At 38.2% G+C, this 118081-nt stretch overlaps 1 protein-coding gene and 1 pseudogene across 1 annotated transcript; both read right to left on the minus strand.

Moving 5' to 3' along the window:
- Nucleotides 1-11252: 11252 nt before the first annotated feature.
- On the minus strand, nt 11253-20520 carry LOC139716553 (glycine amidinotransferase, mitochondrial-like; annotated as a pseudogene).
- Nucleotides 20521-41442: 20922 nt separating this feature from the next.
- LOC139717153 (neuroendocrine convertase 2-like) lies at nt 41443-104239 on the minus strand. The gene is made up of 12 exons (XM_071628657.1): nt 104180-104239; nt 103577-104012; nt 85378-85503; nt 59679-59855; nt 52810-52918; nt 51619-51733; nt 49976-50064; nt 47842-48017; nt 47201-47416; nt 44260-44360; nt 42877-43104; nt 41443-42695 (listed from the first exon to the last, which is right to left on the minus strand). The coding sequence occupies exons 2-12, from the start codon at nt 103757-103759 to the stop codon at nt 41921-41923; spliced, it is 2295 nt and encodes a 764-aa protein (XP_071484758.1). The 5' UTR covers nt 103760-104012; nt 104180-104239; the 3' UTR covers nt 41443-41920.
- Nucleotides 104240-118081: the final 13842 nt, after the last annotated feature.

Consider the following 118081-nt stretch of genomic DNA (forward strand, 5'->3'; position numbering starts at 1 on the left):
GATATGTAATAAATTTCATGATGATACCTTGAGTTATTTTCGAGATATGGAGGAAGAAGTGAAATTTAGCACTTTCGCTTGACCTTTGACCTTTTAAGTAGTGACATTTTGTGGAGTTGACCTTGACCTTTGACCCCGACCTTTGACCCATGACCCCCAAATTCCCTAGATAATCACTGCCAGTCAGTACATGCATATATATACTAAGTTCCACAAAGAAACCTTGAACAATTTGCGAGATATGGAGAAAAACGTATAATTTCAATATTTTTGACTTGACCTTTGACCTCATGACCCCAAAACTCTCTCTGGAGAATCTTTATTTAGTAGTACATTTATACACTAAGTTTCAAGAAAACACCTTCTGGCATTGCATGTATATGAGGGTTATAGTGTAATTTTGAGCATTTGATCTTGAAGTTTTGACCTTTGACCTTGAGCATGTGCACCTAAAAGTTGATAGGCACAACTTCGCACATGCCAAGTTTCATTAGGATACCTCAAACGGTTTTTTAGTGACGCTGTCCACAAAAGTGATTACGGACGGAAGGACGGACGGACGGACAACTCGAAAACATAATGCTTCCGGCACCACTTCGTGGCGGAGTCATAAAAATACGTAACTGTGAACGATTATAAAACTAATCTGTATCATCTTAAAACCCCATGCGCGCTCTATCAATCAAATGAATATTGAAGCACTTCATTTACTAAACTATTCGAATATTTTTTATCAATTAAAGTATTTTCCCTAAATGCAAACCTAACTTCCCTCTCATAATGGCCACGTTTTCCATTGTTTTTTCTGCTACTCTTTTCTGAATTGTATTAAAGGATGGTAAAGTAACTGTACGTCTAGACTTAAACTTAACTTGACTCTTGACTTTAACTTTAACTTTAACTATCTGACAACACACACATATATGTTCGTAAGTTTCTATTTCTTGTTTGCAAAAAGAGCACACACTATTTGCCACAAACCAAATTACAAAAGTTCTTCTTTGGAATAAATCGCTCTTACAATGTAATAACTAGAACTTCTTTGATTTATTTTCTTCAGTGAACTCAAAACTATTTTGACCATCTTTTATCTTCAAACTTTAATCATACATTTTTTTTTTGCAAATTGTTGATAAGAAAATCATACAATTTCGGTGAATTTGCATCTCTTAATGGTATTCTTTGCCCTAAAATCTTCAATTCTAAATCAAACGTAACCACAGATCTCTATGCTGGAATTTAACGGCCATCCTCACATTATCCTTTCATTCTTAAAATCATCTGGTAATAATTGTTGATAATTGTTAACAAATCGATGCTGATCATACCCAGATTTAAAAAGATATATCATCTGGCTTGACATGATCGTTATCTAATATGTAATCGATATTATGAATTCCTTTTCCATGCAAATATTGATTAAAGAACATCTTCCTTTTTAGATTCATATTATTTCTATCATAAAAAATAATCGGGCTTACAAAATACAAATTCACCATCTATATATATTCCTGCACCCCGAATCTCTTCCCACATTTGTACCATAAAATATCCACACAAATTTGCGGAATTTCAAATTTCACACAATTCACACACACTCACACAATTCACACACACACATGCACACACTTACCCACAAAGAAAAAGATAGAAGGAATCATCATGACTATAAGTGCTGCTGTAATCAAGAGAGTAAATATCAAAACTGACATCGCGTTCATATCGCCCCTTACTAGAAAATGTGATGCTCCGATTTTTCCCCTCAGCTTACTGTTGATGAAAATAGTGCTCCCAGGGGTAACAATGGCAATTTACCACTCAAGTGGGATAAAACAAAGGAAGACAAAGCAAATGAGAAAACATAATGCATCGTGTAAGAGCTGCTCAATTACTTTTATTCCCACATTTGCTGGGCGGTGCACAGTGCAGCAGACGGAATAAATGTCAGTTATTTTATCGCAAGAACTAAGTGGGTCCCATCGCTACTTCCCATTGGGATGTCTTTGCCCCGTTTCCTTTTATAACGCCTGTGTACGCTGGCAAAGGCTAAAAGCGATAAAAATGATTCAGTGCATTTTTTTTTTTCAAACAGGAGCGCGAGTAGCGAAGATACAAACGAAAAAGCAAATGAGAAGGGGTGGATGGGGGGTGATGGGGGGGGGGGGGGGGGGGGGGAGAAGAAAAGACCAGACGCCAGAAAAGCCCAGCCGGAGATTACTGCCTGCTCTGACCCATGGAAATAACGGACACTGACAAAAAAGAAAAGAAAAAGATGATGACACTTTTTTTTTCGGCACCCATTTTGCTATTGTTGATGTTGTGTTTACCACATTCATTGCAAAACGGGAATATATTATAATATGTTTATGAAACTTGCGATATCGAACTGGTCTTTAGATTAAGAGCTGTTGTCGTGATTACTGTGCCATACTTGGTTCTCCCATCAAAACATCATGCATTCTTATTTCATGTACAAGGCAGTTTAGTTTGTACAAAGAGGTGGGTTAGTAGCTCTGTGGTTTGTATCTCATCAGTGCTCATTCATGTTCTTCGATCCGCCTCCTACTTTTCCCCTTCCCGTCACACCCTCCTCCTTCTCCTTACCTTACCTTTCCACCCCCCTCCTACACTCCCCTCTCTCTAACTCTCTTCAATCTTGCACGATAGAATCCAGTCTGGAACGAGGAGTTCATCCTCCAGGACATCTCCTTTTCCGCCGTGTGGCAGCTCACCCTGCGTTTCACCCTGGTCTACCGGGCCGGCCCGGGCCAGCGGCCAGCACTGGCTGCTTTCTGCAGTCTACCTCTACGTGATCTCGAGCTTCATCAGCCAGTTGAGAAGACTCTTTATTTCATCCAATCCAGTAACCAACAGGTCTGTTTGATATTATGCATTTATATGATTGAGACAAGACCAAGATGTTTATAGATTTAAAAAAAACACACACACACAGACAAACAAAAACAGAAAAAAAAAAACCACCGCGACGCAGCACTGAAAACCCCCATCGTCTCCTCTTCCCCTTCCCAAGCCACAAAGAAAAAGATTAAGAAAAACAAACAAACAAACAAACAAAAGTGGATGAGAACTCGTATTCCGATTGACTGCAATAATTAATTTCCTGACTTGAAGCCGTGGTGCCGTATTCTGTGCCCATTTTGTCGTTGAAGATTCACTGAGCTTAATGATGATAATGATAATAAAACCCATACGGATTATAGCCTTAAGGAACTGCAATTGGTTAACGCCGGGCTGTTGATTATTCAAACCTGCTAAATGTTTTGCATATTAAAGTAATGTCGAACACTCAACATTTTTAACACTAAATTTTATTCAACGCCCTAATACCCAAACCATATATGCCAGACTTCACAGCTTTGAAGAGGTCTTATTTCTCACGATAGATAGAGCCTTTTTGATTATGAAAAAATAAGCAGACAATTGAAAGAAACTAAAAAGTAAATTGAAAAAACAGCAACTACTAGGAAATCCCTTGTCTTCCGAAGGTTCCTCTCCGAGATGCTTTGATCCGCGATAGATACATCGCTGTAAGCTTTAATAGAACGAGAATCACCTAGCAACTACACACGCTTTTCGAAACGCACAATCTGTCCATTTCGGGTCATCAGAAGATGCATTATGATGAAATGATCCGTGTGTGCAAATTAGACAAGGATCCCTGACAGTTGTTGTTTTTATTTTTCCTTCATAAACTAGGCCTACTGAAAGTGGTCTATAGGTAAACGAGGTCAGGTAGTCGCATTATACAGAGTAGTTATAATGGCACAATATAATTATGACTATAAAACTGAATGAAACAAGAAGCATAAACTAAATAAGATGCCACTGCAGTGTATAATTTACCCATTTGACAATAATCAAATGAACGGTATGGTTATTGTAGATCTATTAGTTAATGTATCCAGTAACAATGTCGCTATAGTTGTATAGTTCATAAAAGACAATACTTTTCTGCCTTTACTTTCCCCTTCGTCGTACACTCCTGACCGCTAGGATTAGCGGTAAAATTGAAGGCTAAACAATTCTTAAAGGAGATGCTAAGGACTGTTTCACTACTCAAAAGAAGACCATAAATGCTATTACATTGCCACAGACAATTCCAATTCGCATTTCCTACAAGGCTTGCTGACGAAACTACTATTTCGATGACTTGAATAACTAATTAGCACTCACACCTTTGTGTTCGATCCACGGCCGACAGTTTGCTTTACGTTAGCGTAAGAAGCGATCAGTGTTTCTCTAAGTATGATGTAAAGAAAACCCTTAGATTTCGAAATGGACTCGCTTCAAATCAGAGCTATTCACTTTGCACTTCGTTTCTTCTCTCTCTTGTTTCCAGTCGCCACTCGGTGACATTCATCTATCAGTGTGCTATCAGCCGGATTCCTACCGCATCGTTTTTCTTGTTTACGGGGCTCGAGATTTACCACGCAGCACCATCATCGGAACATTACGTAAGTGGGTTGCCATAGAGACAGCGCCATAAAAACGCTTGGCGGTACAATAATAAGTCATCTCATCGAGATAGATGCAGACGATGGATGGGGGCTTTACATTATATGCATCCTCGTGCATCTTCTACCCCACGCCTGCCTCGACTGCAATACTAACTAAGGAGGTGGGGGGGGGGGGGGGGGGGGGAGGGTTGTCAATAAATTGAATAAAAAAAAATCAAGGAGACACTAGTTGCTCTACTCTGATGATCTACCCAACACAGGGCGGATCCAGGAATTCTGTAAAGGGGGGGGGGGGGAGGGCGCAACTAACATTTCTGGTGCCACTTTCGGGTTTCATTTCATTTTTTTTTCCTTTTTATTTCTTTTTAACGTAGAATAAAGGGGGTGGCATGCGCCGGTTGCCCCCCCCCCCCCCCCCCAGATCCGCCACTGTAACAACCTGAGCAACAATAAAACAAATTTCCCAATCTCGATGCAGGTTTTGATGGGATATCACTGTGTGCCACGCACTAAACGCACGCCACACAAATTACAGGTACTATAACAAGGGGCTGAAGGAGGGGGGGGGGGGGTGGGGACGTGCGAACCACTCTATCCGAAGGGTTTGAAATACTCCCGGCGAAATTGCATGAGACGACCTCAGGTTATAAAATTTCCGACAACAAAAGTCACAATCTTTTGATGGCCTGGTAAAATTACATATTGTACAGTACAATTCATTATAATAATTTTATGTCTTCAGCATGAATCTTCATAGCACTAGTAGAGTCTCTATTTAGTCGTTTCTAAGTTCATGCTGCCCAAAAGAAAACAACATCATAGACACGTCCGTCCTTTCGAGTACGCCGCTATATCGTTATCGTTATGCAAGACCAACAGGTCAGTGGATTTTCTTGGTAGCTGATGGCCCAGGTATGCTACATGAGGAGTGGATGAGCTTAGATTTTAGGATAACTCCATAAGGCCAGCGATCACTATCTTTCATCGAAAAAGAAATGAGTTTTCACCTGTTGCTTCGCATATTACTACATGTAATTCTTAATCATTATTAATTATCATGATTATTCAATTCAGTTCAATTTCAATTTATTTAACACTTCCCGTATATCAATATTACATTGAAAAATAACAGCACAAATTCTTTTACCTTGTCAACTATTACGAAAAAAATAAAGAAAATACATAAAATGATAATAACACAGTGATTATAATAATACCTGGTCAAAATCGAAATGGGGTTGAACAAAGAGAAGTATGATGGGACCTACATAAAATCAAGTTTGTTCGGCTGTAAACCCCGGATAATCAGTTTTCGTGAAAGAGAAACGGAGAACGGATACAAGTTCAGACCAGGTGATTTAATGATACCAAATAAGGGAAGCGGGTATGTCTATATGATTAAGGAAAAAAAAATAGAAATAAAACTATACTTAAATGCAAACCATAATTGTAACCAAGCTATCATTTGTTTCTGAAAAAGGACATGATTCACATATAGGGCCTACTTTCATTGTTGTATTTATTATTTTTGTACGTTTATTATTATTATCACACACTTACTGTTACTGCATTAAAACTATCACAAGGTTGTGCTCAGGAGAACACAAAAAGTGATGATGATGATGATGATGATGATGATGATGATGACGATGACGACGACGACGGTGATGATGGTGATGGTGGTGGTGATGATGATGGTTATGATGATGATGATGATGATGATGATGACGATGAGGATGATTGTCATTATTATTACTGCTTCACTAGATTCCTGCACGCGAATCGAAATGTTGTATAACGACTGGCGACTGAGCAAACAGAAAACACACCTGGTGCGGGAGACACACGACCCGTCATGGAACGATCAGCTGGTCTTCACTTTGCCCGAGGGCAACAGCCGACTCCAGGGCGTCACCTTCGTCGTCTCACTCGTCCACCGGGACGTTGTCAAGGGCGGTCACGTGGTAGGACGGGTGAGTAACGTGGAGGGCGGCACTGATGTACTAGTACAATGTACATTTTGTACAATTGGCGAATTATACCATACCTCAGGCAACGAGCTTGAGACTGCCTTCTCATTTCTCATGTTCCCACGGATGTTGCCACGATTCCAAAATATCGATCACTAGATGGCGCTCCATAATTGCCAATCTACATTCAGCTTGATCATCTCGAGTTAAATTAAATTTCTTCGTGAACCGTGTGAGGAGCTGTGATACGTCCATTCGAATTGTTTTTCTATGAACTTGAAACAATGAAAAACAAACAGACCCCTCCCCCGTAAAAAGATCAAAAATCTGACTATAAAGGCCATTCCTTTGCACTTTTCTGAAAGTTCACCTACTGAGCTTTATCATAATACAACGTACAATGTTCCACCATCTATATCCACTTATTACTGATATGATTATGATCTCCGTGTTTATCCATTTCCAGCTGGAATTAGGATGGTCGTCGACGTGCGAGGAACTAGAGCACTGGGTCGACATCATGAGGACCCCAAATAGACCCATCGCCTCGTGGTTGGCGCTCCAGAGTCCAGACTGAAAGGGCCGGCCCTTGCTTCCTCGCCCTGTGGTCGCAACCATCCGATCACGAAGTCTCCACACAATATTGGTCGCGTGTACAACTCGATCGAAGGCATTCGAAGTGATCCAGAACTTTCTTTTTCAAAATTCATTTTGCCGGCCAGTGGGGATAAGAGTTTTTGTAACACACAGACATAAATTACTGTAAATTAAAGAAAACATAAAGCAAGATGGCAAAAAAGAAAATGCAAGAAACAGGAGTGCATCCATCGCAAATGCCGTCAGAAAAAAAAAAGAAGAGAGAAAACGCCCATAGAGTCAGACAAAAGTTATTAAAGAAGGCGTTTCATAAGTGGAAATTTTTCAATACATTTCTCTTTTTTAACCTCATATTAATAATTTGTATTTTTAACAGCGGTCATTAATTTTTGGTTAAATTTCCTAGAACCAATGGTAGCATTTCTGAATAATCTAACTTAAGTATTTTCTAGGCACTTCAACCTATACCAAACTGTCCTCTTGAGAACTCGTCTGTTTGCGTATATTGTATGTTCGATGAAATCTATGCGTCAATTCGACGATGGCCGGAAAAATATGATGTATTTTGGACGTGTGTCTATCCTGTCAACAAAGCACGTTATGAATACCTGATGAGGTCAAATTGGCGAAATTATCATGTGCTTCAAACGCTACACCTCTTTCCTCTGTTTTCGGAATCCCTCGGAATATTTTGTCGAGTTGTTTTCGAAGACGAATAATCCATTTACAAGAGAGTGTGTTGACGAAAAGTAATTCCTTTTTGATTTTTTACTTTTTGCTGCAATTAACACGGTTAACTTTTTTTTTATTAATAGACCTTCCCATTGCCATTTTACCATTATGATTCTATTAAAGAGTACGGAATTTCATCAATAAAAATTGATTACATTTAAAACTGTGTTCTTAACATTTTTCATTCAGTTGGGGGCGAATTTAAATGACCAACGACATCAAAATTCAAAGACCAAAAATAGGTATTATCAATTTAAAGCAATGATCCTGCGATTCAAGATTTTGTCAATCGAAAGTGTAAATATTTTGATTCACATAAAAACGCGTGAAAACGTCATTCAAATTTGCTATGGCTTCCCAGTTGCGAGCGCGTTCCGGAGGAAAACATGTTTGATATTTAGGTACTGAATTTCGTTTACACCAGCCAAGTGCAACCAGTGGTTTAATCGCTCCCAGACAAACCTGCCCGGATGCCTAAAAAGCCAAGAAATTGGCAGCTTAGAAGACTCTGATGGAAACAACAACGAAAAAACAAAACAAAACAAAACAGCCGCACGTGATCAGGGTAACGGTAATGTTGCACGAATTGATTGCTAGAAATACGAATCTGCATTCTTTGAAAACGAAATTTAGAACTTTCATGACTTTGTCGTGCCCTGATCTCGACTAGTGCGAAATTGAAAAGAGATATCGCGATGTCGAGATGCAGTGTACTGTATTTAAATGATTCTCATTTCCACAAAACTGAAAGTTCTTAATACCGAATTCGAACCATGCGAAAAAGCGACTGACGAGAATCGCTGATACCCGAATGTTTGTCAACGAAATGGAATGGAATTTTTGTCAAATTGCGCGAAAAAAACAATATGAGCTCATACAAATCTCTATCATTTTTAAGTCTTTTAGAATGTTAAGTCTGAATCAATATTATGCTCATCTTTAAAGTAGCCCAGCTACCAATGGCTACAGATGTTAAAATGCCTGAAGATAATGACTCAAGATCCATGCTTTATCAATCCAATCAAAATAAAAAATGGGCTATCTACTTGCAGTGACACTGTTAAAAAAAGTGTTGTGTATGCTCATGTACTGTCCAATTGGATAAAATATGGACAAACGTTGCATGTATCAGGGACCAATGGTGCAGCCATTCAATATTCGATCTGTACAATGTGAATTCTATTTCTTGAAATTGTGGTGCCGAATGTATAAATTGAAAGATGATGACTATAACAACACCATTTCTTTTGTTATGTCCGTTCATTTCTGTTTCCTGTGATTTCGTCAGTAAGAGGGTTGGTTGGAATAGAGATGATCGTCATCATGCTTGGAAGAAGTGCGTCGGACACAGTGACACAATGACAATTTATTATGTGGCATCAATTTAGAATGGTTTGAAATACAACTTTATTCTTCGTCTTACAATCGCTAGAATACATCGCAGCACTGTAATTTTTCGTTTTCTTCTTCTTCTGATGGGAGTCAACGAGATAGGAAATGTAAAGAAATGTAACTACATATTGTACGTGTATAACTACTTAACAAATTTCCAGATTATTTTCCGAGATACAAAAGCTTTGATGCAGCCGCTTCTCACGCAATGAAAGAAGAATCACAGTAATTGCCATGAGTACATTGCCCTTTGTGTACACTATGAGCAAGGTCACGACCCTTCACAACTAATCAAGGATTGACTTTTAACCCTTTGTGCACAAAGAACACATTGTCCAATTTATTTCTCAATTTCACCATACAAAATCAGTCTTGGACTAACACGCAGTGGAATTCGTGACTCAGAGAATAGTTCAGCCATTTTTTTTTTTGTGACCTGTAAACTTGAACTTACATTCCTTCTATTTCAGACAGCTGAGTACCTATTCATTTATATCTTTCTACCAGATTATGCTGAAATGAGACAATATGTAGAAATGTGTTTTCCGCAATGGAATTTATACAGGGGGTTCAAGCAAACAAAGGAAACAGAAAAATATAGAATATAGGATAAAAAGTACACATAAGTAATTAGAATAATGTAATAGACGAGGGGACAGTGAGTTTACACCCATGTCGTTTAAGTAGATTTAGATATCAGTCAATCAGGCACATGGCCCCAATAAATTGCACATATGCATGTACTACTTAGAAGATGAAAAAGTTTGTATGAAAAACAAAACAACAACCCAACAACTAATCTTGAACACGATCATTCATTATCATCACTACACCATAAGGTACACTCCGTAGAAGTACAGAGATGTGTTAAACATGTAGGATTCTGTAGGTGGTTGGATACTAAGATTGACCTCGGCTTTCTCAGAAGGCGTCTACAGCCCAGAAACATGGAATATAACACAGTCGCAGCAGCGTGTCCCCACCCATCGACCCATCCGAGCAAACTTGCCAATCTGCTTATCTTTTTTTTTTCAAGTAAACAGGACGGAAAGTCAAGTACTTGGCATGTTACTAAGAATGCTTCATGTACATGCGTACGGCAGTCAGTAGGGGTTGATAACAGCTTCAGTTTGCGATTCTATTGATTAAACCCTTTAATGAGGATTCCAGTCAATTGAAAGACTCTTGCTAATAAAATTCATAAAATGGTCATTCAAATTGAACGATTTTTTGTTCCAGAACGAGCAATTTCGCTACCAGCGATTAAAGGTGTTCATGGGAAACAGTGTGCTCTGAAATTCGACAATTCTGCAATGAACCCGATAAGTCACGGCCGGTGAATGTGTTGCAAATATTTAAATTCGTCATATAATAAGTCGATTTTGTTCTTTATTCACTAAGTTCTATGTTTACGATGTATCAACGTGGACACAATAGACATTTGGATGTTGCATGCATGCAAACACAAACGGACGTTCAATTCACTGTGAAATCTTTTGTGTGCTTTTTTTTATATCTTTGTCTTTGTTTTCCTTGATTTCATGTACAGTAATTCTTCCCTGTACATTCTCTTCTAAAAAAGTCAGAGAACTACCTTCGTGTAAAGAGTATGCAAATAAATTGGAACGTATAGAAATCCAATCAACAATAAATCTAAGGGGGAGTAATCAAAACACCATTTTCACAAGAGATCAAATTTCCACCAAGATTTGACATGAAAAGGAGAATATTTCTTTGCCTAATGAGCGTAACAACACAATGGCAAAGTATTGACATGAATAAGCGTTCCCCCCAAACGCCTCCCCATTTAGATGTTCTACTTGATACAAACCACACATTCCTAATTTGATTGCAGCTACATCGTATATTAAACATGCACCCTCATAAACGAATCTGATTGGTCGCAAAGACGGATATATCACGAATGCAGGAACTGTAATTACTTTTAACGTCACATTGGTTGCTCGAAACGTTTAGTTGACCGGGAAATCCTTTAGTGGCATTGAACTGCATTTGAACACAAAGACACTACACAGTGTATCTACAATTATAAGCGTGTTTTGGGGGTGTATAGCTATAGGCCCTACAGATAGGACTGAAGCGATCCCCTGCGACGGATGTCGCAGGTCCAGCAGTGGAAGCCGCCACCGAGTGAATTGGCGTACTTGAGGGAGACCTTGACGCACTCGATGCCCAGGGACTCAAACATTTTGATGATGGGGACCTCGTTGCGGTCGACGACCACGCGCTTGGGGTCCAGCATCAGAACATTCATCGATAGCCACTTGGACGACAACCAGAGAGGGTGAGCTGTGAATTGAATAAAGTATGCAGAGATACGAACATAAATGAAAATGGAAAATGCGAATTCACTTAGATTTTATTAAAACCCTGTTATAACAACCTTGACTAATATTCTCCCCGGTGAGAATATCCACTCTTAGGCATGTAATTAAATGGAGGTACTTGCAGAAGATCAATTAGGCAAATCGAATACAAAAATTTTTTACTTATGACATTTATTCATTCATAGAGGTTAAAGTCCTGTCAAGACTTAACGGGTCAGAATTATTTTTGTTACAATAGGTTTTCCCAACCAACTCTCGTGAAAAACTGTATCTGATTAAACAATGTTATCATTCTGAGGTGAGCAAATTTGACAATCGACGAAATCAGCACTCAAGTAGCTAATTAGTCCATTTAGTTTAAATCTATCAGCATGTGATATTGTGATGTTTTCTCATAATCGTGTGAAAAGCGCGTTCAAATTATGAATGAACGTAAAATGCATTAAAATTTGCACCAGCATCGACTAAATGTCAGGGAATATAAATTCATGAATAGACAAGCATTCATAGCACATGACCAGCGTTTTTCGTTACTCCTTTTGTTGTTGTACCCTTCATCTTTTTGGATAGATTATGCAAATTTTATTTACCTTTAAGATATAATACTGCCGTAAATTACTCTGAAACTGCTAACTAATGCTACAACTTACAATGCCACTTTGCTACTTCCAGTAAATTACTTTCAATGCTGAATTCACATGTAAAATGACTGAAAGTTTCATCAGTATCATCATCCAGCATACTAGCGTACAACTCACAGTCTGGCATGACAGGTTTTGGCGGCTGAACTATCGTCCAACCAGCTTTCTTGAACATGTCGATCTGGTGGCAAGGTCTTTCGGGATTGCACAGCACCAGACCAGGCCCGATTATGTTGAAGGTGGCGTCGATGTGCATCGGGTTGGGGTCGTCGAAAGAGAGAACGTGGAGGCGGTAGCGGTTGCCCAGATGCCGTTTCATCCACTCGATACCAAACATATTTGTGACCTTTAGCGCGGGGTTAATATAGTGGGAGAACATGTGCTCCAGTTCAGTACAGGTCAGCAGCAGTATCGCAGTTTTTTTCTTAACGAAAAGTGGATACTGATGTAAACATGCTGGAATCATGTAGTCAGATATCTCCTGTTGTTTTTTTTGTTCTCTCCTTCTTTTGATTTTGTCGCACAAAAGAAAAAAGGTATGTTTAGCTCTTTGTCGGAAACCGGAAGGTGTATGTAAGTAGTTTTAGGTTTGTGTTTCGTCTTTTGTCTATATATGAAGCAGTTACAACTTCTTAGCGATGAATTTGCTTTGCAGCAATCGCTGCATTTCGAGCCATCCGAGAGTGCCAAAGCCAATGTAAGACCATAACAAACATGAGAAAATCGAGTTTAGAACGCAATCGTGGTAGCTAGCATTAGTTGAGATATTTCTATGTGGCATCCGAAGGTAGGCAGGATAGGTATCTCCACGACAGAGATTGTCATTTGGTGTCTTTTCCATTTTGAATCAATTAGAAGAAACTATAAATTTTGATGGAGGTGACAACAGCGTATCAGAAATGTTCGTTGCATTGCTTGTTAAAAGAAATACCAAAAATTAGAATGTTGACTTATTCTTACCTGGCTTCTTTGGACGAATATGTCTCGTCCGGCTCTCATGAAGTCTGCGGCGTCAAAACAGGGCTCGTACTCGGTTGTAACGAATCGACCTTCGGCCGCAAGTTGATGGCGATCTACCGTGTTGCCCATTGGGTACTCCTGTGAGGAAAAAAAAATGTTTAGCATTTTGACGCATTGAAATAGGTAGTGTGGAAGCACTGCAGTAAGAATGGGGCTGGGTAGAGTGTGTCTGGAATAGACATAGGAGAGATTACATATTGGTTAAAATTGTGATATGTTACATTTACAAAGTGATTTAGGCACACAATCAGAACGTCAAACTTCCACACTTTAACATTTCAAAGCAACAACCTGTATGCAGATATCTACCATTGGTCTTCCTTAAAAGAATATAACTCTTGATTCTAACGCCTTCAGAACGGTCACTGCAATCCTATGTCATTTACAGAATTATGCGTAAATTCCAGTATCATTCGCGCTTTTCATAATCCGTTTGTATCAGCGTCAACGGAATGAATATCATGCATTGTGTCAAGAGTACTTCATGACACTTGACCAATTCGTTTTTGAAATAGTCAAGTAGCAAGATGGTGATATTATGACCACAATATTTCTTGATTCTTGTAATGTCCCTATCGCGAATGGTATGCCTCCGCCATAACATAATGCCTCCGGCGACACTTCGTAGCGAATGGTACGAAAAAATGCAGTTGTGCTCAATACAACGAACAACGAAAAGATATATATAACCAGCACAACACCGAAGTTAATCATTTTCACCTGGTCGTACAACTCGTCGCTCATCAGCGGCTTTGGCGGCGTTGTCCACTTGGCACCCTGTTTGAAGTACTCCCTCACCAGTGACCTGTAGGCCCGGTACTCAAAGAAGCGTGATCGCCATGCCATGGGGCATTCGATGATCTCATCGCCGAGCACCAGGAGGATGTCACGGGGCATCGCAGCGTACATACCTGATGGGTATTATCATAGCATTTATGCTGTTCAGGTTTCTATGGGTTTCTCATAAAACACGAACGAAACGCAAGTCGTGCCGTCTTGGCAATTTAGGGTGGAGGTAATGACAGAACGAGTCGTAGAATGGCGGGGTAGGAGAGGGAAGAGGTATCTAACTTTCTTGTTGCCTTTTTTTCAGACAAACGTTGACATCTAGTATCTTACTTTCAAGTCAATCATTATAATAAGTACCCTAACATCATTCAATATTATCATCAAGAGGTATTTTTTTTTGACTTGTTTATAACATCCATGGAAACATGTATATCAGCTTGACAAGAGCCTCAAACTTTTGCATCAATATTCACCTGTATTTCTATAAGATACAACTGCAGATTTTATGACCTCAGAAAAAAAAATCAATCTCCTTGCCGCTTTTTGCGTAAATTAAAAAAAAATATAAAATTCAATTTGCCATCTGCATACCAAGAAATACTTTTGACCACTGACTTTTCTTCCAACTACCCTCCTAATTAAAATCTGTGCAGGCTAATAAATTGTACCAACTTTGACCGATTGAATAATATTTCTTTGGCTCCAACTTTGAGCACTCTAAAACGAAAAGGGTAACCCCTGAATGCTTGTATTCACATCACTCTGCTAGATTCTGAGTGAGGTTTCTTGGAGTCGAGTTGTCTCCTTGACACTGCCCTGCCATTCTCTCCTCTCCCACCTGCATATCGACCCCAAGGGGCCAGTCATGGGTTACTTTTTTTAACATCCGGTCATCTACTATCGCATTCAGACATTTCAGTTTTTACGGAAACACAATTCGAGTGGGATGAAAACTATTCCATACCCAAAACGTCTGCGTCATCCTCGGTGGAACAAACAGAAAATATAGAACAATAAATCATGTCGCAAACTGGGAGCAACACAAGGCCGAACCTGTAGAACGAAAGTCAGGAGTGGCGTATTCCTCTTGGTAGTTGCAAATGTCGGGACGACGAACTGTGATGCCCTCATGTTCCAGAATGTTGACGAACTCTTCGATTTCCTCCTCGGCTGCCTTCATGTGCTCCAGCGGGAAAGACTGTCCGCCATATTTGCTGAAAAAATTCCCAACACTTGCTACTTGTGTTTGCCTGTAAAAAAAGGAGAGAAGCAAAAATGCTGGTTAGGCAGTATGTGTTCGATTTGGCACGACAAGAGAGTGGAAGCACAACAGAAAAGATAAGACAAAATCTCATGAAGTGGCAAATCGAAAAAGTAACACCCTTTACGAGACCAGTGGGTCTACTGTTCCCCTGAGCATGTCATTTCGCCTTTATGACACTCCACCTTATACGCACCACCCTCCTAAGGGACGCTTTGGGCACCACCATCAATATGCAAATCATAATCCCCTCTCCCATTTATGATTCCTTCCAAGTTAGATCAAGGAGGCACTGATTACCTCCTTGGTTAGATCGAAGTCCAGCCACCTCTTTTTCAGAGAAGATGAAAACGTCAAGCATTCTGCAAGATTATAAAGGTCCTGCCTAAGGACATCGCCACCATTTATAAAAAAATGTGATTCCCCCCCCCCCTCCCCCTTGGTGATACTAGATCGGTTTGGTCTAAGTCTAGCCATGTTTTTAAAGAAGGTGAATGTGTCAAAAACATTATGACAATTAGCTAATTTGGGGTATTTGGGGTTGCCCTGCGAACATCGTCACTATCTTTAGGGCATATAAGCTATACCCCCTTGCCCCCCCCCCCCCCCACTCACCATGGCTGGTTCAGGCCAATTCTTGGTCAAAATCCAGATATCAATTTTGAAAGAGGAGATGAAAATGTGACCGAAATTTACTCACGACGGACGTCGGACAGTAAACGATTGTAATAGCTCATTTGAGCCATTTGGCTCAGGTGAGCTTAAAAACATCGGTAGAAGATGAAAATGAAGGATAATGAATGAATGAGACTGGCGAGTGGAATAGCATTCACCTCACATGCGGCATGATAATAAAATGCATCTTTACACAATAACATAAGACGACAACCAGATAAACGTGTAAGCATTGAAACTTGCCGTGCAATTTATACGGTTGCATTTCTCGTCAATTTGTTCTACAAAAATAACTCCTTCTGCCCAGGTAGGTCTTTCAGGCCAACAACAGTTGATATTGCACCTTACAATACATGAATTAATGAAAATGAAGTGCGATTCCTTGAACCCTTCAATTGTAAAAATTTAATAATCTCTGCTCACTTTGACCTCGGCAGTAAATTGCGGCACCGTTGCCCCTTCGACTCGGCCAACGATCACCTCTTCCAGCGGGTCCCACTCGTTGTTGGACCATACTGGGCTCTTCGCCGCTGATTTTGCCGCTTTCTTCCCAAACGGCAACGTAGAATCGTTCATTTCCTGCTCAGCCGATTCCACTGCGGTTACGTTACGATCAGCAACCGGATGCGCTGAAGACGACATTACACTGTACGTGGTTTGAAAACTCCTAGAGAGTAAACCAGCACAGCGCATCTGTGGGGACAAAGTAAATCGCCGAACAGACAGTAACAACCCATGGGAAATTGTACGACAAAGGAGGTCCCGGGTGAATGTCTTCACAAACGGATTGCAACAGCGGCCAAAGTTAACAGATACGACGTATAGATTAAAGTATGCCAGGTTATTTCCTACGTCAAGTGTTATTTGCTTTATACAACACAATGTTTTCATAACGGGGTACGGATGGAACATTAAAAGCTTTGAGAAAAAAGATAACTTCTTTTTTTTTTTTCAAAAGCACACTACAAAAAGAAACACAACATATATATATATACATATATATATATAAGGGGAAATGCTTACTAAAAGTTTTAGATAGAATGTCTGCACTTCTGCATTTTCATGGCGTTCACAGTTCATATATAGCGAGACTCATATACATATAGTATATATATATATATATATATATATATATATATATACATACAAATATATATATATATATATATATATATACATAAGAGAGAGAGAGAGAGGAGAGAGAGAGAATAAAACCACAGAAAGAAATAAAAAGACGTGAAAATCACATGTAGTGGGTTGAATATAGAAGATTTCTATATGCTTTCAGATATTTTCGACTTTCTTTTTTTAATGCCTGAAATTTTGCAATACTGCATTATGTATTTGCAACCAGCCGTACAAATGGGGCTGTGCAACGCACTTTTTAAGCCTATAAGTGTTTACCAGATGTTGATCTGGATAAACTGCAGATAAAAAACCACCGAGTTGTGCATATCATATCTTTTTTTTATCAAGAAACAGCAAAAATAAAAAAAAAAGGTTTAAAAAAAAAAACAAATAGATTAAGACTAATAGAAAGCAGGAAATAAGCATATGAAGAAAACCCTTGTAAGATCAACGCACTTTTTAAAGCCTACAAGTGTTACCAAAGTCCCATTGCATAAAAAGATGTTAGGATGGCAACTCTTGCTGGAATAGTAACTTCCAATAGCAACAGCCAATCACGAAGCTGGATTTTTGTCGTTGTCATGACAATTGCCATTCCAGCAAGAGTTGCTATCATATCAACTTTTTATGAAACGGGTCCCAGATGTTGATTTGGATAACTGCAGATATATTATATTATACATTGTAGATACCTTTATAGATGAGGGAATATAAGCTGATCATGGCAATATTTAGGATAGCCCCCTTGGGTTTCTAGAGGGGTGAAAGTTTGGAGGCTGAACAAACAAGGGGGAGGGGAAGAAATTAAATCACATTTCCATCTTCTTCAGAACCAATGGGCAGATTTCAACCAAATTGCTGAGGAATCATCCTTTCGGTAGAAGCACCCATGTTCTTTGTATGTGTGTGTGGGGGGGGGGGGGGGTTCTCCTAGCAAAAGGGAGAAGGGGCCTTAATTTACAGGGAAATTGCGTCAAGTGTACATGTATTGACTGCGATACTCGGGTTAGCGGCTAGCCCCCGGACCTTTTGTTGAAATATGATGGTTAGTGTGTTGCCATGGTAACAGTATATCATCGCAACAAACTATGACAAAATTTTGCAGATCAAATTACTTCCTTATTTTTGCCAAATGCTCACAATAGTTGGCACGCACTTTGGTCTTGGAGTGAAGACGTACAAGACACATTCGTTAAAGGATGGGTACTGCGTTGTCATGGTAATGACGTATAGCAATAAATCAGAGAAAATGCAAAATTCGTTTTTGTTTCTCACATAAGGCCGTCGTACGCGTACTACAGGGTAGGTATAAATTATCTTCTGTGATATTTCTGTATAGTTGGTGTAGAATGAAGCCTCGACTGGCTTGTTAAAGGGGAACTGCTAGTGTGTAATCGGCCAGTAAAGGGGGGGGGGGGGGGGTAATAATCCGTTCCTGAGATAAAAACTCCGGATTTCTTTCTTTTTTATTTAGGGTGCATTGGTAGGAGATTATGCATTCCAGGAGTAAGAATTAAGGTGATCAATAATTGTTCCAGGCAAGACTAGTGTTCGCGCTACATTTGTAGTAATTTTTTGAAGGGGGGGGGGGGGGGGCATTTTTCTGGTAAAGATAATGTCAATGTATTGAGTCCCTGTGCTGCCATGGCACTTTCATATGTCTGGGTCATGGGTGGCGATACAGAGGGGCATGGGGTGACCGCCCCCCTATGACTTTTAGATCACCTGAACCGGGGGCCTATACGTGAGCTAATGCCATCCGTTTCCATCCGTCGTGCGTCGTGCATAAATGTTCATCTTCTTATCTAAAAACCGTTGCTAGTCCCGACTAAGCCCCATCAGATAAAACAACCAGAATCAAAATCCACCGTTTAATGAAGGAGATGTATCATTTCCATTAATTTCTGATTTTTTTTTCATACATTTGCATAAATTTGCATAACTAATGAATTTCAGAATTCGATGTTGAAGTTTCGTAGTCCCAACCAAGCCATCAGATAAAATAACGAAAATCAAAATCCATTTTAAAAAGTCGAAGAAGCATTTTTGTGAGTTTCTAAAAAAAGTTTATAAATTTTTATAAATTTGCATAATTAATGAATTTCAGAATTCTGTGTTGAACTCTGGTTCTCCCAATCAAGGCCGATCAGATAAAACAAGCAGAATCAAAATGCACTGTTAAATGTAGAAGTAACATTTTTGGTTTAAAAAAACTGAAAATTGCATACATAGGAGGTTGCATAAATTTGCATAATTAATGATTTGCAGAATTCTGTGTTGAGGTTTGGTAGTCCCATCCAAGCCCCATCACATTAAAACAAGCAGAATAAAGATCCACTGTAAAATGTAGAAGTAGCATTTTCGGTTACTTTTGAGGAAAAATGCATAAATTTGCATAATCTATAAATTTCAGAATTCTTTACTGTATTGAACTTTGGTAGTCCCAACCAAGCCCTCTCAGATAAAACAAGCAGAATAAAAACCCACTGTTGAATGTAGGAGAAGTAACATTTTCGTTAATTTCAGTTCTGGAAAAAAAATCGCATAAATTTGCATAATTAAAGAATTCAGAATTCTGTGTTGAAGTTTCAAAGCCCTTAAGCCTTACCTATATCTCCATAAGTCAGAGCAATCAGAACCAGAAATGACAGAGAGGAAGCAAATCTTATCATTTCAAGCACACATACATGTACACACACGCACACACACCAACACGCCGTTTCATAGTCCCCTTGGGCTACCGAACTCATTCGGTGGGGACAAAAACCAACTGCACTTACAAAATTAAATGTGTTTTTATAATGATTGTGGAGGAGCAGAACGTTACCAAAATGTGCCTTTAATGTCCTGCCCATTTTGGCAAATTAACCAAAATGTGCAGGTACCAAAATGTGCCGTAACATGTTAAGGCACATTTTGGTAATTTACCAAAATATGCAATTTACCAAAATGTGCCGTAACACACCCCCCCCCCCCCCCCACCTTGCAATATACGTGTATGTGACTAGCGAGATTTTGGTTGAATGTAACTTACAAGATTTTGGTTGATTGTGCCTTGCAATGATACTATTTACTATATTTCGACCTGTATCAAACATTGATACTCGGTGCTGTCGCTTACAATGCTGCCCGAGTTTATTGTGATGCCGCATAAACACCCGACTTCACACAAAAGGAAATATCAAATGGAATATAGACGGTTTCTAAGCAATTCAAAAATTACGACAGAAGTCCTGCATTACGTAGCAAGGTTTGCTGTCATCTTTCACGTACAACTGTACTAGTATAAACTCAACGTCTTAGGACATGTCGTACTAGATGTCCATGACTCGCTTCGGAGAAAATATGTATAATTTACTATACTAGTAAAGGACGGAAAACAGATTGTCGGTTGGATAAATTTTAGCGTGTACCGGTACTCACGTGCGCTCTAAGACGAACAGCTTCTCGCCCCCTGCATCCTCCGCGAAATAATCTGACACCGATCATGACGTAGACTAGTGATGTCTAAGAAAATACCTGTTGATGCAAACGCGTGAGAAAGATGTGTTTCAGCATTCGAATGAGAGTGAAATTTCCCCCTTGATTAAATTATCATTCATGATAGAGCGATGAGGGATGACTGAAATTGGACCAGGCCTTCTATCAATAACATTTTTCCATTCTAATGTGGCAAATGTTTTTGCTAAATAATGGGAATCAATGATACATCATTGATTCCCATTATTTAACGGCAGTACAGAATAACGGCAGAATAACGGCTCAGTAAAGAGTAGTGCGTATTCTAGTTTATGGCTTGGGTTAGAGCCTACTACTAGCTAGGGCCTAGCCCTAACGTTAGGCCTATGGGCCCTAACGTTAGGCCTATGGGCCCTAACTAACCCCGTTGCGGGGCGCGCTGCTACCGACACGTAACGTGTTACGTGTTGGGGTCGCTGTTGCGGTAAAGGCTAACGTTAGGGCTAGGGTAGCCTAGGCCCTACTTTACTTACCGGTGCTCAACTGTCTTAACTTCCTTTTCATGACTTATTCTGTTAGACTTCTTATCCATAAACTTACCAACAAATCATGTGAAACGTAGACGCAGAAGCTACCAAGGGAAAAGGCCAGGCCGTAATACAGAAAAAAAAAATGCACAACAATCGGAGTCGTGTTTATTGTGTAGCCGTAGGTCTAACGTTAGGACTCGACTCTAACGCGTACCACGCGTAAAATACAGTAAATATGTACTACTAGAGAGCGAAATTACACCAAAGATCGTACACAGCTAGCTGTACGTAAGCTGAGCTGTACACGTACATTCTTTGATTACACCGTACACGCCACACTGTAACACATCCACTCACCACGCACGCGTACGCACGGCCACGAGACTCGCTTCTCATTATAATCTCTTTGGTACTTACCTAGGCTTGTGCGTAAATCTACTACGCAGAAATGAAGTCGTCACGTCAAAAGCAAATATCGCAGCGCACGCTTTTAGCACACTTTCTAATCGTGCTGTAGAAAACCGTACACACGCACGCGAACGATCAGCCAGTAGCTAGATAGATCGGTGCGGCGGAGAAAAGTACTGTACATAATTATAAACACACGTGTACACTACGAACATGAACTTCAGTGGGTCCGGATCAAAGAGATTTTCCTCCTCCCCACCAGTCCACTGGGGAAAAGCTCTTTGGTTCGGGTGGACCGAACAGCCTTTCAATCGATTACTACTGTACTAGGAGTAACTTACGACAGGTCTGTGGACCCCTATGGACCTATCATTGCCGCCGACAGCCAGTCTGGATTTAATAAAAGCAAGACGTCGCCTTGAAAAACAAACAAACAAACAAACAAACTACCTAATCTATTTAATTATTTATTTATTCTAAATATCTATTCATTTATTTGCTCATGTTTAAAAATAGACAGGGTAGCCCATTCACATACAGTGGTCTTCCACAGGGTCCTGGAATAAACAATTATCAGACATAGAAATACTACAGCACAAATCATACAAACATAAAGCAAGAAAATACAAGTAAATTGCTTTCACCTGATAACGCTCAATGAAAAAAAAAATGATCAAACTTATGAATAACTGCAAATGAGTGAGTGTTAACTACAGGGCCGGTGTCACAGTCGATCCGTTCCGGGTTCCGGGGGAACCGATATACTGGTCGAATCCAGTCGATTAGTTCCGCAGAACGAATATACCGCACAATAGGCCGTACGCAGAAACGTTCCGCAACCGCCGATCCTATCCGGGTTGTGCGAGTAGGCCTCATTAAAAACAAAATAATATCTGTGTATTGTGGATGCTGATACCAAACCAAAAAAAATCTAAGAAAGCTATTTCTTCATTTTTTAAATGATATTAAGGACAAACCTATGTTTACGTTCTGATAATTTCCCTTTAAATGAATCATATTATAACCTCGTACAAGTAGCGAGAAGAAATGAATTACTGTAGGGCCTACAATGTATTAGCTAAATATCATGCACAAATACGTACGAGTTGATCATCTGGAGCCGTTGCGCAGACAGTGTACGATTAGCCTTTATTTATAGACAAAACTTCAAAGAACAGTTCAACGAAAGAGCATGATAATACTATAGTTATAGGTCCTACATTTATAAGAGACTGCTTGAAGTGGGAAGGAAGAGAGAGGGAGGTTTTGCTGGTAGGGTACAGCAAGGATAAACATGTTTTTTTTTCGGTGAGCTTTGTTCTGATAAGAAAATTATTGTTCAGCTGTACTTCAAAACAAAAAAAGAATGTTGGTCTAATACTAGTAGTCTGCAAACAAATTGTTAATGTGTATGCCGTGTATGCAGGGGACTAAAATGGAGCTATGCATTTGGATTTCATTTCATTTATCTATTTTATTCTCATTTTTCTTTCAAAAAAACATAACATAAAGTAAATCAAAAATGCAAACATAAGCAAGTATACATTACAAAGTATGACATTCAATGGTAATTAACAAACTAATAAAGATATGCACACATACTGGTATTACAAAGTTATGTTTGCAGGGTAAAAATGAGAACTAAGAGGTCCACTAAAAAGCGTTGGTTGTAGATTTTAGACCACTCTAAAATATCTTCAAAAATACTTATTATAATTACAAGTGCGTAATTATGCATAATGCAAAAAATAAGACAAAATGAAAGAAACAACAGAGACACAACAACGTGACATGACTAAACTGAGGGGAATATACGAATGAAAGGATTAGAGCAAAAACAAAATTAAAGGAAGGAGAGAGAGAATGCCTACACGCTGAACAGGATAAACGGAAGAGGAGATTTATCAACTGATTACTTAAATTGTCCACTCTGGAAATTCTTTATACATTGGATATCGCAACAAAATTTACATTCAATACATCACAGGTACACCACAATCAGACATGTCATAGAGTAAAAAATGAAACTCACTCACATTAACATACATTAACGTATGCACCAAAATAACAATACATTAACCCGACATTTACAACTACATGTATACAAAAACTATTGATATACAGCTGTATACGAATTGAATTGAATTGAATTGAATTTATTTATTTATGGATACATGGATTAAAATTTCTTTATTTTAAGCTGTTGAAGTAGAGCTATTATAACTCGAGATGAATAAAATTTTGCTTTGTTTACTTTTCTCCTTATTTTTCTCCTTCGCACTCTAAATCTCTTCTTTATTCTTTATTTTTAATTCTGTGTTGTTTTTTTCTCTCTTTGTTAGCCTACCGCTTTTACCCTTTTTACTTTTTATCTAAAAGATGCCATTTTGGGGTACATTAAGCCATATTTCTGTCTGTTTCCTGTCGATTCATGTTACATGTAGTTTATGATAGCTGTTTTTCATTTTCTGTCTATCCCATCGCCACTATTGGCTTCACTCCTTTTACATGTGCATATAATATGTGTTTCCATTAAAAATGTATGTACATATATAAATGAAACTTAATGTTTACGAAGAGAAAATGTAACTTTTTTTTATGGAACACCAGATTTCGGACATAGGTGCACTGTTTGGATATTCAAGTTATAGGGTATCACTAGAAGTCAGAAAATTTACGTGAGTTTGTGATATATGACCCCATATTTTGCATGCACTCTAATTTCTTTCAAGGGGAGGGCTAGTAACTGATCAATGGGTATCAGTGGGAATGCTCGGGGAAGATTGTTCCAATTCTAGTAGGATTCATTAAAGAGTACATTAATATATCTATTGTTGTATGAAAATTATTTGCTTCAGAACGGTCTCATATTCAAGTATAACTGTGTTGTTTAATTCCCCGTGACTGTACAGGCATGCTAACCCGGAAACATTACACTGCACATTACTTGAATATGAGACCATTCTGAAGCAAATAATTTTCACAGAACAAAAAATGCACTCTTAAATGAATCCCCCAAGGATTGGAACAATCATCCCCCAGCATTCCCACTGATTCCCGATGATCAGTTACAAGCCATCCCCTTTTAACAGAAGATATTTTTTGGGGCCTCAGTCCCTATCATGGAAAGGGAAGACATTCAAGATTGAACGGATGGTACAGTATTGACTATAAGGTGGTGTTCAGAACAAACAAATAATGAGAAACCTGCAATACTAAACAGCATTCAATTCTTTTAGGAATTCAGAGTTCATTTTACACAAATTAGCTTCAAATTGCTGAGATATATGTAGCTACAGTGCGTACAAAAAAAGCAACAAGATTCAATTTCGAATTTGTGAAGATGGTGTTTACTTTACTCCAAAGTAAGTACCAACATCATAAAGCCATATAATCTCCTCTTTCCAATGACATCTTATTTATTCTTACACGGTCACGGATGGCTGAGTTTCAGTAAGTGAGACCAGCATAAATCCTTTTTAATTCACTTTTTTTTTAATGTTCAGACTGGTGAGACATACCTAGGGCCCTTCTTCTTTGAAAACAACCGCAACGAAAATGGATGCTTACAAATTTTAAATTAACATGTGATTCCTGAATTAATGGAAGATTTTCCTGTGCAACAAAGGGGTGTGTTCAGACGCCTATATGGTGGGCACAGGATAGCGCACCAGCCCATCGACTAGTTGCAGTAAGAAACAGATTGGCTGAGGTATTTGAAAATCGGGTGATTGCCCTGTATCATGGTGTGCAGCCATTGGCCACCAGAATCTCTGGATCTGACTTCTTGCAATTTTTCCCCCTTTGGGGTTATCTCAAGAGCAAAGTGTTCATTACCCTTCAACCTGATATTGCAACTCTGAGACAAAGAATCACTGAATTTGAAGCTCTACGCCATCAAGCCACAATGATTCGCAGAATTGTGCGTGAGATGTAGAAAAGAGCTAATCTCTGTGTGGGAAGGAATGGTGGCCATGTTGAGGGGCATGGGATGTAATGTTAAAAAGAGATATCCGAAAAAAACAATGGTAAGTTGTGGTTATTAATTTCATTATTCCATTAATTTGTTAAGTTAATTTCTGATAAGGTGCATTGATTCTTGCAGGGTCTAAACTTGGTCCCAAGTCCAATTTACCCATTGTCTAAAAAGAATGATTACTTAGCCATCCATGACCGTGTATGCATAAATAATTATCATTTTGAAGAGGAGTATCATATATGGTTTTAAGATGTTGCTACTCACTTTGGTGTAAAGTTAACACAATCTTCACAAATTTGAAATCAAATCTTGTTGCGTTTTTTTTTATTCGCATTGTATAAACAAAGAGACCCTAATTAAAGGATGGACCCACCTTATCTGCCCACTACACATGTCTTTTTTTCAGTCCAAACCGATTTTGTATAATGTACTTTCAATTTCTCTTAGAATCGTACGCTCTCTATTTCAAATGTGCTTTCTAATTACAAGTCTTGCAAAACGTTAAATTTTCAATCGCCCACTCAACCAAAACTATACTGTATCTCTTTAGAATACCTTTCCTGTTTGAAGTATCTGTGTGTATAGATAGACCGCCTCCCCAATAGAGAGAGAGAAAAACACACACGCACACATTCATATGCACATACACACGGACACAACATATAATAAAGACAACTTAACACACAAAAACAAAATTCATCGCGTCATTTTTAGTTGTTACAACTGAAAAAATAATGAACCAAACGAACATGCATGTATGACGTTGACGATCATATTGGTCGTTATATCGCACTAAAATGATTAGACTCTGTGCCCTGAAAATAAACATTAAAATGAAGGTGGACTATTTGAGCTCATAGTATGTTTAATATGAAGGTCCTTGTATTACAGTAGTTAACATAAAGCATGTCGAACATCGCAATTACAGTTACTCATTCGGTTATTCTGTTCAAAATGATTCAAATCAGAGAGAGGTTGGCATGTCCAACGTCACATCGTGCAGAACTCTACAGAGCAGAGTTCTGTGACTGTACCATGGCCACCATGACGACGAAAGAGATAAGGGAGGGGAAAAAAGGAATCGCTTTGTAGTCCGGGTTTCAAATTGGCAACTTTGTTCGATTGGCTGGTCAGAGAGATTTGGAGAAGTTCATTGGCTGTAGAGGGAGACTGGAAGAGTACATTTTACTGAAGGGGTGTTTCCCCATTACCACTTTGTATACATTGTACGGTAGAGACCCGGAACGAATCGGCGGTGGGGGATCTTATCGGCGGTGAGGCAAAAATCCCGCCGATTGGATCTGGGGGATCTTATATACCGGCCACAGTCCGCCGATAAGTTCCGGCGGAACTTATCGACTGGCCGGAACGGATCGCCTGTGACACCGGCGCAGCCGTGGGGGCCGTGGGGGCTCGGGCCCCCACACTTTTTGTGCACCATACAAAGGAATACATAAGGTGTCATTACTTTGGGCTCCCACACTTTTTTCAACCCGAAAGTACGTAAGTGGCACTAAGATAGAAAGAGATAGAGATCTTGAAGTATGGCGGCGGTACCAAGGTTATGTGTTTTCTCTGAAGACCTTTTTTTTTATAACACCCGGAAATGGGAGGGGAGATTTTTTTGCTTGTCAGCTGAAGAAACCCGGAAGTGGACGGGGAGAGATTAGCTGAGGACCCCCCCCCCTTTTTTTTTTTTTTTTTTTTTTTGCTTGTCAGTTTATGAAACCCGGAAGTGGGCCCCCACACTTTTGAAAACACTGCGCCGGCCCTGAACTACACACTCCCACACACCAAGGCAATGACCCCTGTGCAAGACTAAAGTTTTGTACAGAGGGTTGAAAATGGAGCAAAATCTGAAACGTAACTTACGTGGATCTAGCGATCCACGTACCACAAGCTTTGCTTTTTAGTGGATCGCTATTTTCCATGATTGAAGTTATTTTCCGAACGCTCACGAAGTATACATGCATTGTTCCCCGTAATTATTGTACATATTTATGTTGTTATGTATGAATCTTTTGTAAACGTTTAGACAATATCATTTCATGACATGTATACTTTGTATTATGTTTTTGATTTTCGTTGACTGGAAATAAACTATGATTGAATTGAATTGAACTTAAAAATTAATCTTGAATTCTAATAATGAAACTGATTTATGCCTTCATTTTTAGATTACCGCCAACAAAACTCTACACTATTCGGCTATTCCTCATAATCAATGTCAGTGTTATCTGATATATAGTTTTTGAACTATTAAGGATCAAAAGTGGGAAATGTTTTTGTAACACTTAGTACTGTAAGTTATAGGGCGTCTACACACACATGCTCACAAAAACATCCCTGAAACACCTCAACAGACGTTCGAAATGTGAAGACGCATTTTCTTCGTGCCTCTTGGTAAATTTATTCACCTATCAGGGGTTCGAGTCTCTTTGTTGCACGGTATCTTACGCGCGGTATCGTGATATCGATTCCAGTTTAGCGCGTGTGACGATATTTTGTTTATTATATTAGGGGCCTACTTAATTGTGTCGCATTACGGTAGTGTGGCATAAGTTCTCTAGGTTTCCCGCCATTTTTCTCATTTTTCTTTCTTTTGCTTTCATATTACTATATCCCTTTATTTTCTTGGTACAATCGCACTTCTTGGAGTGTCGTGTTCATTTGTTGTCACGTGATTACCTCCTTTGCAGTTTGGAGATGAGTTTCCCCACGCCATCGCGATCGAAGTTTGAGCGATATATGTAACGATAACACGTATGGAACAGGACATGCGGATTGAAAACATGATCATCCTTCCTAGGTTTATGATAATACAGGAATTAAGAGTGAATACAATTCAACAAATATTAGAGTTGCCATGGCAACTTAAGGGGTCGGTTAGTAACGTTACAAAAAAGGACATGACAAAAAGAAAATCAATGTCTCGTGACAAAAAGTCTGCAAAAATGTATACGTTACTACAAACAAAATGTTGCATTAATTTCAATTACTAAATAATGCATCATGACAAATGTGACCCGCTACAACAAAAAGGTCCTAAAGTCGCGCACTGTCGAAGCCGTGAAAATCAAGTTAAAGTCCGAGCATTAAAGTTGGTCAAAACTTACGATTTTCTGATTTTGATATATTATTGGAGACTAACATGTCTTCTATCATCTGTCGAAATTTTGAAGCAAAATGGTGAAAGGAAAGACCCCAAAATAGCGTTTTTCTGAGCCATGTTTTTTTGGCGTTTCAAGGAAGCAGAAACTGGTTCGAAAATTTGGATTGAGCGCCACATATAGGTTCCGCCCCTAACGACGACCAGAGTGATCTCATTGGTCAGTTTGCTGCTTGCTGCTAACCGAAGCGTGAAGCTCGCACACTGCTTAGTCGACTGGTGCGTGCGAGCGGGGTGCGCTATGCTCAGCCGCTTCTCACATCCTGGTCACTGATTGGTTGGTGAGGAGACCGCCAACGCTGATGTGCTTGAATGAACTCTTCGGGGGTTGCTAGGGCTTACCTTCTATTGTCCAGAGGTGAAAACTGACTTGCGTGTCCCTTGATCGCGATTGCGTCGAAAGGAAGACTTTTATGGCGCTTTTCTCGAAACAGTGATTTTCCAGACGTCTCGACATGCTCTCTTTTAAACATCGATATCTCCGCAGCCGATTATTTTTATAAAATGTGTTATATATCAATTTAAAGGAGAAAGATTAGGGGATTATATCATGCAATTTTCAAATAATCGACCTCGCCCGACTTTTGGATTATTTTGTTGTAGCGGGTCACAAATGTTCCCGCAAACTTTTTTAGTATTTCGACCAATAATTTTGTAAGTAGACTCCCAAAAGTATGGGAAGTAACGTTACATTATTGTCCGGAGTAGTTCCGCAAGTCACACTTTTGTAGGCCTAATTGATGAAATATCACATGACCTCCGGAACATTAACATGTATTCATCCTTTTTCCCTTTAGCAAAACTTGGATATAAGAAAATATCTAAGGAACCCAATGTAATTTGTCCCCAGTCCCACATGTATGTATGCCTACAATCTAAATGATGGCTTGAGATCTCGCAAAATCAATGAAAAGAAAAAATAAAATCTATACTGAATTTTTAAGACCTTTGTGATTTCTGAACATCCATGGCATTAGTTGATACCTAAATCAAAGATTAAGATAAAGAGGCACATTTCTTTTATCGATGTCAAGTCCTAACTGCGGAATTGCCCAGCACATGTTTTCATGTGCTTGACTATTTCAGGATGAATAAAAACTAGCTGTGATAGTGGAATTTCTCGTGAATGTGTTTTAAAATAGAGCGTTCAAACTCTGGACCATTGTCTGGGTGTTAACCAGACACTCCCATAGACACCAAATATTGTCCCCTGTGCAAAGTTACAGGTTTGTACAGAGGGCTGAAAATCGAGCAAAAATTAAATATACACATCTTGAATTTAATGAAACTGATTTATGCTTTCATTTCTAAATTGCCTCAAAAAAATTGTACACTATTCAGCTATTACTCATATCAATGTCAATGTTATCTGATGATCATAGTTTTTGAACTAATAAAAATCAAAAGTGGGAAATGTTCTTTTTTTTTTGGTAACACCTACAGTCGTATGCGGATTTGTGTATAATGTGCATGCGGGTATGTGTGTGTGCATAAGTGTGTGTGTGTGTGTGTGTGTGTGTGTGTGTATTCCAGTGTTGTTTATATGTTTTTTGCGTTTTCTACAGTTATGTGGTGCTATTTCTTGTTCTTTCCTTATCCAGTGAGTCCACCTTTATTGTCCTCATGTTTCTCGTAATATTAAGGCTGCTCCAAAACAGGAGGGACTACGTCAGATAACTATTTTGGTGATCTCCCCCCCCCCCCTCCTAGTTGTAGTACTGTACATGCAGAGTTCATAGCAAATCTCTGATCATGGGTGTGATCACACACAGAAGCGGCTGTCGCTCCATTCTGTGCTTATTTAACGGGGCCAGAAACACACAGCACGATATAACTGTCCGACAAAGTCAGGAGAATGGGAGAGTGCAAGACAATCTCCCGTAGACTGCATGTACAGACTCTTGGTCAAAAACATACAGAAGATGGCCGCTTTAGCTTCCACCCCATGCAGGAGAAGATTACGATGAAGTTTTGACACATTTCTGGTTGTGACATTGAAACTTGCAGTCCACCGAGTGCAGCAATCTTTTTATGTATACTTCCTATACGTGGGAATGTTTGCCTTTTTAAAATTGAAATTGAGATATCTCGTGTACGAATAAAAATTTGATGGAAAATTTTGAAAATTGTCAAAAATTGTAATAAAAATCTGATACGGGGAACCGAGCGAGGAAAGGATTGATTTAAGGGGGATATTCCCCTTGTAACATGAGGGAACTTTTGCATTTTTGGAATTTACGCAATAAGTCTTGTGCACTCAGAATTATGTATGATTATCCAGAATTCTATGTCAATATGAAAAGTGTACTGAGGATAGAGAGAAGGGCACAAAGGAGGAGGGTGTATCCCCCTCCCAAGCAAGAGAGATTTTTATTTTGTTATTTTCAGAATTGAAATTCAACGATCTGGTGCACACTTTGAATGAAATATTGGAACAATAATCTTACTTGAAAAAAGTTGAAGGGCAGCGGCTTCACATTCATACATTATACACGCAGTTGTTCGTCTTTGTTTTTTTTTCCGCCTTCCAAATCCCTGGTCCTAATCCTGAGGGGGTGGGGACCGCCCCCATCGCCCCCTTGGCTACGCCGGTGGTAGGAGGGAGCCAATGGTGGAAGGGTGACTATGTTTTGGTCAAACTACCCAATTTGAGAGCCAGCTTTTCACGCCTGCTGTATAAATCTAGAGTTGGGAGACAGAATTTCCAGATCATGTTTGGCCCAAGCATGAGGCGGCAAGCCCTTCGGTGAATTCGCTCAATTTGAGCCTGCTGACTTTCGGTTATACCCGAGTACCAAACTGGTGCACATTACTGTACCACTGGTCGACGAGCAATAGACCGACAACAGGTCACGCAGGTTAAGAGTGAATCGAGTTTCAATGAATTCGAAGCATGTGCAGCTTCATGCTTGCCGGATGGAAAATGCGATTAACATGGCACTTCCACTTGAGGTCATTTCACACACAATCTATTTTTTCCCATGCCATTATGATGTTCTTTAAACTGTTAAACTTGTAATATTGTCTTATTTTGTGATTGTATGTTATTGTGTGTATTGCCATTGCATGCTATGTCTCAAACTGTGTTCTGTTTGTGTCATGCTGAAATGTAAGAGCGAAAATGGATATGAATTGAATTGTAAAAAAAACATCGATTAACTTGAGCTTGTATAAAAACAAAAGCAATGAAAACTTACTTGATTTAGAATGAGCAATATCAACATAATTCAGTATAACAATCAAGCTATTCAAGAGAGTTGCTTTCAATTTCGCTGTTTTTAGAACACTACAGCTTAATTTATTCACAATATTTATGTCTGTATCATATACCTTTTCATTACCAAGCCTATATCATGCTGATTTGTTTGCGAACATTATTGTTTATTCGAGAATATTGTCTGGACAGATATCTTTTTAGGTGGTTCTACATCGTAGGGTTGTTTGACAAGAACGAAATGTATGAGTGCTTCGACAGCTGTGGTGATATATGATCTTTATACCCAGAGCAAGAAACCACTCTAACCTCCAAAGGAAAAGATACATATCGAAAAGTGTTTGTGAATTTCAGAAGAAGAAAAGAGAACTTGGCAATAAACAGGCATGCATGCGCTGGTCACACTTTCAAGAAATTTAAATTGATGAGAAAGTACTCATTGATTTCGAAGAGTTTAAGGAATATTGACGGACAAAAGAAAAACAGTAATGATGATAAGATCAATGATGATGATAATAGTGATGTTAACAATGAAGATGAGTATTTCATTACAAATCAATGTGAGAGAGTTGCTTCCAAACAATTGTTTTAGAGCACTTCATCGAGACTCATTCACCGTAAGTAAGTACAGTCTTTTGTTATTAACGTGATTAATAGTATACTAATATGAACAGTGCTTGTACGTATACTAATGCATTTGCTCGAGAATATACACAGCGATACGTGACCGCGCAGCTAAAAACCCACAAAAAGTATATAGGCCGAAATGAGTTTTTTCTTTTCTTCATAGTTTTAAAGCACTAAAATGATATATAATCATTAAAATGATATATAACTTGTATTATAAAATGGGTTTAAGAATGTAGCCAATTGGAAGCGCTGAAATGAGTCACGTGTGCGTGCATTAATTTTTACTATCATGCACGGCCTTGCAAAAAAGCGTAAAGTCACTGACGTCACAATGTTTACACTAGCAGTGCGCACTTAATCAGTTGTTATAAGTGCGTCGCGCGCTACCATACGCGCTGTCAATCCTGTAAACAACTTCTCGTTCGGGCTGCCAGCCGGCCTTTCTTGTGCACAACAATCATGTGGCGTACGTATACGCTTATACGTACAGTACTTACATGTGCGGGATTTCCGAGTGCGACGTGCGTAAATGTTTGGGACGAACATCCTCGGACGTCTTGACCCACAAAGGTACGTGACAAACGCTGACAAATGCTGTTATTTTTCGAATTTTCGACCCATTTTATAAAACAAATGATGCACAGATTATTTCGTGTGCTTAGTGGAGGCGTAGCTCATTCTCGGGTATTTACAATGTAGTGCAACATGCACTCCGCTTCGCCTCGTGCATGTTTCACAATTGTAAATACCCTCGAGTGCACTATACGCCTACACTAACGCACTCTATCCTGTGCATCATTTGTATATTATAAAATGGGTTCAAGAATGTAGCCAATAGGAAGCGCTGAAATGAGACACACCTCCTTCCTTTACTTCAGTACAACTGCACTGCCTGTAATCCTATGGTACACAGTAGCTTGCCGATCGTCTGTGCGCGCGGCGGCTCCTTTATGAATTGCATGCATACGCGTACGCGCTGTCAATCCTGTAAACAACTTCTAGTTCGGGCTGCCGGCCGGCCGGCCTGTCTTCCTTGTGCATAACATATGTGGCGTACGTACGTATACTGTACTATACGTACACTTTGTACAGTACAGTAGACCAAGCGTTATGGACCGGACGCGTACATGGAGTCACTTTGAAGAGCAAATCCAACGATTTAGCAGGTTAATTCTCACGCCGTTTTCAGAGTATGTTGTCTAGTAGGCTATATGAGGAGTCTATATCAAGTCTTAAGGTAAAGGGTGCATATTCTATGTAAAATAAGTAAGTTTTCATGCGGGTGTCCTTCAGTCTATTGAAGGAGGCAGACTTAATCAGAAGAAGAAGAAGAACCCAACCACCCATTATACTTATACTGTATGTGCGGGACTTCCGCGAGTGCGACGTGCGTAAAAGTTTGGGACGAACATCTTCGGACGTCTTGACCACAAAGGTACGTGAAAAACGCTGAAAATGATGTTAGTTTTCGAATTTCGAACCCATTTTATAAAACAAATGATGCACAGGATTATTTCGTGGCGTTAATACACTAACGCACTCTATCCTGTGCATCATTTGATATATTGGACATCCGAACCCATTCAAAAAGTGATTGAAATAAGAGAAAGTTAGGAGATGCAGTTTCATATAGAAAGGGAGAAAGAGTATTCAGGGGTCACTCAGGCATGATGTGCAACAGCATCAATGAAAGTCACAGTGAAAGCCGCCCCTGTCCGTAAAAATGTAGTCTAGAAAAACTGCTCATGATATCTATCATATACTGTAACTACTGTCACAGGTAAGGCAAACTTTGAAATATTAACGATGTGTTAACCCATAGTGACTATACTGTATCGGGTTTGAGAGCCGTGTATAGTCACATAATATCATGTAATTTGATATAGGAAACATAGGATTAAAATGGTGGTGGTGTGGGGGGAGGGTACCTTTGGAAAACGTTGAGAGGGCTGTTACCTTTATATCTGTAAAGTGATCGTTTCCCTACACAGTGTAGTCAATTTATACTTCAGTAATGTTGCTGCAATTGTTAAAGGGGGTGTACAGTACTGGTGGGATAGGATTCATGTTTTTTACATTCCTAAATGAGATAATGAGAAACATCTCATGAACTGTGACAGAGCATGTAATTTTAAGAAGGATTCAACATTGATAAAAATTGGTTTTCAAATGGCTGAGATGTCCAAAAAAATTGATGATAATAAAAGACGACAGCCACAACTGTATTAGGAATTTTGTGTTTCACCTTGTTTTTGGATATCTCGGCACTTCAAAACCGATTGTCATCAAATAAACTTTTGATACCCTTAAATTGCATGTTCTGTGACATCTCATAGAGTGGTTTCTGGATATCTCGCAAAATGTTAAAAGCTAAATCCTCACCTCGACCAGAAACTGTACACACCCTTTAATAATATGCCCACAATAGTGATCTAAGTGCCAATTCAAATGACAATCATACAAATAAACTTTGGCGACGGAGGGTCTAGCAATATTAACGATTATCTTTCCCCCCACTGAAGTCAAATGCATTTACGGTATTTGAGGCACCAACTGCAGGGAGCTTCGGGAAGCAAACATTTTCCCCCGCAAGTCAACCCACAAGACTTCTCCAAACACGGTTTGACAAGGCCTTGAGCATGCTCAAAACTTGTTCCGGGTGAGTCGTGGGGAATTGCCCACAGAGGTACACGCAGAACACCAGTAGGAGGCCCTTAGCGGCAGCACCTCGCAGGCAACTCCCACGCAGGTACTCCGCAGTCCCCATATAGGTATAGTAACCCGCGTCTAGCAGGTAAGACGCAAGTACGGAACTCGCCAACATCCTTGTCCGCCCGCAGAAAATCATCCTGGAAAATGCTGGAAAATCGCTACTCGCAACAAACCCGCGTAGCTTACCTGGAAAGGTGTGACAGCTATAGGGCCTTAACAATGGTACGTCGGAGTGTCAGTTGCGTGCATATGCGTGCGTGTTAGTGTATTGATGACTGTATAGTATATGGATGTTGGGATGTGTAATTGTGAGCATCCAATATAGGTGTATACTTTATGCAGGTTCACTATCACGATATCGACCCCAATCTTCCCTTAACGGTTCAACCATTGCTTTCACTATCCATCTCCGCTATCGACATTTTTTTTATGCCTCCGCTACGAAGTGGCCGGAGGCATTATGTTTTCGGGTCGTCCGTCCGTCCGTCCGTCCGTCCGTACGTCCGTACGTCCGTCCGTACGTCCGTCCGTACGTCCGTCCGTACGTCCGTCCGTCCCGTTTTGTTTTTGTCGATATCTCAAGAACCGTGTGGTGGTTTTACATCAAACTTGGTATGAGGGTATATCCTTGGGGGATAATACTTTGTGTGGATTTTAGGGTCACAGGGTCAAAGGTCAAAGGTCATAGGTTATTTTGTGAAGAAAAAAAAATTGAAATTTCATGTTTTTCTCCATATCTCGCAAATGGTTCAAGGTATCTTCATGGAACTTAGTATATATGCTTGTACCGGTGGGCAGTGATTATCTAGGGAAGTTGGGGGTCATGGGTCAAAGGTCAGGGGGGTCAAAGGTCAAGGTCAACTCCTCAAAATATCACTACTTTCCTTAAAATGCAATATGCCTGAAGGTTTTTTTTTTTTTAAAACTTGATGTATGGCATGTATTACCCAATATATATTTTTGGGGAAGTTTCTTGCCAAAAGGTCAAAGGTCAAAAGGTAAAAGGTCAAGTGAAAGTGCTAAATTGCACTTTTTCCTCCATATCTCGAAAGTAACTCAAGGTATCATCATGAAACTTACATATTTATGCATGTTCAACCTAACAGTGATTCTCTTTGGAACTGTGAGGTCAAAGGTCAAAGGCCAGGTTTAGATAATGCTATTTTCCCATTTGATACTGAAATTATACTTTTTCTCAATACCTTGAAAATTACTCAATGCATAAACTTATAAAAGGGTCAAAAGTCAAGTAAAAATCATCAGTTCCCCAAATACCTGCACTCTGACGTTTTAATCATTCATCCAATTGAACCTAGTTTTAGGAAAGTGAACTTTCAGCACATTTGTGTCAAACCTGTCATTTTAATATTTTGCCAATTGTATGAAACTGTCATCACACATTGTCAAGACATTGTACTATTGACCTATTAGGAGAACCATGCATTATGGCGGAGGCATATCAGTAGCCGTAGCGATATATCTAGTTTAATTATATTTTCGAACCATGTTATCAGCACCTCTTCTCTTCTCCTCTCTCTCTCTCTCTCTCTCTCTCTCCTTTCCTATTCTCTTGTCTGCATGACAGCGACTCAGTGTTGGGATTTGTCAGGGTGTTTGTCTAGTTAGGGTTTTATTCTGAGCTTGTGCAATTCGATTTTGTAATTCCAGTTTTCATGTACAAAAATAGAAGATCAATGATGATTACAATAACTGCTTTATGTTTGGGGGATGCATCCTACAAGCACTGCTTTTTAAAGCATTCCTCCCCATCTCCTGCATCTTCAAATACCTTATCAATGGTATATCCATAAATTTCAGTCCTACACACATATCTTAACGTAAAAAAAATAGTATAAATGTTTTGTTGGAGATGGGAAATAAATAAATGATTGAATGAATAAAATGGATGGATGAATGAATGAATAGATAAATAAATGGACGGATGGATGGTTGAATGAATGAATAAATAAACCATCAGACTGGGGAAGAGCGCTGTGTGTGTTTTTTTAACCTTATCAGTGGTATATCCATAAATTTCATTTATTATATTTTGTGATGTCGATATATTATACACTTATATCTTAATGTACAAAAAATGTATTTTTTTTGGTTGGAGATGGAAAAATGAATGAAAGAATGAATGAATGAAACCATTAAAACGGGGAAGAGCGGCAAAAACAAGGTTCGTGTGTAGAGGATGTGAGTGGCTAGGATTAGGAAGGCAGAGCATAAAACACACACAGAGAATAAATTGTTGTTTTTTCGGTTGCACAAATAGAATAACTAATTACTATAACAGGTGTATACAGGTGCGATGTCTGTTAAAGTTGCTGTTGTTTACCATTGGGACCGGTGATTTATTTATTTTTTTTAGTAATCACATTTTATACATAATAATGAGTTGGTCAGTTGTATCACAAAACAGCCTACAATTTAAATTTCCCAGTAAAGCCTACAATTTCAGGAGATATCATTTTTTTCTCACTAAATCATGATTTTAGACGGCTTAGTCTAGAAACGATTTTATTATAACCATTGTTCACATTTTGTATATTTAACAATACTTTACATGGAAGATATTGATTAAAAGTTTTACAGTCATTGTTTCTATCCCAAACTCACATTTTGTAACTATTTTGAAGCACTAAAGCTGGTTTTTTTTTTAGTTTCATCTACAAATGGTGTTCAGCTTTCATGATCTGAACCTCGCTCTTCCCCGAATCATCAGACCGGGGAAGAGCGGCAAAACACACACAGAGAATAGATCATTATTTGTTGCATGAATAGAATAACTAAATAACTGACAATGGGGGGGGGGGGGGGGGGGGGGGTAAATGTGATATGATAAACGGACATCGTTTCATCAATTTACTAAAGAAGAGTTATATTGCATGTCCATGTGTGACTCTATGCACGTGTATGCATGTTGCGTGACCAAGCAGCATAAAGTAAATGAGTTTGATCAAGTCGGTCGATTATTGTTGTTGGTCTTTATATAAGTCTTTCTTTGTATATTATGTATGTGGAAGAATTCTACATAAAAACCAACAATGGTGAGTGGAATACTAAATGTTATCATTAATTTTGTTTGTGTGTATTGTGTCTTCATCAGTAATACGACTTCTATATTATTGAACGAAATTGGAGTATAAAATACAAAACAAAATGTGCGTGTCAGTGTTAATACAAAGGTTAATGTGAATGCACATATTTTATGTTAAAAAACGAGAGTGATTCACGCAAGTATTAATAACATTGGTAAGCTATATAGCTCGACACGTCTATGCACTCGTTCTTCCCATAAAAAAAAGATAGTGAAGCTGGTGACATAATAGTCTGTTAGTGGGGGACGTGTACATTAATTGCACTTTTATTATACTAACTTAACTATGTGAACATTGTTAAAGGGGCTTTGACAGTAATAATCTTTATGGGCAATACAAGGAATATCCATAACTTTAAATAAACTTTTCTTGATTGTTTGCACTGTTGCATTTGTTCTGCACATACTCGTTAAGTTCACTCAGAATCATAATTGTAATTATCCTTTTTTTCATTTGCAGTATATTGCTCGTAAAATTTGACAGTTTCGGTCAATTCGAATTTGAAATTGTCACGCAGAACATAAAAGTCCATGAGTGAGATCAGACACCGAAGTACATTAAAGGACACATGCAAGAGTCGTTACTACAAGAACAAACTATGTATACACATATCTTGATGAAAACGAAGTACAGCGTAGTATAAGTGGATCTTGCCACTTTGAAATTGGTGAAATGTAAGTTAAATCTTTTTTTTAAACGGAATTTGAGGTGACCATGAAAAGAATAGATATAGCTTTCTCTCTCTTTGTTTTTTTTAATTTGGCCTATGTACACGCATGGTTTATCCATAACTATGAGCAATATCTTCCCTCAAACAATACTATGATGCAGTCTTATTAAATACATGGAAAACTGTGATCACACAGCTAATATTCATAGATAAGCTGTTAGTTACAATAAAACTCTCTATCTGTTATTATGTACATACCAATAATATTCTAGAACTGTATAATACATCATGACAGTTTCATTTTGATAATGATGCGAAACAAAGTGAAAGTAGATGTTTGATGTGTCACATCTACGGGTGAACATTGTGCGATGAACCTAGCTCAATCGAATATCCACTAGAATGTTTAGAATCGAACCGTCAAATTGAACACGATAACAGAGAACTGAGATTGCACAACAAAAAAGCCACAATATGCATCCTTAAGATTATGCTTTGTTTTTTTTTTTCTTCTAGAAAGGATTAGCATAATTATATCATTACAAATAATCCTCCATTTCTATTGAGTGCAAACAAATTGTAAGAATTTTCACATTTCCATACAAAGCTTTTGATTTCGTGAGCCGTATATATATATATATATATATATATATATATATATATAATTATACACTCATTAATTTTGAGCTTTACTGAAGTCTTTGGGTCTTACAAACAGTTGTGGGAATTAATACATTTTCTTTCAATTAATACTAATTGTATGATAATGTCCTCATAAATTTGTTTTGCAGACTTAACTGTTTTAGTATGTGTTATACAAAGCAGAATATGATATTATTTGTATTCATATGCATGTACATGTACATACATAAACATTGAATCTGCAGAAACCTAAGAATTTGTAGACGTTTTTCACAGATCAACATGATTTCATGTATCAGGGAATGAATGCAAAATGGCAGTAAGTGAGGTGTCTGCATCTAACGAAAGAAGATTACAGTGGCGACATGCGTGGTTTGACTCTGCCGAGAAATAAGAGAAAATGACACACACATTTAGTTACAGTAATAGGGCTACGTACAAACACAGACACTTTCTAGATTTAAATGCGCGGGATAATATCAACCTTGTTATTGCATTGCTAAAATGACGGTGACAAATTCGGCAGAAAGTAACACTTCATGATTAGCGGCTAGTCAGTTTGGTTTTAATGCAGTACAGACACACATTGTTTTGCGTGAAATAACTACCGAAGTTCTGCAGTCAATCAACTACAAAAAAAAAAGTAATAAAAGAAAGGATTCAATCCTCGAATCCTCTTGTAAAAAAAAATGAATAAATAAAAAATGAAAAACAAGAATCTATGAAAAAAATTCCCTCTCGCGGAGTCTTTTTTTTAAAATTATGCACACAATGTTTTATATTGACATTTTCGGTCACCATGTCAAGGTGACTGACAAACAAACGAACAAAAACAACAAAAAAGAAACAAAATGAATCTAGTGCAGAAGAGGTGGCCAGCGTTGTTTTTCCTCTCTCTGAATGACTGAAAAGAAAAAAAAATTAACGTAGATCTCATCGAAACACAAAGAAAGGGTAAAAACGAAAATGAAAATCGCGTAACAATTAATCACTCGGTGAAACATAAAACATCACCAGGGGTGCTGATAATATAGTGAACGATCCCTTTGTCTACGAATTGCGTTCTAAAAGTACCATGGTTCAATGCCGACGAAAATTCAGTCTTCATCAAAGTGATATATGAAATTTTAAGAAGTTAAGACGTCCCCGTTGTTCCTACTTAGTTTAAACAAAATGTTATATAGTGATGATTTCTTTGAAAAGTACTTAAATTCATGCTAACCTGTACCCGGCAAACGGGTCTACAAAGTATGCAGAAATTTGGCTGTAGGGACTGTTTTGCTAGCCAGCATTTTGTCAAAACTTTGCGTACAGCGAAATCAGGTCAGCCCAATGACGTACGCATGCCACCCATTTTTAAACACAAATAAGATAATAAATCTAATAAAACCGTCCATCCCAATACCAAGACATGAACAGTCTTTACAGAGATGTGCGTTTAAGACCTGCCCTCCCCTCAGACGGTCAACCATACACATACCCTTGTTCAAGATTCTTAAAGATACACCCTCGGTGAGTGGAAAAGGGTTAGAATTTGACCTCCTATCACAGGCTTTATGAAGGGAAGCCATCAAGATCCCCTCCCCCACCGCCCCCCCCCCCCCCCCCCCCCCGCGAAAAGAAGGCCAGTCCGGCATACTCTACAGCAAAACATGCAGAGTAAACACCAAGAAGCCGTACTATACCCCTATTTCGGAATTTTCCTGGGTTTTGAACTAACCCTCTTCGAGACGCTATTTAAGGATTGCTCGGGGGAAGATTTGAAAACTATCACTGATTTAAAAAAAATAAAAATAAAGAATACTAAAAGACCCTCTATTTCGACGATTTGGGGGGATTTTTCCCCCGAACTGAACCCCTTAAATATACCCCTTCCCCCCCCCCCCCAAAAAAAAAAAAAAAAATGGGAACGCGCATGCGGTGCAGATGACCACCTGAGTGAGTGTGGGGTATAAGATTGAAGATGACGAAGAAACGTTTATATATTTCTTGTGAACTTATACTCGCCTCGCGCTATGTCTCTGCACATAGCGATTTCGGATATCAAATACAATGTACCAACAATCAGGTAAATGAAATATGATGATTGACCCAAATCATTCTTAAATGATCCATAAGAAATTTTATGTTTGTTTTATGATTTACCCTGAGTTCGAATGTTCATTAAAACTGATTTGATTCTCATCTTTTTAAGTCCACAGCATAGTAAGTTTTAGTTTGCTGTTGCCGATTTTATTTGAGCAATCTGTCTACGTGAACAAGAAAGGTTTCACACCCGAGCACCCAGTTCCGATTTTATTTTTCTTGTATTTTTTTTAAAACCATGGGCTTCCTAACCCCCACTATCCTGAGATTATTTTTAGAGATGAATTTCACTCACGGCTTTCCTTCGAGAGGAGTTTCTTTAGTAAAGCCAGAAAATCATCATCATTACTGAATTTTCTCCAGGATTGGAGGTATGAAGGATAAGAAGAACTATAGTAATCAGCAAAGATTGATTCCGACCCAAAGACCTCGTTCTCGAGGCCGTTGTAGAGATCGCTGGACGGTTCTGCTTCGTCGGGGTAATCTTCGGATACTGCAGCAGCTGCCTGCTCCTCCTCTTCCTCCTGGTTTTCGAGCTGTGCCAGCTCTTCGTTCTCCAACGCCTGCTCTACGGCTTCGATCTCCTCTTCTTCCTGGCGGTCGAGGATGGTCTGGTTGCGTTCGGCTTCTTCCGCTTGTTTCGCCAGCTGTTCTATCTTGGCCTTGCACTTAGAGCGAGCGTTGGCCTCTTCGATGTAGGGCGCGGTCTGGGTGCCGTGGAGAACCAGAGACCACTCCGTGAGGGTGGCGGCATGTGGGGACCCGGGCACCATGGCCACCTCCAGAATCCATTCTCCCCGCGGGTCCTCTCCCCAGGTGTGGGTGGTCATGAAAGGCCAGTGCTGGAAGCCATCCTTGTCGTCGTCGTCTTCTGGCCGCGTGCTAAGGAGAATGCTGCGGGTGCCCATCGGGGAGGTGAGGTTGAGGGTGACGTCCCCTCGCCTGGAGCTGTTCAGGGTGATGATGGCCTGAGTGTGCTCCAGGTAACGCACGAAGCCCTTTTGGCCGTCACAAGCGTCAGTGTTAAGCTTCAGCACTAGCTTGTCACCGGCTCTCACGGTGCTGCGGAGAAAAAAAGGACAGTTGAGAACTGGCATCGAGTAAATGAAATCGGAGAAAAAAACAAGTTCAGTAAAAAGGTAAATGTTTGATGTTGACCATGGCCATTGATGTTACGGAATCAACAATTCTTAAAATGCAAAAAGTAAAACTAAACATGTTAAACGGAACCAAATCTCCTTACCTTGAGCCATTCCAGTGGGCTCCAGTACAGTGAAACCTCTCCGGAACGGTCTCCCACTTCTCCGCCAGCTTGACCATAGCGCCGGCATCGAGAACGCCGAACCCGAAGAGGTGGTTAAACTCGAGACCGACGCCGTTGCACTGCCATTTATAGTTCTCGTCGTACAGTTGGTTTTTGTGGGAGGTGAGGACGGTAAGGTGTTGGATATCACGCCATGTTAGCTCAGGACTGCATGGAAGTTAATAGGTCGGAACGTAAGTGCGAAACGTATAAAACGATAGTCGAAAGGAATAGAATTTTCACTTGGCCAGAATGTGCCTGTCTCATGAACAGATGGATATCATTCATAGACGGAAAAGGATTCGGTATTTTGAGGCTGAGTGTAATCCAATATGTAGAATGCTCAGATAAAGTTCATTTTTATATTGTTTCTCTTAAGCGTTGATTCCTGTCGATCAATTCCTTTGTCGAGAAGGTTTCTTTTTCGTAAAAAGCGCTCTTTCTGTTACATTGCTGAAATTAAGGTCAGCAAGAATCATTATGAACGACAAAGCGAATCTGCACTGAGGATTCAGACAACTCAATTTAAAGAGATTTTGACAAACATTTTCGTTATGTTTGCATGTTGGCGTGCATAGGTAGATGCGCTATGCGTGTTCCTTTTTAGATCATCAGTAACTAAGGCGCGAGTTTAAGGTATTGATTTTGTCAGCTTACATACCTGCTCGACTGCTAGTAGTACACGTCAACACACACACCAGCAAATGCACACAACACTACGTGTATGCATGACAGCACTGGATTACAATCAATGTTCCAAGACATCATTCAATATCATTGCAGACTTATCACTCTTTCAAATGTTGTAAATTCAAAGTAACACCTTGTGGTAATTTCCACCACATTGTGGTCTGAGAATACATACATTTTTTTTCCGGTTCAGGCATTTATTGCAGGGCTGTCAACCTCTGCAGATCAAAATCATAACTGCAATAACAAAAACAAATATTGCATCGCAAAGTGAGAAAAATGAATATCATAAAACATATTAGCTGCAACGCTACTGATGCCATCTTTAGCTCGTAGTAAGATTCTTAAATTGTGTGTTTTTTTTTTTTAATTCGGGGCAGGGGGAGGATTTAGTCCGTCAAGCATTTAAACTTAGGCCTACAGTTATGTGTAACCTTGTCAACGCTGGTAAGTTCCAGCAGATTTGTTCGCAGAATTTAGGCAATAGTGATCTATTATGATAACTCAGCCAAGTAATGAAGATCAGTAATCTTGAATCTTGTGACGCAAAGAAGCATCTATCGAGAGAACCAAACAGATAACGATCGTGCCCCTGTATCTATGACGATTATCTCTTCGAAAGATGTGACTTACTTGGCCTCCAGAGCCAAGGCAAACACTCCGGCGGCTTCAGGTGCAGCGGCGGACGTTCCAGAGTGCTGAAGGGTGCAGTTCCCATAGAGATCAGTGGTGGCCTTTTCAAAATTAGAGAGGGAGAGAAAAAAATATGAAAGGTGAAAATGCCTTGTTAAAATATAATAAAGTAGATAAATATACAAGCAATGATAATTGGATCAGATTGAGAGGCATATAAGAGAATAGTAAAGTTTCAACTCGAAGTCGAAGCGTAAACCTCATTGACGTGCAGTCTAAGATGGTATGAGATCTTGCCTAGATATTAATTTTGGTTCTCGTTCGATTCTCTTTCGTTCCTTTCTGTGTTCCTCAAGCAAACTTGCGCTGCCACAGCTTAATTTTCATTGATAATGATAATAATAATAATGATGATAATGATAATGATAATAATAATAACAATAAAAGTAATGATAATAAATAATGATAATGATAACAACAATAATAATAATCATGATAATAACAATAATGATAGCAATAAAAACAACAATAACAATAATAATGACGACGATGACGATGAGGATGATGAAGATGATTATACTAATGCTAATAGCAATATTGATACAAATAATAATAATGATTATAATAATGATTATGATCATCATCATCATTATGATAAAATTTATTTATTTTAATTATCTATTTATTTCTAAACTTTTGTCAGGGTAGCCCATTCACCAATGAATAGTGGTCTTCCATGGAGCCCTGATTAATATTGATGAACATAATGTACATTAAATAGCAAAACGTATAATTTTTATACAGAAGATAACATATAGATACATACTGTGCATTGCAAAGTAACATAAAGAATACAGTGTATGTTGATTATGCCACAACAAGAGTTCACCAGAATACCGAAATAACAATTAAAACGCTATTAAACAGGAATGATTAGCTAGCCCAGAATAAATTTGGTGTGTTACTTACAAATAAAAACTTTGCTGAAACAATCTCTGAAATGAATATACGGAAGAAGCTGATCTAATTGAATAATCCAGCCTGTTCCATTCAAGTAGAGAAGATACGATTGGGCTGCACTTGTGACAATCAGAGCGAAATCTTGGCACACGTAAACTTCCACTGTCTATTAGCCTTGTGTGATGTTCATATACATCACTAGGCTTAACTAAGTGTAACTGAAGGTATGAAGGTGCTAAGTTGTGGACGCATATATCATCATAACGCGGCTGAAATCAAAACGTTTGTCTAGTGTCATCCATTTAAGACTTGTGAATAAATCAGCCGACAGTGTGTCATATGTTTTGTCCAACATTATTCGTGCTGCCCTCTTTTGAATTTTTTGCAGCTTAGTTGTATGGGATTGAAATCTGTTTGACCAAACTACAGAACAGTAATCAAATTGTGGTAACACTAGACTGTTATAAAGTAATATTAAGGATCAATAATGATAATTGATTCATATAAAGCGCTCATTCTACCTAAGGAGATACTCATGGTGAAATGAAAACGAAAAAAAAAATAGAAGGATATGATACGTCACAACACAGTTTCATGGAATATGGAACATAAGATTATCATGTTCCATATTCCATGAGCAAACGAGCAGTCAAACAGACAAACAAAAACACTGTACATAGATATAGACAATCGCCAATGTAAATCAAAAAGGTAAAGGCCATGTCACACTTTTCCGTGCAAGTCTTGCGTGCGACTTGCGAAAGCAGTTTTTACTACCCGGAGGTCCCTGCAAATGACCCGCACATGACAGTTACAAGCACGTATCTCACCCGTAGTTACCCAGAGTTGCTCACGCAAGTCCCATTAACCCGCAGCCAAGTTTAGGACCTGTCACACTTTATCGGGCAAGCTAAGCAGGCTTGTTGCATGTGGGGATTTTATAGCACGCAGGACGATTTTTGCAGGCGCACAAGGATTTGGGCAAATTTCGCATGCGTCTTACTTTCGTGTGACCTGCGTGTCAGGCGCATGGGTGGCGAGTGAGAGCTGACAACTCGGTGGAGAATTCCCTTTGAAGGAATGGCAGAAGTCCCATAGAATGTCATTATCTTGATGCATACGGGGCCTGCGAGGTGCTGCCGCTAACGGCCTCCTACTGGCGTTCTGCGATCCCCGCAACTCACCCGGAAAATGTTTTGGTCATGCTCAAAACTTGGCTGCGGGTAAATCGGACTTGCGTGCGCACCTCCGGGCCACTACGGGCGAGATACGCGATAGGTACAGAACTGTCAGGTGCTGACCAACTGCTGGGAGGTCCGGATAGCACGGTGTGAGAAGGCCTTGAGCATGCTCAAAACTCGTTCCGGGTGAGTCGCGGAGGTTTGCCCGCATTGGTACACGCAGAACACCAGTAGGAGGCCCTCAGCAGCAGCACCTTGCTGGCCGTTCCCACGCAGGTACTTCGCAGTCCCAGTGTGTCACTCGTAGCTGAAAATGGATCGGTTTCAAAGCTCTCACGCAAGTCACACGGGATACACGCAAGTGGCAGGCACGCGTCTAGCAGTAAGACGCAACTACGGAACTCGCCAACATCCTTGTCCTGGACATCCTGGAAAATCCCTACTCGCAACAAGCCCGCGTAGCTTATCCGGAAAGGTGTGACAGGGCCTTTTGTTTTGCATAAAAGTTTTACATGCAAAAGGACGACCCCCCCCCCCACACACACACACATTGATCCGCGGTGTTTGTTTTTTTGTGAGTAAGATGAGCAGAGATTTCGTGATGGTAGATGAAAATGAAGAGTATTTTGAAGATACCCCCCCCCAAAAAAAAATAAAAATAAATAAATAATAATAAATAATAATAATAATAAATAAAAAATAAAAAATACATACAAAAATAAAAATAATTCCTTTTGTGACCGTTTAGTGTTTAGAGCTAAGTTATCGAATAGTAATCGAAACAGGCGAAAGCTGCTTACCACTCCAGCTTCGGGGTGCTGGTTACGGCCGTTGCTGAATGTGGAAGCCAGTGTAGAGGAACAAGACTCGTCGTAGAGGGCGGTCCTGCCGTCGTTTATGGCGCTGTTGATGGAGACTGTCCACATGCTGGACGCATACCCGTCACAATTGCAGTCATCCATGGGGCCGCCATCACCGGAAGCCCACACGTAGATACTACCCTTTCCACCTCGACCCTGATAACAAATTAAACAGAAAATCAAGACATTAATTTTAGAGTTTTATATAGGATGGCTCAAAATGTCTGTAAAACTACATAGCAGCATCACTGAAGGCAATGATTATTTATCACTCTTATCTATTCCTATTTCCTTTGAATTTTCTCTTTTCTCACTGCAAAATAAACGAAAATCAAGGTAACTTTCAATTTATGTAATTATTCCTTAAGTTCATTACCTCGCATAAACAGATAGGCCTTCTCCAAACAGCTCAACTGAAAAAGAGAGAACTGTTCTAGTAAAATTGAGTGTCAATACCAAAATAAGCGAAAAGATTGAAGCGTGGAATTAGGAGAGACATAATTATTATGGGTATGACAAAAACAAATCTGATAAGAATAATATTCCTCTTGAAGCAAAACAGCAATTTCAACAACACTCACGTTGTTGACGCCGTTGGCAATGGCGTCTAGAGTAAAGTCTCGGGGCCCGTCAACTGTGCGTCCGTTGTCCTGGGGACCCCAACTGGCGCTGTAGATATCAACTTCCTGGGGTAGATGACTCATAGAGCTAGCTTCGATTATATCCGTCATGTACGGCTGATCCAACATCCGAATACCTTGTTGGAAAGACGATGACGAAAATCATGTAAACAGACTTACAGAAACAAATACACTGTCGAAGCTAGAGGGTTTTGCTCTGATTCAAAGTACAACTGAATTAAAAAATAATTCGAAAATAACAAACAATGCGCTGAGGCTCATATCAATATAAAAGAATATTCACCTGTACAACGATGACAAATTTAATATTCGTTCAACAAAGATATTTTCAAATCATACAGAGCTCCTTCGATCGTTAGCTAAATCATCACTTTCTATACGAAAAGCATTTGAAACTTATGAATAGTGATGTTGACTTCGAAATACCTTATCAATCCGTCTGTTTAGGTCGTAATCTGTACAGTACCGTAGTTGTATTGATGATGCATACAAGATAATACATGCATATTGGAGCAAAATTTATTGCCAAAATTAGTAAAGTTGTTGCATTTATTTACTTGTTACATTCATTTACTGGTACACACTGATGCATGTCATATCATTCTAACTTCTATTTTGACTTGTTTGTTACTTCTCCTTATTCATTTTCCTTTCGTCTTTTCCCTTTGCGCTTAGAAACATTGTATTAACCGCTTTACAAGTGTAATGTATTATTATTGCATTGAAACAACAACAACAACAACACAAAAGTACACACGCATACGCATATATATATACACACAAAACCAACGGCACACTTGAAGTTTATGTTCTGCGTGCCCATATATCCACGTAGATATGTGATAATGACTGAACAGCGAATGAAGAGGATATTAGGCTTAGCACTGGGCCCAGTGCAATAAGAAAAAAAAACTTGTTCGGAAGAGGGACATATTGTAATAATGTCATTAACGTTGAGACGCTTTCAAGTCAGTCATTGCATTTTCTCATTATGAAAGCTGGCATTCTGATATTTTACAGAATAAATGAATACTATGCATCGTTTGCTGTACAGTAGCACTTGCATTACTCCATCGAAAACAGCCCGTAATTTAGGTGTCATATTTGATCAGGAAATGTCATTTCGAAGTCATGTAACTCATATTCAGCGGAATGTTCGATATCAGTTGCGTAATTTAAGTTTCATAAGGAAATATTTGTCTAAATCTGCAGCTGAGATACTTATTCATGCTTTGATTTCTTCTCGGTTGGATTTTTCGAATTCATTATTGTGTAATCTTCCAAAAAAAGATGTCACAAAACTTCAACGGTTGCAAAATTCTGCTGCCCGATTGTTAACTTTTACAACTAAGTTTGATTCCATGTCACCAGTTCTCCGTTCCTTACATTGGTTACCTGTAGAAAAAAGGATTATTTTCAAGATTCTGTTATTAGTACATCATTCAGTTCATTCTTTTTCCCCCATATACATAAGTAATTCTGTTCAAAAATACAATCCGACACGAAGGCTACGTTCATCATCAGATACATTCTTACTCCAAACACCCAGAGTAAAACATAGTATGGTGATCGTGCTTTTTCCGTTATGGGACCAAAATTGTGGAATCAGTTACCTCTTCAGTTAAGGGAACTGTCATCTACAGAGTCATTCAAATCCAAACTTAAAACGTATCTGTTCCTTTCATACTGAGGACTGTAATTGCTGTATGCCATTAATATTGGATCAATATTGTATTTTTAATTGGTATATGTTGTATTCTTTATTTGGTATATATTTGTTTTTGTTTACCATTTTCTTCTTTGTTGAAATGTTTGAATATGTATATGCATGTAAATATATGATATCTTTTCATTTTTTGAAGAGCCATGAGCACTGAAAAGTGGACCTGTGCGCTATACAAGTAGCCACTATTATTATTATTATTATTATTAGTGCTTGGTCACCCGGTTACCCGTGTTCTGTTCGATATTATCCGGAACTATTCTGTGAATTTTTGTAAACGTCATTCTTTGTACATGCATACGTACTCCAATAAAAAAAAAAATGAAATGATGAAATGTGAATCGAACCCACCAGCAATCTTGGAGTTGTAAGCGATGCCCACTCCGCAAACGCCATTGTTTGCTACTCCCGACACTTCTCCGGCACATCGCGTTCCGTGGCTGAAATAGAGATGTGTCAAAAAATATGAAGAAGTAGGTGGTATTTTTATCCACCCCTGCAGCCGGCATTCGCTTTTCATCCGAAAGGTCAGACTACATGCACTGCATGCGTGCGTGCATAGAATGCCGCTGGGGGTATTGTGATTGAAGATAAATGATATTTGAACATTTTGCATACAACAACAACAACAAAGAAAAAAAGTTCAAGTGTCAAACAAAGCAATGACAAAGATATCTAACATTATTTTAGAAACATGACTGCTTCGCAATGCGAATGGAGGAGAAAATCTGCTTCGCATTTCTACAATGGTTAGTGACGTTTGCTCCAGAACGTCAATCGACCATGGCAAAAAAAGAATATTGGGATATTGGATATGACAATAATGATTTCCATCTAATCAGACAATTACAAACCAGCAATCTGTTTGCTATAATCCTCTTCTTGCCTTCTCTGTCTCATTTCTCCATCTCTCTTTTCAATTCAGTTCAAATCAAATGAGATTTTAAGGACATGGAACTTTTCTTCTTGACTCTGTGAATGTAGGGCGTGATAAATGGCAAATCACGTTAGTATAACCGCTGCTAGTTTTCAAAATGAAACACAGATCAATCACGGAAATTGGACATATGACTAATTTATATCCCGTCACCTAATACGTCCTAACAATCACAAAACAGATAAACATGCTTTTATTTTAGTTCCCCTCTTCAATATATACAAAGGTCTAAATTTTTTGTTACAATGCCTCAGAGTCCACATTGATGTTAATAAATAAATCAATCAAATTTCGATATTATATATGAGGACGGATACTCGTAAATCATTTTCGGTCAGCATTACAATTTAAAACGAGCGTCTCGTCTTTTCGGATTAAACAACATACAAAGCATATTTTGATGGGCTTGAAAGGAAATCTCAAAATTACTGATACTATATGTTTAGATCATGTAGTTGAGTTGACTGAGATAATGGTTACTGATGTCATTGCTACTCCACGTTTATTCGAATTGAAGAGATTCTTCCGTCGAGTTGTTTTTATTGCAACTGATAGACAAATTACCCTACATCGACGTAAATAAGCACTGAATCAATCTGTGCTTTAGCAGTAGCCATGACAACAGATATCATGGGCATATATACTCGAGCAACGACCTGATCACGACAGACGTCTTATCCACTAGACGAGCTTCCGTCCTACAGTCAATACTGGCTGGTCCTAATCCTTACGGCGTGCAGCGGGTACTGCGTAATTATTCGAATTGATGAGCAACTGATCAGTTCAGTGCTTATTTACGTCGATGTAGGGCAATTTGTTTATCAGTTGCAATGATCCACGTTTGTATTAAATCTCAGTTATCACCATCACCATCGTCCCACATACTGCAGACGATAAATATCAGATGAATCAATTTCGCGAATGGAACACTAACCGTATTCACAACATACACACACACGCACACACCCGAACACTCAAGTTATCCACACATTAGCTAGTTCTCTCTTGTGAAAACTGAAGCAGCTCTTTGAAAGTAATAATGGGAGGTACACAGTACCTGTTGAACCAATCATCAGTGTAGCGCGGATAAGGGAGGGGGTCGTTGCTGCTGAAATCGTAGCTCGCGTTTGCATTGAAATTTGGCGCCAGGTCAGGGTGCAGGTAGTCGATACCTATGATCAGTAAACGATAAAGAAAATGGAAAGAAAAAAAAAACAAACAGAAAAGAATCGTAAAAACATATGACATTGAAAATAAGGGTATTGAGACATTCGTTTCTGAACTAACGGGTGATTTCTTCTTTAATTCTTCAAAAACGGAACTTCTCCATTATTGACGATGAGCTTTTGCATGAATAAAAAAGTGGATAAAAGAGATAGACATAAGTATAAAGACAACTAGATACTAACTAGTTAGACAAATGGACATGGTTTTAAATATAACGATTGTTTGTGTCCCTCAGTATGCTGCAAGGTTGGGCATAGCGTGAATAAAAAAACACTAAAAAAGGTTGAAATTGAAAAAGGAGAAATAAAAAAGGGAAAAGACGAAGATTCCGACACACTTACGTTTCAGAACAAGAAATTGTAAGCTACGTTTTTCAGCTGGGTGCTGGATATGGTTAGTTAACATGTGATTTTAATGATTGTCAAATAGCAAATTCTACAAGTCGTCAGAGTTTTTAGTTTTAGTGCTTAGTTTAGAGTGCAAAAAGTGAGATTAAAATGGTAGTCTCATGATAATTTTGGCCGAGAAACAAATCACTATACATTTGGCAGATTTGCCGAACTTTGGTATACATGACACATAGGGCCTATGATAGCTGAAGCGATCTTTAAGGTCATAATAGATATTGATGTTTTCAGGCATCGTATTTCTAAGTGCCTGGTCCTCATCCACCCTCCCCCCCCCCCCCCCCCCGCCCCATCAAAGTTAGGCCGCAAGTGTTCAAATTGGACATTCAACATAGACACGGATTAAGGTAATACCAAAGATCTGCGTCACTTACTGGCCCGAATGCAAGAAAGCGATATTTTAAATCATGGTCTACTTAGCCCTGGTACAAAATAAGAACAAGGTTAAAAATTGTACCTCCTTCGTGAAATGCAAATTTTTGTACCATGGCACAAACCTGCGGTACAATCAATCCATGATTTAAACCCACGGTTCAAAATTGTACGGCTCTCGTGAATTTGGACCATTGTGTGCATTTTTTTTTTGTGCGTAAATCGGTTGCCTCACAACTCACCGTCATCCATGATTGCTATGGTAACCCCTTTTCCAGTGTAGCCAGCTTTCCATGCTTCCTCCACGTTCAAATCCAGTCCTGGTCTACCGTTTGCCTGACCGACATTTTTCTGCACGTGAAGAGTGAGTGTGTGAAATTTAGAGAGAAAGATTGTGTGTATGTGTGTGTGTGTGGTTATACGTGTGTGTGCATGTGAGAGAGAGAGAAAAAAAAAGGCAGAGAGAGAGAAAATAATTCATTGAAAGTTTCAGTTCAACTCGCTTATTTTGATTAAAAAAACCCTGATAACATACAATCAGTGAACTCGGTTCAAAATTCGTTCACGTACATTGAGGAATGGTGATATTATAATTGTATACGTATAATCAAGATATGCGTGAACATACTCACATACATTAGCAAGTGTACAGAAGCATACATAAAGGGTAGAGCGAAATAAACAAGCATTGAGATTGATGGCCCGGGGTTTTGCCGCGAGAAATACACATGAATTTTGCATGCGGGTGATTAATGACATTACTTCGAAGTGAAATGAATTCTAAAAGCGCAAATGCAGGGAAGATAATTCGGCAGGACTTCGCTCTCCTTCATTGCGGACGATATGACTTCTAGAAAGCTTTTATTAGGTCAGAGGCTTTTCTCGCCTATCCCGAGGGAAATGCGAATGAATTTAAATCCTGGAAATGGCATTATGCCATCGTGAGTGCTATCGGTAAAAAAAAATAAATAAAAAAAATGAATAAAAAAAAATCTGAAAGATTTTGTCCGTCGCTCTCGTCTCCTGCATATCTGAGTCAATCCTGCCATGCAAATCAATGGTGACATTAACACCCTCAAGATGAAGTTTGCTGCACTTTTTCCCCCCCCCCTTATTCCATTACTTCGAACAGACCACCAAATAGCGGCGTGCTTGCATTCTGTTTTTTCCCCCTCCTCCCTCACAACACGAGCATTCAATCTCGACTCATTTATGGAATGTCCGCCTCAGCGCGCTTTGCCCATCGATCAACCTATGCTGCCAACCAACTATATAAAGCTCTTCGAAAGTTCTTTTCCCACCATATTTATAGATGTATGACAAACATTATGCCTGCTTGTGCTCACTGTGAGCAGCCACAAGAGAGTAACAAGTGGTGACTTTAGATCCCCTCAATGTAGGGTATACAATGTGGCAATTACTGGGTTATCAAGTTGCTGTATAACTTAGATAAAGTGTTGATGTACTTTTTCGATTTATTTCCTCAAAGGGCCGCCAGGCTAGGGAAGAATTGTGTTTAAATGATTGGTTTTCTTGAAAAAAATACATATACCAATGAAATAATTGCTATGATATATGTTAGCAGAGTACAATGTACCAAGAAATAATGTATTGAAATGGATCATTGGATTTTAATGCTGTGACGGTCTCAAATTAACACATCGAGGATTGTCCATAGCATTCTTCTACTTTGTCCTGCCAAAGGACACTTCCCCGTTTGATTTTATAGATAGCATGGTATCTATGTAGAATCGAGTGCTAAATGTAACCTTTGTGCGCAGGGTTTTAGGAATTGCGTCATGGAAATGAATATTTTTACGCTAAATTAGGTGAAGGTCACCTTGATTTATTTTGTTCTCATGTTTTTACTATATCTTGAGCGTAAATGATAGATCCAGCACGTCTAGAAAAAAAATCAGGTTCTGTTAACCGTCTTGATATATATTAGGTAATATATCAGCAGTTTCTACGGCAACAGACCTGGCAGCATCATATTCTTCGAGGTATATTCAATTAATGCAAGAAATGGAAGCAAGAAAAATTTTCTATTCTTCCGTACAAAGCATGGGAGAAAATGGGAAGTTTACCTTCTTAATTTCAAAAAGGACAACAACAATTACACCATAAAACATCGATCTTGAATATTCCATTCTTTTTAATTATCATTATTTGACTACATACTGTCAACAATGGTGTTTTCACAATGGGGGATAAGTGTTTGAGAAATAAGATCCAGTATCCGCAGTGATAGCTTAGTGCGGTGGACGTTTAATGAGACTAGGACGACGCAAGGATACTTCAACGGAAAACGGCGGGTTATTAAGTTTAGAGGCTCGTCTGACTGATCAGAATGCTAAATCCCTGAGCCATGACAATCCAGTGGATGTACCGTCGGGTGCTCTAACTAATATTTCAGTCACGAACTTACTCTCTGTTGTGACAACAGCTAACATGCTGAAAGTAGCAAAATATCTGCTTCCTCCTTTGGATAAGAAAAAATGTGACATATATTAGCGATTTATTTTTGCTCCTTCCATCCATCATAGTCTTGAACGGACGTGGAATTCACGACATCATCTGCTCTTAATACTCTGTCCACTGTTGATCTCATGTTGCTACAAGTTGTAAAGTGTTTATGACTGCTAGTACTGCTTCCACCCACGGCCCCATTGGACCAATCCGGGCCGAAGTCCACAGCAGTACTTGTGGGACGAAGACGTTTTGAAGTGTGCGTCTCTTGAGAAGGAACAGTCCCTACTCATGCCGGGCAATTCGACAAGATGTTTGCGGGCGGCTGTGCTCTCCTATATCCCCATCGCTCTCTGACCGTTGGGCCGCGCCGACAGCACCTCGGGGAATATCTCTCGACAGATAAATTAGTGCTCTCCCGGCTTTGGCAGCCGATGTGTTTGCTCAGGTTTGCTAATGATGTCAATACATTTCCAATGGCCGTCAGCAGGCGGGATATTAGAGTTTGCCGCGCCTTTTCTTTGACGCTCGGCGGCTCACGTTCGGTTTGTGATCTTTGAGTAGTCTGTTCCATCGCGACTGGAAAAGGTCAAGTTTGGTTGTACACTCCCAGTGATTGCTTATTTTTTTTAACCGTAATTTCCTTCAGACACCATTCCATCAACAGACGTAGTCAAGATAGGCTAATATATTCAATCTTCTGTGAGGTAACAGCATCCTACCATGAAATAAGATTTCTTTAAAACTTTTTTTTTAATAGCAATCCACTTTGACGCCATGCAGCTTTCTTTTTCGAACCCAAAAGTAGCTATATGCGTATCTAGCAAGGGGAAAACACAACAGAAACGATGTAAGAACTATATTGCTCCAAAAATGCCCAAGAACAGCAGTTTTTGGCACGTTTTGAGAATAAAATGCATATTATGCGTAAAGTATACAGAACAATCCCGTTAACGTCATCGCGTTACCATCATAATGAAAGCGGGTTTCTTCGAGAACGTGAATACATAGGCCCTACTAGTTATTGAGAATTTTTATAGAGTCTGACATTTCGTCCGTTAGGATGTTTTGTATTGCTTCGTTTCATTAGTTTCGAGTTTGTCCGAAAGTGCTTCTCTGAGTGTGGACCACATATTAAGTGGCAAAAGATTCGGGTGCCAGTGGTTCTCAACAGTGTCTTATGCACAGTTGTTTATTGATGACTGAGTGATTGGTTTCTACTCGCAACTTCAGACTATCTCAACAGGCTTGAGGACACATAGCAGCAAAACTATGCACTATAAAAATGCACTAAATAAATCCATTGTCATTAGTGTGATAAGATAATTTCATCTGTTGCTTTCCCTGTATCACTAAAGTTGGCTTCTTTGTGACCGTGATATGAAGTTATAGCTGGATTGAGCAATGCACAAAAAAGAAGAAGAAGAAGAAGAAGAAGAAGAGAGAGAGAGATCGAGAGAGAAAGAAAAGGGAATCGTCAATACTGTCGTCTTTCAGGATCGGGTAAAGGTGTCATCCAATGAACGCTCTAGTGTCTGTAATGGAACTATTAAAAAAACAATCAGGCAAAGAACACACCGTGCTTAATAAGCGTCATACTAGTAGGCCTATAGGTCGCCCATTGTCTAAATGCTTTTGCGTGAGTGCTTACGCTCCACTTTCCAAGGATCAACAGATCATCCGATTGACGATGATTATGACGTCGATTGACACGCATAACTGATTTGCATCACGAGTTCGGCTCACACTGTGATTGCATGTTCGCCCTTCCGTATTCAAAGCGCGAAAGTGTTACCACGGTGCCGAATAGCGGTGGCATGTCATGGATTGTCATGAGTCGCAAATGATTTTGTATAATCATCGAATTGCCATTGGCTGTTGATTCTTGCAGACCAATGCCCACAAGGAATACTTGGAACTTCATTAGCGCGAGACTGGTGTGGTTTCTTTGGCAATGGGCTTCCACTTGAGATATTATTAGTGGGCGGATAGATGAATAGATAGATAGATAGACAGACAGATAGAGAGATAGACAGGCACGCAGACAGACAAATAGATAGATAGGGAGATGGACGGACAGACAGACAGAAAGACAAACAGACAGATAGATAGAAGATTATATGGGGGACAACATCATACCGCGCGGAAACCTCTACGGTTTCTTTGAGACCTTCTGAGAGATGAAAAGAAACTCAGACTGAAAAAAAAAAATGGTTTTGTATTTCAGCTCACATGTGGCAGGAGATTCTTCCGGACAATCCCACTGTATATATACGAATACTTGGATCTCCATTAGTTTGAGGTTGGCGTGGTTTCTTTGGACGCAGTGGTAATAGGCCTCCACTTGAAAAACAGATAATGTTAAAGTGGTACACCGCAAAAATCTCTACATTGACAGTACTGGTAGGCGGATAGACGAAAGGATAGATAGATAGTTTGATAGATACATACATTACGAATAGACAGACAGACAAAGAGGCAGAAGGAAAGAGGAGCAACAGCATATATCGCGGAGAAGCCTCCATTTTTTTAGACTTTCTGAGGGATGAGGAGAAACTTGGGGGATGAGGAGAAACTTTGGGTGCCCAGCACAGTACATGTTATGGATCAATGGTACAATCTTTTTCCAAACTGACCTTTCCATCAATATTATTTAACATCCGAAGGGTTTGTATCTGATATATTTTCATCTACTTTTCCAGAGTGAGATTGGTTCCCGCTTTCCTGCACAGAGAGACGCACAGCAATAGGATGTGGTTTCATTCCCAATACGGCCCTCAGTCTTCGCTCTCAAACGTAGCCTGCCCGTGTCTGGCGTATACACACCCTGTCTTCCTTTATATTTCTCCCTATCTCACTTTTCCTTTATCCGACAGTTTTATTGCCCAGTGGCACTGTCAGGCAATCCACGTCTTCCTTGAAAGTGTTCACAAACATCTTTCGGTCATTTCCTGACTCCAAAACAGGGTTTTGATTACTGGCAGGTTGACGAGAAAACGCTACACGATTAAAGTTGAACACCTTTGAAGATCGAATAGTATTTTGCCAACAGCTTTATGATGTTCTCATACATTGAAGACATAGGAGCGCGTAAAAAAAAACGCGAAAGTGTATAGAAAGAAATCGAACAGCAAGGATTTTGCAGGAGTAAAGACCCGGAAAAGGGTAGGGTAAAGAATTACTAAAGTTTCACATCCAACATTTTCCCTCTTGCCTTAGAGGATCATTGGTGTAGGCGTGGGGGGGGGGGGGGATTTTTGTTCTCGACATGAAAAGTGTGAGGCATCAATGCCCCCGAATACTAATGAGAATTAGTTCCTTAAGCCAAACCTGTCACTCCTGGTTTGGTGACGTTAAAAGAAACCAAAAACTGTTTACACAGCCGGGAACAGTAATTCATTGATTGCGACTTACAGCAATACGCGTAATAGATTAATCTGTCACAAAGTTTGACTAAGAAGATCTCGTAACATGATTGTTACTTCATTTTTTCCCCATTTTCAGCATACTGACGGCACATGTATCATTTAATTTTGCTCATTACAATACAAAGATAATATCTATTAGAATGCAGGCATTTCGGAAGCAAATAATACAGATAATTGCATACGGTTTGTGCATTTAACTGACCAAAATTACAGGAATGTTCCATGCTTGGATGTATAAGCCGATGGTAGATTGTATCTTATAATAAAGTCATTTCGTCATTCCACATTCTCGTTGTGACCGTCACATAAATCAATTTGATGAACGTAAAGAAGAAAAAGAAAAGAATAACAAGAGGCCGAGACCAAACATGGGGTAAATGGAAGAGGAAAAAAATGCCACCATGGCTAATCCATTATGTGGTTGTTGTCCGAAATTGAGGTGTTGACGAGGATATCAGGTGTAAGCTCGAGGATGATGGGGGCACGAGAGGGTGGGGGTGGAGTGATTATTGATAGGGGCAGAGTCGGGTATCAAGCGTAAGCCTACCCGTCAGCAAAAACATCTACGTGAGATGTGAACTTTACTATCATTACGGAAAGAATGCTTGATAAAATGTTACGAGGTCATACCAGTAGGCCCTATACGGTCAAATCTGAACACAATAGGTCGCTCGGAAGGGGAATCATGAAAATAGTCCTTTATAAAAGAGTCGTTGAGTTCATATTTATTTGACCATATTATTTTATCTACTCACGCAGCATCATGGATTATGGTGCAATGCACAGGCCATTAACACACTGACGGGAATATTATGCAAAATGTAGGTACATGCTGACATTGTTTCTATGGTTATGAATGATTACGTCCAGTTTTTATGCGGCTAACTTTTAGTTTGCTTCCATCCATGAAATCAGCATGTTTATTAATGACATTCTATATCTAATCACTGCGAGAGAATAAGCTGGCCATTCAGATTAACAACACCATCCAGATCCCATCAAAGGAATGCAATCGCCGTAACTATGGACATGATTGCGTAAGATATTGGCCAGAAAAGGAAGAGTAACAATGAGACAGCGTACTATTAAAAGTAGACCAGCAACTCGCAGTTTTAGACCTATAAAGTCCATTCAAATCACTGTATGAAAAAAGACAGGTATATATATATCTCAGTGGAAGATTACCATGGCAACTGGGCCCAAGCAATACTTACGAGATACCACTGTTTGGATAGGAGAGGATCATTGAACGGGGCATTCTTCCATGTTTTCGGTTCCTCTTGGCTCGCTGACTTCAGCTTCGGGTAGTCGTATTTTTCGTAAAGCTTTTTCAAATCCTTGAAACCGCGTTTATCCCGGGTGAAGCCTTGTTGTCGAACGACGCGTTTAATCTGGATGAAAGGAGGAGAGGGAGAAAAGATCATAGTCATGAAATAAGATTATGTAGGTGTGATTTATGAGACCTAATTATACTTGATCTGTGTGTGTATGTTTATCTGTCTGTCTGTGTGTATGACAATATCCCTGAACAGTAGGGCCTTCGTTACAGAAATTTTTCTTAGAACCCACGCAAGGAGATACGAAATTCATGAGGGGAGGGGGGGGGGGGGGGGCGGAGAGATAGGATGAATCTTCAATTTTGTTTTGTGGCTTTCTCCGAGCCGGGGGTGGGTTTTCTTTAATGAATATCATTACAAGACTGTATCAGCAGTTGAGGTGGTCACATTCCCTGCGTACATGAGCAATAAGAGACTTCAGAGCATGCAAATTAATGTTCACGTCATATAACATGATGCGACCTTCAGAAGAGAAAAGCAGCAATTCACCGAGCTGCGCCGTGATTACCGTTTCTCTCTCGGCATACACCTGACTAAACTTCAACCAGTATTGGATGCAGCATCCTGTTTCTCGGCTAGCGCCACGACGTGTTTCAATTATTTTGCACACAGACGAGCGAACACATACACAACATGCACACACTCACTCGTACAAAGAACGATCCAATATGTGGTTGCATTGATTTTGGCGAGAGAACTGCAGCTTAAATACAAGATTAAGGCTTGAAAATGAATTATCATCGGCAAAAGCTAGTGACGGGGGCGGGGTGGGGGTGGGGGTGGGGGTGGGAGTGGGAGTGGGGGTGGGAGTGGGGGAGGAAGAGCACGAACGGTGTATCATCAACAAATAAAACAAATGATTCTTGAGAATGCGATTTTTGACAGCTTGATCGTGCAATCAATTACCCTCGTATGAAAACCCCTTTCTTACAGTCCTTCGAGAAATAATCTCAGACTACTCCAACGAGTTCACACGATTTTTTTTGTGTGTGTGTTTGTTTTTGCTATGTCGTTTTGTAACAATCACCAGTAGAGCACCTTGGAGAAAATCTTTTGTGAAATAGAGAAAAGAGAAAGAGAATCAATGCAATCAACTGATTGTCATGGAGGAGTCTGATTCGTGTGATTATCCTATGGCGCAATAAGCTTCATTTCCTTCTCCCCAGACAGACGACAGTTCTATATAATGCCATGACAACAAGAAAAAAAAATCATATGTTAGTGGCGCTGGTGATCGCGCGGACTTGTCATGACGACGAAGAAATTTTCATCAAAGTTATTTCATAGTTACCGCGGGCACCAGGTGCACCAGCTAACGAGACTTCGTTTCATCAGGTTTGATTGAAACGACTACCCACTGTTCCCTTGTGATTAGAACGTTTGTGACCCTACTTACAAATTGTTGATAGAGCTACGGAAATGCGTTCATTTCTGATTTCTTACTGACAAAAGAAAAACCACTACCATTTTTATCAGAGTGACGTTAAGTATTCTTGTGACGCACTAACAAGTATGGACACCAAGTAAAATAAACTACCGCAGACAACGCAAGAAATCTGGCCCCCAGAATGAATACCTTTTGAGAAAAATTTCCACACAACATGATAAAATAAAATCAAGTATGTGAGAAGGGTTAATAATAGGTTAAAAGTCAGCGCCAATAAAGGATGACATCACGTTGCCAAGGAACTAAATTTTAAATCTAAGTGAACATATTTCCATATTATTAAAAAAGTAAAATGGTTAAATCTGTGTCTATTCAAGTAGACAATTCTTTGAAAGGTTGCATTATCATTTGATAAAAGCCTTTTGTTGATACATTGATGAGTCGTTACGATACTTTTGGATTGATTATGCAACGTCTGTCGGCAGTTTGCTGAATTAAATTCATGTACATTAATGTTTCAAAGCGTTAAAGTTTGGTTTGCTTTAATTTCTGAATCTCTGGATCACAGCGACAAAATGATACAAAGTATGCAACAAAGTAACCGATTGAAATCGATATAGGAAATGCAATTTATATATCGTCAAAAATCATCAAGATCTCTGATCCTAAAGATGTAACATAATCAAAGCAGCAAAATCGCAAACTATCATACTCACAAGTACAAAATTGTTAAAGTTTGAAGAGAAAGTAAAATGACACTGACTTCTATTTCGGTTTTTTTTAAAGTAATGTCCATGTATCATATTTCACAACCAGATCATTTTCCTCCTCAGATTTAATGCCTGAAACTTTATCCGATTAACTGGGTGGCAGTCATCCATTTCATCACGATGATCACTGTAAGGAAGATTACTTCCGTTTTGCGAAAAAAGAGCGAGTATCTGTGATGATTACGGCGTGGGTGGGTGACTGCATGACTGTGTTCGATGCCTGTCCATGTGCCCATAATTCTCAGGGCAGGGAGTATACATCAGCTCCGAGATTTCATTCTACGTAGATAAATCAACGCTAAGATCAGACAACGATTGGAATTCCTCAGTAAATGGCTTACAATGTAAATGACATGACATGGTATGAGGGTTTTAGCTTTTCATTAATTGCCTTCACTGGTTTGCGGACAACACATCAGTGAAGCAAAAATTCTCACAAACAACGTCTGTCTGTGTAATTGTTGGAAACGAAATTATTAGTTCTTCTAAATATTCTTGGCATTGGCTAATTCTATAGAAATGACTGACTTATTTTGCCATAACGTTGACAGTCAACTATGAATCAAATTCATGTTAAATTGGCAATGTTTCTTGTCTTGTTACAATAATGGAGCATATTCGTGTCAATACGCCACTCGTCATACGTACAGTACATGATATCGAAGGTTATTGTTGTTGTTGTTGTTTTTTTTTTTTGAGGGGGGTTGTTTTTTTAACACCAGAGTTTGTTACATGTTGTCGATACGATGTTAATAAAGCAGGAACCGGATATGTTAACGCTTGCCCCCTGATTCCAAGGCTTCATTTCGCATACTTACACATCTCTGGTTTCCCCTTGTATAGCTCCCACTACAGAAAATGGAGTGAGGACATCATGTACTAATGGAATGGTGCTAAGTTGCAATGCAACATCTGTCGCAGTCAAACCACCTTTACCATTCCGCGCCCCCTCGCTTTCTCTCTCTCTCTATCTACTCATATACCTACATCCCTTCTTCTCTATTTCTCTATCGATCATTCTTTTTCCCCCTTTGCTCTGATTGATTAATCCGCTCAGATGCTTACCTATATACCGGTTTATTTGCTCTGTCTCCGTATAATATTGTTAAACCAGCCACCTCCCGTTGTCCTTTTCTTTTTTCTGTCCTTCAGACTTCTTCTATTGATTTCCCGTGCTATCTGCCTCCCATTTTCCGCTTCCTTTTTCACCTCAGTTTTTCGATGTTGAGAATACAGAGAATATTCATACCTGTCACTTCTAAAACCTACATAGGAGGAATCTCATGACATATGGGAATGCTGTTCACATTTGAAATGGTAAGCGCATTAATTCCTGTTAGTGCGTCTGACGCATGACACATACAGTTGGCAGTAGGCGCTAAGAGTCGTTCAAAATTGTAGGAGACGATAATTCATATGTAACCATGACGCAGGCTGGATTATTTCCTCTGTCTTTAATAGCTAAGAATTTATTGATTGGAACTTTGATCTCTAATCTCTGATGGATCTTTCTTTTACAACTAAAAATATGTAAAGTCGACATAATCCTTGGTCCTTTTTCAAGTCTGTTTACCTGTTTACCGTTTCGACATCTTTTATTCTGAGATGTGACAAGTCTAGAATTTCGTCCAGGTATGAATTTCGAAGTGTTATTTCATTTTAAGCAAAATGAAAAAGTGTTCTCGACTGGTGACTACAACTCCAACAAATAAAACAAAATTGAATCGATGAAATAAACTTCAAGTTTATTACCTCGTTGTTATAATCAAAATCATATCGTTGATGTGATTCTATCGGAGTGTCGCCGCAATATTCATCCATTTCGTTTTTGTTTCGTTCCTTTGCCTTCTCTCCAGAGCGATTTAATATCCTGCACGTCTAGCCACCTTCTTAATATCCTGAGTTTTTTTTTTGTCCTATTTGCGTCTATCTGTTTGGGTGCGTGTCTTCTTCCTTGAGATGCACGTTGGCTATACATACATCAGACCTTGTATTGCACAGTGTGACAATTACCGTACACTTGCATGAGACATGGTTCTTCGCTTGATTTAACGCCGTACACACTAAGAAAAAAAGGTTCAATAAGGGAGCTAGAAGGGTTCGAAGTCGCGAAAATGGGTGCAAACTACACGATTTGAGAAAATGGTGGAACTTTGCTTCTTATATGGTTCATTTTGGGTTCGATCTTGCCACGGTCATTGACGGTGCAATATTACGCCCCAAACTAGTCTCAAAACAAAGGCCATCCTATGGTGTTGCTCGGCACTAAAATGCAATATTACATATCCTTGTGCTGATATTATGAACATATATTTTTTGATATCAGGAAACTTAAATTTCTTTCATATTCTATAGTCATTCATCGAGAGTATATTTTCAAATTAAGTTGAGTCCATGATGAAAGGGGTCTACTAAAAAAACAAAAGTAGAATACCTGATTGCTTGTCTGGTATTGACCAATCACATTGTACACATAACCTAGGAGGTTTAACAGATGAAGTTCCAACTGGATGTAATTATTCAAATAGTCGTCAGATTTCTATTGCTATACAAAACAATTCCACAGGTGCATTTGTGCCTTCGCTGATCGGGATTCGATGCCGCCGTCTCACTGAGCAATCTGAAGATTCATTTTGGACGTTTACATAATTTTGGCTATATTTTGCTTCAAATTAAATCCTATACTTTAAGATAAAAACATATAAAACAAAAGTCAATTCTGAACAGAAATATTATTGTGCAAAAGTGTTAATCAGAGCTGTTTCATGTGAAAGTGTTTAAACTGTACCCTGGATAGCCGGTTTATTTTATCACTTTTCCTCATGATTCTGACAAAGCAAACTGATATGAATCTTCAAATAGAATTCTCTATCAATAGAAACATCAGATTGAAGGATTGATGGAGGGAGAGGTACAGCTCTAACTCTAACGACAGCTCTGATAATTTGACTTGTATCTTCACTCTATACCACCAAAATGTGATATCTCTCTGGAGCATATATATCTGTTACACCTGGAGAATGAATTGTGGTAGTTTTTGAACCTTATCTCGAATCATCTGCCTCATCTTGCCATATCCTTCAAACTTTCTGAACTGGGTGTCACTGGAGTTACTCCACTTCTAGTCCCACGAACTGGATATCTTGCTGGGCATTTTGTAAGTTGAACAGTACCAGTACCATTTCAGTGCATGTACCGTATGCATACTCACCTTATTCGCTCAACCATGCCTTGAAGATCTTTGCATCTAACAGACTTCGAATACTGTGCATACCAGAGTACTTACCTGAATAGCAGTGTCTTTCAATGCATCTTTGATGAGGTGAGTGTCACTGAAAACATCTAGGCCAAATGGCAGTCACAAGAACAACAAAGAACCTTGTGAAAGAACTCTTGACAGACGACGAAGTCTGGTCCACAATCAAGGAGGCAGTGACCGAGATAATCTCAAAGAAACTATGTGAACTTAGTGATCGTCTGGAAAAGCAGGAGGGACTCATCATGGACCTGCAAACAAAAGTGGTGGAATCTGAGCAAGAAATTGCAACATTAAAGTCAAAGGAAGTGCAAAACAAAGATGCCATCTCAAATCTACACTCACAGTTGAATAATCTGGAGCAGTATTCTCGCCGGAATTGTCTCCGTATACATGGTGTCCCAGAAAATGCACAGGAGAGGACAGATGACGTTGTTCTTCGTATCGCAAATAACAACCTGGGAATTGGCCTTCAACAAGGAGACATTGATCGATGTCATCGCATCAGTCGTCGTCACCCACCACCTGCTGGTACTACACCCAAACCGCGTGCGATCATCGTCAAACTGGCATCGTATCGTCATCGTCAGGCCCTGCTGAGAAACAGAAAAAAGCTAAAGGAACAAAAAAGCGGAATCAGCATATATGAGGACCTTACTGACACAAATCGTGCACTTCTCTGGGATGCCTTCGCTGAAATGAAAAGACCAAATACCAAGGTCCTGTCAGCTTGGACCATAGATGGCAGGATCATCATTTCCATGAGGGCATCAAATGGGAAAACAATCACAAAAAGAATCTACAGCAAGATTGACTTGCAAAAGCTCTGAAGATCCACCAACATATGAAGTGATTAATAGATTATTGATTCTATGTAAACTGGGTTCTGCTGATTGATTTCTTATATGTCTGACAATATAAAGGATCCGAACTTCAATACTACCACTCATATCTCACAAGTTTAGTGTCTAATGAAATAATTGAAAGGTGTTTTCTCCTGGTGTTTCTTTGCTCTTGATTACAACTAAAATACCATCTAGGTTTATATCATTCTAATTTTTGCAGTTAGTTATGTTTGTGTGTATTTTCGTTGTTTCATTGTAATGTCCCGTAAGGATGATTATTGTCATTTTCAGCGCCTTGACAATGTTGATTTAAGTATTCTTAAGGATTATCTAACTCCTTCTGACTCTGAGGAGAATGTCTTCTCGCAGGGGTATATGACAATTAATGAATTTAATAAGTTTTTAGACAGTAATTTTGAACTTAAACAATTTCATGATAAGATATTTTGTGTACATGTGAATACCCGCAGTTTGTGTCATAACTATGATGAGGTTGCATTGTTTTTAGACTCTCTGTCTGTTCAGCCCTCTATCGTAGGCATAACTGAAACATGGTTTCATGATAATATTTCATTGTCTTTGTATAATATTGATAATTATAGATTTGAGGAAAATCATAGAAGAACTAAGCGTGGAGGAGGAGTTGGTATGTATGTATTAAATGATATTGACTGTAAGAGACGCATTGATCTAGATGTAAACAATGATTTCATTGAAAGTATTTTTGTGGAAATTGAAAATTATAAGAATTCGTCAATAGTTGGCGTTGTTTACCGACCTCCAAATCAAAGTACTGATGAGTTTCGTTTTTATCTATCTCATATTTTAGACGTTGTACATAACGAAAAGAAAATAATATATTTGATGGGTGATTTTAACATAAATTTATTGAATGCCGGGAAAGTGCAAGATGTTAATGAATTTTTAGATATGTTGATGTTGTACTCCATGTTCCCTTCTGTGCAATGCCCCACGCGAATCACAAAACAAACTGCCACTCTTTTAGATAATGTACTTACAAATGATACATGTGTTATTCAGTCAGGAGCCCTTTTTACAGATATATCTGATCATTTACCGGTATTTTGTATTTCTGATAATAGCATTAAGTCCCAAAGCAAGACAAGTTATGAAAAGCGGGATATCAACGAGACCACTATCACTCTTTGTGTACGTATGATGGAGAATGTGGAATGGTCACCTGACGCAAATGATGTTAATAGTATGTATAGTGATTTTTTGATTAAGTTTTCAAATGTTTACAATTTTTGTTTTCCTAAAAAAGTGTGTTACAAAAAAGAATTTAAGAAAGGTAAACCATGGATAACATATGAAATTCGTAAGTTGTGTAAAAGAAAGTGTCGTTTGTATAGATTATTTGTAAAGAATCCAAGTGAACATCATGAGACTGTGTATAAGAAATGTCGAAACAAAGTTACAAATATGATTAAACTTGCCAAAAAACAATATTATGTCGGACAGTTAAACAAATGTAATGGAAGTACGAAAAAAACTTGGAATATTATAAATAAAGCAATGGGCAAAGAAAATAACACATTTAAGTGCAATGGAATATTAAAGAATTGTGAGAAAGTATCTGCTAAGAAAGAAATATGTGATGTTATGAATAAGTACTTCGTTGATATTGGATATGATTTGAATTCAAAGTTTACACAAGATCTTACTGATAATTTTATGCAATATGTGAAAGTAAATGAACGCACTATTTATTTTAACCCTGTTACTGAGAAAGAAATCATAGACATAGTCTGTAACTTAAAATCAACTACCAGTGCCGGATATGATGATATTCACATAAAAGTTGTAAAGAGAGTTATACATGTGATAGCAAAACGTTTGTGTTTGATATTTAATAAGTGTTTTGAATTTGGTATTTTTCCAGAAAATATGAAAATTGCTAGAGTGATTCCTGTGTTTAAAAGTGGAAGTCCGGAACTTGTTTCTAATTATCGGCCAATTTCAGTCTTGCCAGTATTTTCAAAAATATTAGAAAAGTGTATATATAATCGTCTTTTTAATTTTCTTACACAGTGCAATATAATACATGAAAATCAATATGGTTTTAGGCCGGGTCACTCCACATCATCTGCAATGGTGAATTTTGTGCATGAAGTTGTAACTGCGATTGAGAATAAAGAATATATGATTGGTGTATTTCTTGATTTAAGTAAGGCGTTCGACACGCTTGATCATAGTATATTGGTACGTAAATTATATGCATATGGAATTAGAGGATTACCATTACAATTACTTAAGAGTTATTTGTGCGAACGTAAACAACATGTAAGCATCTGTAATGATAAATCGATTAATTTAGGCATAAGATGTGGAGTGCCCCAGGGCTCTATTTTGGGACCTTTACTATTTTTGTTATATATCAATGATATTTTTAATGTTTCTGAAATTTTAAAGCTTATTCTTTTTGCCGATGATACGAGCATATTTTTTTCACACAAGAATATTTTAGAGTTACAAATTATTTTGAACCAAGAACTTACTCTGATGACAAAGTGGTTTTATTCAAATAAACTTACAATTAATGTTCAAAAAACTAATTATATGTTATTTACCAAGAGAAAATGTAATATTGATAATTTTTCTGTCAATATCTGTGCCTCTCGGGTAAAACGTGTGTCGGCTTTGAAGTTTTTAGGATTAATACTTGATGAAAATGTTACCTGGAATGCTCATGTAAATAACCTTTGTAATGTGTTGGCAAAGAATATTGGTGTTATGTATAAATTAAAGTCAATGCCTAAAGTGTTTTTAAAAATGATTTATAATTCAATTGTTTTATCACATTTGTCATACGGGATCATAATTTGGGGCAATGCATCAAAAACCCAGTTGAACAGAGTCTGTGTCTTACAAAAACGTGCAATACGTATTGTACACCATGCTTCATATCTTGCCCATTCAAAACCAATCTTTCATTTGTATAAGATGCTGCAATTTTATGATATTTATCTTTTACAGTTGGGTATTTTTATGTATTTATGTTACAAAAAGTTCCTTCCAGAATCCCTTTTAGATTATTTTTCGCTGAACAGCACTATCCATAATTACGAAACAAGAAATTCTGCAAACTATCATCTATATCACATGCGCACCTCATTTTTCAAAAATTCAGTTATATATCAGGGCCCTCATATATGGTATTCTATCCCTAGAGAAATTAAAGCATCAAAATCCATAAATAATTTCAAAATTAGATATAAACACCTTTTATTGGAAGATTACAAACATAGTTAATTCAAGGCGTATTTTTGTTGTTGCTGTTTTCTGTGTTGTTATCGTCCATACCTCCGTAGTTTTCTTTTGTAATGATTGCATTGGTTTGACTTGTTCTGTTTTGTCAACTTAACTGACTTTTTTTTTTTTTCTTAAATATGTCTAAGGTATGTATGTTACAGTAAAATGGGTCAGCTACTCACAAGGGCTTTTCCTTTCTTGCTGCTTCCCCCACCAATGGCATTGTCTCTGTATGTAGTCATACCGCCACATTATTTTTACTTTTATGTCGTATGTCCTATGAATTTTTCTCTTTTTGCATCTCATTTTGTACACTCATGTTTTATTGTATGCTCTGTATATTTTTAATGCTTGGTGCAAAATAAACTAAACTGAAACTGAAACTGAAACTGAAAGATTACTGCCCAGGCATGCCTATTAGAATAATGTTCGTTTTATTTCATTTTTTTTTTGAGCAATTTCTATTCGTGTATCCCCGTGTCTTTAACATTCACCTAACCTATCTCTTATTGGTTGGGATGTCGAAACGTAATTACCATTACAAAGACATATCTTCCTGTTTGTGGTTCATTCTTGCTAAGGTGCAATATTGAGCCCATAACAAGTCTCAAAGAAAGACCCATATGGTGTTGATTGACACTTGAATACAATATTGCATACCGTCGTGGTGCTACTATGTACATGTTTTTTTAAAGACATCATAAAACTTGATGTTCTCCCATAATTTCATAATCATTCATCGGAGCATCTTTAAATGAAGTTGAGTCTTTGATGAAAGGGTCTGCGAACAAGCTAACGAAGAATACTTGACTGCTCGTCTGGTATTGACCAATCGAAATGGAATATGTCACAGCATTCCCTGCATGCTTACTGTGCGATGATGGAATCAAACCCTACTACACGCTAAAGATTTTCGTTGCGACTCGATCTCGGGACAGAAAAAAAAAAGTCAATATTTTTTCAAGGCCCTCAAATCTGGAATTCCATCCACTCTGATGTGAAATGTAAGAAAACGGTACAAAGTTTTAAGGAAGCTTTAAAACGTATTTTACTTGAAAGGTTTTCTGGAAGTTACCAATATCATTTTACGAATTCATAAGAGACTAGCAAGATAGGGTGTACAGTGTATTTGTGAAAATGACATCTTGTGTATTGCTAATATGCGCTGGTCCATGTTTTTGTCTGTGTATGCATGTGTGTGTATGTGTGAGTGTGTGTGTGTTTGTGTGTGTGTGTGTGCCAATGTTTTTCTCTGTATATACAATGTATTTACTTTTCCGGGATTAGTTTTAAATAAGGCCAATTGCCTTCTCACACACCCCTTCACTTGATATCTTTTGCTGTTTGTTTGCTTTGTTTGTTTGTTTGTCACATTGTCATTTTATTCATACCATTGTCACATTTTATGTATGCATATTTTATTGAGTGAACGTAAAGGAAATGATAAACTAAAATCATTTAGAGAGCAAACTCGCGGATATATAAGGGTGCAAACTACACGATTTATTTGTAAGGGTTGATTTTTCCCCCCTTTTTTTTCATGGATTCATGCACGGTAAAGCCTAAGAGTAAAATGCATGCACATGAAAAATGTAAGCACATGTTTCCGTGTGCTTGCGAACACCACATTTTAGAATGAATAAAGACTAGCTGTGATAGTGGAATTTCTCATGAATAAATAATAAAGCATTAAAACCCTAGCTATTGTTCAACACCAATGTCAGGGTGTTAACCACATACTCCCATACACACCCATTGACCTCTGTGCAAAGTGAAAATTTTGTACAGAGGGTTGAAAATAGAGCAAAATCTGTAACCTAACTGTGAAATTGATCATGGATTTCATGAAACTGATTTGTGTTTTAAACCACCTCCAACGAAATTGTACACTATACAACTATCTCCCATATCAATGATAGTGTTATCTGATATATAGTTACTGAATTATTAAGAATCAAAAGTGGATTTTTTTTTAAACGCCTATTAATCCATAGAATACATTCGATGCAAAATAATGACATGGATGTTTCCTAGAGTGTCAATTCACGGACCCAGTAGTTTGGTCACCTGGTGTGGGCATGTTCATTCTTTTCTTGAACATGATTTATGAATTCAATGAATTGTTGAGTCGTGCAAACTTATGTGCACATAAGTTGACTCCCAGATGGCTCATTGTACAGCTCGTTCATGCGTGTTTGAGCTGAGCATCTAGCGCAAATTCCATTTCCATAGCAGATCAGCTCTTCTGAGGCTTTTCATAGCGGCTTACTGCAACTCTGACTTCAAAATTATTTTATCCACTTCATGATATCAAGACCCCGCAGATTCCTACCACGTGGAAAATGGTGAGTTAAAACATCATCGTAAAGCATGATCTGAAATATCCACAATGTTCTCGACCAAGGCCTTACTCTCGATATTACCCTTCATCAAATTTCTTGTATCTGTTATGTTTTTGGTTGTATAGCCATGTCTTATAATGTAGGCTTGCAGGCAGTAATATTAAAATGTTCATTTTAGAGTTCTGTTAAAACTGGCTAGTTTTATGCGTGCTGTTTTCTGTTCTATTTTGTTTTGTTTCGTAACCATTCTGTGGAATTAGAGCAGCTTTAGCGATAAAATGTCTTGCTAAAGACGTCATGGCATTCCGATTTCAGATTTCAAATTCATTTATTGTTCATTTAGGAAATTCTTTTTGTTGGTACATGGGCGTGCACATAGGAATATCTACATACATGCATAAACTCACATATATTCATGTACATGTACACATTATAAATGATACAATTTTTACTACATACACAATTATACAAGCATAATTTATACTCACAATACAGTGAACACATACATAATCACAAATTTCAAGTAATTCTTTATATTTACCGATCAACAACAAAACAAAATAGTTAAGAAAACGTGGAATCGGATATTCCTATAGGAAGTGTATCCTTAACATAACCTTTACGCCACCTCCCCTCCCCCAACACAAACACACATCCCCAAGGATAATACATCGCGTCGTGCCATACCACATTTGATTAATAACGAATAAAAGGAACGGAACTGAAGTTGATGAATAATTGTTGATAAACTTATGGATAAATAGACTATTGTACTAACTAAACTTATAATGGCAAACATTGCACGCTTATCTTTATGCTGGGATAATTCTCTGTAGTCAGGTAGTGTATGTGGTGGACTTAAGTACACCCTGTATGCAGCAAGGCAGTGCATAAAAATTGAACTATACATTAAGCTGCCATGGAGAGAGTTATGTAGTCACATTTACATAAGTTAGCTCTTCTGCAAAATTATTACACACGCATGAACAGTGGCCTTGAACTCATGACACTTGATTTTCCTTTTCAGGTATTCAAGCAAGATACAATAATTTGCGCGCATTCTCCTGATCACGTAAACTGATATGCAATTCTGAAGGACAGAGTGATTCCTCAACAGAATATGTAAGTTTCATTAATGGATTAATCCGTAATACATGTACACTTGTATATGTATTTTCAGGTTATTGATTCATCTAGATTTTCAGCATGTGATATCCGTGAAGTATATTATATTAAAGCGTATTATTACACATGAACGCAGTTTTATCAGTTACTATAATGTAGCCACCGTTTAGTGGGTTGCGGAAAATTTGATAAGACTATAGTGCAATTTTTGATACCATCTATAATCGAGAGATATGTTACTCAAGTGGACCATTGCGATCATTCATTCTTGCCTTTTCCGTTCTACGTCTTCTCAGTTTTTTTGGACTTTTTCCTGAAAACTCCATGATGGATTGTAACTCATACAGGCAGCATCTCTACCCCGCAAGAATCTTCATTTTTTTTTTCATTTTTTTTTATTTATTTATTTATTTGTTATTTATTTTATTATTTATTTTATTTTATATTATTTTTTTATTTATTATTTATTTATTTATTTTTTTTTGGGGGGGGGGGGGGTAATCTTCTTTTCTGTAACCAGTATTATCAAAGTAAATCAAATCAATGTTATGAATAAGTAGAGGGGGCTATATTTTCACTTTTTTGTGTGTGTGGTAGCAGGATTAGAGGTGTCAACCATAATGGGCATCATTACACCCATTGCCATGGCCAGCACCCGGACCATCATCTGTGGCAAGCTCAGCAACGGCTGAATGGCTGAGGTCTATAAGTCTTACTCCTTTCCTAACTGTGTAAAATATACAGCAAACTGATGTTAAATTGGCATGTAATTTGATGTTGTCTTACTTTGTTATTTTATGTTATGAAGACTTTGAGTTGGTCAGGAAAAATGTGGGAATATTTGAATATGCCCAATGTCATAAATGTATGCAGGCCTACATAAAAGGTGTGTATTTTCATCTCAGTCCAAATTCGCCACATTTTTCTTTTCAACATGACTTTACTCAGGCTATTCCACATTTATTCTTTTTTTTTTCAGCTCTAACATAGTGATGCCGGCATGCTGTCTCCTAATTCCCCGTCTGCCTGGAGAGGACATGCTGTATGTCTGTGACAAAGTAAGTGCTGCACTTTTATTTTTTTATGGGAGACGGGAATTCCATCTGCTTTGTGACTAGAAATATAAGAGGAATATTTCTTTGCAACATTATCATGTTTTACTTATATGACAAAGAGCTGAAATAAATCTATCCGACCGGATTTGTTTAGAAACCAATATCAAAGCTTAAAGGGATGGTATAGTATTGGTGGAGGTGAGGATTTGGGCTTTTAACTTTTTGTGATATACCAAGAACCTACTTATGAAATAATAGAGAGTATGCCATTCTAAGAGGAATTCTAAAGATTATTTGATAAAAATTGGTTTTGAAATGGATGAGCCATCCAAAAACAAAATAAAACGCAGCGATCGTGATAAAAAGTGAGTCCTATATTATATTATTATTGCTCTGTTTTGGATATCGCAGGTATTTCAAAACCATTTCTCATTATTTCAGCAAAAGACGTTAGAAACCTGAAGTAGATCTATGCAATCAATTTAATTTTCCATTTTCTGGTCAATGGTCATAGTTGCAACCTGTTAGTTTATGTAAGCAACAAAACCGCCTATAGTGTAAACGACCTATTTCCTTCGAAATTTTATTCAGTCATTATTTATTCATGCCAAAATCTCTTTCAGAACCTGGAAGGACTAAATCCCACAATCTTCACTGTGAATGCTGCGCACTATTTGGCTGGATGGTTGTGAAATCTGCCCGAATTCCTGTATACAATCGTGTCTTCCTTCGCTACAATGTTTCCGGCCTGCTGTGCTCTGTGGCTTTCAGTATCCCAGACAAGGCAGAAACACCCGATGCATACTTCAGCAGTACATTGCAAGCCTTGATCTGAACAGGCAACTATCACGAAGAAAAACCTACGGCATTTCATTAACAATATTGTTCAATAATTGTCTTGATATAGTTTACCAGCCTAATGTTTTCATGGTGTATACTTTTACAAGGAATTGTCACCAGAGAAATGATGTTGTTCAGCTTGTCCCTCCGTTCGTACATCAGTCTGTTATCGATTATGGCAACGTTGTATCACGAAGGGAAATGAAACGAAAAGTACAAGTGGACAAGTTAATGCAGGGAGATTACTTTAGCAGTTGAACACATCGTCACAAATTGAGGAATATCGGAAAATCCGTTGAAGAGCTATATATACACATATATTTAGAGTTTCAGTGCCGCCATTACGAGATGAGAAAGCTACATCTTTGACGACAACCATGGAAAATTATGTAAAGAAATGTAAAGAAAATAGGCATAGTTTCACGTTTCTAGCATTACAAAAGGAGCACTTGATTTACTTCTTCCAGAAGGGGGTGGGGGTAATATTACCCTTAACATTATGGCAACGACAAATAAGTGGAGGCAAATTGTACTTTTCATTTAGAATCAGATTTTATGGAATTCCCTTGATATTTTCGTCATATACGTTTCCATACATGAAAGTGACACTGAAACTTTAAAAAATGCATAACTTCCACTGGATCATACGATTTTCCATGTTCACTTATGTGTTCTTATGATATTGCTCCAATCCACGGGTACATTTGGGTTTCATTCCCCTTTAAGTACTGTTTGAGGTATCCAAATGAAACTTTGCATATGTATGTACGACTGGATGAAGTTACTTCTACCACATTGTGGGTGCCAGCGTTCAAGGTCAAATATTGTAGGTCATTGTCAAATTCTACGATGTCATTTCGTGCTCTTTCTTTGTATCTCACCTTGTAAGCACTGTCGACATAGTATTGTGGTGTTCTTTTAATAACTTTCCACACTTTTGAGCTATATGACCACCAAATTCACTCCCCAGAACATCTAAAGATGGCTGTCAAGTGTTGATATTGGTGAAGTCCGACTCCGTCAACAGTCAAAAAGTCAATGAGCTTACATTTGAAAATCAGTGTAATCACAAATTCGATATGTGGGCAAGACATCACTTCGCTTTTACCTTGTTAGATGGTGAATATTTGTGAAGCTTCCGTTTCCAATTCATACAGCATCAGCATACCTTATGTCTGAGAATAGTGGTAAAGAAGATTAGATACTTTGGCAACAGCGAGTAAAATTCGCAAAATTTTATTTTGTGCCTTATTTGCTGAACAAACGTCGTAGGAGGGCTACAACCTGCCAGGCAGTATGGCGGAACAATTACTCTATTATTAGCGTCATAGAATAAATGACAATGATGTAGTTCTGAAGCATGCTATTCATTAGATACTTTTGCAATGACTCCATGTATACTTTTAATCGAACTAGGTATATAATCATCAATGTCTTGTACTTGAATAACGACAGAATGATTTCGGTGAGGAAAGTTTTCTGTCACGTCATTTAGGAATAAGGGAACGTGTCAATATTATGCTATTTGTTCCATAGTTATTTCTGAAGTGGTTAAATGTATTTTCCTTTAAAAAATCATTTTATATATACCTACGTTGCATGCAGATGCTTATTCGTTGAAAAATATGGGCAATGTATTTAAAGGACAAAGATCATACACTAATGGGCCTAGGGTATACAACATTTCACTCGTTGTTGTTGTTTTGCTTTGTTTTGTTTTGTGGGGTTTTTTTAGGGGGGAGGGGGGGGGGGGGGGACACGGTTCAAAGTGTCCTGAAACCGTGTATAATACATGCATTTAGTCATGTATGATGCCAAACTGTTCCCGCTCATACAAATGCAGCCGTTTCAAGGAAATAACATAAGATTATTCTTATACTCCATGATTTGGTAATGCTTAAGTGGTTCATAAGAGTCCAGTGAAACTGTGTACAGAACAAAAAGTGGATTTGACAATGGTATACGATATCCGCAATTTACTCTTTGACGGGGTCTATCATCCGATTAATATGTATAAGCACGGTAGTCCCCTATTCGGAAACTACAAGTTAGATAAGCTGCAATCATTTTGCACGCGACCATGGCGTTATAGCCAAAGGTGATCTGCAAATCCCTGTGTGCCTACAGAGGATTGGAAAACGTAACAACTTTCTATGTATAGAACAACGAAACAGAAACTGGTGCATGTATTATTCTCAGTCACTTTGTTAGTCATTATGATGATTTGCTCATTGCAGTTCCGGAATCTCAGCTCGAGGGACTCGAATTGATCACCCAAAACAAAATCTGAATACATAACCATGATAACTGCGATTCTGCCTAGTCTCCATTGGTAGCCCATAAGGGCTGGTATCAAGTTCGATTTTCATATTATAATTATACCTTGTATTTAGATGTTTTCATCGAAATGCCCGTATACCTGAATATGGTATGCGTATGTCAGTTCAGTATCTAAACCATAATAAATTGTAGTCGTAATCTAAGTGCCAAGAATCTCATGATTTGAATAAGTGTGAACACCAAGACATGTCGTGATAAAGACTTTAAGACAATTGGCATCGTCATTATAAAACAAACTCCTAATTGTAAGACATGTTTTAAATTTTAGATAAATTCATGTCTATGCTGGAAACATATCTTTTTGATGATTCATGATGACGTCACTGTTACATGAATATTGTACGCATGGAAATATGTAGGCCTATTCGTTTTAATGCATACAAACAACTTTTTTTTCTTTGTTTTTTTAAAGATATGGTGCATATTACTTTAGAAATGTACGTAGCATGCTTTTGTTTTTTGAGGCTTTGTGTACTGGCAAAAAGCATATCTTATTCTTATAGATTATGTGAATAAGTACGTATTCAAGTACGTTTTGAATAAAACGTATCCAGACAAATGTATATCATATTTTTACCTCTTCCTTCATGCAGATGTATGCTCTTGCCTAGAGGGTTTGTTTGATAGATAGTGATAGTGCTCACCTCATTGGAAAGGTAATTGGGTAAATATTTGGTTTTAGTATGTCATTCAAACACAACTATAAGTTAACTTCTACATTAACATTTCAAAACTCACAAATTCCACGCACACATTTCATGATTCACAGGATCCAAATTACACCAATCTTATTTACTTTGCAGAGTGGAACAACAGCATAAGTTTGATATACTGAGCAAACAGGCTTGCATTAGTTCGCACTATTCAAGGTTTAAAGTAGTTAAGTAACCAAATTGTACCTTGTTATGTGATGCTAAGTATATTTACCTTATAGGTATAATGTTGCAAATATGTGGTGCTTATTTCATCCATAACTGCTGCAAAATTGCTTCTTTAAAGGAGCCAATCAGTGTCACTGCCTGTTCCTCTAGAGACGCAATATTGCCCAGTAATCTCAAGGTTCACTTGAGGTTATACTGGGCAACATTGCGCCTCTAAAGGCGTAGACAGTGACACTGACTGGCTCCTTTAAAGAAGCAATTTTGCTGCAGTCATGGATCAAATAAGCACCACATAGGTGCAACATTATACCTATATATATGGAACAAAATCGCACCCTCAAAAGAGGCTACAATCTTGGAACTTAGGGTGCTTCTTTGCGCCCTCACGAAAGGTGTAAAGTTGCACCAAAAGTAGAGGCAAGAGAGGGTGCAAAGTTGCGCCGAAAATTAAAGGGAGAAAGATCGCACCCTCAAGAAAGGTGCATCTCAGCACCAATTAGTGTGGGTGGAAAGATGCACCCTCAAGAAAAGGGTGCAACTTAGCACCACTTAGTGTGGGTGGAAATATGCACCCAAGGGAACCACTTCGCACCCTCAATAAAGGGTGCAATGTTGCACCTTCTTTGGCGTTGCAAAGGTGCACCCACAGGTTGCAAGGTTATACCCTTGCGCAAGGTACCACTTTTGCACCCATTTCTCGAGGGTGCAAGATAACACCCATAGGGAGCCACCAGTGTGACATCACTTTGCACCCTTAAAAGGTGCAAGAATGAATCATTTTTTCTTAGTGTGTAGGGAAATTCGAATCATAATTGTTCCAAATATTTAAGTCAACGTTAAGTTGAACTTTAATCTAAGGCAGGATTAAGTACTCAAACCGTGATGATTGAGAGACTGACCTCCGTTGCGTAGTTGCATCTGTAAGCAGAGAAGGGTTTGATGAAATCTCACTTCGAGTCATTTTTTTTTCTCTTTATATCTTTCCCATTAAATCGACTTTATCCGGAGGAGAATGTCCTATATTTGACGATTGATACTGCTTTTAAACGTGCGCTTGTGACAAAAGGATCTACTATTACAGAACTACAAAAGGGCTCATATATTATATAAGACAACCAGGAAAGTGGGAGAAAGAGGGAATGAGTGAGAGAAGGAAAGGGAGAGTGGAGACCCTGTGGTGGGGACCTGTCCCTGTTTCCTGAGCAAGACGGATCATTCCTGTTGAGTTTTCTTTTTTTTTCTACCTCAAGCTGATGTTACTGTTGTTCTTGCTTTCTGATTGGTTAACGTTTTAATTTGAATGAAGACTAGGTCCAATGAGCCTGTCGCATGAGAATGACTCCATATCCTTGATGGGTTATTGTCTTTTACACAACTCTCTTTAAAACGCATCTTTGGAGATTAACTTGATTAGTATGACTTCCTGGAGAAATTGTCAAAATGTTGACGTCCTTCCATTGTTGTACAGAGTTCAATTTGATGAACTTAGTTTGGAAATAAAAATAATTTTGTATGATTGATTACTTAATGATAGTTTATGCAATCGAAGGTAACGTGTGTTTCATGTTGTAATGCACACTATTTAAATTGCAAAAAAAAAAGATTGCCCTTATTTTTTCTTTACAGTTTATAAATGAAAAAAAGAAACTATAATGATAAGGAAAAGACTGGCGCGATATGTCCTACTATGCTTCTTGCAAATCGTTTGAGTCAGCAAACAGTAAAGTTTTGTGGGTGTTGCGTGTTTATATATGTGTTATCATTGTATGTATATATATATATATGTATATATATATATATATATATATATATATATATATAACAAATTGATCTTTTTACGCATTTCAAGATGTATGGTATACCTAGAATGGGACAGTTGTAACTGATTGTTTCGAGTAAAAGCAAAGATAAAAATCATGAGCTTGCATACCCCAGAGTATGTTTGCCGATGATTTTTCTCTTGACTATTACACAAAGCACGGACTAATCGGTGTGTATTTACGTCGATGAAGAGTAATTTGTCCATCAGTTGCAATACAAACAAATCGACGTATGAATAATTGCTACAGTTACCGTATTTATGTTATCTTTTGCTGGTTTTTCGTCTTTTTAGAGACAGTCAAAATTGTTTCCGCTACTCCAGTCTCTCATGCCATATGGTGCTGATAATCTTTGCGATTGACACAACTGATAATGTTAACACTGAGAAGATGGCATGATGGCAGTAGTAAGTGCTCTACTCCATGGAAAAGAAAGAAAAAAGAGAAAGGAATGATGATATTTTAGCGGCTTGCTGACGATTGGCGGCACTAGAGAACATCTGGGGAGAGAGATGCTAATCGCGGTTATTTTCTTATTCACGTATTTATTTTGTTTCTTGCTCTTTTGACTTGGCTAAGATGCGATCAGCAAAACAAGCAAATAAATAAAATATTTTGGAGTAAAGACGTCCCGTATGACAAATATGCACTATCCCGAGCTCAATATTATCTTTTCCCCCTCGTCTGATGGAGAGTGCTCTCGACACAAAAATAGCCGCCATCCAAGCATGATAATATATTTCTTGTGTTCAGAGATAGAATGATGGAATGCCTCTTGCGGTTTCCTGCCAAGACAACTGTCCTCCCTCCTTCCTCCCTTCCTATCCCATTCCCCATCCCTTCTCTCCCCCCCCCCCTCTCTCTCTCTCTGTCGTCTTGTGTTATGACGTCATGGTTGTTATGGCTACTATATTTATCTTTCGCCGAATAATTGATGTGAGAGCGGTTTTTTATGTCATATTTGATGTTGCATTCCCCTCGACAGATGGTGTTCCGTAAGACTGAGCAGCTATGAGAATCACCGACACTAGTGGGCTACCCAAGCTTAGACAAAATGCGTTTGGCCTAATTCTGCGCGATACGCCGGGAAGTTTGTCATCTAGGGGTTCATTTTTCGAGGCTGAGATTTTACACTGCGATATTAAGAAACAAACAAGCAGTGTAAGCCGTTAAACATTATTGACGCTCATCAGAAGGAAATAAGTTGTATTTTATCTATTTTTTTTTTTTGCTGAAAGATATCACTCTTACTGGGATAGCTATCTATGAACAACAGCCACCGATTATCATCACTTATATCTTAAAATCATTATTTTTTTTCAAGGCATTTAATGTTCGTTTTCAAGCCGCGTTTACCCTCCACTTTCATTCTGTCAGAGGCACTGAAAACATATTCATCCTGCAGTTCAATTCAATTTTATCAAACATTAAAGAATTATAGAGATCGTCTTTATCGTCCTTTAATTAGAATTGTAAAAGATTGCATTAACCTGACCTGATTGTCGGGATAAAAACTAATAACGGAGGATAAACCTAATTTTCCACTCCCCTATCTTGTCGCAAGTAAACTGAGTAAAGAGTGGGTAGAGACTCTGCCTACTCCTCAGATGTTTGAAGTGCTCCTCAATATATCTTGGCATGGTCTACATTATTTGATGGCCAGATGAAAATGATGTAGCGTGTGCATGTCGAAAGATAAACATAAAAGCACAGCTAAAGAAGCGATCTTCACATCCTCGACAGGTGAAATTTGGAAACGATTTTGGAAAAAAAGAAAAAAAAAATCCATTTCAATGCTATTCATCTCATTGGCACTTACCAGAATTATATACTTTGGCATGAATTATGTAAGTATACACACACATATATATATATATATATATATATATACATATATATATATATATATATATATATATATATATGTGTGTGTGTGTGTGTGTGTGTGTGTGTGTGTGTGTGTGTGTGTGTGTGTGTGTGGGTGGGTGTGTGTGTGTGGGTGTGTGTGTGTATTTGACGTCTAGTCACTGAGATAACGGGAAGTCAACAATTATGAAAAGGTTGCATGTCAAGCTGTTACAAAGGCCTTTAACTATATCATCATCAGATAGGAATATCACTGCGTCATTTTCTGGGGAACATTTCCGGTTGAGGTAGGCAATGACGCCTGACAACGGCCAAAGATAGAGATTTATTATTTTTTATTCATCATTATCTTTTTTTATTTATATTTTTTTTTTCAGGACCGTGTTAATGAATATCCTCGAACCCCCTCCCACATAGACACCTCACACGCACACACCAGCGTGATATGCTTTGTGATAGCAAGGAAGCGCATTTCGTCATGTTCGTAATACACTCCTTTGTGACGTGCTGGGGATTCGATCGAACGCTCGGCAGATCTAGTCATGCGTCTATATGGCCGTGGGCAAGGTGTTTTGCTCCGGCTTTGTCTGTCTCCGCTGTGACATGGAGGAAGTACATCTTGTGGTGTCTTACAAGATATTCATCTCTCTGCCCATATCGCTTGCTTCCCCCCTCCCCCCATTGTAAAGAATAGACTGAGTGGTAACTCGTCAAAAACCTAGAATAGTTAATAACATCTCTTCAGGAAAGAATGCAGGTGGTCAGACGGGAATATAATGCTCTTCAATATTTCATATGAATGCTATCCTCGTGGCATTTGAGACTTTTGTTTTATTAATTTCCTGTATAATGTCAATAGTCACTTGAACTCAAGCAGGATCGAAGCGGACTGAGGCAAAGCAAAACAAAGCAAAAAACAAACAAACAAACAGAACGCCGCACTTTCCATGCTTAATTCCTTGTAGACACAAATAGATTGCAGATGCGTTTCTATGATCCAGCTCTTGTCAGCGTCAATTAATTTGCAACAGTGGCTCACATAGCGTCTCGTCTGTGAAAACAACATAATTTAATATAATACCTTTAAAATTCAATTACCCCATTCCCAATCACATAGTCCTTTTTATCAAGTAAAAAAAAAATACTGAAGTACTATGTCAAACTACTTTTTCTTGTCTGTAGAGTAAATTCTAATTACAATATAATTGTCCTCAGAGTTATGGCTGCAGGAATTCTGATGGATGTATAAAGAGAACAGCAGGAGTGATAGAATGCATTTTAAAGAAGATGGACATGTTCCAAAGACAACCGGGAGAGCGGAGAGTGTGACCTGGAGGTCTTCATTAAACTGAAGACAAGAAAATCCAACTCAAGAAGAAATACAGTTTGAAATGATCACTACTACTGTTTTCCTATGTACTCCCTGCCAGTCTGATGGGGAATCATGAATAATTGTCGAGGATTCTTAAAGGCATTATTTACCATTTGCAGATGAAACAAAAACCCAGCTTTAGTGCTTTAAAATAGTTCTAAAATGTGAGTTAAGGATAGAAACAATGTAAAATCTTAATCAGTATGATAAATGTTAAATATTGTTGAATTTACAAACTATGAACAACATCACAGTTACGATGAAAATTGTTTCTAGACTAAACCATCTACAGTATGGTTTTTTAGAAAAAAATAGTGATATCTCCTATATTTCAGGCTGTATTGCATTTTTTTTTAAATCGTAGGATGCTTTGTGACACAACTGATCTACACATATGTACCAAATTGATAACTCTAGTATGTTCTAAATCACTGCTCCCAATGGTAATAATCAATACCTTCAGTTGGTTCATGTTACAGATCAAAAGAGGTCACGTTGTTCCTAGTTAAAACGGATGAGCCTACCATTGAATTCTCTTATACATTCAAAAGTACAGGTTTTCCCCGCCAATTTCGCACTTTTGTCACTCCAATTCCTTATTGCTGCATTCAATTTAGCAAAATTTGGCATAGATGACATGATTGGTATTTCAATTTTATAATCTCTTAATTCAAATTTATTTTGGAGCATTCAAATTACCTTTAACCTCATTCTAATCAAAACTTTCTAAATGTAAATTCTTAAAACAAGCACCATTTCGTTATTCGTTCATTCAATTTAGAATGATATAGTCACGTGATCACGTATATGCCGTGCTCGTTCATTCGAATTCATTTTTGGGCATCTAGTTTAACATCTTTTACAGTCAAGCACACATGTTTATGCTTTGCTTCTTTCTTTATTTTTTTTGAACATGGTTATTGTTTTGTTCGCATTATTACATTTCATATTTTCGTATTCATTTCAGAGATTTTGCAACAGTTTTTCCCCCAATGTGCTGATTGAGTCTCCCAGTCCGAAGATAGTGCATGTGGCCATAACTTATCTCGCCGTTGAGAGCTTTATTCCAAGTGTGTCGGCCAGTTCTAGAAAGTCAAGGTTATGATCATGAACTGTTCCTATAATTCTTTCTCTGTCTTCTTGAGATAAATGTCTGTATCTAACTTGTGCTGTCATGACTGTAAGAAGATGAAGTTAATCTGTAGTATTGGTACATGTAGGCCTATAATGACATGTATGAAAGAAATATGATACTTTCACTGCTTAACAGTGTGTGGATGAAACAAAAAGTCACATAGAAATACACGTTTAAATGTTCTCACCTTTTCAAGAAAGAAATAACATGACGTTAATTTGAAAGAGAATGTTTAGAATTTGACTGCCCATTCGCGAAATTGAATGACTCAAATACCCTTTTCGGCGAGTGGTGGCGAATTTGAATGAACGTAGAGTACCAGCAAATTTTGAATGCCCTTTATTACGAATTCGAAAGCCACATGTGCAAATTTCATTGATCAAAATGCTAAATTGAACGCACAAGTTGCAATTTTGAAAGACAGACTGTGCGATAACGAGGGGTTTTGCTAAATAGAATGAACCTCCTCTCAAATGGACTGACAAAAGTGCGAAATTTGCCGGGAAAACCCATATTACGAATGGTTGTATGTCTGTTTGTGCATGTACTATGTGTGCCACCAGAAGTCGCCATAAATACCAAATAATTTGGGCAAACTATTGGGGAACATCAGTATTCTGATTTTGTAATTGCGCAATACCCCTAATTCTGTCGTTTTGTGGAATTCGTCCCACACAACTATTGATCATCCTACCAAGAATCTAGGTATCTTTTCTCTATGATCTTTTCTTTTCTCTATGAGGGGACTGCATTCTACAAGCTCTGCTTTTTAGCAGTCCCCTCCATTTCCAGCAATATCGTTTATGCATTTACCACAGTGACGTAACAGTTATTTGTATCTCTGTTGATAATTTACCTATATTTTTTACAATGTCATTCTGTTCATCGCATTGTGGTACTGATTTCATGACGTCTGTGTATATGAGCGTTTATTTGTATTTCTTATTTGTTTGTTGGAAGTGAAATAAATCAACTTGAACAACTTGAAGAATCTAGGTATAAGTAAAGGAGAGAGAAAGAGATGAAATAACGATAATGATACTAATAATGATAGAAATAATACTGATGATGATGATGATGGTGGTAATTATGATAATAATAATGATTATGATGATGATGATGATGATGATGATAATAGTAACAATAATAATAATGATAATGATAATAGTAAAGAAGAAGATCAAGAAGAAGAAGAAGATGAAGAGGAAGTGGAAAAAGGATAAAAATAAGAATAATAAAGTATATTTTGCATTAACAATTTGCACCCACCTTGGTATCTTGTTGCAGTCGAGTCAGCGTGTCTTCCAGACTCCTCCTATGCCGCCGACTAGCTGGCTTCGATTCCTCTGCATCTCGCTTCACGAAGTGGTGCAGGTTTGGTCGATGTTTCAATACCTGTTGGGAAGATGTCAAAGTAGATTTTAGTTTTTTTTTTCTTTGTTTTCTCTAATTTTTCAAATGACTGTGTTAGAAAATGACATCTGTTGTATTCCAAATCACTAGGCCGCAAAACTACTGAGTACCAGAGGATTAAGTTTTTAATCGACATTATCAGAAAATGGATGCTTCATTATTTAAAGATATTAAGAAGAAAGATTGTGAACTCTCGACCTTCCTAAACAATAGGTGAATGTAGATACATTTTGTTTTCCTTACACTATTTGCAATTATATTTCTTTTCACCCTTTTTGCCATCATTTTCATGTGTGTGACATTCAAAAAAACATACACCTGAATAGGCGGAAGAGGACCGGATTCGTTTATGATTAATGGTAGATTTTCACTCATGCATGCCTAAGTATTTGACTCTTCGTCGTCTCCCCCCCCCCCCTATAGTACACAACAGCAACAAAACTAGAGGTCAAACCCACAGGAACAATACAAATTTGAAAGATAAAAGACTAAACGACATCAAAATTAGTCATAAAAGATTAAGGATATTTAACAACTGTAAATTAATATCGAACTGCCCAAGTTTGTAACTTTGTTGTTTTCTGTCTTTTTCACCTTTTTTTTTTTTCAGGTGATATTCAAAAAGACGTAACAGATATTATGGTGATGATCATTCACAATATTTGTACTGCACCATATATTCTGTTAACATTCAAAGGCGCAGATTGATATGTCAGGACGAAAATTGTTTAGTGTCTCTTCAAACCCACTGGAATTCCGCGATATACTCCCTGAAGGTAATGCGCGCATCATAACTACTATAAGAGAATGGAACAACTTTTTGGTATTCTTTATTCAGTGGTTTCTTGTTTGTTCTTTAAGATATTTTGGCAACACATGACGCATTTTAGAATGGACAGATTGCACTCCCACTATAGCGCAACATTACCAACGCTACACATTATGTTATTAATGTTGCCGATTTTTTAAGTCGTCATTGCCTTCTTCGACGGTGACACGACATTTACTCCTGCAACAAAATAATGTTCTGGTCTTGAAGTTTTCCAAGGACTTAGGGTTAGGGTCAAGGTTGTGATAGGGTTTTAAGTTTAGTTTGACGTGAGGATTAGGATTATGGACAGGGTTATGTCTGTGGCTACAATTTTTATGTTTGGCTTAGTGTACAAATATTTATCTTATATGGGAGCAACTGTCGCAGGCGTAATAAATATCACGGAGCCGCTTCAACATACACATGTGGATCTATTTCAGAAATGGACAAAAGGATGGGCGTTTTCAGGAAAGGTTTGTTGGGGGTGGCTAAAAAAAAACACCCTCTATCCACATCCTTGGAGTCACTGCACTATAAAAGGAGAGCTAAAGAATGATGAAATATAGCTATAAATCCAGTCACGTCACTACGTGTTGTGGGCAGCAGAAGAGCATTATAGGTCCACGTTTCCTCTGAATTGGCGACAGGGAAGGAACACGTAACTAGGATTTCTTCGTGTGTTGCCGTAAGAGGGAAATGCTATCACCCGCTATGTGCCTGGAAGAAATCCCAGATGAACGGACTTGGTGTTTGGAATCTATTATCCTGCATTCATGCTCGCTTGAGCTAGAAAGCCCCCCAAGCTCTCAACTCGCATGCCTATACCCAGCCCATTGAAAACGCATCAAGACTCTTATGCCATGGCGTGCTGGATTGATTCACACTTTAACGCAGCACTTGATGTCCAGTGAAGTAGATTTCGTAACAGAAAAATGGAAGTAAAATGAAATATATATATATATATATATATATATATATATATATATCAAAAGTTATGTAATAACCTGGCTTGTTCGAAAGATTGCGTTCATATTTGGAGAGTGTATAATGATAATTGGGCAATTTTAAAAACCACTTTGAAACTGTTAGTACATTCCGCGATGGAATATTTACTTCTTATTTTTCTTTATTTTTTTAGGGGGGGGGGGTCAGTTTCCTTATAGCCAAAGTCCGTCAAATCACTTAAAGGAGAATGATTGTTCTGATAACCTGTTGTAATCTATAAGCAGGCCATCTTTGAGGGTGTATCTCGAGGTGACGCCTCACGTTTGCTTTGATAACACACTTGTAGAAGGGCATTGTACGCATGTAAGTAAGTTTTTGAAAGCTCTCAGCGATTTCAATTTTTCTCCGGGAGATTTTTTTTTTCGATTCATGACAAACATGATGAAAATATCAAGTAAGAAGTACTATTCATTTAAGTTTCTATAGTATTCATATGCATTAATTATTCATTGCTTTATTTATAGATATATTCCTGTTCATACATGCTCAGGGAGACAGGGCACCTTCTTCCGCAGTCGGATAATTTTTGTGGTTTTGGTTGTATACTTTCAAACTGAATGAATACGCAATTGTGGTATCAGATACATTATTACGTATTTCCATACGTTGAGGTTTTACCAGTGTTTACGTAATTGATAATGATCTTTTGTCAATAACGCTGTTAAAATTGCATTGACCTCTTAGTGAAATTGAAAATAATGTTTAATAATCTCTCACTATTTTTTTTTTTAATTTCATTGGGGGGGGGGGGGGATTAAAATCAATTTGTAAGCCAGAAGCAGTCAGGTATGAAAGATGAGAGGAAAATGTGTTCTGCATACTTCTTCTATCAGTATGCAAACATAATCATATCATACTTCCATAGGATATAATTACGATTGTGTAATGGAATCACGTGTTATCATGTCAGGCGACACATGTCGCGGGTTAAACGGGAAGAACAGCATCTCATTATGATAAACGGGACAAGATAATCCTTCGTATTAATCTATAAGACCAGCACTGCACTGACAATGATTACGTCACTGCTTAGGCGGTATCCGCAATAATGGAAAATGACGTTGATTGTACATATAGTGCGTTATAGACCATAGATACTAGCGTGGTACCGTGGTAACGATCGCGGGCTTGTGTAGAGGCAATATCCCAGGAAATGTCTGAATGATTTGCCGTACCATATGGTTGACCGAATGAGTAAAGCATCTCCCGCTTCCTGCGTCATTAAAGCACTAGGGGCGCGACACGCTCACGTCTATTGCTTATTCATCGGCGAATTCGGCTATCGGAAATGTATACACAGTGTCTGTGTGTATCTGGAGCCGTGTGGAGGTGAAGGTGTGTGTGGATGAGTATGTGTGTGTGTGTGTGTGTGCGTGCAATTGCAAGAGTCATCATGTGAAACGTAATTGATGCAATATTATGCTAATTTACAAGCTCATTAGATACTCTTTCATATATAGGAAAGGTATCTACAATCCATACCAACTCCTTTGACTAATGACGATGATTGTGAGCAGTTTATAGAGCCTAATTGTAAAGGAAATGAAACAGTACAACCCAGTTCACAATCATGCGATATAACGTGCATGAGTGCATTTATACTTAAAGATAGATAGACAGATTATGGTTAGTCAATGTTAAACCTAAAGACATCGGCAGGTAGATTCGTCCACATTAGCAACTTCTCGGGCAAAGACGAAACAGCGAATACGGAATTAACGTGACTTACCTAAATTCACATCATACAATGTATGTATTACAGCCACTAGCCGGTCAATGCTAGCGTTTTGGGGTATCTGAGACCCGATTTACTTTTCTCTTACATTTCTGCTGTCAAAATGGTTGTTCTCACTGCAAGAAGTGATATGCAATTTGGTAAAGGAAGTGACAAATTTGCCCTTTCACGAGAATCTTTCCAAGCACACTGAAAACAATTACTCCAAAGCTTTGGTCGAACTGTCAGATATCACAGTAATAAAAGTCTCGTTTGACAATGATTTGATCGGAGAAGTCCTAGATACCAGTGGAAAAGAGCAATTTGAATTTCGTCCAACTATTATTGAAACGCCTTCGTAATCGACAAAGAAACAGTATTGAAACGACAGAGAATGAGAAGTGACGTGGTCTTTCCCTCAACCTATCGTCTGCAAACTCACAGTCAACTGTATTCACAGCAATATCTGTCTATAGATCCATCTATTTTCAACTTATATTTCTCTTTTTCTATGATTATCTATTTCTCTGTATGTATTACATCATGAAAAAATATATGCATATATATATATATACATATATACATATAATATATATGTATATATATATATATATCATGTTCATCTCTCTCATATAATATATATATATATATATATATATATATTTACATATATATATATATCCATATATAAAATATGTGACAGAGATGAACATGATGAAGAGAGAGAAAAGATAGTATACGTATGATGAAACCAGATATATGTGAATGATATTGTCACAGGATGATGTCACTTCAATATATTAGCAAAAATCATCTTTCCCTTAACTTTCACCTTTATTTAATCCTGCCTTCTTCGGCTTTGTATCGTGTTTTTTTTTTTCTTCTACAGGCTATCACTGCTTACTGACTCCACCTAAATGCACGATCTTTTCGTTTGCCTCCAAGCTGATACCTAGAACTGAGTATGTATACAGATCGTGTTCTTTTGTAAAGATGATATCGCATTTCTTGCCAAGCTTTTTCCAACGTTAGACAGTATAGAAGGTAGATTTCGAAAATATTAATAATCATTATGCAAGCAATGGCAAACCATCATTTATATATTGTACTCCAAATCAGGTGAACAAAATGAAGAATGGACAAGTCTGAAGATTTAGTTGGAATAAATTGAAACGTTCCTCCAATTAAGGCCTATGTATTCAGAGTCAAACGATTACTGTTTGTGACTTACAAAGATTTCTTATTTACGATGAGAAAACGAAGATCAATACAACTTTCGTGCCATCAATCTCCGTCTTTATATTGCCGTAGAGAGTGACCCCACACTATTTTTTTTGTTCCTTACTTCGTCAATGTTGTTGTCTTTCACATATTATAATCGTTTTGTTTATCGTAGCATACGTAGGGCAAGTTTGAGTCCGTGGCCCTCTTTAAGGTCTTCTTTCGCATTGTATGGACACTGTCATGATATATTTCATTCATTTCATTTCATTTATTAAGTTTCCACACAAATCATACAGTTTTGTATTTACGACATCCATCCATGACAATGTAAAGTAACACATAAATTATATGGCCAAGTTGCTTCATGAGAATTTTACCAATCACTACTATCAACACCCAATTAATTTTTCTAGGATTAACATAACTTTAATCGAATTAATCAAATGGTTTCCAGGAATCGAATTCTTCTCTACACGTATATTATATAATTTACGCAGATCACAAATTAAAGCACCGTGAAGTAGCGATTGATAGGGGTACATAATAGCAAAGGTGTTTCCAATTTGACGAAGCTTTCCGTAGGAATTTCTGTGCGATTTAATTTGTAATGTTTGTGACCTTTTCAAGTCACCTGTAAATGGATGTGAATTTCCTCCTGATTATGGACCCCCAAGCAAAACGAAGACAGTGGATATCTGCTCGAGTATCACTAATTTGTAAGAATTTTGATTTGGTTCTCTTCTTGAACTGTCACAGGACGCGACGCCGAATTAGTCATGGTTGTCGGATCACGTGGCAGCAAGGGTTACTTTTCAAACTTTAAAGGAAGCGATAACGCTCGGCCTAAATTACTGAATCCCAAAAAGCTTTAAACTAGGCAAACAATTTACTGAGGAATAGGGGAACTTTTGCAACAAATTCAATTTGATTCAAATGATATTTTATTTTCAATAGCACATTTTGTTGATATGGAAATGCTTCATGCAGTCAGAAGAAGTTTTAAAAATCTGAAAATTTTAGTACATTGCATTGATACTGAGAAATGCTCATCCATCGAACTTGTTAGCCCCTTTCTAGAAATCGCTATGTCAGAAAAAAAAAACACACATCCAAATTTCTCTTTTGATTTTGTTTCTGATTTTCACTTTTAACTTTCCAAACTGTACAAAAAAGTAACTCAGAATGAAAATTTAATTTAGGTTGACTTTAAACAATATGATGACCACATCCCATTGAAATACCGACTAGCACGCTTGTATATAATGTGGTAAATGGAAATCTGTTATAATCTTTTAATGGAAAATCCTAGAGGCTGTTACAATGCAACTCTCGTGAACATGGAACAATTCAGCGTCAGTGGCACCGTGGCGATATCGACTAGGAAGTTTTGATCGATTGGTGGGCGGATGACGGATTAATTTGTACAAATGAATTATATCCCATGAATTAATTATGTTTCTGTCTGGGTATTCTAATGTTGTGGATTTCACTTAATTGCAGACAACAACGCTAATATCGAATTTTAATTTAGTGTCTGCCAAGTGCTTTCAAGCATGTCGCAAACATCTTAAAAGAGGATATAGTGGCTTTTTCGTTATGAGTCTATTCTAATTACATTTTTTTTTCTTTTTACATAATTCCAACTGTAGTCATCGAGCTTTCTATAGAGGATGGCCTCTGGCACAACAAACAAGGTGAGTGTTTAGACTATTAACAAAAGAGTGTATTTGGTTTCAACATTATCACTATAATTACTGCTGTGACGTTTTTGTCGTTTCCAACATCCGATCCCGGGTTGCATAAAACTACATGAACTTTACAATACTGTTATAAATGGTAACCATCAAGGATTATTTTCTTGGCTTTGATTTGCTATGAAAAAGTCACCATGGCAGAGTCATTATCATTTGTAACTATATGCCATTGTTTTATGTAACGGGCCCTTGATTATTATGGTAATATCAAAATGATCTTCTATAGCAGTTAGTATTTAGTTTATGGCGTTTGTTTATAAACCTCCGTCACTGTCCCCTGGATTGATGCTGCTTCCGACATTATACGTAAATGTCAATGTACGTGTGACTTAAATGCCGGAAGACAGAACTTTCCCCTCAAGAATTACAAAACAAAACAAAACGACACAACAACACACACATTTAAAAGCCACCATTGAACGGAAGATCTCCCCGAGTCGCCGGACTTCTTGCAAATGTAAGAAGGCAAGATCGCCAATGGTTTTTCTACCTGGATTATCACCAGGCCCTTATTTGCTCATACCGGTAAGTCAACGCCGATACCAGCCGTGAATCGATATCAATCGATTCGTTCTTGTCGGTAATGGGGTGCGCAGTTTATATTCGGCTTGCGGGCCGCGTTTCCATTTCTCCACATTTTGAAGATATAGGAAGGCGCGTAGCTGTGCTTGCAGAGCGCATTAAAACAGAGCCGTGGGCCATTTTATGACTTCAATATGCATTGCAGACATCTCCCTGGGAATAAAGGTCACGCAGAGATTTCGGCGATCACGTTGTAATATCATGACATTTCGAAGGCAACGGAAATACAACTCACGGACTGCTTTAAAATGTCAGCTGCATAGTTCCAGCTAGCGTGATATTGTGAGACAGTTTCTATCTTCATCACTGCATGCCTGTTTGCAATATCATATTTATTCTCTCCAAGGCAAGCTTCTCAAAAGTTACCCCAAAGATAGAAATTCATGATCATTACGGCATAATCAATCATCCCAATACCAAAACATGAAATATTATTTTGGTTTTTCTCAATAATGATTGCAGTGAAATCATGGAACGACAGAGAGAACAAAAGGTTGTGATTTAAAAAGGTAATGAAAATTGCTCGAGCTGTTTTCTCTTACTAATATCAAATTGGTACAATTGAAATTCACAGAAATGAAAAAGCAATATTGCTTAACATTCGAATCCTTGTTAAGAGTACTGAAAATAGAATTTACTGTTATGATGTAAAAAATGCGAATATTATCTAAAAGGTTTGGAAAATGTCTTCAATTGGATAATCAACAAGAGTGGTTGTGTGCAATCTATCTGCTGACTACAATCTATGATGACAGATAACAGACAACAAACTTCTGGAGCTATTCTCTATATGTTACCTATACAGATGGTTTGCAAATTACATGTTTTCTTTAATTCCCACAGGCCTGAAGATGTTCTTTTGTCAACTAACGATCAATGTCGCAGCACTGCACTTTCAGACTAAAAGGGACTTAATCATTAACGAAACAGCCCGCTGCTTTTCCGCGTAGCGAATTGATATGATTTGATCTCCGAGCAACGAAGCCATGCGCGTCTAAACCAGTAATAGACAGAGGAATTAGACATGGTTAGCAGTACATGTACGTAGAATTATGCGAACGGATCTATACAATATTGTCTGCCGCAAGCACTGGGAATGGACTATAACTGTCACTTCCGCGTAAGGGGTAGTACATGATCTAAAAATCAAGCAATGATAGAAGTAAAAACACATATGGATCCTTTAAAACAGAGATCGCTATAGTGTTCACTTGGTGTTCATTTAGTGCAGAAACCACTTGCCCGCTATAGCACGTACGCTGAACAGGTTAAATCAACACTTGGATAGTAGTACATTAGCAAAACTGCAATTATGGATGGCCATTAAATGACAGTTGCAAAATAAGTATTTCAAAGCTCTCTCAGGAATTTGCGAGAACATCTCCAAGCCATTAAAGGACTTCCGTTTCAGAATTTGATCAAAAATCTGCTGAGTTTGAAAGTGCAAAGGCTAAAATCGCTAAAAACGCAATTAACCCGGCCATCTCCATGATCTGTCCGGACTTAGGCATTCGCTGTTCTCAAACTATGCGTTCAGTGTTGTTGTGTACGTGTCTGCTGAGTGTATAGGATTGAGTGCTCTTGATCATTCTTACTTGTTATCAAGTCCATGTACTCTTTCGCGTATCAAAGTGGTCTATTTTACAGACCGTACTTGAGATTTACTTCAGATCTTGATTCAACCATCGCAATTATGATTTTAAACAACTCACTCTGGAGTGTAAGGCAAGGCATTTCCCACCTGGCTTGCAATAGGACGACGAGACGAAATCATCCTCAAATCGTCTCAATTCAGTTTCAGGGAGATGAAGAGAGTAAAAGAACTGATGCTTATATCAGCAAATGAGTAGGCGTCAATAATGGCGAAATATATTTAGTGCATCCTTCGTGAGACCGCGTGGCTATGTGGCATCAAAAAGTATGATAATTAGATCCACTGGGCAGGTAGAATGAGGGAAAGACAACAACAAACATGAAGCCATGACATGAATGAAATTCAGCATCTGATGACGCATCCATTCTCGAATAGGAGTGGGTCTTTCTTTAATTGTTTTGTTTATTTGTCTGTATGTTGGCTATCAACCCTTAATTCTCACTGACTGTTCCCGATCGCTTCCAGTCCGGTGTGGGCAAAATTAAAAAGAACACAACTCGATCTACTCTCATTGCATGCATACCCCCCCCCCCAAATATTCACCTCTTCAGAGCTCTTGTAAGTAAACATCTTCGTGGCCACGAAGGCAATTCAAAAATACCTTCTTGGAAAGCGACTCAGAAGCTTGAAAGCAGTTTTAATTAAGTACCTAGAGATGAGTGATGTGACTTTCAACCATGGACATGTGAGTTGAAAAAAAAAAGAAATACGTCTATTTTTTTTTAATTGGATTAATATCTACGCGCCTAATTTGTCGACAAACCTATTGCTATTGCGCATGCACGCTACGAAAAAAAAAATCATGACACCTATAGTCGATCCGAACAAACATCGGACATGCTCATTACATCCCTGCAATAAACAACATAAAGATAATGAGATGAAAGTTAACCCACTGATTTCTGCGAAAGTAATGAAAACAACGTAAAAAAAGGATACTTGAAAATAACCCTTTTTAAAACATATACGGCTGCAATTTGAATTTCATCCGAATTTGATCCTTTCTGGTGTTTTAGGGGCCGCAGAGATCCATCTCTGTGGGAATATCTATTTCATATCATTCAAGTTTTTCCTCCACTGTGGCATCACGTTTTGGAGATGCGAATACTGAATCCGTGGAAGCAGCTTGTAATTCAAAGTTTTCTCCTTTCATTTCTCTATTAATTCCGACAGTTTAACGCATCGACGTTACTTCAAGTCTTGTAGCATGACTGCATACTGTTACGATTTTACTACCATCGCTCGGTTCTATTCAGTTAATAGCATGCATTTGTTTCAGAAAAAGAAATGAAACAACACGGAATTTGCTGACAACTATGTTCTACCTTAGTCAAATTTAATCTTGAAATCAGGTGAATATCAACTTTGTCTATCCAGATACAACTTGTACCGAGGAACAGATTGATTGTTATTTTTTCCCCCAATAAGTTCGCTCTGACATGTACGCAGATATCTTGTAACAGCAGGGTGCACGTCATGAGACCGACACCCACGAGTCATACAGCCCACGAGTCATACAGCCCATGAGTTATACAGCTCATGGGTCATACAGCCCATGAGTTCGACACTAAGGAAAGCTAACAAGACCCCCGAGACCGACACATTAAGCCCCGTGTTGTATCTGTCGAACTCATGGGCTGTATATATGACTCGTGAGCTGTATGACTCATGGACCTCTTTTCTATGTCGAACTCGTGGGCTGTATGACTCGTGGGTGTCGGTCTTGTGGGATGACCCCAAACGCAACGCAGATTGTTAAAAATCAATGAGTAAAATTACTGCATGCAATAATGACCTTTTTTTCCCCGTCTACTCCAGTGGTCACGGCTGTGTCACAAGATTCTGGGGCGATTTCTGTTAGATGCACATCGCGAGGAAAAGATTTCTCTACGTCGCTGACTCGTGCACCAGTGCGTACAATGGCAACTAAACGCTCAAGGCAAAGCACTTACCGCATCTTTTTTATGAAATGTGACTAACGGAAAAGCGATGTTTGAAGCACAAAAAGTATAGAAGAAAACAGGAAGCCTCATCTACTTATAACCCGCCTCCTTTCTCAGTTTGCTAAAGGCATCAGCAAAAGTGATAACTCCATGGGATAGTAACCAGAGGGTTAATTTCAAATAATTCTGATGACATCCATGTTGACAAAAAGAAGACGATCAGGGGCGTCACCAGCTTTTTTTCAAGGGGGGTGCGTTTTGACACTAAATGTAGCGCGATTTTTTGGACAGACATTTGGAATATAGGAAGCTCTCAATCCCCAGACTTTTTTTTTTTTTGAGGGAAACCAAGCGGGGAAAGGGCACCGGCGTAGCTAGGATTTCATGTTGGGGGGGGGGGGGGTGTTAGTATGCGAGGGAGCGAGCAAGGTGGGGGGGGGGGAGGGTGTGGAAGTCCCTGTTGTCTCCACTCCTCCCACGGTGAGAACTTTTTGCATTTTGATGTTGTAAATGGTGCAATTTGATGCAGTTTTTTTACGTGTTTTTATCGACTTGAAACAGTCCCACTTGTTTAAGGTAGCAGTACATTTTGATGGAAATTGTTGTTGAACAATGTGCCCATAAATCATATCATTTCAATAAACTTCTTGTATATTGATTCTTACACTGATGTCATGAACGCGACCGAGCCCGAGCAAGCGGAGCGAGCGAGGGGGAAGATGTGGGAGGGATCCAACCCCCTCCCACGGTTAGAACTGAAATTGCATTGTGATGTTGTAATTATGGTGCAATTTGATGCTTGTTTTTGCTTGTTTTATCGACTTGAACCAATCCCTCATGTTAAGGTAGAAGTATATTTTGATGAAGATTATTATTGAACAATTTGCCTATAGAATAGTATCATCCCAATAAACTTCCTGTTTTAATATTTACACTGAATTTCATGAACGCGGCCAAGTAAGAGCGAGCGGAGTGAGCGAGGGGGAGGATGTGGGAGGGAGTGCCCCCCTCCCACGGTGAGCACTTTTTGCATTTTGCTGTTGTAAAGTGTGCCATTTGATGCAGGTTTTTTTGCGTGTTTTATCGACTCGAAACAGTCCTACTTGTTGAAGGCATCAGTACATTTTGAAGTAAATTGTTATTGAACAATTTGCCTATAAACAGTATCATTTAAATAAACTTCTAGTATTAATTCTTACACTAATGTCATGAACGCGACCGAGCCCGAGCAAGCGGAGCGAACAAGGGGGGAGGTTGTGGTCCCCCCTATCAATGGATTATGGAATGACGGTGTGAAATGAAAAATTACTGGCAGCAACATCAGGAAAATTGCATAGCAATTTAACGCGAGCGAGCGGAGTGAGCGAGCTTGAAAATTTTGACACTTTACAGTAAAAAAAAAATGCCGTTTGTAGCTATATTTTTTCGCTTTGGAATTTAAGGGGGAGGCGCACCGGGCACAACTGCTGGCAATTACTGGCAGCAACATCAGGTGAATGACATAGCGATTAGATGCGAGCAAGCGAAGAGAGCGAGCTTGAAAATGTTGACATTTTACAGTCCAAAAACTGCCCTATGTAGCTATATTTTCGCTTTAGAAATAAAGGAAGGGGGCGCACCAGACGCAACCGCCGGCAATTACTGGCACCAACATCAGGAGAATGGCATAGCGATTAAATGCGAGGGAGCGAAGAGAGCGAGCTTGAAATGTTTGACATTAACAGTCCAAAAACTGTCATTTGTAGCTATATTTTTTCGCTTTCGAAATAAAGGAGGGGGCGCACCGGGCGCAACTGCCGGCAATTACTGGCAGCAACATCAGGAGAATGGCATATGACAATCAAATGCGAGCGAGCGGAGCGAGCGAGCTCGAAAATTTTGACACTTTACAGTCCAAAAGCTGCCGTTTGTAGCTATATTTTTCGCTTTGGAGATTAGAGGGGGGGGGGGGGGGCATCGGGCGCACCGGGCGCAACTGCTGACAATTACTGGCAGTAACATCAGGAGAATTGCATAAAGATTAAATGCGAGCGAGCTTGAAAATTTTAACATTTTACAGTCCAAAAACCGCCGTTTGTAGCTATTTTTTTTTTTGCTTTCGAAATTAGGGGGGGGGGCATCGGGCGTAACTGCTGGCAATTACTGTCAGCTAATGACATAACAATTAAATGCGAGCGAGCGGAGCGAGCGAGCTTGAAAATATTGACATTTTATTTACAGTCCCAAAACTGCCGTTTGTAGCTATATTTTTTCGCTTTGGAAATAAAGGGACGGGGCGCAACGGGCGCAACTGCTGGCAATTACTGGCAGCAACGTCAGGAAAATGGCATTACGACTAAATGCGAGCGAGCGGAGCGAGCGAGCTTGAAAATTTTGACATTTACAGTCCAAAAACTGCCGTTTGTAACTATAATTTTTCGCATTGGAAATTAAGGGGGGACGCCCGTTGCGTCCCCCCCACTCCTCGATCCGCCACTGGTAGTCCAGGGTGTGGGTTTATGTTCATGACTGGGGGAGGTATGACCAGCGAGGTGGCATCGAAGTGACCAAGCAGGGGAAGGATGTCCAAAATCTGCACTTTAGAGCATCCCCTAAGTGTGAGTGTTTGTTTGTGTGTATGTATTATATACATGGAAAAGTTAGGAATTAGCCCAGGTCAAGTCTTTTTATTGGCAATGCAAGACATTTTTATATAGACTAGTATGTAAAGCAACACTGCAAAATCAATGATCTAGCTTTGATACAACAAAGCGTAAGGTTAAAGGTGTACATTCTACATCACATTGCGCAACATTTAATTGCACCGACTCTGTTTGCCGTTCGGATGTTCTGAGTACACTGCGCACATCCTGCTTTATGCAGAATGTCAACCAGGAATCACGCTGAATCACAATCTTTTGTCGGCTCCGGGCATTTTGAACAATGTTTCACACTATATACCTCTTGAATTATGGTTAAAAGAAATCATAGGAAACTATATTATTTCTTGATCACCGTTTCATGTCGATTTCAAAAGCAGTTTACTAACCCTTGAATTACTTTTTTTTTCTTCTTTTTTTAAACCAGCGGATGGGGGTGGGGGGGGGGGGGGGGTTCAAACCCCCTCCATAGCTACGCCACTGCTTTTGGGTGAAATAATTGGACATATTTCTAACAAAAAAGCAAGAATTTCTTTTCATCGCGGGAATTATGATTATGTGGGGTGGGGCAAATGGTGCGCTTGCCTTCCAATATTTTTATGGGGGCACCACTTTTTTTTTTCTTTCAAAAGCAAGAAAAATCTTCTCATTTACTAATTTTTAAATATTGATTATGGGGTGCAAAATTATAATATGCTTGCTCCTCCAATATTTTGATGGGGGCATTTTCTGTCCAAAAAAAAAAAAAAAAGGTAAGAAGGAATTCTTCTCGTCTCTGGAATTATGGAGGGAGGTGGGCATTTTTTTATTCTTTATTTTTAATGAGGCTAAGGCTCGCACTTGGGCTGGCAATATGGATTGGTCAGAAGTAACGTACATAGACCCTATACTAACTTGTAAGTAGCACACGTAACATGCAAACGTGTACGTGCTCCGTACCGTACGGATGTACAGTACGGTCGATAAATAGTAAACACTGTATAGTAGTAGATATGCATAAAATCAGTGCTGCCAGAGCCAGGGGTGCGAATTGTTTTTGCCCACGAATTTGTTGTCCCTGGTGCAAAAAAAAAAAAAAAAATTATTATTATTATTTAGCATCCGGCGTTGATGTCGCTCTCAGACTGATTTTTTTTTTTTTTTTTTTTTTTTTTAAGGGGCTGAAGGGGGGTGCGTTCGCACCCAACGCACCCCCCCTGGTGACGCCCATGACGATGGTCTTGTTGAAGGAAAGTTGGAAGACACAGGCGTATATTGGAGAATTGAAGGTGTTGTCCATCACTGCCGTGAAGTTGTGCAAGTAAATCAGTAGGAGTTCGTCCTGATCCCTTTTCGCAAAGACAGCGTTGAAAGAGACTATGTCACTGATCAATCCCATGACCTGGTTTGTCGTAATCAGTGTGCCGTAAACATCGGGCGTGTCAAAAGAGAAATCAAGATGTGCTTACCCGACAATGACTTTCGGACCTACTTGTATACTCGCAGACTGGTTGACAAGAGTATAGTCTCGATATTTGCGCGCAGCATACAGGTAGATTTGCCACGAAAGACTAGATATGACAATTGTAACTATCCCTATGACAACATCCGGATTACATCTTGGTTTTGTACCATGGAGGCTCAATAATAAGAAGATTCAATATAGATAGTAAGTGGCTTCTACGTATTATTTGACAACTGACACAGTGAGAACCCGAAATTCGTTTGTTCTATCAACACTGGGTTTCTTCTAGGATGTGAAACATCACAGGTTGATAATCAGATCCTAAACATTTTGCATGAGCATGTGGTATTCTTAAAATGTGATCAGTCTATATCGTGTAAAAAAATCATTGTATTATTTAACAATTTGATTCTGAAATGGCGCCGGAAATATCAAGGAAGTATTCTTCTTGTCTAGTGCAAGCGTTTTATCCAATTAAATGTGGTAGACAGAACGGCTGTCACGGGGGAACAAGAAATTACCTTATTGCAGCTCATATTACGCAGCGCGTGATAAACAAGTCACGACATTAACAAAAAAAGAAGAAGAGGAAATTATTGATCGTTAAAATCCCACTGAAGAGCAAATTTTTCTTAGATATCTGTGTTTTTTTTTATCAGCTAAAAACAAAAAACAAAATCTTGCTGCACTATGTATTGTATTGATAGCGAAAACAAATGAGATCAAACTCTTCTAACAACGTCAACAGTCTTTGCTTCCGCTCAGCAACATCTTCGTCTGATTTATTATCATAATTTTCGGAAGAAAGAAAGGTAAAAGTGAGTATCTGCATAGGATTTTACATGTATATATATGTATATATATATATATATATATGTATATATGTATATATATATATATATATACATATATATATATATATATATATACATATATACATATATACATATACATAATAAACATACATATGTGTCTCGGGGCCACCAGAAATAGATAGCTTTGGTGGCCAGACCGGACCATGAGAACATAGAATTTATTTGTCCAATAATAGAAGCGGGTACTATTATCACCCTAATGTAATGTTAAAATTAATCATTTCATGAATATGTATAGTGTCATAGAAAATCATGTTTATGCGTCAATTCAATATTGAATACAATACATGTTGTGATCTTATAGTCACAGTACATGGTATTACAAGCCCTTTATCACTCCTGCCAATTTTCACAGAATTTTCATGCCTTATTGTAACATTTTTAATGTTTTATCAAATGATTATTGTTTTTTATGTTTTACTCTTCCTTTCTCTTCCTTCTTTTTTTGTGCGGCCACCAACCTTCAATGTCGAACCACCAAGTAAATAGATCAATAGATAAATAGATAGATACATAGATAGATAAATACATAAATAAATAAATAAATGATGAAATTTGAAGATTTTGGTGGCGCGAACTGTCCACAGAAGAAAAAAGTTCATGTCGAGCCTACATTATTGATTCATCAATTGATTTTGTGCCGTACGTGTAAATGTTATTTGTATATACTGCTTATAACTTATGATTTATTTGTTACTTTACAGTGTCATGGATGGATGTTGTAAACACAACACAGTATTATTTTGTGTGAAAACTTCATAAATGAAATAAAATGCAATGAAATGAAATTATAGGCCCTACAAAATCACAATAATGCACAGCGTGCTTTAAGCGAAACCCGAATGCCCAGCTTCACGTTCCCGAAGAAGCACTGCGGCATGCAAGACTGAAATCACAGTAATGATACCTGTAATGACCTTGATTATGCCGAAGCCATTTCTAAACCTTGGGAGACCGGCACAAGAGGCTTTACAAAACAGACCTCTGGGAAATAATGGCATGCCTCAAAGTATCATGAGTCGCCCACAGAGAAAATTACGTGTCATAATTATCAAAGGCTTCTTGCAATCAAATTTCTCTGCTCCATGTTGACTCTTTCTGTAGCTGTCAATCTGTGCATAACTTTGCTCTTTTTGTTTTTTTTTTCTTTGCTCAGATATGTAACTTCAATGTATTCATCAGTGGATCAGTACATCTTTCTCTCCATTAGTCACTGTATATCATTTACCCCTCTTCCCCTCTCTCTTATGCTCTGCAGGAGTAAGGGCTGTCCGTGGTGACACCTCAGCATTCAAGTCACATCCAGATTGATTCCTTTTTTACTTTTCCCCTTCATACGTTTGCTAGTAACCAGCAAATCATGTGTATGTTTATCAATTATGGTTCTTCACTTTCTGTATTCATGCACTACTACTTTGCTCAATAGGCACGGCTGCAAAGTAACACAAAAAAGTTTTAAATGAATGTACTCTTTACTAGTGATTTATCGTAAAAATTATGTCCCCAACGTTTACGTTCAGCCTGTATCATTTCTACAAGGATAAATTTCTTCATGGCCTGAAGTTTCTCATTTTATTTTCCCCACACAGTAACAGGAAGGCAGGACGGACAAAGAAAACTGCAAAAGGAAGTAACAACCATCTCACAGCAAATCACCTCACCGGAATTATCAAAATGTTTCCGTAGAATAATAATAATAATAATGAACCATTTTTATAGAGCGCAAATGTGATAATTACCTTCCATCATTTCTAAAGAAATCAAATGCTAACGACACACTCAGTACTGTTATTCCAGACTAAGCGATGTGATCTGGGTTTGATATGAATTTGTTTGGATTTTCACTGATTAGAGAGTTTATGCTACTCGTCCTAGAATATAAATCAGGAAAGCATGTTTATGCATTTTCGTCTTTCTTTGCAACTGATTTCTTGTAGTGAATCCTCAAGACCAACAATCGTGTATCAGGTTTGTACTATGGGATTAGAGTGGAGCTAAACACCCCTTGCCCCCCCCCTTTTTAAGGATAAATATTGATACCCTTTTCATTGCGTGCATGTCATCTTGAAAAGTCTTCATAAAGTATTATATATCGTTTCTTCACCTCTTCAAAGTTAGTTGTTTACTGTTCTAGGGAATGGTAGCTAATATGATTTAATATTAACCTTAATTGCCAAGAGTCAAGTAATCATACTTACACTGATGCGCATAGCTTCACTAGACCAGAAACCTACGTCATCGAAGTTGGTATATTGCCTCTACAAGCTGTTCCATTGCCCCTGACAGCTGCTACGATTGAAGCTGTTACGAGCTTACTTTTTCCGAAAGTAATCATCAATTTTGTTCGTGGAAAATACATATCTTTTCGTTTTCTTCAACCAAGAGAGATACTAAGATATTTCAGACTAACCTGTCCAAGGTACTCAAGGTTATGCCTTTTGGCGACGGAATGTGCACTGTCGCCATCTTGCACCTCGATCACGAAGCTGTTTGTGTAGTGCTTATCGCTGCCTGATGCACAGACGACCGCGGCCAGGAGGAAAAAGGCGCCAAAATACAGCCCTCGTCCCCATGTCATAACTCCAACCATCATCCAGCCACCGGCGGAGCAAGTGTTTTGTCGATAATCCTCCCTTCCCTTTAGGTGTTTCTTTCTATTTTTCGCTGTTGCTCTTTTCAATAAAAATTGGTCTCCTCTTGTGTTCCTTTCTTCCTAAGACGTAGAAGAATCCTTTCGCAATGCATGCGGATTTGTTCTATCCTGTCACGTCGTCTTCGTCTTCTTTGCAATGCATTGGTGGCTAGCATCCCAGCTTCTAATTCGTCGCACAGGTTGCCGCCGCATACTGCAGCAAGATGGACATCAACGGTATACACGCGCGCACACAAAGTACAATGTCACACACACACGTATGATGCACACACACACACACTCACACACACACACACACCCACCGTCTCTTACAATATGCTCAGCAGTTCACATTGCCAACGGACGAACCGCATTTCTCACTGATCGATATTACTGGACCATCCTCGCACACGCTAATGAGATGCAAGTGGTTGAGGCGCTTTTATTGGCTGAAACCTAGTGCTACGTTCCTCGAGAGCGCCATTTTTTCTTCCTCGTTTTCAACATCCATCACTCCTGCATCAGGCACGTTGCCGCTATTTAACATGGATCTTATGAACCGTGTGCGAAGGGCCATTTGAGATGCGTGGTTGATGCCCGTTCGCCAGTGGAGACACGTCAGTGATGGATCTCAGTCAGAAGAAAGAATCACCGAAAATAGGAAAAACAGTGATATTTAACTGAAAGGACCCACCATTGCTCTGCAAGCGCGTGAAAAACAAATCAATTACTTCTTTGCGACGAGGGCTGTCGTTTTTCGTAGTCATGTTCTTTTCTATTGCATTCGTAGACAGTAACATATGTTACATTATAATCAACATTATCTCGTCTTTTATGACCTCATCTGCCAATATTGAAATTGACTCCAATGTCAATTACGATTTAATGAGCACTTCGTTAGTTGTAAACACAAAACGGTGTACTAAATTCAACGAATTTAATGATGGTGGGGCTCCGTTTTTCTGAAAACCTCTCTTTCTCTCAAATTCTCCAGCGTATGAATTCTTCATGAATATTAGTCAGCATCAACACTGTTTTTATAGAACAAGAATACACGGTCGCAATTGCCTACATTTTGTGTGGGCTGGTTGCCCACTGCACCTTTTTGAGGTCAATTCATTGATGATGACGTCACCAGCAAGGGAGAGTGACACTGATCTTCAAAATCTCTATTCCACCTCATGGCAACATATTCTGAATATTAATTCTTTACAATTAAGAGATTACTAGAATTAAGTCACATAAAATTCAGTCATTTTGAAGTCAGGAATTATAAGGATTTTGTAACAGAATAAGAGTTTCTGAAGTTATTCATCAAATTTATAGTTTCTGCTTTAAATGAATGGATAAGAATTGTAAAGAGTGCATACATATACATTAGACTAAACAGTAAATGCTGCAATTTTTAAATTCATGACAGGCATACGCTGCTTGGCACACACACACACGTACTACACAGAGTACGCACTTCATTGGTCAACTCTGCTTGAACTTTCATTATTTTTTTTTTTATCTTGAGGACCATCTTCAATGAACTCAATAATCTATCAAAAAGCGTGTCATTTCACACAACAACACTCATATAAAAGGCTCTCTTATTAACTTGCCTTGGACGAAAGAAGAGATAAACATAAAATGTGTGACGGATCATCTTGTAAATCGTTAAAATTTATGAGCAAAATGTATGTCTTTCAGAGCAATATGATTATAGTAACCTTTCACTTAGGGGACAATCAAAATATTGCCTCAGAAAAATCATTGATTGTTTTTAAGAGGTACACTTGTTCACTTGCATCATCATGAAAAGGAAACAGTAATCTCATGTAATATCACATTGCATTTATTGGTTAAAATATTAACCTGTATATTTAGTCAAGAATGAACGTGGCTTGACAACATTAAACGGATCTGATGATTTTCTTGATTTTATAATGGTTTCCAGGCTGAAGTCAATTTGAGTGGAAAAAAAAACCTGAGAGTGAAGGAGGGAACAAACGAAACATGAAGAAAATGAAGGGAAGATGAAAGGTGCGAGGACCAGATACTGCAGGGAAATAAATACGGAAGTGTTTAGATGTATCGCTCAATATTGTAGGCAAAGATAAATGCGTCCTTTGCTTTTTTAATAAGTTAAAAGTTGTAGCTTTAAAGATGTATATATGTATATATATATATATATATATATATACATATATATACATGCATAAATATATATCTGATCACTTCAGTTTTCGTGACAATGTTAATCATCATAAAGTTCCACAATATTATTGTACACGCTTTTCATCTCACATAGTTTTACTCACCTTATCTCCTGTCACTAAAAAGTGATGTATATATGGATTTTTTTTTTGATCAAAAAATTAGATTAGAAATTTGAATTGACTTGAAATATTATATAAAGTTATTTCTGCTCTCCGGTGGTCAACTGCTCATCGCATTGACACTATCTTTTACAGAATATATAGCATGAGCGTGCATAATGGCTAACGTCACAAATCATGCACATTTAATCTTCCAGAGGGTCTTTATCAAACGCTCACTTTCCCATTCGCCTGAAGTTATTGCTTAAAGAACAATATTATTTTTGCTGCATTGAATCCTTGCATGATTTGTCTCACGCCTGTAATGTCCGAGATGTTGTAAAAAAAAAACCAACAACAACACTGAAGTACTGTATGCCCTATTTTTTTCTTCAATGCACAAACCTCTGGCTTCGATGAAAGACGCCCAATTCCCCTTGGCAAATCTCATTTTTCATCTTAAAGGCGAAATTTTACACCATCACACTTGATCCCATCTGCTACTTGTGTTATCGCGATCAGATCTAAGAATTGTTTGGAATGATTACCGCTGTACAGATCCAGTTCTTTTCCTTGTAAAAAAAAAAAACCTGAACTTGTCTCATTGAAAAAGAGCTAACATGTTTGAAATGACTATGAAACCAGAGGCTAAAAAAATCACATGACTTAAATATAATTGGAACATGAAATGCTGTTCAAAATGATTCGTTTAGCTCACTGGTTAATCCCCTCTTTTTTTTCCAACGCGGTACCTCTTTCTTAATTAAATAAGGTGTTTTAAAGGAAGGATGCATTTAACAATTACAATGTAAGAATATAACATGACTACTGCGGATGTCTTCAGCCAGAAACACCAACAAAAATCTAATTGTATGCATGTCTCATCTGAATTATTGACATGTAAGCTAATTCATAATCAACTACAAGTATAGGGCCAATATTCATTGCTGGCTCGGGTCTTGCAACAACATAATGTGTGTCATCTAGATGTGAGTATATATGTATATATATATATATATATATATATATATACATATATATATATACATAAATATAAATATAAATAAATGTATATATACAAATAAATGAATATATATATATATATATATATACAAACATATATACTGTATATGATATGCATATTGATGATGACTCTATGTATACAATTATGTGATATACATAATTCATAAAATATCTTGATTATTCAGATGGATAGGGAATTAAAACAAATCTGATTAAACATATCAAACTTTTACTTTAAAAAAAATGAATGTAAAAATGAAAACATGAGAGTCTGGCGTGCCCAGACAGAATATGTTTGTCGTTGTTGTTTGAGATTTTTTTCTTCTGTTACTAGTTCGGATCTTTGTTTTTTTCTTCGAAAATGCATTAGATAGTTACAAAAACAAGAATTCCTTTAAAGGGCATTAAATTTTTTGAGAGAAGAGTATGCAATGTAAACTTAGACCAATATCTAATTGGTTAGAAAAAAAAAAGAAGCTTAATACAAGTTGTTATTACTATACCCATGTATAACTGTAACACAATTTGGAGGCAAACAGCAGAGATATTCGGTATGATTCATTCCACGCTTTAAAACGAATTAAGCTCTGTGTATCTGTCTTTATGATTACTTGTTATTTTGCTCAGGCACACAAACTCAAGCACTACAACCTCGCAGATAAATCGTTTATATCCTTTAGATTAATAACGTAGGCCTTGAAAAATATATGGAGGTATTTTTAACATAATTATTTAGTCATATCGCATCCCACGTACGCGCTCTTGATAATACGAACTTCTCCTTGCACTGTACTAGATTATGATAGGCACGGAAAATGCATACTTAGCCCAAGAATTAAACAGTTTTGTTTCGCTGAGGCCAAAGGCGGAAGTGACACAGAATTGCACAGTCAATAACATGCATTTGTATGCTGGCTATGAAAGGGAATGAAAGAGCATATTACTTTATTTTTGTTTTTTGGTTATGATAATTCATAGCATTGATGTGAAACATACTATTTGTTTAACACGGGATTCCCCATGCTATGGAATCAGAGTAAATGGCTCACGATGGTAAACCATATACGAAATCAATGAATGTCACATGGTACCAACTTGACCAATATTATCTTGTTATGAGTACACTATTTGCGATTATACTGTAAACTGGTCTTATTATGCATACTATCATAATCTAGTAAAGCGCATTCAAGATCATGTAGGCCATGTAGATCATGGCCATACATCATGTAGATCATGCAGATCATGTAAGATCATGTAGATCATGTATTAATTAAAATATAACACAGCAAATGTAAACTCATATTGACAGCATTCTTAAAATTCATGACATTGTTATCCCGGTTTTAAAGCCTTTCAGAGGAATGTCGTAACCGTTTTGAGTCCTGTTCTCCGATATCTAAATCTTAGCTATAAAGATCCCTAAAAATAGTGCAACCAAACAAACTAACTTGTACACTTTACACATACTGATGCATTTTGCTTTTGATATGGTCGCGCCAGTGTGGAGTGCACGCGTATAGGAGGGTGTGATATGTGTACATTTCTAAGCGGATTTGATTTGTTATTGTGCTCAAAAATTCATCAGTTTAATAGGAGTTCGCGGATAGTCTCATTACTCTAAACTTCGTAGCTGTGTGAGAGAAGCCTGTAGCGTTACTGACTAAGGCTCAATATTTCAAAATAAAAACAACAATATTGACAAATAGAAGCAAACAAGAAAACCTTATTGAATTACATAAACTATGAACATATAACACCAGTTGATTTGACATGGTCGCATGAATTGACCCTTGAACTCATCTTTATTTTGCTCTTGTCGCCTTTGATCTTCCGTATATTATTTCTTTCAATGCGTATCCTCTACATTAGAGAACTGCTTTGTTTCTGTCTATGACTGCAGTTGTGTTCGTATGATTTGTTTTATGTTTCCCCTGTTTCTTAGGCAATTTGCCCATTACTATCAGTTACTGCTCATGGCTCATAAGGGGACTGCCTTCTACAAGCCACGCTATTCAGCAGTTCCCTCTGTTTTCTATCGCTTTTCCTTGATACAATTCAGTTACAGTTTGCCTATCATGATTGCATTCCCTTAAACTATGATTTCTTCATTATAAACAAATGAGCTGCATTTAATTGTTCTGTATGTATATAATAGTTGTCACATTGCACTTCAAACATGGTTTGGAATGAAATAAAATGAAATGAATAACATCTCCCTCCTAAAGCAGAATCTGTTCATCTGTCTGAAAAAAGACACAAATGAAGACTTTTCGCTCATGCTAAAGATGAAAAGATTGTTGCACCATGTAGTATCAACTACAATGTATACTCTTTGTCTGAAGAACATTTTTTTAATGCAAAACGTTATTGATTCATATAAAGCATGTAATGTATTTGTATTACTTTTCTGTCAGATGGATATAAAAAGTTCACTTGAATTGAATGTAACAATGCACTTTTTGATTGACCATTAGCAAAATCTCTTGACTTTTGTCATGTTCATTTAAAAAATTGTATGCATTACGTTGATTATATGAATAATAATAATTACCATCAAAATCAATATTGTAGGAAATCAATGTGTGCAGATAAGACATTGCTATCTTCATTTTTCTTCTTCTTCTTTTTTTTTGCCCAAAGGAAAATCAACACTCCTGGATTTCTTCCACCTGTTTACTTACATGAGTCAGGCACCTTAATTTTTGCCGGAGTTGTTTTGATGCTGGACACCATTTTACTTGAGATAAGAACAAGAGGAAAACTGTAAGAGTCTTGAGAAGGTCTGGCGGGGAAGGCCGCTTCCTTTGTAGTCTCCACGGCGAGACTACGCGGCGTGGAACTGATGGAAGCAACCGATCGAATCGGGCTCTGGACTCCCCAAAGCGTGACACACACGCATCGCGACTTGCCGGCAGACATCTTATTGCCATGGCAACAATACGTCATTTCATCCCGCGTGATGACGATAGGCATCTGCTCCACTTGGTATTCACCCGACACCGGGCGGGCGAGCGAGCTTCTGCTAAGGAGCCGACACACCTTGCTGTGGGCATGGAGATGAAACTGAATAAAATGTAGCAACCAACTGACAACAAAAACCACTATTCAATTAGTTTATATGCATTTTATTTTTGTCTTCTCTTTGTGTTCTTGTTAGCTTGTTTTCTGTCTGTATCGATAATAATCTAGCTGCTCCCTTTATGTAAAGTGCAATAAAAGGTATTAAAAGTTCCTATAACTTGTGGGAACAGCTGTAATACTTCTCATGATAGAACCTTCTCAAACCCTCTAGCGGGCCTGATAACAACTCCATCACTGTTTATGGATGTCTCTAATTCACCTTTTATAATAAGATAAAAATCTTTTTGTACCCTGAGTATTAATGGTCTTTTATTTTATTTTTTTTTAAAGTTTGGTCTTTAGTTGTACCCGTGCTCCTCGTCTTGTTCTTCACACTATTGGCTTTTGTTGAGACCTACGCTGAACAAGCTCTTGCTTTTTAGTAGGTTCCATCGTATTTCTCTATAGCATTCTTTTACTTTGATTGAACTAATACATCGACCGTTATGTACTATGTTCGTTTGTTGTTGCTGTTGTTGTATATATCCAAACTGGACATTATGTATTATCATATTTTGTTATATGTATTTTCCATCGAGAAATACGAAAATAAATTGAAATCTTTAGTAAAAAATAGAATTTTGCAAATTTTACCAGTGGTGTCTAATAGTAGATTAAAAAGTCGACTTTTGTATTTCGTTGCAGAGAATCTCGTTCAAGTAAGTCAATTGCCTGCATGGATCTGAACTGATGTATTTAATTGCTGTCTTTATAGTAAAGAAAAATCTGGTTGCCCGACATCAAATTTTATTGGTCGCGGTCCATCGCTAATCTTGAGCCCTGCGTGAAAACATACATACATACATACATACTTTTATGTAACATGATATAATCAATCCATAATTTGCAATTGTCATGATCCTGGCTAAGCTTCATAATAACATCGCCATATGAAATTTAAATGAGTTAGAAAGGGTCAAAAAAAAAATATCAAAGGCTTCTTCCATCAATACGACCAGTAACGCCTACATGAGATTCTGTATTCCTCCTGGCGAAACCAAAACACAATTTCAATCTTCTGAAGTTCAGCGTCGCCTGGAGGATACGAGTATATTATCACTTCTCAGAAATCTGGCGGATATGGAAGATGGTAAGCCGGCTGAAAGCTTCTCAATAATGCCTGGAAAACGGGGTAAATTGCGGTTAGCCACGTAAATCGCCTACATATAGAATTGAGTGTGATAAAAATATCAGTGTAGGCGTTTCGATAGAGAGTGATGTGCATGTAGAGTTTTCATCGGTGTTGTTTATATATCTGTAACTTATCACCATGCATGATGCCATACTATGAGTATTGAGTATGACAGCAAATGTCTGTGTTACCCGGCCGTCCACCCAAAAACCTCATAAAGTCGCTGAATATCGATTTTCTATTTTTGGAATCAATACATTTTCAATCCTAAAGCTTTCATACGGAATGTGATTTCTCCCCTGAATTCCCAAACAAACCACAAAAAATGGATAAGAACTGGTTAGTCACCTGTTACACATACACATCTTACGTTTGGAAACAATCGGCTTTGAAAGTTGAAGGCATTCAAAGTGGTTGCAAGTTAGACATACAAACACAATCAGGCATTCAAAAGGACCATGGTAGCCCGCTTCAAGGACAATTTTCTGCATCGAATAAATCTTGACCTTTGAATTATACTCAAGAGTAAAATTAGATTATTTTTTTTTAACTTGTACTAGCTTGGATTTCGGCACATTAATTTACTTTACAGTGTTCTTGGCTAGTTCAAGCTTTTTCACGAAAATGTGTTGAAAGTTGGCAGGAATTCTAACAAAAATGTCTTTAAGACTTAGGAGAAACTAATGTTTCTACTTTATAGTTGCAAATCCAAGCAAAGCTACTAAATAGTAGTTCATGGATTTGTGTTTTGCGTTACTTTGGACATTTTGCACTGCTAAAGTTGTGGGAAATGAAATACTGAACGACTACAGAGAATGAAATTGTCAGAATTGATTACTAAGTGAAATGACAAGAAAAACAACCAGTTTGGTAATGGCTGATCGATACTTTACTGCCCCAACAGTAGAAAGTTGAACGTATATCATCAAACTACACTTGTATATCATTGCAATATAAAACAAAGCTTTTCATGTCTTAAAAGCAGATGGATTCTTGTCTGAGGAATGGTAGCTAATTGGTTTTGACTCATAGGGGGAGCCTAGGATAATAGCGACGAACTACCGATTCATGAAGAAGTGGAAGTACGTTTGCATGTATGAAGGCTATGTTAAAGATGAAGATAATCATTAATGATAGATGTTCGTTTGTCCAAAAAAGACGACTTGAAAGATAATAGATTTCTTTTATTGACGTGAGATTAGTAAATCTATGTGGAATTTGGTCCATATATTTTCAAGAAATTAGAAATGATGTTTTTAAATTGTGTGGGTGATTCAGATTATGCAGCAACTTATTGTACAAATCTAAATATCAAAATTACATTTTTTTTTAACATTGTGAAGAAAAAACAATAAAATATTGAATAAATTATCATGACGATGATATAAACTTATTTTGTATCGTATACGCGTACCAAATTTCATATACAAAGTGCTCCATCATTTGTTTTTGTGAATGATAACGGGAGAAGGGTAACAAAATATGGTTTCGGTTGAAGATATTAGTTTACTGAGTTTTGAAATGATGGAATGGATTTAATTAAAAATAATAATGAAAAAAAAAACAACTCATGCAGTATGGAGGGCTAAAAACATAGAGAGAAAAAGAGAATTTTTGTTAGATTATATTTCATGTATTGTAAAACCATTGAAAACCGGGTTGATATGAATCTTTTTTTTTTTTTTTTGGTTAGATTATGAGCATAAAGACGTCTAAGTTAATGATGCAGATGCTTTACAACTTTTACATAATTTTCAATTTTCCCCATGGCAAAAGACAAAAATAAAAACAAACACATGACGAATCTCAATAGTTAACACAGCAGACATTGAGCTAGAATACAGCACTCTTAGCAGTATCTGTGAAGCCAGCTTGGTACAATCTTTGAGAATTCCATTCATGTAAAGGTAGGCCTATACATCCAAATGATTCAAGTGATTTTAAACAAAATTAAGGGACTTAGACAGAGATTTTGATTTTGATTTTGCAGATTTTGGTAAAGACCAAACGCAATCACGCATTGTTATTCCTAAATGTAATGATGATCACATATTCTCACATAATAGTGATAAAGAAAGAAAATACTATTATCTGATAGTTTGAAGGATTTAACGGTCTAATCCTTATATATTTCACAATATTTTACAATTATTAGCTAAGTATGTATAGAGTCAGGAGCATAATAAGAACATAATTTATAACGATGGGACATGACGTGCTGTCTCGGCTTAATTAAAGCTTAAACAAAAATAATAACAACAACAGTAGTAACTGCTCACAAATTTTGATTCATTCAGTTGTTCAGAAGGTTGTGCGTGTGAAGATAGCACAAAGGGGGAAGGGGGAACCTGTCTATAAAAGCGTCTCTGGTTATACTCTCGCTCGAGCTGTATAGATAGATAGAGATAGATAGATAGATAGATAGATAGATAGATAGATAGATAGATAGATAGATAGATAGATAGATAGACAAATAGATAGATAAATAGATAGATAGATAGATGGATAGATAGAAAGGCAGATAGATAGATAGATAGGTGGGGGACACATTGAGTTCACTTAGTGCCGTATTAAGGTCCTGTAGACTATAGTCATCCCTGCTGTACTGTATCAATCTTTCTGTGTCGTTCATTGTCATACTTCTCGCGTTTAGAGTGAAGGAGATTGATTCTTAGCTACCAGAAATTCACCGGATGAGATATGAGATACATTCAAGTCTATTGAGATTTTGCACGTGTGTTTCATGAATGCTGCAAAATCACCGCCTCCTCTCACCTATGGCATCTAAAAAAAAAACCAACAACAGACAAACACACACATAAGATGAAGTAATGTCGGTGCCCCAGCTGTAGTTGTAAATCCGCGAGAATCTGCGGATTCTGAGCATTTGTCCCGTCGACAACCACCTGAGCCACCCTCGGGACAAGCTTTGTCCGAGGAGGGATCGGCAGGAGGATCTGTCAGCAGAAGTAGAGCCGTTGAGGGCGTGAGAAGGCTCTGGACATTACTTTCCTTATGTGACACGTTGCTGCCGATGTGGGGATACGATTATTTACAGAATTGTATCACTGAAAAAGTATACGAGAGGCTAAATCTATATAAAATGAACACAAACAAATAATCAGTACACTGACTAAGCTGACACATAAAATCACGAAGAGCGAGTTGAATATCAATGTTGTGTGTGTTTGGTTATAAGCTATCGTTCAACCTGATTTTAGTACATGTACCAACCTAATTGGAACCGCTGATAAACAAAGCTGATACAGTACATAAAATTAAAAAGCAAGAACGATAGAACGCGATAGTCAATAAAGTGTCCTGATGAACCCCGACCAAGGACGGAATATAAAAGAAAACACATACGTTGCCGCTTTCTTGTACAATGGACTCGTTTCTAACGCTTAGAATTGCACATCCCTCATCCATGTCAACACGTTCATAAAAATATTGCAAAGCATAAGGCCGTGTCACACCTTTCCGGGCAAGCTACGAGGGCTTGTAGCGAGTAGGGATTTTCCAGCACGCAGGAGAATTTTCTGCAGGCGGACAAGAATGTTTGCGAGTTTCGCACTTTTGTCTTACCTGCTAGACGCGTGCCACTTACCTTCTACTTGCGTGTATTCCGTGTGACCTGCGTGAGAGCTTTGAAACCGATCCGTTTTCTGACCTACGGGTACTGCGAAGTACCTGCGTTGGAGTTGCCTGCGAGGTGCTGCCGGTAAGGATCTCCTACTGGTGTTCGGCTGCGTGTACCTCTGCAGACAAACCCCCGCGAGTCACTGGGAACAAGTTTTGGGCATGATCAAGGCCTTGTCATGCCGTATCTAGGGAAGTTTTGCGGGTTGATTTGCGGGGAAACAAATTTGCTACCCGGAGCTCTCTGCAGGTGGTCCGCTCATGACAGTACCTAGCACGTATCTTGCCCGTATTTGCCCGGAGGTGCGCACGCAAGTCTGATTTACCCGCAGCCAAGTTTTGATGATGACCAAAACTTTTTCCGGGTGAGTCGCGGGGTTTGCCCGCAGAGGTCCACGCAGAACGCCAGCAGGAGACCCTTAGCAGCAGCACCTCGCAGGCAACTCGAACGCAGGTACTTTGCAATCCCCGTATAATGCGGCGAAAATACCCGCAGGTCACACAGAATACCCGCAAGTAGAACGCGTCCAGCAAGTAAGACACATGCAAAACTCGCCCAATTCCTTGTCCGCCCTCAGACATTGTCCGGTATGCTGGAAAGTCCCTACACGCAACAAGCCCGCGTAGCTTGCCCGGAAAGGTGTGACAGGGCCTAAACACGGTTGCAGGTAAATAGAATTTGCGTGCGCACCTCCGGGCGACTACGGGTGAGATACGTACTTGGTACTGTCACGTGCGGGTCATCTGCGGGGACCTTCGGGTAGTAAAATTTTTTTTTCACAAGTCGCACGCAAGGCTTGCCCGGAAAGGTGTGACACGGCCTTAAAGAATCTGACTTGATTTGACATTCTGACATAGTATGTGCATGATGCATGCATGGTATCATATCCTCTCTAGTTGTGTGTAACTTGATTTGTGTAAGTCCAGGGCCCTGTTTTATGAAGAGTTACAATTGATTATATAGTTGATTTCAACTGTAAGTCTATGGCAGCCTGTGTAGTAAGGAAACTTAAAATCGATTTTATCGTTTGATAAAACGGGGCCCAAAACATAATGTGTAATGTAATTTTATGATGTATAAATCGCTCATAGTGGAGCGATGACTTTATATTAACATCATTTCATACAAAATATCTATCAAAGCAGAAGATTTTTTGTTTTTGTTTTTGGGGATTGCAGAAAAAATGAGTAAGCAAATTGATGTAGGCCCTATAGCTGTACTTGACACTTTTGTCGAAAAAAACCTCCCACATTACGTTGTACTGTATAACAAAGATATCCCATTTGAATGAAATGAAGTCATAATAGTGAAAAAAAAATTTATCACATACAATGTATGACAGTACAAGTTTTTTTTTTTCTCGTGGTATCGACCAACAACAGGTTTTGCGTCGTGCATTCTGTGAATACTGTACAACAAAAATACAGTGACACGCTGCAGAATGATCATCTACTACGTTTATTTCAAAATATATATTCATTTGACAGTTCATTATAAAGCTTTGAGAACATTGTATTATGATAGACGTAAACGTAAACATACTGAATTTACCCCTCACCTTTAAACAAAGGATTGTAAAAGGAGAAAAAAAAACTCACTAAAATTCCTTTAAAACGACTGAAATGATAGAACTAATAGCTTCTATGAACCACTGAACATCACACACTGAGAGACTCAATGAATCATTCAAATGGTCCCGAGAAGTAGTCTTCCCAAACATTCTACACTAGTCATTCACCATTATTGCAGTGAAGGATTCGTGAAAATTGATTTTTAGAAATCCAGCAAACAAAACTATCATCATCAGCCCATGATTGTAAGAGAAAAGAAAAAGGCATAAATGCGTCATAAAAACACCCATGTTTTACATTTTGGCAACATACCGCACTAGATTAGTCATTAAAAAAACCCCCAACATATTACAAATTATCAATAAAAACAATAGAAATCATCTGAAAAAGACCTCGTATAGTTTAACCATGGTTAGAAGCATTAAGTAAAAGTGACGGTAGTAATTCCTTGACACCCAAAGTAAAAATTACTGACGAAAAAATTGGGAAACATGTACATGTATTAGCAATGAACAGTGATACCTCAAAAAATTATTGCGCGACTAAACACTACACTTCGTGGCGCTGTGAATACAAAAACAACGCAAAACAGTGTGTGCTATAGCACTCCAATCCACAGTTGTTGTGGTTTGTTTGCGGTTACAACTTGTAACCGCAAACAAACCACAACCCACGGGCCTAGAGTCTGGCTGAGTATACAAGTAGACGTGTATAAATGATGAAGGAAGATGATATTCAAAAGAACAGCGCTATCAATATCTCTCCAACCCAGACTTGCCGTCTTTCCAAAATCATCAGCGATACATCAGACAATGAGCTTAATTCAGGCAATTCGTCAAATCTTTGGCACATAAGTGGATAACCGGTGATCACAACAGTTAACCACACTACTTGAAAGTCCATCATCGATATCCAGCCGCCCATTCGTTAAGCGAGGTATGACTATTACATCAAGGATAATCAAGAATTTGACATAAATCTCTTGTCTAGATCTTTCCATTGAATCACACGACGCATAGTAAAGATAGATTGCTATGTACTCATAACTACACACAGTATGCTGGGCGGAATTGTCAAGTCGGTGGCGTTAGCACACGCGCAGCATAAAGACGTCCGAAATTACGGAGAGCAGCTTTCTTTGTGACACTGGAGTAAAAGACGCCACAAAAAGATCAACAAATTCAAAGAATTAGTGTCTGAGAGATTCAGAAAAAAAAAAGAATGTACTTGCGTAACGATTCACAAATCACACTTGTAAACAAGTCAACTGAAGCTAAATAGCGCCCTCTTTTGGACGGCTTAATATCAGTTATTACTGCATGCATGATGAGGCTGAAAGAGACAGTTAATACAATAGTTTATTTCCAAGGAATCTCTGTCGGTCTCTTTCAAATAACGATTTACTGATTATAGTCTTCCTCCTTTTATGTTTCTCACTTTTCTTACTTTGCATATTTTATTTCTATCGCCTTATCAGAACTTCATACAACA

The sequence above is a fragment of the Diadema antillarum genome, unplaced genomic scaffold, assembly GCF_040938485.1.
Source record: "Diadema antillarum isolate AM-2024a unplaced genomic scaffold, OU_Dant_1.0 scf00000007, whole genome shotgun sequence".
NCBI lineage: Eukaryota > Metazoa > Echinodermata > Echinoidea > Diadematoida > Diadematidae > Diadema > Diadema antillarum.

Coding starts and splice junctions, on each gene's coding strand:
- LOC139717153 (XM_071628657.1), bottom strand. CDS start 103,759: ATGATGGTTGGAGTTATGACATGGGGACGAGGGCTGTATTTTGGCGCC. Junction 50,065..51,618: donor ACTGATGATTGGTTCAACAG/GTACTGTGTACC, acceptor TCTCTATTTCAG/CCACGGAACGCGATGTGCCG. Junction 42,696..42,876: donor GCCCACTGGAATGGCTCAAG/GTAAGGAGATTT, acceptor TTTTCTCCGCAG/CACCGTGAGAGCCGGTGACA.